Source organism: Leptidea sinapis, chromosome 12 (genome assembly GCF_905404315.1).
Source record: "Leptidea sinapis chromosome 12, ilLepSina1.1, whole genome shotgun sequence".
In the NCBI taxonomy this organism is placed as follows: domain Eukaryota; kingdom Metazoa; phylum Arthropoda; class Insecta; order Lepidoptera; family Pieridae; genus Leptidea; species Leptidea sinapis.
Window position 1 is genome coordinate 1,324,257 of NC_066276.1, and position 144,179 is coordinate 1,468,435.

The 144,179-nt window shown below is 34.7% G+C and overlaps 1 protein-coding gene across 4 annotated transcripts; it reads right to left on the bottom strand.

Annotated features, from left to right (window-relative positions):
* Positions 1-46,019: 46,019 nt before the first annotated feature.
* On the bottom strand, positions 46,020-105,554 carry LOC126967022 (hemicentin-2-like). 4 transcript variants are annotated; one of them, XM_050811333.1, is made up of 7 exons: positions 105,507-105,554; positions 91,163-91,535; positions 84,988-85,124; positions 65,342-65,552; positions 63,849-63,948; positions 51,992-52,149; positions 46,020-49,534 (listed from the first exon to the last, which is right to left on the bottom strand). In XM_050811333.1, exons 2-7 carry the CDS (start codon positions 91,200-91,202, stop codon positions 49,284-49,286), a joined length of 897 nt encoding a protein of 298 aa, XP_050667290.1. In that variant the 5' UTR covers positions 91,203-91,535; positions 105,507-105,554; the 3' UTR covers positions 46,020-49,283. The 4 variants fall into 4 exon arrangements, with proteins under 4 accessions (XP_050667290.1, XP_050667292.1, XP_050667289.1 ...); XM_050811335.1 differs by having other exon boundaries at positions 91,163-91,372; positions 105,387-105,547; XM_050811332.1 differs by having other exon boundaries at positions 91,163-91,436; positions 105,387-105,547.
* Positions 105,555-144,179: the final 38,625 nt, after the last annotated feature.

Below are 144,179 nucleotides of genomic sequence, written 5' to 3' on the forward strand. Positions count from 1 at the left end.
TCGTCGCTTTTTTTATGTTTGTTACCTCAAAACTTTCGACTGTGTGAACCGATTTTGACAATTCTTTTTTTATTTGAAAGCTGGCGCTTCCCGAATGGTCTCATTGTAATGTATGTGGTGGTCCAGATCTGACAGTGGGATCAATGAGAAAACCATAAAAGTCTTAAATTTTGCTATACATACGTATGGCAAAGTGGATAATAAATTTACGAATAACTCGATATCGCGCCAACTGATTTCGATGATTCTTTATTGGAAAGCATATACTTCAAAAATAGTTTGGTTAGGTACTGATAACGGAATACTTGACAAAGTAACGGAACACTGTCTGTAATCAAATTGCAAAGTACTAACGTTTATTGCTGCATTGAAAAATTTAGTATATTTACACATATTTAGACAAATTGTTAGTTAGTGTTGAAGTACACTTTTCACTAAAAATCATAAAATAAAATAAAAAATAACCAAAAAAAAAACCGTCTCAGATAACACAATTCCAAAACAATAGATATAATGTGCACTAAAAGGAATAAAAATAATTGCGTATTTTTATAGAATCTAAATTATTAATCTTATTCTAGTTACGATTTTATATAAATGTCTACTACAATCAATCTACATCAATATAAAAACAGATGTTTTTGCATTGACACGTTTTGCCTGCTATAGCTCATTTGACCATTTTCTGAATAGTTCTCCTCGTTTTCATTTTATATTTCTGGGATACGAGTCTGTGATGGATTAACTCTATTTGTCTGACCACAAAGGATGTGCCCCATTTAGCGCCATTTCAGTTTTCTTATAGCATAACTGACATTGTTTATTTCTATTTCGCTCTTATATCTATGTTTTTCACTCTTTGTGTTTTATTGATACTCAGCATACTTTTATCGATGGCTATAGAGCCATATGGCAATCCATAAGTTTTATCTGTGCTTGCATAGGCGACCAAGTTTGTCAACCGTCAACCGGTCAATAAGAAGTACACAAGTATTGTAAAGTTTTCTTCTTATGTTTATATTTATATCCTTGCTTTTAGTAATTTTTTCAATCATTCTTGTATCAATTTCGTTGCCTTGATTTTTTTGTGCTTTATCTTGTCGTAGATAAATATATAAATATACATATAGGTACTTAATATATAAACTGTATATTTGATGAAGACAAATGAGTCTTGATTTTGATGGAACTTTAAGTCGAAAGAAGAAATATCCCGCTATCGCTAATTCCAATTGATTGAGTAAAGTTTGGACGCTTAGCTCACCAAGTTAGACCCCAAAACTTTTGGAGAAATAAATTGAGGGCGAAGTAAATTACAAAGATATTTGCTCAGATAGATCTCGAATGCAATGAAGATTAAAATATATTTTGCTCAGGAGAAATGAAATATATTATTATTTTTTTATATATTTATTGATACATTGTTTAAGTAAAGCAAATATTAACAATAGAAACAGAACCAAAGATACTGATAAATAATTACGCTTAAAAGATAAATTTAAGTGGTCTGGGCATGGCGAAAGACTATCAGATGTTCGATGGACCATAAAGGTGACACGTTAGACTGTTTACAAGCTGAATAGACGACATTATAATAATAGCTGGAACAAACAGGTTGTAATATGCCCAGGACCGGGATCGCTAAAGCTCCTTGGAGGAGATCTTGCCCGCGGAGGATTTCTTACAAACTACGATGGGTTGCCTATACACGTTAAAATATAATATTTTTTTATAACTCAATGACTTTAAAACATAGCGTAATTGTATGTGATTAGCATAAAAAAACTTAATATAATATTAAAGACAAACGAACTACATAGTAATAAATATGTCTTGTTCATATACTATTAACAGCTATCTATAATATTAATGTCTTATTGAAATACTAATACTGAATCGTAAAAATCATTTCTCTTTTATAAACAAATTTCTGCATTAGGAAATTAATTCAGTACACAGCTGAATTTCTCCTTAAATCAGGGAACATAATTCGTGAGATTTGAGCAAATTTTAACTGTAAATATGACATCTTATTTAAGGCGATATTAAGACCAATTCACATAATTCAAAATTTTTTAATTTTTCAGGTTTTTCAACACTTATTGCTTGAATATTATTCAATTATGAAAGTTAGATGTTTTAAAACTAAAACACCATTCACAGGAATCTCAATGCAAAAAATCAATCCTATGCTTATTATCGATTTCTCGTCCCCGAAACCACCTGGATACTAAATTTCATAAAAAAAGTTGGAGCCATTTCCGAGATTCAGATTCAAAATTAATTTATATACAAGAATTGCTCGTTTAAAGATATAAGACAATGTCATTTTAATACAAAAACCCACGATCTTTTCATTTGTAAATCTGAAGCTAAAAAATAATTCATTTAAGAATGTTGAGGTTTAATTTAAGTAATGGTAATAGTACTATGTCTTTTCCATGGAGTTAAAGTACATACATCAACACTAACTCTACTAGAACATTGTTGAAAGATATTGAAGTCAGGCGCAGTCCTATCTTTAATCACGTGTCAAATCAATCAGAGTTGCTTGAATTCCACAACAAGCAAGGCAACCAGCAGTAATTATTATATTTTGTATTATTATATACAGCACTATGACCACACAACAGTGGATCAGGCAAGTCCAAGCATAACAAGCTGGTTGTAGTTATAATTTAAAGCAACAAAACATTCACTGATGAAAGGCAAACATTCAACCGAATTTACATATTTCGTGTGCATTGGTGCTGCATAATTTCGTATTTTATACTCGAATGCTTATATTACAGTGTAATAAACATCCCGTAATGATTCCTACTAAGCTTCGGTACAATTGTTGCAAAACAAGAAACCCAATGGTGAAATCAAATCAACAATTATTTTATTAATAAATCAATTATTGACTACACTTATCATTCATAAGTGTAGTGAATAATACATCTAGTACATATTCGTACATTTTACCATTTACCGCCACTTGGGAAAAAGGTTTGGCTTTAACGAGAATAAGTAGCACAAAACTCATTTACACTTTTTCAGAACAAGATTTACAGCACCATCATTTTAGAAAATATAATAAAATTATACAAATTGACGAAATTAAGTTATCCAAACTTTTGACTTTCATGAGTAATACAGGATTACGTCCCCTGAACAATGCTGCAAAGGTCACGAAACGTCAGATTAGATAAATAATAATAAAAATGTAACCTTTACTCAAAAAACTAACGTAAGAATACAGACAATTTGTTGTTTTACAGACGTGATAATAGACCCTAACTTCTGGGATTCATTAACCAAATATTTTTTTTTACCAAATTTATGAACGTTAAAGTATTATTGAGAGCAAAAGATAAAGAATCATTGAGAGCAAAATTTTAAGAAATAAACATCTTGACTGTTGCCTCTCAAGATATTCTTGATAATGTTATGTATGTTCACAGGTGAATTTGCTAGAAACTGTCAGAACCATAATCTTAACACCAGGAACAAACATAAACTTATAATACCTACCACTCGGCTAAGTCGAGTGAGTAAGTCTTTTATTGGGCGTTGCATATGCTTTTACAACAAGATCCCAGAAAATGTTCAAAACAAATGTATCAAGGAATTTAAATAAATTGAACGTGGTCATGGTTAATGTAACATAAATAAATTTTTAATAATACCACAGATTGGGAATGAAGCTCTGAAAAAATAAGGTTAATTTTACGATATTACATTGTAACCATATTTTTTATGAAAAAAAAAGAAGCCTGCTGAGTTTATTGCACCCATTCTTCTCAGGTCTTTTCCGAATGGGTAGTAGTTTTTGACTTTCAATATGTGATATCATACCCTATTTTGAATAAAAATATTTGAATTTAAATTTGATGCGGGACTCAAACTCGCGACCTCTCGGCTTCCGTCCGAGCGCTCTTTCCAACTGAGCCTACCTTCAGAGTATGCGTGGGTCGTAAATTTTGGTATATCTTGTTCTACTCTCAGCTTGTGGCTCCATCTACAAGAACTACTTTACTGTTGATAACCTGCTCAACCCAAATAATTGTATATTAGGAAAATGACTTGAGATGTCGCTCGAGCCACAACATGAGAGTTGAAAAAAATTTGCCAAAATGTCGATCCATGCGTGCTCGAACGGTTGGCTCAGTTGGAATGAGTGCTCGGACGGAACCCGAGAGGTCGCGAGTTTGAGTCCCGCATTGTTCATACATTTTCATTACAAATTTAATTTGTAAAATTACAGGTTTATTTACACGCGTTGTAATCCTTTAAAAAATAAATTTTATTTCAGTTGAAGTAACACTCGCGTTTATAATAAAAAACTTAAGTATATTAAAAATAAGAACATCATAAAAAACCTCAAAAGTGTTATTGGGTACAATGTACCTACAATTCTTTTAAATACATACATAGAATTATTTTAAATTAATATTGACAGCTTTATTATTTTACAGTTTATTTTTAATAACACTATTTTAAATGATGCAACAAAAATATTCAAATGCCTTCCCTTTTTTTTTCTTTATTGTTCACAAATAAGAAAGTTATTCACAGAAAATACATATAAAGGTAACCCAAAAGAAACCATGTAAGGTTTATCCGTGGGGACGAGATCGCTCTTAATTACTTACATTATTATATTGATATGTCATACTAATTATATTAACACGCCTAATAATACACATAATTACATTAAAAAAAATTGTTTATTTAATATATACTTTGCCTTGTCCGGCTTTTTCTCAATTCAATCTCTTAATCGAGTCATAAAAATATGTAAGATAATTTAAAAAAACGCAAGAGCTATAGTATATTATGCAATAAGACACACAGTCTGTAAATTAAATATTATGGTCCAGAGTTGCCTAGACAGAAATGGGTTGCTTGTAAATTCCTTATACTTCGTGCCCCCGCGCCGCGGTATGTTTTAGATCGGAGTGATTTTGGCGCGCGCGCAGCGGTCTATCAATGCGTATTGTTTTTCGCGTATTACTAGATTGCTTATAATTAGGATGATTTAAGTGAATGTATCAGAAAGCTACTGAAACAAGTTATAAGGCTTTGCAAAATAAACCATCTTATAAAAAAATAAGGGTCAGAACTTGGTCCAGGCGTAGTGTACCGTAGTGCCTTGGGGCACTTGCCGATTTCGGAAGGTTATGTAGTTTACGTCGTATTTTGTACTTTTCTTCAACTATATTTGGGAAAGTATGCATACTTTGTAAAGTACTTTCACGGAGCATCCATCTCTTTTTTTCTTTCAGTTTCCGCAGATCCTTGTAATCGAAATCAAAAATAAAGGATAAGCGAATTTTGAAATTATGCTATGTTGATATATTTAAATTCATTCAAATAGACCTAGCAAAATACAAACACTAATTAACACCAGTATAAGAATAATCCTCGTACAGCTGAGATCAAAAAGATCTTCTTCATACGCCTTTATTAATAAGTTTGTTGAAAATGTGAAAGATATTTACTATCAACAATGTTAAAATATATTTGTAAATGCATTTTTGCTATAAAAGAGCAAAACGTTATAGCAATAGACATACTTAAACTCAACAGCGACCTTCCACCTAATTACAATTATCCATTTGAAAATGGAACGAGAATTAAACGCAAAATAGTAGCTTACTACCCATGTCACCTGTACAACAATGACGCGTAAATTAGCCAAATCAAAATGGGAATTGCATTTTGGTACACACGAAATCGGTAAAGCAATTATTCTTCAGTAATTTGGAAACAGTGAGTTAATTTTTTTTTTTGAATAATGTGAGTAAGTGACCGAATTTAGATTAAGGATTGATGTCCGCTGTGCTCCAACTAGATACCAGCGTAGTCACAAAGTGCCGCATTTATTACTAAGCCCAAGTGGGCGTACTCGAGCCAGTGTCGAACAATGTGTGGCGTTGACGTGCCACATGTTCTGTTAAACTTTCCAACTTGAAACTAAAATGCCGAGTTGCGTGGTAAGACTTTTTAAAAAGAATACTATAAGAAATAAGAAATGCACTGGGATCTCTCATCCGTAAGTATTTTGTATTTTATTAATTTCAATGTAAAATAACACGAAACGTATGTTACAAAATTTTAAAGATGCCATTGAGTGTCAGAATTTCACGCCCACAAGTATCTAATAGTTGCCGTAATAAAAAAGCTATTATTCTTGTTGGATGTTTGTTTCCGAGTCATGGATGTTTATATGTATTAATGTATGTTTAAGTAAGTATATTGCATTAAATATATCGTTGTCTTGCAACCCATAACACAGGCTACATATGCCTGATTTGGGGCAAGATAATTTGTGTAAAAAGTGTGTCAATATTATTATTATTATTCTTAGGTAGTGCGGTATCTATTTGGAGCGTAGCGGAAATCATTCTTTAATCTATGTGACCGAAGTATGACAAAAATAACTCTTTTATGAAAAAAGCGAAGAAATATACATAGGTACGGTATCCTGGGTAATATACTATCTACCATTTCTATATTCATCTAATGTTTTGAATACCAGAAGATTGGCAGTAATTGCTTTTAAAATATTTTTTGTGGAAAAATATGTTTATTTCCAGTGTAGAAATCACGCTTGTTTTTATTTAAAATTCGATTTGTTACTATGTTGTGTTCTTATAGACAAATTTTCACGACACTCAGAGTAAGACAAAGTAAAATTATCTTCGTTATTAATAATTCTTTACCTTCCAATGACACGCCACAAACTAAAATATCTTATCAAAGATTAAATAAGTGACGTCGGGTTAGTACCTAATACATAATTCCACAATTTTTAATTTAATATAAAGAATATAATTTTATTACGATCTTAGTTAACAGTTTATTCCACAATTAATATTGACAAAATTAAATGTTAATTATTATCATCATAATTATTATATTATTCAACCAAATCAGAAAGGAATCTAAAAAACAGGGCTTGCTCAGGAATTGCTCTATTTAGAGTTTGTTAGAAACCAGTGTTCTATTCAGGGGTTGTAAATTATACCCATATGTATCGTCTTAAGTTGTTTTGATAGAAAAAGTTATACAAAGAGGCTTTGAATTGAAAAGTTAGAAACAATCCTCAAGGCAACGGTATGTATAAGTTTTGGTTTTTCTTTTTAGCAAGATGAATCTTATAGCTATCATGAGATTTAGATATTGATACGATCTCTCGGAAAATCGTCTATAGAAAAAATAATCTATCTGTTGACTAAAGGGCGGGAACATTTTAAAATCAAAAATCTGAGTAAATCCTCTCATTAGGCTACTTTTGAGTTTGCCAATAAATTTCGTCAAACGCATTCCAACCAAATTGGACTTATTGTACAAAATACAGGTATTTATATATATGTTTCAGAATTATACATAAAGTTAAACCCCTAATTTGCAATGCAAGGAACAACAAACTGCATACCAAAAAACTGCACATTCAATCAAAAAACGACCAACGACTTAATCATCTGGGAGACAGGTTCCTATAATAATAATAATATTGACACAATTTTACACAAATTATGTTGCAAGACAACGATATATTTAATACAATATGCATACTTAAACATACATAAATACATATTATAAGGGTCCATGACTCTATTATTATTCATATTCTATGTATATTATAATCATCAAAGAGTATCTTTACACGATCAAAACATTTGATCGTTTCCTTTTATTTTGATTCTTAATTCTTATTTAGTGCTGAACGTGGTGATCATTATGCCAAAGACAATAGGAGTGGCGAGTCGAGGGAATTCAAAGGTCCAATGATTAATAGCTATGGAGTTTCAACTTTGAACTGACTCTGATTTACTATAGGAGCTTTATTAGTTATAAAAGAATAGACTAGATACTTACCAATTGAATTAAATTAATAATCTTCAATATTTCTATTACTTATCATTAGATGCAATGGTGAGTCATTAGAGAAGAAAGTTTTTGTTTCATTTCCTGTTGGCTATTATTTGTTTATGTCTTTTATTATTCGTGTAGGTACAGAATAACTCTTTCGTATTTCGTGTATTCGGAGCTCATTTTACTGTAGGATATCAACCTTCCCAATTTGAATAAAAAGATTTATTTCATTTGTCGCTCTAGCAAATCTAAGCAATTTGTTATTTACACAGAGATATCTCTCACTTCTCGGTTTAATTGTACAAATTAAATTTGTACCAAATTTACAGACAATGCGGGACTTGAACCCGCACCACTAGGTTTCCGTCCAAGCGCTGTTACCAACTGAGCAACCGTCCGAGTTACTCATCGCCAACCGTCGTGACTCATTGACCGTAAATCTTGGTACATCTTGTTCAACTCTAAGGTTGTGGCTCCATCTACAGGATCTACTTTACAGTTGATAACCTGCTCAACCCCAATAATTGCATATTAGAAAATTGACTTGAGATGTCGTTCTTGAAATTTAAAACAGTTTAATATTATAATATAAATAAACTAACGTATGCATGAAATTATTTGATATAGCATTTGTAGTACAAAACACAGAAATCCAACTACAGATTGAAATAAACCAGATCATTAGGGTAATTACAATTGTTATTTGTTTAGTTGAATAGCGGGATAAATTCAATACATTGGATGGCATTTATATTACTTAGTATGGATTTGGTTTGTAAATAAATGCCAGAACTAAGTCTATTACAAGGTAGTGAAAAATCTTAAAGAAATACAACCGTATGTCGTCAGAGGACCATTACTGTAACAAAGTTCTTCACGCCTTTTCTTCAACTTCGTATGTAATCAATTGGTATGGATATTTACATACATACATATAATCACGCCTCTTTCCCGTAGGGGTAGGCAGAGACCACTTATTTCCACTTGCTACGATCCTTACATACTTGTTTCGCTTCGTTCACTTTCATTATTCCTTTCATACATTCATGCTCTTCGGTTTAGGCTACGCATGACCCGGCCTTTTTTCAAGACGTCACTGATTTGATCTCGAAAGTTCCGCCTCTTCCAACATTTGCATTCACACTGGCCTTATACACTATCTTCGTCAATCGTTCTTCATTCATTCTCTCGACATGGCCAAACCATCTCAGCATACCTTTTTCAATTTTTGTCACAACATCTTCTTTCAGACCACAACGTTTCCTTATCTAACTATTTCCTATCCTGTCACTCTGTTTAACTTTTTACGGATATTTTCACTGTTAAAGCATTAGGAAATTAATTGGATTAAAGAGAAAAAAAATATTCTTCTCACAGGTATGAAAAGTAACGGCGTTAATGGGGTCACCTTGTCTAACTCCCCTCTCTATTTTGATTAGTTTCAAGTGTTTCCCTCTTCTTTAAATTTTTAACCCTGCTGCTGCTGTAGCGAGTATAACTTGAAGTATATGTACATACATATTACACATAGACACCGTATTATATATATCCAGCATTATAATAGGACTTTATTAATTTCTTGTCATACGTTATCATTTATTGAGGAATAAGTTCAACTATGGAGCATAATTAACGTAACTTAATTATTAAAGCACCATTTGCATTTCTTTGTAATAATAATAATAATAATAATAATAATAATTCCTTTATTTCAGGCTACATGGCCCATAAAATAAATACCTTATAGTCTAACATACATATGATATATAACTTAAATCTATGTCACATTTTCGCGGCGATGTGAGGCGCGGGTTCAGTAGCTTCCGGCGGTCGGCGACGTCCGCTATACTTGCGGAACACGACCCCCTTCGGCCACAGCTGCACGTCCAGGAAGGTTGAAATATGTTCTGTCGGGACGCGAACAACAAAAGTGTTGAAGTCTACTGCGTGACGCGTCACCAACTTTTCGACACCCAACGGTCAGACCCTTCGACACAGCTCTACAAGCGGGTTCCTTGCGGGCTTCCGCTTCCACTTTCTGTCCTCAGCACTGTCCGCTTTCTGGGTTGCTGGCGGATGGCAGCAGCATAGTCACGTTGAGGTGTTGACGTAACGACAACAGGCGACACCTCCGAGAGGGGAGGAGGTGAGGGACGGGCGGCAAGTACATTACCGCTTACACGTAATATAATCTATATGCGATGCAAAAAAATATAACAAGATCTTAAAGAGTCTTAAAGTTGTTGTATTTTACTCTGTTTTATTAAATACTAGCCGATGCCCGCGACTTCGTCTGCGCAGTTAAAGGGTTGTAAATAATAAGCAAGTTTGGAATTGAAGGTTATCTCATGTCCTATTCCAGTTCCGGTTCTCGTTTGGTCTGCTCTGGCAAATTGACCTACTATTGGTATAGTTATAGCTCATCGCAGTGAATTCAGTTTGTCACAAATCTCGCGGGAGTCATGGATTTTCCCGGGATAAAATGTATGTCAGTGTCCTTTTCCAAGCTCTAATCTATCGCTGTACCAAATAACATCAAAATCGGTTCAGCAGCTCCGGCGTAAAAGCGTTATAAACAAATTTATATTTACATTTATAATATTAGTAGGGATTTTAAGATTACTTCAAAAAGGAGGAGAATTTAAAGTATTAAATTGTATTTTTATTTCGTCAAAAATCCGTGGTTTACATACTGCATTGAGATACGAGATGTAAGGGAGTTACGACACAGAGAGGTTTTAACATTCACAGCATTGGCCCGTGTCCAACTACTATTACTTACTTGGAGTACTCCCGGTTAAGTGTTACTTGGCTCGCACCTGTCACTAATTTATGTGGACAAATCTAATTTATGAAACATTTACACTAGAAATAGTGACAATTTAATTAATTTAATTTTTATTGATTTATATATGGATGGGTGGCATTCAGGTTTTCAAGAAGCTTTCTCCCAGTCATTTGTGGGGTAATGCCTCAAGGACTAAGCGATAAGAGAATTTTTAAAAAGGAAACTAGTTCTTATCCAAGAAAAAAAGTGAATAAAGTATTAGTTTATTTTCTACCAAAAGTAAATATACTATAGATTGTAACAACTTATTCCAGCCAAATATAAATTCGAAGTTTTAAGATACTATTATCTGCTTCATAGAATATTGGAAGGAGACGGTCAAAATGGACGAATTCTTTACTAAAAATGTTTTATATTTTTTCATAAATTAATTACTATTTTTATTTCTGTATTTTGTTTACTTCATGATGAAGTTAGTATTTTATCTTTGGAAAGTCCATTTCGTATAAATTCAATGTACATTTCCTTATGAAGCGTGGTTGCGTATAGAATAGGCTGTCTTTCTATTTTTAACCGACTTCAAAAAAGGAGGAGGATCTCAATTCATCGGTATGTTTTTATGAACCAATTTTGGTAATTCTTTTTTATTTGAAAGCTGGTGCTTCCCGTGTGGTCCTTGCAATTTTGGAGTCGGTGTCAGCCAAGGTTACAAGCCTAGTAACTACATAGTTATAGGTGAGATGTGCTTGAGTCGTACGCGCGAAGTGAGGAGGCGAAAAGCGAGTGCGCGGCCGCAACGGGAGGACACCGACCTCAATATAACAATAACCGTTACTAGAATTAGATTAATTAAATATATTGAATAAAAATACGCAATTCTTTTTTATCCATTTTAGTACATATTTTTATGGTTTTTTACAATGCGGCTCAGGATTCCTTAAAACCCAAAAATTACTACAATTACGCTCGTCACTTTGAGACGTAAGATGTTAAGGCTCATTTGCCCAGTAATTTCACTAGCTACAATGCCCTTCAAACTGAAAAACAGTAATGTTTACACGTTACTGCTCCATGGCAGTAATATTTGTTCTCAAACATTGAGAAAGGTAATCGTATTTCATTGTAGCTTACTGAAAAATAAATATTTTGAGACTCACCAAGGATGTTTTATATTAGCTGTACTAGTTCCCTGACGACTTGGAACTCTGCCAAGAATAAGCTTGTTGGCAAATTTGCTATGACGTTGACTATCGTTACCCGATTATGTAACTTATTGCAGTCACCGATACTGTATCATAAACTTAATTGGAAAACTTACAAAGTACAAACACAGCATATCCTAGCAGAATAAAAATTATGTAAAACTTAATATATTGAAACAATAAAGTTAGCATTACTCAAATTATCAGACATACATTCATGGTTCAACAACAAACACAATATAAAAAGGATGGAAAAAAATAAAATCTAAAATTAAATTAATACAAGATGACAATTTTACATGTCCAATGATAGGCTAGGTACTTTAAAACAGTATAATGCAAATACTATATTATGTTCCTACCTGTGTCGACGTCTAGTCACTAAAATTATGCAAGGGCAACAAAATATTTCTATTGTAATACGCACATGATGAGTTTGCATAATTAAATTAAATGTACTAAATTAGCAAAAAGTAACTTAGTTATGCCTAAACACATGATCGGATTTAGTATAGCCGTGATCTGGTAGCGGACCATATTTGATGGTATGGTGGTCGGAACCGTACCGAGTACGACGCCAGACCAATTATGCGAGGTGCCCATCGAACCCTCTGTTTCGCCGGTCATACCAAATTCGACCATGTGTTTAGGCTATAAGTAGCATTATTATATTTTAGTATAAACGGTACGACAGAATTCGACGCGAGTCGGAGTGGTTGCCGCACCCCTAAATGCCACTTTCTATCGTTGTTCCGTCTAGCGGCGGACGTGAGAAATATAGATATAACTGTGTAAATAATCTAAGATAGAAAAAATATTCTTTGATAGCCAATTATGTTACCAGTATTACCAGTGGGAGGTAGAAGGATCCTTCCTTTGCACAGGATGCCGGCTAGTTTATGGGTACCACAACGGCGCCTATTTCTACCGTGAAGCAGTAATGTGTTAGCATTATTGTGTTTCGCTCTGAAGGGCGCCGTAGCTAGTAAAATTACTGGGCAAATGAGACTTAATATCTTATGTCTCAAGGTGACGAGCGCAGTTGTAGTGCCATTCAGAATTTTCGGGGTTTTTCAAGAATCCTGAGCGGCACTGCATTGTAATGTGCAGGGCGTATTAATTACCATCAGCTGAACGTCCTGCTCATCTTGTCTCTTATTTTCATAAAAAAGATTAAGTATATTATTTTCATTTGTTTGACATTTTTATGAAATTTTCCTATAGACCAACACAACAAACCCACTCTAGTTTAGTGGAAATATTAAAATAACTATTATTCATTTGTATATTCCTGTATTTTTGCTTGAACCAAAAATTTTTATAATTCAGCATTTAATTCCGTTCAGGCATCTGAATTTCGAACCTTGCGTCACATTAGCTGAGTTTATGTTGGGGTTAACGAGCAATTACTGCTGAACGTTAACCTTCCTATCATTCGACACAAATTTAGATGTGATATTACTCTTATTAATCACAGTTTAAATACTCTTGTGTTAAAAGTATGACGTAGATGTTTTAATTGACATAATATATTAATTTCAAGATTATATTATTTTTGTGAAATGTCTCGACTCTTTTATTATAGTAATAAGTGACGCAACAAGCAGATGTTTTATTTATTTCATTTTCAAGGTGTTTTTTCAAGATGTTTTATTAATTTATTTATTTTCATTATTTGTTCAAGGTCCACCGACACAGAATACACACGTCAATTCTTTAAATTATACCACAAAGTCCAAAAACCGTGTTCCTGCAATTACAGGTTAAATACATCATGCACATAAACATACAAATAGTTCATAATTATATATTTTTTTAAGTTTTGTTAAAGACTTATACTCAAATAATCTAGTCTCCACTAGAATAACCTGTACTGTGGGTGCCAGACAACAAATAATTTGAACCTAATATATAAGTATGTAACGGATAGTAAAATTCATAATATTATGTATTTACCACTGCATGGATACCTCCGGAAGAACGTACGTTTCATCTGGTACTCAGTGTGATCACTCGATTTTCAATGTGGTTGATCAGGCAGTGATTCATCACCCACATTCTCCTTCAACATGTGAGGAATCACTAGAGCGTAGCTAGCCTTTAAGAAGGATATCATTCCGTCTGGATGTCTGGCTTTTATCTACAGTGCGATTTCCAGCGGCGGTACCAGTCCGGCGTTTAATCAAGCTGTGAAATGAGCTTCCTTGTGCGGTGTTTCCGGAACGTTACGACATACCTTCAAAAAGGCCGACAACACTCCTGTGATTATTTTGGTGTTGTAAGAAAATATGGGCAGCGGTGATCGCTCAAGCATTTCGTCATCATTTGGATGGCTCGTTTGTCCTCCTCTTAAATAAAAAAGATGAGAATGATGTTCAAGTTAATGGGAAGGAATGTTACATTACGTGCAAAGTACCACTTTGTGGAATCAATTACCGACTGCGGTTTTCCGAACCAATACTACGTAGAGACCTTCAAGAAAAGAGCATAACCATCTTAAAGGCTGGTAACGCATTTCTTGACACCTGTTATTGCGAATATGCACGGGCGGTTGCCTCAGCTCTCCCCATTCCGAGAGCCTCTTGCCCGTTTAACCCTCTTATATCAAAAAAGGAATCAGCTCTTAGGAACACCGTTTCGGAAGCAAAAGGCGCTCGGAAGGAGAAGAGCGCAAGAAACTTTTCCAGTATTCTAATTACACACTTTTAAAAATTATGTTGCAAATAAGTAATTGCTACATAGAATCATAACCTAGCTCCAGGTTCTTCAGGCATAAGACTCGATTCCAATATTTCCTGAAATTTTTAAGTTTATTAAGAGAACGTGGTTCAAAGTAAAACATACCTTTCTTTTTTGTCTCTCGACATACACGCTGAATCGTTTTCTCAGTGTGTTTATATTTTCGTATACTAATCAAAGTAGTCTAATGAAATGAAGTAACGAAAATATTTAGCATAAAATATTTTGATCGTAAGGATTGCAAATTTCTGTTCTGAACTAGAATAATATTGGTTGTTATAACAGATTTAGAATATGAAAATATTTTATTTTTATTATAATTATGCTATCTAAAATTACACTGTGAACATTAACAGATTTACATTTAGTTTACACATTATATTCGTTGATGATATGACGAACAAAAGTGTGATGCCATTCAAAATATTGTTTTTTTTTTAAATCCACAGTGGCACCGTATTGTAGGCAGGGCGTACTCACCACTTGAAGCCACTTTTTCTCATAAAAACCATAATAAAAAATATATATGTAAGTGCAAGGTAATAGTGGAACATTTTGAAAAGTGTAACTCCTTCGTAAAGTTTAAGTTAATCTTATTAATAGATCATGAGAAAAACGTTACTATCAAATTTTGATGAGCAGATTTTACCGTCCATATTTTTCTCATACCAGTCGCCTTATATTCAAATTCAAATATTTTTATTCAAAATAGGATTTATAATCACTTATTGAACGTTAAAATCTACCACCCATTCAAAAGAGACTGCCTCAGACCTGAGAAGAATGGGCGCAAGAAACTCAGCGGGCTTTTTTTATATAAAATATGGATTACAATGTAATATCGTACAATAAACATTAATAATTAAAGAGCCTGAGGGTGTTCGCTTTAATCCCAGTACGTGGTGTCATTAAGAAAATCGTTAATGCTATAATAACCTTTCTCACACAAACGTTTTTTAACAATTCTTTTATATATCTTTTATTTAATATGAAAATCGATTCTAAAGGAGTAAACTCCAAAAAGTAATAAAGTTTAAACCTTAAATCTTATATTTAAAATTGACATTGAAACTGGCTTCATAATATTCATACAATATTTCAAAATAATATTATTATTTAGACGACGGCGATTGTCTGTACTTTTGTAGTTCTGTGGGACTTAAACAAAGTTTACTCACAATATGTGTTTGATGCGTCGACGATTGCTAAATCAATATTGCTAAACTAGCAACGTTCAATTCCAGCTATTTCAATCATTGAAAAAGCATCGCAAGCCAAATTTTTAAGGACTAACAATGTCAATTATGCCCCACATGGTGCTCATAATTGGTCTTCATCATGTTCTGGTTTCATAAATGTGAAATCCATTCAAGGTGTAGGTATTGAACAGTACAGTTTCATTTGTATTAAGAGTTTATTTCTATTATTGGGTTGCCAAGCGGATTTATATTTTAATACTTTAAGTTCTAGTTAAATATAATACACTGCTGCATACATTATTGGAGTCTCACACAACACTCCGGAGCAACTTAGTTCACTATTTAAGACTTTTAAACGAGCTGAATACTAAGATATTCGGGTCACACGAAGTGCCGTTCAAGCGTGCCTCTGACACAGATAACGAATTTACATGCAATATCATTCGTTTAGTATAATATAAGTTTCCATGTCTAGATTATGGAGAATGCTGCAAATTAACAATTCATTTAGTAACTGTTTTGAAACAACAACAACAGATCTTTAAAAAAAAAATCTGAAGTTCTCAATTCTATCCATTTATTAATATTACTAGTACTTTTGGCTTATAAAAGCTTTTAATTCTGCGAAATAACCTAATAAGTATTACTCACCCAAAACGATTATGTTCCATGAAAGATGTCAAGTTGGGAATTCTCGGAATCCCTCCCGGCAAATGAAATATGATGAACATTAAGTAAAGCTCTTGTTTTGTCCAGTCTTGTGACTGAATTATTTCGCTGAATCATACATATTATATCTTGTGCTTATCGCATACTACACTATCATCAATAGAATTTGTTTTTAATTTTTGATCCGATCAAAATGCTTAAACAACAATGCTTTAACTTTCCGACTGAAAAAATAAGTGGGATGCTATCAGGTACACTAATAGTGGTACTTTTATAACTTTTTTTATGGAAGAGCAAGCAAATGACCGTACGGGCCACCTGATGTTAATAATAAAATGATACCCGCACACCCCACACTCGCCTGTAACACCAAAGGAACCACAGTAGCGACTCCGGCCTTTTAGAAAAGTTTTCGTGGTTTTTGTAGGTAACCATGTCGTATCGTTCGGGAAATACTGTGCAAGAAAGCTCATTCCATAGTTTGGTTAGACGTGGAAGTAAGTTCTTTGAAAACCACACTGTGAAAGAACGAATAACTTTTAAAAAACTGCAAATAGCCTCTGGAAAACTTTCTATAAAATGTGTGTGGTAGAAGTTTTTTAAAAATTTTAGTTTTTAATAAAATTTTTGTTTTCAACTAACTTCAAAAAAGGAAGAGGTTCTCAATTCGTCTGTATGTTTTTTTTATGTTTGTTACCTCAGAACTTTCGACTAGGTGAACCAATTTTGATAATTCTTTTTTTTATTTTAAAGCTGGTGCTTCCCGTGCGCCGGGTCCTATAAAAACAGGCGCACGGTCGACACTTGGGGAGGTTTCTCACAAAAAAAAGATACTTGAGGCATTCGTGCTCGGGATTTCGTACAGTTCAGAGTCTCTGGGACGTCGTTACGCTGCCCGTTGAAAAAACGAAAGTGATAAAATACTCTTGTAATTTTCTTTAGAAGAACTAATGAGTGTTCTTCAGCAAATCAACAATTTACTACTCTAGCCGTCACACATTTTCAAAACAATACGTTCTTTCCTCGTCATATATTAAAGACTCAAAAAAAAAATAGTGTGACTTATCATCGGTAGGATTATTTTATTTATATAAGATTGATGTACAAAAAGCGTAAGTAATTTAACAAAAACAAATATTTTTGCATAACCTATGGTACAATTTTTGACAAGTCCCAGACAAGTACCGCTTTTAAGAATGGGACAGATGAAAGGACACAGTCAAAAAAGTCAATTCACCGGTATGTTTTTCTTTTCTTTATGTTTTTCTTTACCTCAGAAGTTTCGACTGGGTGAACCGATTTTGATAATCCTTTTTTTATTTGTAAGCTGGTGTGGTCCCATTGCAATTTGGTCTGACATATGACAATGGTAACCTTGATAAAACCATAAAAGTCTTAAATTTGCTATAAGTGCGCACCAAACTTACGAATAATTCATCATCGCGCCAACCGATTTCGATAATTTTTTTTTTATTGGAAAGGATACACTTCAGAGGTAGTTTGGTTAGGTTCTGCTTATGGGATCAATGACAAAGTAACAGCAAATTTACGATACTAGGCCGAATGTTTTTTATGCTAACTGCATATTTGAGTCACTTACTGTAACGTCGTTATGGTCAAGTAATTGTCGTAGTCGAATATGATGATCAATGGAACTCCTTAACGACTTACAGTAAGGGTCTGTTACGGTTACGATCTGTAGCAGAACTAAACTAAAAAACTAACTGTAGCAGAACTGTCTGTAGTAAAACTGCATTGCGTTGACGTTCATTTCTATGTTGCAAAATTTAGAAGATCTACAGAAATTTAGACAAATAATTAGTTAGTGTAGTTCGGATTTACTAAGAATTAAAAAAAATAATAATAACAATAATCTTTTATAGAATTAGATTTATTATTTTTTCATACTTTTTAATGGTTCATTCATAATTGGTGTTTTTGAAGTCGGTTATATATATATATATATCTATATATAATATATAGGAAAAGAAGTGTAATTTTAAGACGGACAGGCAAAAAAAAAGAGGACTGTATAGATACAGAATAAGCTGGAAGAAATATAAAAAGAGACGATATGTGAAGCGACTCTCAGGTCAACCTTTAGAAAACAGTGATGGATCTACGTACTTTATTATATCTATAGTATACAGATAAGGACCTAATAAATCTGCGTCACTGCTCTGCAGAGTGGTCAACTCCATCTTTATCCTGAAAACTATATGATATACGATTCTTTAATATTTAATTGTATCATTAAAAGATGCAATGCTGGCAAAACACTTGTGTCTCAATACTAGGAGTTACTAACTTAGTTAAAAGACCTTAATTCTACTACAATACTTTGGATGATTCTGTTCTGAAATAAGCTTTATTTTATTTTGCTTATTTTATTGAAATTTAAAATAAAACTGCTTTATTAAAAGGTATGTAAATAGCCTTTTAAATTAAAAGGAAGGCATGAATTAAGAAGTCGATTGATACCTGAGAAGACAAAACTAACTGACGTTTCACTCTACAACCTATGGTTAAATAGTGATTCTAAATCAAATCCAGATTAAGGATTGGTAACCGCTGCGCTCCACCTAGATACCGCAATACCTAAGAAGAATAGCCTTTTTTTTACGGCAACTTCTAGATTCTTGTGTGCATCTTGACACTCAATGGCATCCCAGGAGGATGTAAATACTACGTAATAAGAGGTGGGACTGTAAGAAAAAATTGTTTAGTATGAAACGTGCAGTCATTTGACATAAGTTTGAAATAGTAGTTATTACAGTATATTGATTGTCAGCTAAGTATAATCCGGCTAAGTTTGATAGCGAATAGTTGCATAAAACGCAGTTGATTTCGACTATCTCCGTTTTTTACAAGATTATAGCGGTCATCTGTCTATCTGTCAATGACTGCACATTTCATACCATCGAGTGAATCACTTTTTTCTTAGAGAGTTGCGCTAGGCTGATGGCATCTTTCAAATTTTGTAACATACACATCGTGCTATTTGACATTGTAATTATAAAACAAAACTTCGTTTAAAAAAACCGACTTCAAAAACTGAAAAGTATCAAATAACTAAAAATTTAATTTAATACACCTCTTATGCAAACCTTTACCTTTAATATTAATAAAATACTATTATTTATATGTGCTACCTATTGATTGATTTTAAGTCAGTGCCAAGCCCTATACAAAATTAAACTTAATATTATAAACAGCTTACTGTAATTATTTAGGTTGTCTGGTCACGCGTGTCTGTCCGCTTGGGTTGTTTTGTTCTAGACGAAGCTAATATATTAGGTGTTATTTAATTATTTTGAAACGCAAAGTATGTCTTTATTTGATAGATACATCGCAAGGGGTCTATTCGTAAATTTACTCTCAGATTGTGAAAGAAATTATATTTTTATTTGATTATTCACATATTCACATTATTCGCAATAACATAAAATAATATTCTACGTTATTGCTTGACATGTATTGTAAATATTTAGATATATTTATTTCTTAACGAATGCTTTTTTTAATTTGAGAGATCTTGAAAGCTGCTATAAAGTTTTAGCTTAAGCTAAATATACATGAGATTTGATTAAGCAATAGAGCGATCTATTTAAATTAAATCCCTTGAGGCTTATTACTAACAAACGGTATGTTTATCTGAAGGCCCATGCTGTTCAAGAATACCCTAATCGCCCATTTGGTAGCTCTACACCGCTATTTATTATCGAAATGCTACTGCAGTACAATTGCATCTGTTAAGCCCAAGATCGTTCCAAAATCTTATTGCATCCTATGCAAGTTCCATTGCTTGCTATGAATTGCCATAAAATATTAAATTTGAAAAATGTAGAACTTCTATAATAAAAAAAATTACGTAATAAAACACGTATATTGTTAAAAATACATTTTAGAATATTAAGTGCTTTCCGATACAAAAAGGTATCGTAGATGTAGTATCTTTAAAAAATAACTGCATCTTTAGTCGGCACTAACTAGTCAATCATTGTTCTAAAGGTAAAAGAAAAAAAAAAAAATTTTCGACATTGATGAAATCACAGCCCTGGCCAGCAGGCTCGATGCTGTCCGGGAAGACCCGCCGTCGCTCCTGCAAGTTATGGCAGACAACGGCAAAATATTCCGTGCCCTCACCGATATAGGGCTAAAGTATAAAAATAACATTCGCGATGCCTAATTACGTAAGCGGACGGGTTAAGCCACATACGCTCCGTATAGCGTATTTTAACGCCCAAGGCCTTAAGCCTCAACTAGACTTGGTGAAGGAGTTCGCTCACGAACATCAATTAGACCTATTCTTAGTGCAAGAGACATTTCTAAAACCACGTATACGCGATCCGCGTATCGCTAATTATAACTTAGTCAGGAATGATCGTACCACCCGTATGGGCGGCACCCTCATTTATTTTAAAAGGTCTCTACACTGTATACCTATAGATCCTCCGGTCCTCACTAACATCGAGGCCTCTGCCATCCGGGTCAGTATGGCGAATCACCAGCTGATCACTGCTATTTCAGCTTATCTTCCGCCCAACAAAAAAGTATTATACACAGATATAGAAGCATTACTCGGCCACGGGGCTGCAGTCATAGTGGGTGGCGATCTTAATGCCAAACACTCCAGCTGGAACAGTAGAGCCACAAATAGAAACGGAATCTTATTAGATTCGCTGACAGACACGCTGAACTTTTCAGTAATAGCACCCGACGAACCAACACATTATCCGGATAACGTCGCGCACCGACCCGACATTCTAGACGTTGCGTTACTTAAGAACGTAACGCTCAATGTAAATTCAATCGAGGTTTTTCACGAATTAGAGTCAGACCACCGGCCCGTCATCCTAAATCTAGGCCCACCGGTTAACTTTCAACCACCGACGAAAACAGTGATCGACTGGCAACGGCTGGAAAAGGATCTCGAGTCTATCAAGTCCGACGACCTTGACTTTATACCGGACGTCATCGACTCGGTCGACACGGCTCACAGTGCTATCTCTCATGTGACGTCACATATATAGAATAGGATCAAGGCCTGCTCCAGGCAGGTTCTGACGATGCAAGCGCATCGCCTAAACCTGCCTCCAGAGGTCAGGAACTTACTCACACAGAAGCACAGAGCCACTAGACTGTACGACAGGTATCCGTCGGTCGAGAATAGGCGCCACCTCCGCTACCTACAGCGGGTGGTACGGGAACGTATCGTGGAACTCCGCGGCGAACGTTGGGACCGCTTGCTCGGCAACCTTAAGCCATCACATGTGGCTTTCTGGAAGCTGCCTCGCGCGTTCAAACAGGAGCCGCCCACTGTCATGCCTCCTTTGGACAGACCGGGACTGCAGCCGGCGCTCGATGACGATGAGAAGGCTGAATGCCTCGCCGATAGTCTCGAGAGTCAGTGCTCTCCAAATGCAGCAGCTGACCCGACACACGTTGACGAAGTTGATCGTGAAGTTGAACGTCGCTCCGCTCTGAGCCCTTCAGGCGATGTAATAAAACCCACCTCTTACGAATAGGTGAAGCTAATCATTAAACAGCTTCACTCCAAGAAGACTCCGGGGCCCGACACTATAAACAATAGGGTTCTTAAAATCCTACCCTCGACTCTTATTACTTTATTGGTTACCATTTTTAATATTCTATTGTCTAATAGCGCGTTCCCCGAACAATGGAAAGATTCCATTGTTATCGGTATCCCAAAACCCAATAAACCTAAAGCTAATCCGAGTAGCTATAGGCCTATTAGCTTAATTAACTCGATCGGGAAACTTTACGAAAGATTAATTCTCGCGCGTCTTAATCATTACATCGCGGAGCTCAACCTCATACCCGAAATACAGTTCGGATTCAGAACCGCTCACTCGTGTCCCCAGCAGGCTCACCGACTCACCGAGTACATTCTCGTACGGCGTCAACTTCACGCTACCACGGCAGCCGTGTTTTTCGATGTCGCGAAGGCATTCGACAAGGTATGGCACAACGGCTTAGTATTCAAGCTGTATCAACTGGGAGTGCCAGACAGGCTCGTGCGCATCATACGAGCCTACCTTACTGATCGCTCCTTCCGATATCGAGTAGAGGGCACCCTATCCTCACCCAGACCCATCAGGTCTGGCGTGCCACAGGGTTCAGTCCTCTCTCCCACTCTTTTCTCACTCTTCACGAGCGACATTCCCAAGTTTCCGAATGTCCAGCTCGCTCAGTACGCTGACGATACGGCACTCTACTTTGGCTCCGCTCTATTGAACCGCTCAACCTTGAGCAGGAACATTAAAGTGCTTCAAGCCGCCGTCGATGAACTAGGCAACTGGTTCAGATAATGGCGGATTGAAGTAAACCCCACCAAGAGTGCAGCGGTACTCTTCGGTAACGCGAATAGCATCCGCGCTAAAAAACGACCGACCGACGTCATTAAATTGTATGAAACACCCATACCGTGGGTGAAGGATTACAAATACTTAGGAGTCACGTTCAACAGTAATATGAACTTCAAGAAACATATTGATACGGTATGCAATAGAGCCCGATTTGTCCTCAGTCGCCTTTATCCACTTGTGTGTGGGCGAAGCAAACTTCCGCTCAAACACAAAGTGACGCTGTACAAAACCATCGTACGGCCCATACTGTCATACGCAAGCGTCGTTTTCGCGCACACCCGACCGAGCTACTTACGTCGTTTGCAAGTAGTTCAAAATAAATTCACGCGCATGGCAACCGGAGCCCCGTGGTTCATCCGAAACGTTGACCTTCACCGCGACCTAGAGCTTCCGACGATAGCTCAACACTTTAAAGAGATCTCGCGACGCTTCTTTGACAAGGCGCCTAACCATCCCAACATCTTGGTTAGGAAGGCATGCGGGTACACCCCCCTTCACCATAGTCTCAACCCAATAAGACGTCCCAGACACGTAACGGTAGACCCGGATGACGACATCACCATCGCGAACGCGACACCCACACAAACACCGACACAGACACGCACACACCGCCTTCGCAGACGTAGGCAGGTACAAAAAAAAAAAAAAAATTTTTTAGCCAAGGCATGTAATTGCCACGTTTGAATGAAGGGAACTCACTAGATATTCTCAAAAGTCATCTTTACCTTACTTTACTTTTAGTCGTAAAGAAGAGTAGAGTCTAAACTCTACTCTGCTCTAAATAAGTATTAGTCTTTTAAAGTTCGCTCAATACATTTTTGTGATCTTAAATAAGGCTGGTAATTTTCAAAATATAATTTTTGATATTTTGTTTTTTTCTGGGGCTAATTGGTTACATGAATTTTCGAACATCATAGCAAAAATTCGTGGCTGTTTTCATGCCAACATCATCTGTTTTAAACCCATTCCATTCAGCTGTTTCTCATGTAAAAATCTAATTTATATAATTATGCAAGTGATCTTCTACTCCTTAACCCATAGGATCACTACTTAGTTCAACTTATTCGAGCACACTGTAGATTCATGCCAATCTCATTATTATTATGAACAGTTAGCTAAAATGGCGTCAGTCAGTAACTACTTATGACTGTAGGTTCGAGACCAACACTATATTACAAAATTATAGAATTTATAGAAATGAAAATACTTTGCATATTTATACTTACTTAGCTTGTGAATACAGCACAATTTTATTTTATAATCTGTTATCCTAAATTTACATCCTTTATTTTGCTGGATTTTATTACAAATAATCTCTAACGTTACATAATGTCACGTTTTCTTACACATAAAAATAAATAGTGGATATATTCTACACTAATTTGTGTACGTACTTAAACAACATTTTATTGTAAATGAAACACATGTACATTTGAAAACGACTCAAAAGCGAAACATTAAAACTCCATTAATATCTGTACAATGACTTCGGAGTTGTCATGTTAACACGCATAGAGTTGAATTTATCCTTTAGAATAAGCATATAGCATGTAAGTAGGGCCATTATGTCTGACCAACCGGCATCTTTACTACTTTCCGCTAAGTGGCTGAAATAGGTGTTCTTCTTTAGCATATGTTCCAACTTAATGCTGTTGTAAATATTTTACTTTTTGTGGTAGTTTTATAAACCCAAGCAGAATACTAATAACTACGTACGAATACGTAGGTCACACTAAAAGTTTTGCGTAACTTAAAAAAACAACATGTTATAACCAAAATATTATGTTTATTGCTTTTCAGAATACTCTTCTTTACATTTAAAACATTTTTTCATACGATCGAACCATTTTTTAAAACAGGAGGACCACAGATGTAAAGGCTTGTTTTCTACGTGCTGATTTTGGGGAAAATAGAGAAATCACAGGGTGCTAGGTCAGGGCTATGTGCAGGATAGGTGACGAGTTATACTTTTCGGAAGCTAAAAATGACTTAGTTTTGTTGGCCGTGTGTGAAGTAGCGTTGTCATAACGTAGGAGAATGCGGCTTTTTGGTCGACTTTCGCAATCTTTTTTTAACACCCTGGGTAAAAATGGTAGAATACCAATCTACATTACCACTCCTTTGTTGGGACCCGTAGCTGAGAAAAAAAATGCGATTATTTTTTACCAACGTTTCTCACTTTTGCTGACCTGAGTTTTGTTGGCCTGGCCTCACTTTTGTTGGCTTGTTCTTATTTTCAAACACCCATTCACAAGATCACTGTTTTTTTTTGGGTTGAAACAATAAATCCACGTTTCGTCTCCTGTGAAATTCACGAAATTCGTCATGTAAAGAAACCCGACCTCTATCAAATTCAGCAAACCATCGCCTCACGGTGCTCAAGCAATGTGCTTCTCTCGAAAAAGCATTTTGAAGCGGCATAGTTTTGCGGAGAGAGAGAACTTAAAAATCATAAAAAATTATCGCTCTAAAATCGTTTCGACTTAATTCCATTTTCGTTGCGTACGTAGAAATTTGATATGTGATAAAAAACAATTGACAAATGATTTAGCGCCAATTGTTTTTTTATTACTAAGAAGGTTGCAACGTTTCAAAAAATATAACATTCGAAATTCAAATATGTAGTTCCGATTAGCTAGAAGTGTGCTAGAAGTGCAAAACTTTTAGTGTGCCCCATGTACGTAGGGAAAATTCAGTCTTATTATTAGTTGTATACGCGGAGAGTTCTAGAATTATTCTAATCCAACGTGAAGACTGAAACAATTAATATATCCTAATCCTACTCCTACTCCCGGTTAATCGATGCCTCATAACTTTAGATTTTTGTACTCTAAGAGTATCTACGTATAAAATCATTTTCAAAAATAATTTTCAATTTCGTTCCTAGCCTTTGAACATAGATTAAACTCTCTTTTTGAATTTTTCGTTGGAGCAAAAATCTATTTGGTACAAGATTTTTACATGAGAAGATTTTCACATTGATTGATATTAATGGTGTGTTTGGTTTTGTTAAATAAATACAGTAGTATAATGAACATTCATACTACAGAACATCCGTGATACTGACTACCTTCTATAAATTGGTCACACGAAAAACATAACGCTGTTTTTGTGTGCCATAATAATAAGTTTTTGTAATATAAAATAAATTGACTAGATCATCGGTACATCTTATGGGGGGCCTTCCAACCATTTTATACCAGCACTTCGTCTTCCGGTACGTGGTCGCCAATCGAGGACTTAACTGTCCTATCGGCCATCTATCCGTACGAGCTATGTGTCCTGCCCACTGCCACTTCAGTTTCGCAACCATCTGGGCTATGTCAGTGACTTTGGTTCTCCTATAGATCTCATTTCTGATTCGATCTCACAGGGAAACTCCGAGCATATCCCTCTCCATTGCCCTCTGAGCGACCATGAGTTTCCTCATAATACCCATTGTTAGCGACCACATCAATGTTAATAATGATATAACTACTTTGCCAACAAAATGCGGCTTCTGAACGTACGTACAACAATATTTTTACCACATCTTAATCTGTATTTAAATCTAGGATTTCTTTTCCTACTATAAGAGTATGAATTCGTTCCATTTCGAGATAAAATCACAACTAAAGCTCCAGCGACAAAACGGTTTTAACCTAGCGCTAACACTAGCACAAGTTCAATTATGAAATAAGATCTAAATTTGTATTTCTTACACCAGAATATATTTTGTTCTTTTAAGTAAATATATCTCTAACATCTATAAAAATGATGATGGATGGATGGATGATTGAGCAAATATGAATATTTGAAATCCAGGTGCGCCGTTCTGCACAATTTAATTCGAATTCCATAAAAACAAATCAGGAATTGAAAAATAGTTTTGTTTAATGTCATAGCCAGGTTGATATCGGATATCGGGCGAAATTAATTACGATTCATAATTTATTACTATTATCACTGCAGACTGCACGTAATTATCCTTACGTAAACAAAGAATATGAAAGAGATAATATTTGATATGCCAGGCAACACAGCCCAGCTTTTAGTAAAATAAATTTTGCTGCGAGGAGACGCTGCCTCAAAACGTTTACAAGAAATAAACTAGGAGGTAATAGAATGGATGATTTATTATTTAACAAAATAATTGTTTTGTGTTTGTAATTATTTGCAGGCGTTATTGTAACGCCTGTTTCCATGACATGACCGTGGAATGTACGATTAGGTCGACCGGTTCAAACACTTCCATCCACATCAGTTCTGTGATGAAGTTCAGTCATTCTACTTTCATCAGTCCTTTTAAGTAAAATACTTTTAAAGGATTAAAAAGTGCGTAAATGTAACGGATTTATATTAGATTTTGCGTAATAGTTACATTTTTATTTTAGTTAACCGGACGTTTCAAGACCTTTCCAGATCTCGTTTTCAAGGGGACTGCAGATGAAATGAGTCAAAGATAGTGTGTTATAGTTGTCATTATGAAGTTTAGCGCTATTTATTTTCTCGGAGGTGGTATTTGCTGCAGATGAAATGAGTCAAAGACAGAAAACATCGGCTACAACGGGTGACACTGGAGAACCCATACATCCTAATACCTGCCTACATAGCCGCTACTCCATACAACCTAATACCTGCCTACATAGAATTCACTGTTCCACATTAGGTACCCAGATGATAAGCACTGTCAAACCTAGAGTTTATAAACGCTATGTAGTACGCTTTTTAGTGTTACCCACGGATAATATCCGTACACGGCGTGAATACATTGACAAGTCGACTTATATCAAATTTTAAGTAATATCACATTTGAGCTCTGGATTTTTTGCTTTAGATGAGGAATAAATCAGCAAGTCGATAAACTCACTCTTTTTGGGTGTGTCACTCTTGTTAATAATTAAACAACTTTGTTGCCTATGAGATAAATATGACATCTGTAGATGTCTAAAGGCCGATTTTTCAATCCTCAGATAAATCACCAGATAACTATCGAGAAAATAAAATTAACTTACTGTTTATCTAACGATTAAAAGTTTTGAAATTTTCAATCGCTTTTTATGCAAAGAATAGTTGTCTGTGGTATTGTCGAAGCAACTTCACACTTCATACATGCAAGCGAGATGGCTATATATATTATTTAACGCATAAGACAGAGAAAGGTCAAAGGATGCTTGTTAGACATTAGACATTTATCACAACAATTAATAACAACAAACCTCTAATTCACTCGTTTATTTGTTCAGTTTATTTCAATATAAAATTGTTTTCGTTGTTGTTGAGGAAATGGATTTCTTATTCAATCGCGAAGTCGTCAATTGTCTCTAAAATATCCATTATATTATAATTTCTACTATATTAGATAGTTATAACATAAATTACGTGTGTAGTCGTCAAAAGATGATAGTTATTAGATCTTTTGACATGATAATACACTTATAACTAGAGAATGACTTATCTACAAATATTGCCTAAAAACTTAAAAACACGTCCCAATTATCCCACCGATAGCTCCTAGCCGGCTCCCAAAGGGGCCGATAAATATAATCACCCGATATAGTCTTAATTCGTTCAGTAACTTCTATCTGCCTGTTGAAAAATTCGAAATTGCGCTATCCGTCGAATTTCTCTTATCTAGTTGTTTAACTGAGGATTGAAAAATCGGCCCTAAATATACAAATATAATTTATTTATACAACTCAACATGCTAAGTTATTTACGAGAGATACTCGAATTAACTAACAGCACAGCTTAAAATGGTCAGTTGTTCAGATAACCCATAACTGCGTTCCCAAATATACATATTGAGATGTCCAGTTATTAACGGCACAAAAGTGCGGTGCAATACGTGATAAGTAAATGTATAAATCTTTTGCGAAATTTGCCGCTGTATCTAATTAGACAAAGCGATACATAAGATAAGGATAGCTTTACTTTTGGCACTGTCCCCTTCTAAGCAATCAAATATTTTTTTACAAGTTTCCGCGTCTTTGACCAATTAAGTTTGTCTTGTGCAATTTTTGTTTAATTATTTTAAATATTGTTATTAAACAACACAAATATCTATAAACGATCGTAAAGCGGTAGATTTTTCAAGAATACAGTTCCGAAAAAAAGTACAAAAAATGCATGATTTGGACGAACACTCATTCAAATTTCCATATCAGCCATGTATCGTTTGTGTAAAGAAATTTGCGCAAATCTTTTTTCTTGCCTCTGAAATTGTACAGCCAGTGCCTTCATGATTTTAACTTGTCTTTAAAAAAACCAGTTAAAGGTACCTACATGTCACACTTGTGACCTTATAAGATTTCTTAACACAGGGAGACGAAACTTCATTTTGAAAGCTGCGCTTGAACACCAATCATTAGCTGAAAAAGCATATTCTGAATATAGGAAGGACAGAGAGGAAGCAAAGAGCAACACATCCATTCGATCATTTAAATTTGACTTGCAGTAAAGCTTACCCATCCCCTATCTGAAAACTTCTGTTTTACTTTTATAAGAGACAGGTTTTTAATACGGCTGCAATGATGATGATCACATGTTTCTTATTAGTGGCCCAAGAATACATGAGGTGTGACTCGAATCATGCCTTAACTGAGAGAACCAAAAGAAGGATATATTTCAAGACGGATCTTGTACTTAGAAGTAAGACTACTTCGGAGACCCAAAGAGATTTTTGCAGAGAAAAAGATGGATTTGATAGATTTCTTAATATTAATAGATCCGGCATTTTTTTTAAATCGTAAAGACTGACAATGACACATTGAACATTGATCCTGATTTTGATACATACTTATGGAAAATGGAGAAGATTAAGTACAACAAAATTCCGACAATCATTCTTGTTTCATCATTTATGTTAGTATTAATATAAAATACTTTGATGTAAAGAAAATGTTTTATCTTATATTTTTTAACTAACTAACATAATATAGAGAGTTCAAACTGTTTACTACTAAAGTAAAAAAACTATATTTTTCTATTTTTTATGTCGTCAATCTTATTACTCTATCGATTTTTCATTAATTACATAGGTGAATACGTTGACATGTCGTCGGTGAACAACCTAACATGTGATTTTTTTCGATGATTAAAATGTTAATTTACTATTATAACTACATCATTTGAAAGTTCCGATTTAATTACTTAGATACATATAAAAATAACTAAAAAAGACAAAAACATCGATTAACCAGTAATATTTAAACTTAAATATGGCTGCCCTGAAAAGTATACAATTTCGATTTGTCAATGTATTCACGTAGTATTTGCATTTCTAGAACATATTAATTCAATTCATTTAAATATTAAATTCACATTTGAAAAAAAAAAAGCAACGACAGACTGCCTTTTTTTGGATATTTTAGTTATACGCAAAGCAGACAGTTGAATAAGCCACACTATTTACAGAAACGCAACCCACACAGATAGGTACCTAAACGGTAATTCCCATCACCACCCATTACTTTCTGTCGGTAAATGTTTGTTTCAGAGAGCCCACCGCCTATGTGATGATGACTATCTCAATGAGGAGTTACAGCATATCAAGAAAGTACTCCATGAGAACAAACTGCGGCCTCCTTGTCAGCATCGTAACAGAGTTAAGGAGCCAACAGAGCCACGTCAACCAGCCTACCTGCCAAATATAAAGGGTATTACAGACAGAATTAGCAGGATCCTAAAACGAGCTTCAGTTAGTACTATTTTCAAGCCACACAAGAAGATTCAGCAATTCTTGAGACTAGTAATATTCCACTACAAGATGCAGGTGTCTATAAACTGGACTGCGACTGTGGCCTGTCTTATATTGGAACCAAACGTAATATCTCAAGGCAACTTAAAGAACACATTGCGGATATCAAACACAGACGTCACTCTTAGTATCCGGTTCGCCCAACCAAAAGTTTTGGTAAAAGAGAATAGATTTCTCCCAAGACTGGTACGTGAAGCCATCGAAATTAAGCCATTAAAAAACATCCAAATTTCAATAGAGCAGGTAGTCTCAAATTATCTAACACCTAGGATCCAAAAATCTCGAAATTAAAACCTATAACTACACATACCAAAAAAGAAGAGGACACTGTCAGTAAATTTTGCCAAAAACCATCTGTGTACAGCAAATACCACCTCCGAGGAAATAAATGGCGCAAAAATTCATAATGACAACTATGATAAATACTATCTTTGACTCATTTCATCTGGAGTCTTGAAACGTCCGGTTAATCCTTTAAAAGTGTTTTATTTAAATGTGTAACACTCACATAAGTCAAAAAAAATACTATTCATCAGTCCTGCCTACTTAGCCAACCCACCTCATCATTTTCTTGCCAATAACTGTCACATTTTTTTATGGAATAGGAGGACAAACGATCATACGGGTCACCTGGTGTTAGTGATCACCGCCGCCCACATTCTCTTGCAACACCAGAGAAATCACAAGAGCGTTGCCGGCCTTTAAGGAAGGTGTACGCGCTTTTTTTGAGGGTACCCATGTCGTATCGTCCCGGAAACATCGCACAAGGAAGCTCATTCCACAAATTTGTAGAACGAGGAAGAAAGCTCGGTGAAAACCGCACTATGGAGGACCGCCACACATCCAGATGTTATCATAACTTGTGGCGTGTCGTGCGAATGTGGAATTCAGCGGCAGGAATCAGGTTAAACAGCTCTTCGGAACACTCCCCGTGATAAATGCGGTAGAAGACACAATATAATCAAGCGACGTCTCTATGCAACGCCAAGTGATTCCGTTCTCAGAGCACTGGGTCTTGTCCCATACACGATCAAAGGCCTTAGATATGTCCAAGCTAACTGCCAGGCTTTCCCCCTTGCTTTCAATAGCCGCCGCCCATCTATGTAAAAGCTATACCAGAAGATCTCCTGCTGACCGACCATGGCAACAGCCGTACTGCCGGTCGTTGATCAACTGGTGACCCTCAAGGTATTCCAAGAGATGACGGTTAATTATGCTCTCCATGATTTTGGAGAGCAGGGAGGTAATAATAGGTCTGTAGTTTGCCGGATCCAAACTGTCTCCTTTTTTTGGATCGGACGGACAAGGGCTGACTTCCATGAGTCAGGGACTACGCCTTTTGAATAAGAGTGCTGGAATAAACGCGTGAGCACCAGCGTCTACTCAGGGCCATACGTTCTAAGCACGATTGGAGAAAAGCCATCCGGCCCGCTTGACTTCCTGACGTCCAATGAAAACCGAGCTCGCCGAACAGTTTTCTGTTTGAACTGTACTTCAGGCATGGAGCTCTGACACCGCGGGATGGTCGGCGGTGTTGTTCCGTTGTCGTCAAGAGTCAAGTTGGAGGCACTCTCTTTTTCCGTATGGGCCATGGTGTCATTCCTCATCTGCCTGCAATGGCGGTATGGACGGCTGGTTGAAGTTACCAAGAGCAGCTTTGGACAACGACCAGAACTTGCGTGTTCCGGTCGGGTAACTGGAAAGCTGGTCGCCAATTTTGACGACGTGCTTCGATTTCGCACGGGCGATTTGCCGCTTAAAAAATCTGGAGGCACGGTTATATTTCCTCTTTAGAACTTGGCTGTTCGTATCTTTTGAGCTCAGCGACGCAACCCAAGTTCGGTCACTGATGGTCTGCGACGTTGGCGTCGGATAGGCACTACACTCCTGACCAGGCAATCGTCGGACGTTCCGAGAGGGGCGTCGGCAGACACCTGGTAACTATCGGGATGTGTAGTCAGCAGAAGATCCAATATGGACGGCATGTGGCTATCCACATCGAGAAGCCGCGTTGGCCACTCAACAAAATGGGACAGACCATACGCCAATGCAAAATTATGCACTGATCGCCCTGCGTAGTCTGTGGTACGTGATCTAAGCCATTCGGCATTGTGCCCGTTCAAATCACTCATGACTACGATTTCAACGGAAGGGATCTGTGCAAGCAAAACAAATGAGATGATCGGTTTCTGCGTTACCGCTATGTGATCTGTAGACACAGGCGGACGCGGTCCTCTAAATCTACGCGGAGCCAGAGAGTAGACAGGTCCCTACCCTCAAAATTGCGGAGACGGCGACAGCAGATATCCTAACGTACACATGCCCAGGCATGAAGCAAAAAATTATGCTCAATTTCGTACATTCATATTTAACGTACCCGGGGTACGCTAGGTACATATCGCTAGGTCGAGATATCTGCGTCTCCGTAAGGAAACACAAGGCCGGCTGCGCCTTCTCAAGGTGGTGGTGGACGGCGTTTACATTGAAGTGAATTCCCCTGATGTTACAGAAGTCCACATTAAGCGTGGAGCCGTGGTGGTGCAGCCCTGTTTGTCGTGTGAAATGCGCGGTACTGTGCCCTCCCAGAATACGAGGGGCAGCCCGAGCGGAGCGATTATCCGGCTCTGGTAGAGCCGGTACCCTCACATCTAACCGTTCCCAAAGAGAAAGCCGATATTCTAGGCACTGTATTAATTCCAACTCGACTCTTAATGGCGATGGAAAGACACCACCGAACATCCCACGATATCCGAGTTCTATGCTGGAAGGACAGAAAACTGTTCGGTGAGCTCTGTTTTCCTTGGAAGTAAATAAGTTAAGTGGGCTGGATAGCATTTCTCCTTACTTCATTTCTTTGTGTCTTCTACCGCATTTACCATGGGGAATGTCCCGAAGAGCTTTTTCACCTGATTCCTACCGCCGAATTCAATTTTCAAAATTTTTCCATTAATCACAAAACCCCATAAACAAAAACTATCCCCACCATCTGTATGTCAGGAGTTCCTCTACAATACTTGTGGTACTTTCAAAAAAAGCACACACAATTTAAAAAGGTCGGGAACGAACAACAGTCATAACAGTGAGCAATTGATTATTATTTTATTCTTTTATTTTTTTTTGGTTTTTGGTTTATATTTATTATAAATTTGAGTATTCAATTCGATGTTTCACATCTTTCACACAGGTGACGTATTTTTACACGCATTTTATTAGGTTCACCTGTATGTATGTTTGTTTGTAACCGACTCATTTGGGCGCGATTTTGACCCACTTTAAACGGCCAGATTTCGTTCGAACTCCGTACATTTATCGAGGACCGATAACAATACATTACTTTGATAAAATTATTCCATTATTCAATTTGCAAAATAAGGTTTTTGTTAATTTATGTAATTTTTTCATGTATCCTCAATAAGGCAGGAATTGATATTCATTTTGAATTTAACCATTATCTTTTCAACCAAAGCGTTTTTAAACTATTTTTATTATTTAACGTTATCGTGAGCACAATGCGCGTGTAACGCTGACGAAATCGTGGGTCAATAATCGAAGACCTAGTTATTTATTTACAGGATACACGAAATATACACTACACACTACACTAGTTTTACATTACATTAGTTTTACACTAATTTTAATGTTAAACTTGTGTGTGACTATAATTAGTGTGAGAGAGCAAGCTCGTGGAAGTTGTTCGTATTTCGAGACATTCACCAACCAACTTTCGACACGTCTGGTATTTCAATCAAGCTTTGGCACAACCTAATTTGTAGAATATACAGGAGATAGCAAGATTTGTAGATTACAGTTTACCTCGAGAATTCTATGTTAAATTCCATTAGTTTCGCTTCTAGTTAATATTGAAAAGTAATCATTTAAAAACAAATATCCGCACGACCGAGCCTTGCCTTGGGATTTTTAAGAATGTACAAAACTTGAAAAAAAAAAACTAATAGGACATCTGGATTCGAACCGCGGTCTTCTGCTTTCCGGATCACCCAATTGGAGCTATTATAGTCTTGTAAATAGTGGCGAAGTTTACCTTTGTATTCTAATGTTATTGCAGCCGTTTCTCATTTAAACACTACATTTTTTTAAATTTAAACCTAGCTAGATCGATTTCTCGCCCCCGAAATCCACTGCATACTAAATTTTATGAAAATCGTTGGAAGCCGTTTCCGATATTCAGATTATACATATACATATCTTGTGTATATAATATACAACAACCACAAGATTGAAATTCACATCTTTACTAGTGAAAACCCACACCATTATCCACGGGTTGAAATATGTGTGATGGTGATAGGCGACATGTTACGTATAGTAATTGATATTTAGATTTCTACATTTATTAGCATAAAAATATTGAAAAACCATGAACCTAAATTTTATTTTAAATGTTTCTGGTGATAATGTGTGAGGTTGTAACGTTATCTATGTTATAATAACGTCAGTGAAGTGTAGCCGCTGGTGAAGTCCCTTTGGTCATTAGGCATAGTTTGCAATCGCTACTCACAGAAGATTGATGAGGACACAATTACATATACAAAATTTAATACCAACGTACTAACACAGAGATCAAACCGTGTACATACAAATTCAAACTGTTATTAAAATGACTATTTGATTCATATAATTTCTTAAATAAAATTAGATGTAGGCTTATCTTTGGTATTCGCACTCAATTATAATCCGTTTTGTAAAAAAGTTTCATTAATATTCTTGCATGTGATCATATATGCGTTAAATGTTTTGAAGACCGAATGCAATTTATTACACAATATTAATCAGTTTTAATTTAACATGTATGTTTTGTTGTTATTGTTCAGCTAATTAATCGTTTTGAGCTAGTTTCACATATGATAATTCAATTAATCACAATACATACATAAGTTTTTAGGAAAAACTGAACATTAATATTTTATACTTTTATCATTTATTACGTTACACTTCAGCTTCGATTTATAATATGTTTTACTTTAGTAAATACCAAGGATATTGAGTACAAGTCGGTAAACGAAAAATTGGTACGATACGCTTGAGGTCATCACGTCCACGTCTCATACCCATACAGCAATACGGTTTTCACGTTGGACCGGAATGTATGTTTCAAATGACGTATGTGAATTGTTTCAATAAATATAATGATAGACTATCCATTTTAATATTATAAGAAAACTAGTTGACCCAGCAAACGTTGTATTGCCATATAATAAAGTAATAAAAAAATCAATAATTAAAATTTTTGGAGTATAAAAAATAGATTACGACCGATTCTCAGACCTAGCAAATATATCGTACATCAAATTTATCATACTACAATAATCATTATATTCGATTGCCATCTGCAACAATAATATTGCGGATCTGTGGATAGAACAGAATAATATAAAAATTGCGATACAAAAATAGGTGTTGGTCGTAGACGGGTGAAATTGAAGTTGTATGAATTTTTAAAGGCTGAATCATATTAAAATTAAACTAAAAAATTGTCAAAATAAGTAAAAAAAAATATTTAGGGATGGGTAAGCCTTATCATTTAGATTCTAAAATATGTTTAGCCGTTTCGGAGGAGTTTGGTAACAAATACCGCGACACGAGAATTTTATACTATATAAGATTATTATAATATTTTAATTTTCATAACAGATGTCCTTAGGAAAGCATCTAGTAAGTAAGTTTATTACTGTGAGAAGAACTTGAGCTTAAATACAATCAATACATTGAATCGTTGCGTGAATGGGAACATACGAGTAGAGCTAAAGGTATTGTGTTGTAGGTACTACAAGTTCCTACATCTGTTCACAAAGGAAGATATACTTAACTGGCGTCACCTTTGTGTACGTTTTGTGTAAATTGTGTGATGAATGTTGCTTTGATACTGTTACAAGGAGTTCTTATCCATATATAAGAACTCAATGTTAAGTATATGGTTGGCCGTAAAGATTTAAAATATAATATTTAAATAAATTGAAGTGACGCGAATAAGAAGAATCGAATAAGACAGGTAAGAGAATAGAATTGATGGGAATTGAAAACAGTCGGCCTTCAGCCTAATATTTTATATTAAATAAAGTAAAGTAAATATATTAAAAGATAATAGAAGAATATGTAGTATAAAAAGAAGAAGATTGTTTCATTATGGAACGATGCAGCGTGTGAGGGAGGACTCACGCGCTACAATACTTTTCTTTATAATAAACAATTCCTACTATCACGGTAAAGAAAACACGACGCCATTATTATAGTTTTTTTTAAATTGAATCATTAGTTCATAATGTTCATGGTATTTTGAACTCTAGTTTAACAAAGCATTTGTTTAACTACTAATAACCTAAGTCCTAAAGACTAATGATAGTAAAAAACGTCCTTTTTATATAATTAGGTTTAAGGATTCTGGTATGGCTTTGATATTAAAGATGTTAAAATTGATGTTAGTACCAAGATTTAATAAATTGAATAGACCATATTTGCCATATCTTTAACATTAAAAATAACAATCTCGTAAATTTAATATGATTTTGTTGAGGATGTTGGATTCTTGTATGGCTTTGATATTAAAAATGTTAAAGTTGATGTTTATACCAAGATTTTATAAATTAAATAGAACATATTTTGTCATATCTTTAACATTAACAATAGCAATCTCGTCGATTTAATATAAGATGTTCTTTTGTTAGTTCAAATAATAAGGCCACAAAAAATACTATGTAGTACGAAGGATCCTTTTGTTCCACAAGGGTCGGATGACAAATGATCGGAGCAGTGACGTCGCTGAAAGTAACAAAATAGATGTTCACTGGACCCTGGGGACTCTGCCTTAGATATCGTTCTATTTTATAAATCCTTCGAGACTTGCCGCTATACGTCATAATGTTGAACTGACAGGCCTGAGGTACGAACAAACAATAACCTTTATTTATCATGTTATTGATTGAGTTTTTTTTCAAGTTCAATTTCAACAATAGAATATATCGGGGGCCTAACAGATGTAAAATCGGTTTTTGCGCAAGTTTGCGAACGCAAGACAGCTAAGTCAATTTGGATCGCCTGATACCAAACATTGAGCCCGACACATAATATTGAGAATTCTTCCTTCTTGAATAAGAGTCACAATATTACCAGATAATAAGAGAGATATTGTCAAATAGGATTTTTTTTACTTTTACAATGTGATAGTTTAATTCATAAAATATATTTAACAAATTCAAATATAAAAAGCTTAGTCGAAGTGGTCTTCATTGGCTGCAATACAGCCTTTTAAGCGTTGAGGCCAGTTATCAATAGAAGTACGCACACTTTCTATGGGAACATTCTTCACTACCAATCGTACGGATTGTTTTAGGGACTCCAAATTACTATGGCGTTTAGAGCAAGCCGAACTCTCTAAAACTGACCATTTATTTATATTAAAAGTGACCATGAATCATAATCCAGCGTATTAAGATCGGGACTAGACGACGGCCAGTCGTCAGCTCTGATGAAGTACTTAACGTTCGTTTCCAACCAAGACTGCGTGGACCGAGATTTAAGACCCGGCACCGAGTCTTCCTGGAAGGACCATTCAACATGGTGTTGCTAAGGGGCTTCACTTCCTTCTCAACAATGATATTTTGATAGACTTGTGCCGATGTTTTAATACCTTTTCCACAAAAACATGGCTCATTCGCTTCTTCATAGCTACTTCATACCCCACCAAACCATCACTGAAATCGGATCGTGCCCACGTTGCACTCTCAAATTTTCTAATCATTAACAATTTTTTTCTGTGATTCCCCCTTTGTGTACCGCTTTGGTAGTTGTTTCAATTTTACCACCCTATTCTTTTTTAAAATATCAGTTAAGAAATGACCAGTACGTGTCTTATAGACTACAAGTCCTAAATAATCTTTTAAAATACGCGATATGGTTCTAGGTGCTATCTTCATCTCCCGAGATAAAATCTTTTGCTTTCGGACTGGATTTCTTCGAATTCTTTCCCTAACTGCTTTGACCACCTTCTTCGTACGAACACTACGTGGACGGCCACATCTTTTTCTGTCACAAATAGAGGAGATCTCATTGTATCTATTAATAGCCCGGTACACAAACATTTTACTAATACCAAGCGTATGGCAAGTTGTAAAAATTTCATTTGGCTCCATATCTACTTCATGTAATGCAATCACAGCGATTCGGTTCTCTATATTACCCCACTCCATTTTAATAGGCGTTTTTAGGCGCCAAAATGATAAGACTCAATGAACAATCATATAAAAATAACAGGTTCCATATTCAAATGTAATATTTTGTTTATTTTTAATTGTAACAGTATTTATGGCCAGACTAATTTTTTACCATAAAACCAATTAAACAATTTTACATCAACATCGATTTATTGAAATCCGAAAATAAAAATTTATTTATAGCACAATATCTAAACAAAAACAAACGCTCGAACTGAATAGAATACTTAAAATAACTTTGATATTTACAAATTTTATTTCACATTCCCGTGGGTTGTAATACGTAGACAATTGTTTCTAATCAATGGAATGCATAATATAAAACCTCTTTTGTTTAAGATATCCATAGTCGTACAGAAAAGTTTTGGATGCCCGTTTTTTTAATTAACAACAAATTTGATTTAAACAAACTACATAAAATGATATATGATCAATTTAATAAAGGAAAAATAAAAAAAAAACCCCGAAGACAGGACTGAGCAGGCACCACAAGCAGGGACCATTCACATCCATGCCGCATGGACCAGCCATCGCTTTCCTCGCACATATAATGACTCGCCCCACGACGCCGCCGCGAGCAGTGAATTTTAAACGAACATGGCAAGCCCAGCCCCGGGAACTCAACTAAAAAAACCTAACATATGTGTATGACTGTGTGCTTCGTATTAGCTTCCATAGAATAGCCTAATTTCGAAAGTATTCCTAACAATCTGCATAATATAATACATATACCTAACAAATGGGGATCTCTCTCATTCAAAAGCTCCAACACAAAAACTAAACTCCCCTTTGCCATTACAAATTCTGTACAGCTAATGAATACTCTCAGAATGTAAAATGTAGGTCACACTGAATGTGCTAATTAACCACTTAGGGGCCTAAATCTGGACGAATTATTGTGCAAATTAAAAGTTTGTCCTACTTTGACTACACTACGTTTGTCTACATTATAATATAATTAAAACTAAGCACTATGCAGTTCTCTCATACAGTAGTTTCTTTTTTTAGCTTCAACAGGAAAAACTATCATTACCAGTTAGTTACTTTTGAGGGCTCCATAGAAACCGCAATAGATTTGAGGAAACTTTATTAATAAAGAAGCTAATATTATTACTCAAATGCTTCACTATCATGTAGTCTGGGAGGAGATATTGATTAGTTTTTAGGAATTTGGTTATGTACATCATAATATTAGATATTACAGACAGACAATTTTTATTGCAGGTCACACTAACAAAAACATTAATCAAAATTACAGATACACAAATATATTCAGTTCAGTTACGAGCGCGCTCGGTAACGTACATGCTCACTGAACTTACGAATATTTTTTACATTCGCGATCTGCGCGGCAACCGCCGCGGCCGCTGCACGCTATTGTGACTATGAGTTCCGAAAAACTCATAGCCAATGAATTGCTGGCATTCCTTCATCACGCAATTGATAATAATTGAATTGATGGACGGGATCAGTATCATCCAGATCTGTGCATCAAATTTCAAGAGTGAGGAGATCATCAACGCCAAGTTGCTCCTGTACGAGGTTCTGATGAAAACAAACCAGATGCCGTCCCGCAGGAGGGATGAAAGGGGAGAGCGAAGTCTTCAGGATATGATAAATCTTCTGAAAGTGACTGATCCAGACGACGTGCCGTCTTTCGTGGCAAGGAACTTGAACAACCTTCGACCATGTCGACGTCACCAGGCTGCTGAAGGATCAACCATCACAAGCCTTAAGCAGGCCTAGCAGAAGTAGTGTTGAAATTAGAGGCATCTCAAAACACCATCAGGGACCTGCAAGCTGAAGTAGCGACGTTGCGAAACAATACTGTTGTAAGTAGGTCAATAGAGGCCAATAACATCAACACACGACGTGGGGCATGCATTGCTTCGCCAGCGAATTTTGAATCAGCAAAATTCGACTCGACACCGGCCGCTGTCCCCGCATGTGTAAGCGGTAATGTACTTGCCACCCGTCCTTCACCTCCTCCCCTCTCGGAGGTGTCGCCTGCTGTCGTCACGTCAACACCTCAACGTGACTATGCTGCTGCCATCCGCCAGCAACCCAGAAAGCGGACAGTGCTGAGGACAGAAAGTGGAAGCGGAAGCCCGCAAGGAACCCGCTTGTAGAACTGTGTCGAAAGGTCAGATCGAAAAGGATGGCTTCATTAAGGTGGAGAGGAAGAAGAGGAGACCTCCTAGTCATAATCAACGTGGCACAGCACCGATAGGACAGAACCAGCCCCTGCGTCCCAGTGACGTATATCTACGTGTCTCGCTTTCACCACACCACCAAGGCCTCCAACATTGTTTAGTACTTGGTGGAGAAGACAAGGTTTCGGTTGGGGGTCGAAAAGTTGGTGACGCGTCACGCAGTAGGTTTTAACTCTTTTGTTGTTCGCGTCCCGACTGAACACATAACATCGACCTTCCTGGACGAGAAGCTGTGGCCGAAGGGGGTCGTGTTCCGCAAGTATCGCGGACGTCGCCGACCGCCGGATGTTACCGAACCCGCGCCTCACATCGCCGCGAAAATGTGACGTAGATTTAAGTTATTTACATATCTATGTTAGATTATAAGGTATTTATTTTATGGGCCTTGTATCCTGAAATAAAATGATTTATTATTATTATTTATATCATGTAAAGCTATTATTTTCAAATATATTATTTTGTTGTCTGTGACATATTTTTAGCTCTATGAATATAATAATTAATTGCATCTATGAAGTATGTCTATGGCAAAATAATGTAGTAACTAGCACTATTAAAATGTGTTAATTAAATTATGTGGAAATATATAGCTTTACACTGTAATACTCACAAATATTAATTAATATATCGCATTCAATAAAGAAATCGTAATTTTACTTTAATTGCCACAGCTTGTATTGACATATTCGGCGTTGATGTATCTTTTGACGTTCAGTTCCGCGGTCAATCAGAAAAGAAGTAGTTACACCCCTAAAAAGCTTGGTGTACCTAGTAAGGAGGGACAGTTCACTTTAAGCCAGTGCATGCAACTATATGAGGTGCAAATTCGGCCATTTGACCGTATCCAATGAAGAACGGCTCGAATCATCGACGAACAAGTTATATATATTACAAAATAGATGAATGCATTCCATAATATTGCGTCATGTTTAAAATTTATGGAATACGGAAAGTATGGTAATAGTTAAAAGTTATTAAACATGATTGGAATAATTCAATTCCGTTTTCTTCATCATTGACTTCAGGTCCAAGAAGGTTGGGAATGCCGGAAATTATAGGAAAATGAGAAATTCTACTCGGGTACCAGGGTAACATGCACAAAGGGCTGTGTTCAGGGTCCTATGGTACTTATAGGTGTTAATTCATATTAGAATGTTATTGTTATGGACAGCTCACCATCTCTTTAAGATCACTGATCAAATAGGTCTCATAGTTGCACCACTTACCATTCATTTAGTGCGGAGAAAGTACAAATTACGAAATACGCGTCGCAATAGGGCTACTGGAAACCCAAGCGCTGGCAGCTGTTTCGGTCAACAGCCTAGCTGTTCAATGCGGAAATGCTGCCAGTATTCTTGGTACACTTTCCCGTAATGATATATTTAATTTAATTAAACAAAGTATTGTAAATATAGTTTAATATGCATTCTTCTGTTTAAACACCAGTGGGAGGCTCTTTTGCAGAGGATGCCGGCTAGATTATGGGTACCACACCGGCGGCTTTTTTAAATTGTGGAAGCATTATAGTGTTTCGGTCCGAAGGGCACCGTAGCTAGTGAAATTTCTGGGAAAATGAAACTTATCATCTTATGTTTCAGGGTGAAGAGCGCAATTGTAGTGTTACACAGATTTTTTTGGTTTACCAATAATCCGGCACTGTGTTGTAATTGGCAGGTCGTATCAATTAACATCAGCTGCCCTGTCATAAAAAAAAACTTTAGATATAAATGAGTTGTATATAAATAAGCTTCTAGTAAAGATTAAATAGTGTTGTCGTGTGTTTACTTTTATCGGTGTTTCCAAGACGATACGACATGTGTACCTTCCAAACAAGCACGTACACTTTTCTCAAAGACCGACAACGTGTCGGCCTCCTCTTCAATAAAAAAAAATTAACTAACGAGCCGCACTATAAATCGGTAAGCAATGACTAATATTGAAGTTACTTTTGATATCGCTACCAGCTGTAATATAATATTAAGCTATTTAAATTAATTTCAACGAAAACACCTTTCCCATAACTATACATAATTAAGAGTTATGGCATAATAAATTTTCAAGTATAGATTGATTCTTATACTCTAATTTGTGTATAGATCCACCGGCAAAGCTCCTGTGATTCTTCTGATGTTGCAAGAGAATGTGGGCGGCGGGGATCACTTAACATCAGTACGCTAGTTTGTCCTCCTATTCCATTAAAATAATCCAATCTCTGTTGAGAAATATTTCGTATAACCTGATACATTCATTCATAGAACGAATAGTCAATCGATAACGTGTAAATCCTTAGTATTTCCCGAACCAAAACGTTTTCCTCAAACACACTGATAGCTGTATGCGATAGGCAGAAAATATAAAGTTTTCGAGTTCACTTTCATTTAGATACGCTCCGTTTCAGCCGTTATCCTTTTTCCTCAATATCATCAACCGGGAGGGTTCCACACTATATTACCTTAATATTGACTTTGTTTTCCTTTCCCTGAATTTCTTATTCATTCACGTCGCAGAATTATTTCTATTGAAATCACAAATCAAAGAGCTTTGATAGATGATTGTTATCTTTGGACTTAGATTAAGGATTGGTCTCCGCTACTCCTAGATACCGCACTACCAATGAACAATAGCTTTTTTATTGCTGCTACTATTAGATGTTTGTGTGTGTGGCATCTTGAAACTCAATGGCATCTTTCAAATTTCGTAACATACGGTTCATGTTATTTTACAGTGATATTAATTAAAAGTTTGACAGAACATGACATTGTGACATGTCAACGTCACACATTGTTCGTCACGAGACCTCACGAGACTGGCTCGAGTACGCGCTAGTATTAGTTGCTGCAATTTACGACTATGACTGTGCTATCTAGTTGGAGCGCAGCGGAGACCAATCATTAATCTTAGTCTTACTCTTTTACTCGTCTCTCCCTATCACGCAAAATAGGCGCATGGCACGTCCATTTGCGGAAAGAAGCCCGTGAATATTTCTATATATAACTATATCTAATCTTAGTCTTTGGGTTTTTGTTTTGCATTTGCAAATGAGTAGGTAACCGGCGCATTAGAACTTAGTTTTATTGGCAACATTTAATTTAAGATATATAAATAACTAATTCAATTAATCTCTCTATTATTTATAACGATAGGATAAAGAAATACATGTTTTTCACAAATAAGAATTATTCATGACACTTAGGAAAATGGTAAAAAAATAATTATAACAGAGAATATTGCCTGCCTTCTAAGATTCAATTTGTTTTCGAGTCAAAAAGAAACACGACTTCATGAAGTGTTTGTGTCTGTAGGAAATCTGTTATGATAGATGTCGAAATCGAAATAATAATAAATATATTATAAAAAATAACAATAAATAAAAAGTGGAATAGGCGACAATGTAATAACAATATATTATAAAAAAGAACAATAAATAAAAAGTGGAATAGACAATGTAATAACAATAATAGTGCAAGTGAAGTTTAATACAACAACTCAATATATCGTATATTTACCTCGTTCCACCATCTTTATAATTGATGTAATAAAAATTATCAAAGTGGGATGCTCCACCCGGTTAGTCGCAACCACAACCAGAGTTCACTAACTCCAACGTGGCCAAAAAAAATAAATCTTTTAAGACTCGAATTAAAATTATATTTTTTTTCTTCTCTACAAAAGGCATTTTTCATAACTCAACAGGTCAAATTGGTAGGACAGGCCACAAGGAAGGTCTCATAGGTCACCCATTTAAAAGCCGCGTTTGAATTGATGTTTTTTTTTAATTTCAATTTCAAATATGGCATCCCCCCATTTGAAATTGAGATTTCTTGAGAACTTTCTTGTGACGTGTTCTTTTAATTTGTCAACGTCTTTGAATATATAATTTTTCTGTACGTGTGTAGACAGTGAACTCCTCCTAAACGGCTGGACCGATTTGAATGATTTTTTCTGTGTGTGTTTAAGTGGATTCGATGATGGTTTAGATTCACAATTGAACTACCTCCTAAATAGCTGGACCAATTTTGATGATTTTTTAAGATTCTCATTACAGTCCATATATAATTCTCCTACGTATGTTAGTGATCCCCTAACATCTGGACCGATTTTTCAAATTTAACACGTGTGTACAGGACAACGTCGATCGGGTCCGCTAGTAACATATAAAGTAGTAAAAATGTAGGAATTTCTGGATAAATCAATTAATAAATAAAACTCGTTATATACATGTCTATTAGTTTATTACAAACTGTAAGTAACATCGCTCAATACTATTTTGATAAATATTACACAACCCTCTTTTATCTACTCGAAATGATAAACAGCAGAAATTGTTACACAATAATCAGTTATATTTACCCCTGAAACAATATAGTTATTTACACTAGATTATTTATATTTACATTAAATTAATGTCTTATTTACAACTAACAGTATTTTATAGTCGTGTTTTTGTTTATTGAATATTATACAAATAATTTTAGAAATAACAGTTTCTGTTAGAATTGATAACTCTTACATAACATTTTAACAGCTTAAGTTATAAAGAAGAAGGCTGTTATTAAATTAAAAGTAATACAAATATTTTGATGAAGATATGATCGGAATGGCATTAAGCATATAAGTTAATATTTCTGATACTGATGTTTATTTTCTTATGGGAAATAGTGAGAAGACAAGAAACATGTTTATCATATGGTCAGTGTACGCTCTGCCCTTAGAATGCACTGACACGCTCAGAATTCTTGGTTGTACCCAAAATTCACGCGCATTCGGCCCGCGACAAAAGCATTTGTGCGCCTGCATCAAAGTAGATTTATTAAAATGTAGTAAGATGCATATCAGATGCATAAAAAATAAAATGTGTCTTTTTTAATTATTCGTTCATTTTATTAGTTTGAAAATATTAGGCGTGTATATTTCGCTTAGTGAATTTTATGAAGGAACAGTGTAGCCTAAATACTACACTTCGTGGAATTATCTGCCGGTTGGTATATAGATCGGAACGCATTACGTTAGCGGCGCTGCACTGCGCGTCGCTTCACGTCGCTAGACGGTACCTATCGCACTACGACTGCAGTAAGCGGCAGGTCGCGTCATTTCTATAGCAGTTTTCGTGCGAGCAACATTATAAGATGAGCGATAGTGACGAAAATTTGGTCATTATTTCTTTATTGTGTGCAGAAGAAGAATTAATGAATGACAAAAAAAAATTTCAACGTTAAATAAATCTTATTCAATTAGGCTTCAACTAAGCGCTTTTCAATTGTCACTATAAAATGTTCCTTTAAATTACTAAATCTACCATTATGTTCGAAAAAAGAACATAGAGCTCTTGAAAATAACATACAAGAAATACAACGCCCAATTTTTTCAATCAATAGAGTATTTTACAACGTCTGTATTATACAGAATAAGTTAGTTTGAAAGGGTATGCATCCAATATACATTAATAAGATAATAATTAAATAAAACTAATAAAATTAAATTATTTTTATTTAGTTATTTAAATTAATCTAATTATAAGACAAATAAATATGTTGATGTCATTTTGCCTTGTGAAAGCCAATAATAGATCAAGTTAAAATAATCAAGCTGTTTTCATAGATAATTTATATATCTTGATAGAGCCTCTATATCTCACACTCGCGATACGTATGTCACTTTTCGTTGTATTTAGTTTAAGTGTGCGTGCGTTGCTGAAGATAGAGGTTAACAGTTGGCCACTATTATTTTCAACGTGACGCTGTCATAGTCTATCTAGACCTATACAATATCTAAGCCTTTTCTATAGATATTTTATATTCATAAAGCGCGTATACGATCATCTAGTAACAAACAGAATACAATGAACGTTGTGTTAATAAACCCATTAACTTAATTGCACATAACTTTACATAATGGAAGCGCAATGGAAAGCGAAATAAACAAACGGAAAATTAAAGCCTAACATTTACATTTGTAAACAAAAACACGCAACTCATGTTTGATAGTAAAACACAACTGTTCATTATTTAATTCATATACATTTTAACCATTTCATCAATTAAATATACAGGTTGCTACAACATATACAACTGATGTGTAAATATGGTATGTATTTTTACTGGGCCGAGAGAGTTAAATGTAGTATTTCCATATCAAAAATCATCCAACAGATACTACACATCTTTGTATGATTAGACATAAATTTGTTCAAAAATAAATTCCGAAGATTGTTGTGTATATGGCGAATACTTTTTTTTATGACAACAAGGGACGAGACGAGCAGGATGTTCAGCTGATGGTAATTGATGCACCCAGCCCATTACAATGCAGTCCTGCTCAGGATTCTTGAAAACCCCAAAAATTTTGAGCAGCACTACAACTGCGCTCGTCACCTTGTTACACAAGATGTTAAGCCTCATTTGCCCAGTAATTTCACTAGTTCCGGCGTCCTTTAGATAAAAATACATTAATGCTTACACATTACTGCTTCACGGCAGGAATAGGCGCCGTTGTGGAACCCATAATGTAGCCGGCATCCTATGCACGGGAGCCTCCCATTGGTAAATACTGTTAAATACATACTTTAAAGTATAGACTAAGAGATGAAGTTGCCGGGGACATGACGGTTCCATCGGGTAGCAATGCGAGAACTCTAAGGCTAAGATCTAGAGATGCTTTACTCACGCAAAGCTGAGCTAAGTTCAACCTTAGCGCAATATTTGATTTGGTATTTCTAATTAATTGGCAGCTGAAATTATGCCGAGCTTAAGCTGATACAGCCCAATGCAAAAGTCAAGTTCGCGTTTTATCACACTCAGCTAAGTTATACATGGGAAAAGTCTGAGGAAAGTTGACGGCTCGTACGGTTTGCACGGCTCTCTTGTAATGTATAGCATATTTCCCGTAATGATAGATTTTACTTAATTTAACCAAAGTATCGTAATTATAGTTTAATATGCATTGTTTGTTAAATACCAGTGGGAGGCTCCTTTGCACAAGATGCCGGCTAGTAAATGGGTACCACAACGGCGCCTTTTTGATGTGAAGCAGTAATTTGGAAGCATTAATGTGTTTTGGTCTAAAGGACGCCGTAGCTAGTGAAATTACTGGGCAAATGAGACTTAGCATCTTATGTCTCAAGGTGACGAGTGCTATGTATGCAGCTAAGTATTATGTGGGAAAAGTCTGAGCAAAGGCGAAGTACACTCTATAGATCTTAGCCGAAGACTTTTTACTCGGGTTACACGGATCTCTTGTACAGTATAGCAGCACTCGCTTTAACTGGTTGTTTGGCTTTTCCTGCCTAGCCAAATTTGATGAACCAGTTAGTGAGTTAGTGAAGCTTTGGGTGGTCATTCTTGAAAAGAACTTGCTGCAAATCTTGACAGTCCAATTCCCCCTAAAATATTGTAGTGAGATCTTGCTGGAATATCTCTCACACGTACTTCTACAGCATAATATATAAGTTTATCACGTAGCCGTTTCTCATTAATCGTTAGATCAAAGTACTTATTTGTTTATATATTCTAATCCTTTGTTTTGGTTTTCCCATGAGCTCTTAGGTTTTGTTTTAATTTTTTCAATAACTACGAAATCATTTCCGCTTTTGACACACAAAATAAATATAACAAATTAATTAGATTTCGTCTACCGCATTACTAAAATAAATTTTATTCACCTTTTCATTACAGTTTTATCGTTTTCATTTAGAAATTTATAAATATCATTTATCTTATTAATCCTTCCATTTAACAGTATGAAAAGTATTTATCTCGCAAAGCAAACGACATTCAGTACTTGATAATCGCTAAGAGGCTTAAAACGCTCGAACCGAATTAATCCTTTAACTGCTTGAGAGATACTTATGAGTGAATTGATTTTATGTTTTGAAATTGTAAACGGAAATAAAATGCTATAACGCAATTCTGTATTACATTCCTTAAGCTTTACGAAAATCATACGGTAGGTAATTAAAGCTTAAATTATTTTTACAATAATTAATATGCATCTGGACAACAATTTGCAAATCATTGATATACAGCTGGGTTATTTGAGTTAACAGAATAATTAATAGACACATTTTATGTATCATTTACTCGTATTGTATAAGCAAGCGATCATTATCTAAAATTGACAAAAATATTTTTTGACCTTAGTCAGTATTAGCGTCGTTGTATATAGAATTCTAATAAAATAATAAATAGTTTACATAGTTACATTTAAAAGTAATTATTTATACAATTCCATTTCATTTTATCCTTAACTACAGACGGTCATCTTGAGCTGAAAGAACATAGTTTTAATGCGGGTAGGTTTTTGAAAAGTATACAAATAATAGAAGTTAAATTGCTTAAAGAGGTTATAAAAGCTGTAATGTAATGGTCGATATTGTCAAGTTTCGTAGTTGAAATAGACGTGAAGATAATAAGAAAAGCCGGCTTGATTTGAGAGGATAATGTACTGGAGCTCTGCATTGCAGCTGGCCGCTCGCCACTCAACACGTGCACAATTACCGATGCAGACTCTGTTAAACAAAAGAATAACACTATAACTTTATAACAGTATATTTTGCGCAAATTTTCTCTGAAATAGAATATTATTTTAACAATGCTTTACTATTTTATAAAGCGAACAAATGCCAATGTGAGACGTATTTAAATATACATCTACTGCTAAAGACTATATAATAGTACAAGTACAGAAGTCTCACTCTCCAAAATCAATTAAAGAAATAAGGACTCTTGGAAATACAATAAGATGCAATTCAGATCGAATAGTGCTATTAACCTACATTTTTATTTAACTAGAAATTGCCTCTCTTTCTATCGCGTGACTCTTACCTGTTCTGACGACATTAGGGTTGACTTCTTTACCCAAAATGTACCTACCTAGTATAAGGTCATCTTTAAAAAATATCTTAGTTTTTTCTATAATATAAATAGATATGAAATCGTAATTTAAACAATATTCTTTCATTGTTAAACCTACATTAGTTGCAGTTGTATTGTAGGCGTTGGAAGACCACGATATAGTAAATACTTACTTAGCATCGGAAATAAATAGCTACCTAGCTATCATGAATGGTAATTTCACTATAATAATAATCACTATAAGTTATATTGTTGCAGGGCGCAATGATCTTTAACATGCTTTTTTGTATGTTTCTCCATTTTTAAAAGATCGGTCGGACCGGTGAAGTAGGTGAACATAACTCGCGCGTGCGTCACTGTTCGCTCTTGAGTCCTTACTCGCGGGCCAACTCTGTAGAGGCCGCCGCACGATACCTACACGGAGAGTGAGGTAGGCCTGCTACTGCAATAATTTTCCACATACACAACACACACATACTACATTGACCCTCAAATACACTACACACCCCCTTACAAACACGCACACATTACACATGTAACCTTATTTTGTTAAGTTTATATTTTAAGTAGCTTCGTATGGTAATTGTAAATTGATTGCAATGTAATCACGAATGTTACTTCTTTTGTTTAATACCTAAATAGTGTAATCAGTTTTGGTCTTATTTATATTATAATTATATTGTGTACAAATTGTGACGCTGTAGATTAAATGAAATTAAATAAATAAATAAAGTTATACATATCATTAACCATTCGAGGCATATTAATAAGAACCTTGTGAATATTTTATACCAATTATTAAAACTCGGAATACATTACAATTAATTTCAGTAAAAATAAATACATGTGAATAGCTTGGTTTTTAAGAGAAACACCCTTTCTAACAATATGTGACGATATACAAAATTTGGAATTAAATATCTTAGATACGGACCCTGCTATTAATATTAATGAGGTGCTTAAGAAAACCAAGAGCCTTCATACCTTCATCTCTGTTGGTAACAATATGAGTAACAATGCCCTACTAAATTTTCTATTACTTAGATATAAGTTTGTTAAGATAAGAAGATTATATTTTAAGTATACAATTATAAACAACTCAATAATTGTACTTTAAGAAATGTAATATAATTATTATTTCAATAGTATTTTTAAGCTAAGATCCTTCAAACCCCAATTTTTGTTAATACCATTCTTAATGTTCTGATAATTATTATTAGTAAATGATAAATATCAATGTGGTATAATTTTAGTTATTACGACATTAGTTTGCTTATATAAGGAGTATACTTACGAATGATAATCAATATTAATCAATTGGTGTTTAATGGCTTATATTTTCATTTATTAAAAAGACAAATGCTTTGAGATTGTAGAATTTTCCAATGAAAATAATATACACATTGAAAGTTTAAAAATCTAATCTGTTTTAATTGGTTAATTATCAAGTTAAATCATTTTGTAGACTAATTGAAAGAAAAATTACATAAGATGTTAGTATAACTATATTTTGATATTTTTTGTAGAATAATATATATAGATTTGATAAATATATGTACATTAACTTATATCTACGTTAGCAATATACTAATAAAATCGAATAAAATTAAAGCAACTAAAAATTAAAAGAAATTTTAATTCATACGCAAATCCCACCTTTTCTATCTCTATCACAGATTTCGCATCGCCTATAAATTTTAGCGATGGTAAAAAAAATTATAAAAAAATTTACATAAAATCTGAATCACTTAAAAAAGATTTTTCAATCTAATTCAATGTGTTTTACGCCACCATATTTGAAATTCAAAATATTACAATAAACAAATAAAATTTGAAAACAAAATTGTATGAACGGCGCGGGACTCCAACCCACGATCTCTCGCAAAACGTGCCAGTGCTCTTCCAACTGAGCTAACCGTTCATTCATAAGATCTTATATGCTTTTTCAACTCTCAGGTTCTGAACGCTCAACGAGAGAGGTCGTTAAAATAATTTGTTTTCAAATTTTGTTTGTGTATTAATCCTAGAAGTGAGGGTTATAACTTTAAAAACATACCAAATTGTTCATTATTTTATGTTTAATAATATCTATTTTGGTCCATTTATATTACCAGAGCTACTGGGAGCACACGTATAGTTGCCAGAATCATGAGGAGAAGCTCGCGCGATCAGCAGACGACTGGTTCGCGTTCGCTGTTCAGTTTCCACGCTGATGCCGCCCCGCTGAGCATAGTTCACCACTTGTTCACCGCGGTACCAGTAGATGAAACTGTAATATAATTTTATCAATAATATCCAAGACAAAATTAGTGTGTGTTCATTTGTGTACGCAAGTAAGAAGTTATGCTTCTTTGTCGTAATAAAACTGAAATCCTAAAAAATATATTCCACCTGCTATTTTACGTTTTTTACGTTTGTAGAAAAAACAATATTGTAATAAAGAAAGCATTAAATAAAACCAATGGAAATATTATAACACCGCATAATTTAGTAAAATAACGTGTTATTAAGTAATATTATTAAATTAATTTTATACAATTGGAGGGATATTGTTACTTATTTGATTCTCGTCCATTGGTTGTAGTTCAGTAGACACATGAGTTACAAGAGGCTTGATAGCTGAAGTATGATACAAACGGTCTAGTTGGCCAGCTAACGTCAGGGTGTCGAATTTGCGTGACGGTTTGCGGGCGCATCGTAAAAATTCACTCTGATAATTTTTCTCTAACACGCCAAAAGAGGTTGAACCGTTGTCTCTCATCTCGGAACCCCCCGGTTCGATCCTAGCCCGCCATGTTTTCTATTTTCGAATTCAAATGTACGTTCGACTCTCTATAAGGTCGGTAAAGCTCTTGTCATTCCAATGTTCAAGAGAGTATGGGCCGTGGTTAAGGCTTCCAATCCCAATTACTCCTAAATGTGAAGCTTTAATAGATCTAAAACAGACTTATATATGTAAGAATTATTTTTGTTAAGTATCTTACTCTGTGTTAATATTGGGAGGAATTGGGAGGCTCCTTTGAACAGGAAGCCGGCTAGATTATGGGTACCACAACGGCACCTATTTCTGCCGTGAAGCAGTAATGTGTAAGCATTACTGTGTTTCGATCTGAAGGGCGCCGTAGCTAGTGAATATACTGGGCAAATAAGACTTAACATCTTATGTCCCAAGGTGACAAACGCAGTTGTACTGAACGGCACTGAAATGTAATGGGCAGAGCGTATCAATTACCATCAACTGAACGTCCTGTTCGCCTCATCCCTTATTTTCATAAAATAAAGATATTTAAAAGAGAAAAGAAATTAATTTTGAAAAAAAAGACTATACAGGATGTATTTATGTTTGTAATTAATACACAAAAAAGTATAGCGATTTAAAAAAAATATATATCACTCGTTGAATTTTATATTCTGAACACTGATAAGAGCTGTATTTTACTTAGAAAAAAAAAAGATTTAGATTCACTTAATTGTCATAATGTTAGAATAGATAGACCTTGCGGTCGTATCCAATATTGGTTTGCAGCACTTTGGTCTCATAAGTAAAGTGACATCAAGCTCTCCACGCTTTTTTACAATAAAATACATTTTTTGTTACCTCATGACACTATTATTAGTTTATGCTTAAAGGGCATTTTCATTAGTTTTCTTTTAATTATTATTTATTTTCAAAATAGGTCACAAGAATTGTTCTTGCTCATGTACCTCACATCAAAACAACGTTTGCAAGTATACAGTTTGAAAACGTGCGGCGTTAATGTATAATAAAAAAAATAAACTCAACAATATATATGAAAAATCATACTATGCATACAAGAAAATTGAGCGGATACAGTCTTATAACTATGAAGATACAGAAAACTACTACTTATATAGTTAGGTACTAAATCTTTAAGTGTTCTTTCAAACTGACACTCACCAATACAAACATTCACACACACGTCCACATACGTATACATTCACACACATACATACATTCACACACCCACACACACACCGCACATTAAGTTTAGATACTTACATATAAATAAATTTTTACTATGTTATTATTGTTAGTAGTTTTCATTCTCTTAGCTTATAATATTTATGTTAAGCTCGAATTGTCGGGGACCCAGTGCTCTGTAAACGGCTGGATCACTTGGCGTTGCGTAGAAACGTCGCTTCATTGTGTGTCTTCTACCGCATTTATCACGGGGAGTGTTCCGAAGAGCTGTTTAACCTGATTTCTGCCGCCGAATCCCACCTTCGCACGACACGCCACAAGTTAGGATATCATCCTCACCATCTGGATGTGTGGCGGTCCTCCACAGTGCGGTTTACAAGGAGCTTTCTTCCACGTACTATAAAGCTGTGGAATGAGCTTCCTTGTGCGGTGTTTCCGGGACGATACGACATGGGTACCTTCAAAAAAAGCGCGTACACCTTCCTTAAAGGCCGGCAACGCTCCTGTGATTCCTCTGGTGTTGCAAGAGATTGTGGGCGGCGGTGATCACTTAACAACAGGTGACCCGTACGCTCTTTTGTCCTCCTATTCCATAACAAAAAGCTCAATTTCTTTATTATTACATCATATTATAATGTTTTTGCTCTGGGAGAACGTGGCCTCCTACTACAGGCAACTCATGCTTAAACGGAGACCCCAATACAGATATTGTATATTGTTATTAAATAAAATAAAAAGAATTAATTTTAAAAATAGTGGAAAAACCACCCTACTAAACGCTACCAGTGACGTCTTTTAAAAAAATATTTTTTATAAATTATGTTCAGTTACAGTTAGTTAGCAGACACAGCTAGAATATAAAATAAATAAGGGACGGGTGTTTTCAATCCGCTCCAGATCTAGAACGGATATAAACACAACGTTGAGGTTTCACATTGTTCATGATTACGGAGATTACAGAAAAACTCGATGCATTTATGTTGATTGTAAATGTGATCCAACAAATAGATACGTCAGAGGAAGACCCTTTATGAAGGATTGTTTTTAGTTAAAGCAAGTAGAGCAAGCTACATTCGTATTATCATTTCAATATTATTTCTGTCGTAAATTATATCGTCTATAGAATCTATTTCTGATGCTTTTTTTATGAAAATAAGAGACGAGAGGAGCAGGACGTTTTACTTTATTACAACGCAGTGCCACTCTGAAAAACCCAAAAATTTTGAGCGGCACTATACTTGCGCTCGTCACCTTGAGATAAAAGTTGTCAAGTCTCATTTGCCCAGGAAATTCACTAGCTACGGCGCCCTTCAGACCGAAACACAGTAATGCTTACAAATTGTTGCTTGACAGCAGAGATAGGCGCCGTTGTGGTACCCATAATCTAGCCGACATGCTGTGCAAATGAGCCTGGTGATGTCATCTCATAACAGATAAATGAAATATGTATATTAGGTCCCTTGCTAAACTAGCAGATATACAAACAGTCAGCGGACAGATGCTGCCTAAGCAAAGAAAAATGGCCATTGTGACCTTGCGTTTATGTGGCACTATTATCATTGAATGCGATATTGTTATCAGTTTCGTGGGTTCAAGACATTCCTTCCGAAATCGGTAAGTGCCCCCGCGCCGCGGTATGCCTCAGATCGGCGCGATATAGGCGCGCGCGCAGCGGCCTGTCAATGTGTAGTATTGTGATGGCTTAAAGCTATAAGACCATGCAAAATAAACCATCTTCTAGCCTTTCCGCATCGGCCGTGCCCGCGGGCACTGGTAATTCAAAAAACAATGAGAGCGGCTGTGCCGCGGGGCACTCTTTTACCTCATCCAGTTTTCACCCTTATAAGGTGTACAAGATGGTTTATTTGCCTACGCAGTTATGAACGAGTGAATTCTCAAACAAATTTCGATCCGTTACGATTCAAGGCCACCAATATTCGACGTCATAGCTTTACGGACAAAGCACTTATGTGTCCACTTGTTCCCGGCCGGCGCAGCGAGCGGTCGTTATCAAGACTTTACACGAAGATCGTTCTTTGTGGAGATTTAAGCTTTATTTTATAATTAACATATACTATTCATTACAAAAACATAAAAGGAAATAAATAAAACAAGTAATTAACAATAATAACAATATTTATTTTAAAATATACCTATTTTTACACTTTTTTTCGAATGAAAAGTCTGTGTGAAAAAAAAAAGAAAGACAATATGAATAATTTATACATGGTCTTATAGCATGTTTCAATAGCTTTCAGTGACAGTCACTCATATCACCCTAGTTATAAGCATTTTATAACTACACGTAAAATAATACACACGGGGAAAATGCCGCGAAATTGCCGGAAGCTTGCCGATCAATAGTGTACAGCGAGATCCGGAGCGCGCCGATCCGGAAAGGATATATGAAATGAGGGTCAGAACTTGTTCAGGGCGTAGTGTGCCGTACGGCACTTCCGATTTTGAAAGGAAAAACAAACAGCCATTTCATATTTATTTATAAACAGGCAGAGTAAATAATTATAAGCAATTTGATAGTGAGCAATGAGTCTTGTAAAATCGTCCACTTAAATATTGTTACAAATTGCTGGTGAAATTAATAGAGCTAATTAAATGAAAACCATGAACAGCAAGGAATAAACTAATTAGATTTAAGCGATCAAATTTATAGAGAAAGGTAACCGATAGTATACATATCAAGGGCTGATAATTTATAATTAATTAGAGGTACATTTTATTAGAAAATAAAGAGAAAATGAAGATATTTGTTTTAGAACAATCTGATTTTATTTCTAAGACACTTGATCATTAATTTCTACATCGGGTCTTTATTCTTTTATTCTGAAGCACAATTCCTTTTTACTGCATCTTTTAATCTAACTTAGTTTAGCAAAAAATCAATCGTCCCCATGAACTGCTGATAAAAATGAAAATGAAAATGATAGAGAATGAAAACTTAGTCATTTGCAAATATTTTTTTTTGCAAATTAGATTATAATAAATAATTTTTATACTTTAATTGCTAGCGAATTGTAATGCTTCATTCTCAAAGCTATTTATAGATATACTGTTAACGTTATTATGTTAATGACTGTCTCGTCGTGAACATAATGAGATTAATTAATTAATTAAAACAACTATTTTAATTGACCTGGATAGTTTAATCTCGAGATTAGGTACGAATATAATAGAGAGTACAACATTTTACATTTCAATAATAACCGATAACCGATGTTGTATAGTAGTTGAGATATAGGTGTTGGCATTGCACGACTTTTTTTATGCAGTTTTAGTCTTTTATAGTCTGTAGTCGAGCTCACGCACTTCGATCCTAACAGAGACACGCGACACGGTCTCATTTGTACCGATACAAAGGATTTTGATAATGGAATCACAACGCCCTACAATGGACTGACTAAAGCCACTTAACCGAGTAGTAGGCATAATAAGTTTATATTTATTCCTGGTATTAAAATTATGATTTTATTTTTATGGAAAGGATGACGTGGAAAAAAGTGCATTAAAAACCGCACTGTGGAAAAACGCCACATTATCTAGGAAATTCGCTATTGTGCCTGAACTATATATTTATATATATATATATATATATATATATATATATATATATATATATATATATATATATAAAATTATCAAGAAAATATAAAAAGGCAATAGTTCAAATTTTATGTCTTTAAATTTTTCTCTCAAAAAGAAACATTGCTATGAATACAGCAAATTAGTGAAAACGAGGAAACAGATGTAATCATAAACAGTGGAATAAATTGCCTAATTGTATTCAGATCAACAATTTCCTCGACAACATAAGGTTACTTAGCGGTTATTTGTGTATAATTTACCCTGTATCCCAATTCCATTCGAGCTCTATTAAAACGCGCAATGTTACTGTGAATGTACATAAATTGCTAATTTATTTTGTGTCTAGGAAATATTCTCGGAATTTTAACGTAATAATTGCATATTATGTTTAAGAATCGTTTGTTCAACAATAATTCGATGCTTATTAAGCATAGTATTACTTTTTCTAAGGCGACCATGATAAATATAATGGGATCATTTAGGTTACAAGTGCATTTTTTTATAGAAGTGGTTAAGTGATCACTTCCGCCCAAATTCTCTAGCAACTCCAGAGGAATCACAGGAGTGATTTGTTATATAAGAGGGGGGAAATCGGCAAGAAGCTTGCGTGATGGGGAGTGGTGATGCAGCGGCCTATGGACGTCCACAAAACCAGGGGTCAATAGAAGCGTGGCCTTTAAGGTTCTGTTTTGTACTACGCAATTTAAGTCTGTAGAGGTTTTTAACTGTCCCACGGGAACTCTTCAATTTTAGGGGATGAAGAGTATCTAAGATGTTGACCGGGATAAAAAGTATCATCACGCAAAATTCCAATTAAATCGGTCCAATAGTTTCAAAGATTAGCCTGTACAAACAGACAGAGAAACAAGAAATTCCAAAAAAATCGGGACTTGTTCTATTTCTCTTCTTACATCCCCCTGACTCGGTTTTGATCATTTTTTTTCTTTGCACAGAAATTTTATCTTTACAGATTTATTATAAGTATAGATAGAATAAAATTCGATGGATTTTTTTAAATAGTAACGTCAGATCGTTCATACGCAATTTGCAAAATAATAATAGGTAACATTGGAGCGTGTATGCTATTTTCTGAAATTATTGTAGAAATAGTAGTGAACAAGTGCCGATTCGCTTAGAATAAAATTAGATAATAACGCTAATATATAACTTAAAAATATTGAGTATACAATAAATACGAGAAACAGACCAATCAGAGACGGCCTCATAAACTAACGACAAGTAAAATTGTCAAAATATCATTGCCTTAATATATCACTTTAGTGTAACCGTGACATTACAATGTCACTTAAACCAGGACGTTAAATTGTAAGAAATGAAGTCGATTGTTAATCCACCGTTTAATAATTTGTAATATCAATAGTAAAATTATAATATCATGGCTTTGAGAATATACCTGCGACATATTATATATTATGAAGAACGAGATGGCACTCTTTGCAGAATTGACTTGAATGGCTAAAGAAGTTCTTAAAAAATTCTTAAGAATTTTGAGGTGATTTTAACACTTAACACACTCAGCTTTAATATAGTTAAGGAATTACTATAGTTAAATTAATACTTTCACTGTTGATTACTAGAGTTAAGTATGGTATTATTATAATTTAAACTGTTTTTAATTTTTACTTGTATTATCCTTTATAAAAAATATAGGAAATTGATCCGCGTAAAATTGAATATTGCAAAAGTGTTTTCGTTCAAAAAGACGGAGAATCAAAAGCAACTCTCTGAAGGGTTACGGACCAGTTTGGAATCCGCATGTTTCTGCTCCTTTACCTACTTATAAAAGGAATATTATACATTAGAGCATAAATAGCTGTATGGATTTCTATTTCATACTTTACTATCTCATTCACGTGTATAATCTTGATTTAAACCTGTGAAAAACTTTCATTCAAATAAGATTTAAACTTTTATTAGCAATGTCTACGGGTCCTTAAAAACCCCCACAAATTATTCATCACTAAACTACACTACTCTGAATAAACCGAAGAGGTGTCTACAATGTCTATTAAGCTGGGCATTCAAGGACGTGCCGTTTATCTCGACAAATGGATTGCATCCAAATGGATAGACGTAATATTTTGACGTCTCGGAGCAGACTTAACATAAAATGGCGCCCAGCGGACGTATTCGCGACGATGCCATTTGGCTTGACGCGATTTTTTTTCTTCTTGGTCGTTTGATTTGGATGGCGCGTCGCGTTGGCTTTCCATCTATGTAGATATCGACCAAGCCACGCCAATCGCTCTAGTTTTGTTAACCACGGATCACTTTTGGCGTGAGGCTACTCCATTTGGCTTGTTGGAGCGGCTGCAAATGCTCAGCTTTAAATACATCACGCAACACACAACAGTTCCATCACTTTTATTCGAAAAATTGTATTCGAACCAGTGGGAGGCTACTTTGCACAGGAAGCCGGCTAGATTATGGATACCACAACGGCGCCTATTTCTGCCGTGAAGCAGTAATGTGTAAATATTACTGAATTTCGGTCTGAAGGGCGCCATAGCTAGTGAAATTACTGGGCAAATGAGACTTAACATTTTATGTCTCAAGGTGACGAGCGCAATTATTGTAGTGCCGCTCACAATTTTTGCGTTTTTCAAGAATCCTGAGCGGCACTTCACTGTAATGGGTATGGCATATCAATTACCATCAGTGAAGGTCCTGCTCGTCTCGTCCCTTATTTTCCAAAAAATAAATGTATATACAACAAAAATAAAAATGAATGTACAAATAAGTAAGGTAAAGCAATTATATTATTTATATTAAAATTATGCTATAGAGTGTTACTCGATTCATATAATCCAATAGCAAATTTTAGTTCCAAAGCTTATAATAAAACCTGAATAGAGCGGTTTGTAGTTTATGTTTGGAATACGGAAGCATTATTTTAGAACACTAGTCCGGCAACACGACATTCATAAGTACCTTTTATTATACTTTTTGTTTGGCTTAGCGTTTGCTTTGCTATTTGGATAGTTTTATGACGATAACATTGTCGTTGCAGAATTTTATGGATTTTAATAATTTCTTCTTGTAGTTAATTGTCATCAGGATGGACAAATTAACGCATAGTTTTATTAAAAACATTTATAACGCTTTACTTCATCACGATCCAAACTTTTTTAATTTTTTATTATTTTCAAAGCTTTTTAAATTTTGTTTGTTAAGGTAAGTCATCAAGAGAAAAAAGTGTGTGTGTACTTGTGTATGCACCCAAGAATACTTCTTTGGCTTAACAAAGCGAAAACCTTAAAATTATTTATTCCTCCTTCTATTCTACGTTTGTAGAATGAACAATATTGTTAAAATCTTGCAAAGATGGCTTTGACAATTAATTATTAAATAACGAATACGGCTGTATGGGCTTGAACCCTTTACCTGTCTAATAATGGACGAAGAAACCAAAAAATAACGAATGTCGCAAACGTCAGAAAATTTTAGGAACCAACTTCACCGTGTTACTTTAGTGTTACATTGATGCGCGCATTTTAAAATTTCACTCTTATCATTTTTTCATAACGCGCCTAAAGGGGTATAACTTCAAAAATATTCTCAAGGCTTTAGCTTGAAGGCAATGTCTTGTTATTTCGGTACTTTATAATCGAAACAGATTATAATTATTAAAGTTAGATAATACGGTTGCGCTGTAAAGAAAAAATAAAATACTACTACAGCATCCCACTCAAATAAAACATATTCGATATAGTGAGTTCAACTTTTTCCGAAGTAGTGGTAAATGAAAAATTAAAAAAACCTAGATGAATAAAGTCATTTTGATGTGATTTAATTTGAACTATTTATTGCTATTTACATTTATCCAATAAGCCTGTTTCCTATGTAAGTATGTTTATCTTACACATATTATGTATTTTAATTATGTTATAACAACAGATGACCCGTATTCACATGACTTCCTACTCCATAAAATTTTCCTTACGTAAGTACGTAATTATTTAAACTTTAATATACTTTTGATGATTACTTAAATACGGAGCTATTAGTCTAGGAGGAATCGGTGCATGAGTACCGAAAACTATTCCACCTCAATTTTTTAATGCGATCCTTTTCAAATTGTTCTACTGGTGATATAAATGCACGTTGCCATGGGGCAACCCCGTGCTATATTGCTTATATGCCTTATGCCTTTATATCATCAGTAGGTCAATTTGAAGAGGATCGCATAAAAAAATTGAGGTGGAATAATTTTCGTTACTCATGCGCCGATTCCTCCTGGACTATATGAAGTCAAACGTCTTAATTTCGTTAATTGTGTTATTACTTTCAAAATGTTGCGATGCAATTATTATTTATGATTGCGGATTAATAAAATATTAAGAACATTGTCCCTTGCTGAGATCAACCCCACATTCTACAACTTTCTATTCTGCTGGGTCTGAAATACGATTCATAAATTATAGTACATTCGTTAAAAGCGCACAATGGAATATAAACAGAAGAAAATAATAAATACAGAAATAAAAATCATGACGTATCGATATCATTCACGAAAATGTTAATGAGGTTATAAAGTTCCAGAAGTAAGTTACCGTCGTTGAACATTGTTTTTTTATATATTCTACGGATAAATTTCTTCGTCAGGAATCGTTAAAGCGTATATCAAGATCAAACTAGCCCGAAATGAAATGCAAAACATATTTACCTCCACATTTATTTAAATCTTTTAAATCGAGAACCGAGGTAAGACATCATTTACATAACATAATGTAAACCCGTATTTATAGCAGATATCTCAAGCTAAATTACGTGTCGGTAAAAGGAAGCACCACATAAATAACGTAAGTGGTCTGCATAAAAAATTTCCTTTCCTCGCGAAGCGTATCATTCTATCAATATTCAAATTGAAGGCCGCTCTTCGCGATCTCAGACACATGGAACCATTAAATGGCGATGGGGAAAGAATACTTCACTTAGAACCCGAGTCGACCCTTTTATCAGAAAATAAGCTTATCCTGTTTATAGATGCGAAACCTTGAATGGTGAACGTTCGCTTTTACAAGTTTATTTTCGAGACATGAAAGCAGCTTATTGAAAAAAGTCGTAAATAAGTATACGTGCTATTTAAATATACAGTTTTCTTTAACACATTTTGCTGATAATTTTCAAAGTAACCCCTGAAAGCGATATGAGGTATTCTTCGTTCGGAGTCATACAACACATAATTACTATATGTATATGATAATTCAATAAGCTTTGTTTCTATGACAATTTATATTCATGACAAAGTCAAAGTATTGACTTTGAATTTTTATCTTCATCCATTTTTTGATTTCATTCGAGTCCTCTACTGTTTGAACTAAGTAACTCTAAGCACTATTTGTATTTCGTTTCGAAAGGCTCCGTATCTAGTAAAATTACTGGGCTAATGAGACTTAACATTTCATGTCTCAAAGTGAACGTCACAACTGCGATGGCGCTCAGAATTTCGGGGTTTTCAAGGATCCTGAGAGGTGCAGAGTGCATATCACTTACCATAAGATTATTGCCTTTCTCGTCTCGTCGCTACTACTTGAGACCCCCCCTCGTTTCACTATAGTTTTCATAGTAGAATTTATTGATAATATTAACTTTTTTCAGACAAAATATAGCAAATTTACTACAATATAAGGTATTTGTTAACGACTCTGATGAGTCCAAGACATGGACAACTTGGTCTGTATGGCAAAGGCCTCCTTCATTTCTCTACCACACTAAAATATTGATACCTCGGATTAATCATTTAAATTTTCTATTTTTTTAATAAACGCATTTTATAATATATATCTCGCTGATAATGTAGCTTTTGTACGATCAAAAGAATTTTTAAAATCTGTTATGTCGTTTTTGTGTATATTATCTAAACAAATGTTGGCATAGCTATATCGCTATAGCATCTTACTTGACGCGTGAGTGTAGTGCAGTACCAGTGACTCAGCCAGAAGATATGTGTCCGAAGATATATTATTATTATCTACCTTCTGCTTTTCAGGGAGTTAATAGCGAGCGTCCATGCAGTGACATTTTATTTCACGTATCCGTACACAAAGCTGCTGAATCCATCGACTATTTGACAACATTTGAGTGTATCAATGTAGCCCCACCTCGCAAAAAAAGGTTTTTGGGCAAAAATTTATGACTACCGTGCCAGAAGACTACGTTTCTTTACTTGCATTTTCTATTAATTTTCATTTTTTGAACAAAATAGTTTTCCACATTATTTATAAAAAAAATGGGATAAACGTTTCAAAGGCATTTAACTAAGTCCCTTTGAATTAAGTTCGAAGCTGTCTTAAGATAACATTCTAAGTATAATCTACACTAAACTTTCCTGCTAATCACATATTTCCCAATACGGCTTAAGTTTGCAAACGATGTGGGTCTGACGTTTAATCTATACTTACCTCGGTGGATCAGGGGCGTGTTTCGCGACACAAGTGAGATTGATGTCCGAGCCCGCTCTGACGAATAGCTCCGGACCCGATAGGATTTCAGCTTTCGACACTGTTGAAATACAGGTTATTGACATGTGACAAACATTAACAAAACTAACCTAAAAATACTTATATAATTGTCGATCAATCAATCATTGTCACGCCCTTTCTTTATGAAAATAAGACTATATAAGTAGTATAAAATAAATCATTTCTAATAATTTCTTCGCAAAAATAAATATGAAATTTGTATCAGTTCAACCAATGAAATATCGAAATATTTAAAAAAAAAATCACACCTCACTTTATCTTACACATCAGTGCACCTGTGCAGAATGGGATGTCACTATGCCAACTTAATGGCTGATAGGCTTGCCCTGCATGTTTCAGTATGACAACTCTCTTTGTTATCCCTACTAAAATATTTTATTTAGATAAAATCTTTAGTTGCGAATACATCGGGCAACTACCAGTATAGTTATAAAGTTCAATCAGATCTTAGATATGTGTGCGAATGCAAGCTGTGCGTGTCAACCGAAAGATTCTAACTGTGATAACAAATGTGCGAATTTGGGTGCTAGACGCTAGTACTAGTCGTCATGCGTCGGTCGTCGGTCGTTGATTCCATCTTTTATAGCGGTGATGTAAGAGCGTAACGTATCTTCCCCTTTTTAAGTATATCTAAGAATCAGATCACTTTATGTTTCTAAAAAACTTAACATAACCCGAATGTCCTTTATCATCACCACGTCTCCTGATATTTTACAACATCCGAAGAATCACAAGATAGTTTCCGCATCTTTATATTATTTCGACGTCAACTATAGCATACCTTACTGAAAATAATACGCAACGAACGCATTTAACAACACAGCTTGTAACTTTTTTCATCTAAGTTGATTTACACGCTGACAATTCAGAATGGTAGGCTAATTAAACTATATATATTATTTCATTGTATTATACTACATATTTTTAATACTGTAAATATAATAATTTTTAACATTAAGGACGCGTAAAGTTGGCTAGAAATTGCATTCTTTTTCTCTTGGGCGTCCACAACTCGACGTCATATGCGCATCTGTCATAATTCATGACGCATATTTTTGCGTGCAAGTGTGGTAGATGCTACTCCAACCAGCCTAGCTTCTCCAGGAAGTATACCAACTTCTTATCGTTTGCCGACTTCCCGAACAGCGCCTGGTGAGCCCAGATGTTTCGCCTTGTATAATGCACTTCAGCAGAACTGGTTATAAATACTTTTCCACTTTGGATGTTTGGTGAAAATCAAAAACATTACTAACCCAAACGTTTCGTTTTCTTTCAATATCAATGTTTTCCAGGGGACTGAAGTTTAAAGAGGGTCCAGAAAACCTACGTCTCCAAAACAGTCAGAATAGAGTTTTCTCTAAAATTATAGTATCTGTTCTTTACTCAATAATAAATACAATTTCCTTACTCACCAACAACAGTGAGCCGGAATGATAAACTAATTTTGGGTTCTGTGGAAACTTGGCACTCATAGACACCAGAGTCCCTAGGCTGCGCTGGCGCAACTCGCAGGGTCCACTCATCAGAACCATCGGCGTGAAGGGCGGCGAACCTGGCATCACTACTGTACGTGTGGACTCCCACTGTTAGGATGTGTAGATCTCGTTTGCGTATCCATGACACCTGGAACAAATTAAAAAAAATACCTTCAAACTTATATTTTTTTTCACATCACCATTAAATTTTAACACTTCGCTAGTAATTTAATAAATATAATGGCAGTACAATTGATTAAACAAGAATAAAACCTAGAATAAAAAAATCTTGTGCATTTCAATATTTTACAGCAAGCCTTCCGAAATCGGCAAGTGTCCCCGCGCTGCGGCCCGGTATGCCTTAGATCGGCGCGATTTTAGCGCGTGTGCAGCGGCCTGTCAATGCGTATTATTTTACGTGTATTAGTATTTATACGTGCAAAATAATCCATTCTTTAAACCTAATGAGGGTCAGAACTTGATCAGGACGTAGTGTGATGTACGGCACTTCCAATTTTGGCGTATCTGAAAAAAAAGTGACATATTGCACTTCCCGATTTTATATAGAAAAATAAGTTAAATAATAGAAAAATTAAATAATAATTGTTTTATTAGAATATGCCCCTTTTGGTGCATACAGTAAAATGGTTAGTAAATTATCGCACCAAAATTCTCATTTCGAGAATATTGCCACTATTTCTATTACGTTAATCTCCTGAATCATTTGTCGGAGCCACTTTGTGGAATCAACTACCAGCTGCAGTTTTTCGGAACCGATACGACTTAGGGATCTTCGATCTTCTTCAAGGTATTGCGAATGGCCAAGGGAGGTTGCCTTACCACTCCCTATCAGATGAGCTTAAACCCGCTTGCGCCCTCTTATATAAAAACTCAATTATGTTTATATAATTATAGTGTTTAATTAAAAGCTTTTATATTTTGTGTGATACTTAAACAAATAAGAAACAAACAGTATTACTCTCTGAAGATTGCCTCCCACCACTTTTGTCGTTATTTAATAAATTTTGTTCAAGAAGAAACAATTATATGATAATAATTATGAATTTACATAACCTAAAATCATATTCCAACCTACCAAATGTTAAAAGTTTTGCGATAGACTTTTTTGTTCGTAAAACGTATAATATTACCAATTTTTTATTTTTTAAAGTGAAAACCCTCACTTCTGGGATTAATTACACAAATTAAATTTATAAACAAAATTTATGAACGATGCAGCACTCGAACCCGCGACCTATAGCATTCCGTGCGACTGCTCTTCCACTTAGCCAACCGTTCGAGTGACGTATCGTTGAAAAATCTTGTATATGTCTTGTTCAACTCTCAGGTTGTGGATTTATGGAGGTATTATGATGATATACTTATACCTAGGACTCAATTTGTACTGACTTTTGTACTTTGAAATATAAAAAATAGTATTGCTATAATTTGTAATCAAAATGTAACAGTGACAGTAGTGTTCGTATTCTTCGCTGCAATATTTTCAAGATAAAGATTCCAGCCGTATTTCATATTTTGCAACAATACGCCCGCTTAAAATCGGTCTTGACCTACTTTGGTTTTTTTAGATTATGCCGATTGCATTCTATAAGGTTGCATATTAAATTCAAATTAAAATTTGCTATTCACCGCATAATACTGTATGGAATATTACTTTTTATGCTTAAATATTAAAATAGGGTTCAAGCCCAGTCTCTAGGGAGGAATGAACGGTGGCTAGTATAAACATTTTACTTGACAACGCTCTGATAAATATTGTAAGCAGCACCGTTAGTAAAAACACATTTAATTATTACTTAAGGTTAGGATATTTGATTTGATAGTTAAGGGATTGGTCTCCGCTGCGCTACAACTAGATACCGCAGGCGTAATCGCAAAGTGCGGCAACTAATACTTCGTACAAATGTGCGTATTCAAGCCAGTCTCGAGCAATATGTGACGTTGACGTGCCACATCTTCTGTTAAGCTTTGCTAATAGTTGAAATTAAATACCGGGTTGCGTAGTAAGACTTTGTAAAAATAAAGCTTAATGAAATAAGAAAGACATTAGGATCATCAGTAAGTATTTTGTATTTTATTAGTTTCCATGTAAAATTACACGAAGCCACGCACACAAGCTTCTTTACAAATAGCCAATACACACTACAGTATTAAGTTGCCGTGATAAAAAGCTTGTTTTAGGCAGTGCGGTGTCCAGTTGAAGCGCAGCGAAGACCAGTCCTTAACTAAAGACTTGAACATAATATTAATAGGCATTAGGTAAATTTATAGCAATCCATAAAGTGGCATTGAACTTAATACTCTTACACAAAACAGTATACTTAAGGTATGAGAACTTCAAAAGATGTTTTATCGTCCATTTACTTTACGAGAGTTTTAAAGTGACATTATATTATTATAGCCCCGTAATGTTACCGTATGTTTGACAAGATATTGAAAAATAAGTTGATCAGCCAAAGAGCATATAACTATATAAGACGTTTTACGATTGATGGAAGCAAACAAGATTACGTCGAGGCATGGTTTGCAAGCTTTATGAATCATAAATACATGTTCACTGGTCATAATTGAAATTTTGTGTCCAATAAGCGATTTTATATACTTCTTGGGTATCTGATATATGTATATTTTTATGAAATTAAGGGACAAGACGAGCTGGTCTTTCAGCTGACGGTAATTGATACGCTCTGCCCATTACAATACAGTGCCGCTCAGCATTCTTGTAAAACCCAAAAATTCTGAGCGGTACTACAACTGCGCTCGTCACCTTGAGACATCAGATATTAAGTCTCATTTGCCCAGAAATTTCACTAGCTGCGGCGCCTTTCAGTGCGAAACACAGTAATTTTAGAAATAGGCACCGTTGTGGTACCCAAAATCTAGCCGGCATCCTGTACAAAGGAGCCTCCCACTGGTATAACTATTATCCAATATCGAATTGATTATTTTTATGATAGACAAATAATAAATATCATCTTTATTACAATGAGAAACATCCAATTATATAGTTCCCTTTGATAAATGATGGTATTGTTTTGTGTAGCGAGGACATAATCTAAATTACCAAGAAAAACCATCCATAAGCTAAATGAGTACTTCACGTCACGGAAACGACATGTTAATATAAATTTTATCGTTGTTATTACAAAAAAATATTTAAACATGGCTTAGAGGCGTGTTTTGTCAGACAGTAACCTAACTATATAAAAGTCAGTGACTTAACAATAAAAACGACTAAAATTGAGTTCATCTTTGTCTATTACAAAACAGTGCTTAGCTTGTGTTTACAAACTTAGGAAGTTAGTTACAAATTTAGGAACAAATAAAGGAATGGAACGCAATTTTCGACAGCTGTCATCTACTGTCAGCATATAATAACGTAAATCTTCCATTTATATACATATTATGATCTACCCGTCAGGTACACCTTAGACAAGCTTCGACTCGTGTTTGCCCTGTACTTTCCCCGGGGCGTAAAAAGAATAGGGGAGTCCAAGGCCGATGGATGTCGTAAGAGGCGACTAAGGGCTTTTTAGAAGTGGGAGAGTCACGCTGCCGTCTTATGACGGCAGCACAATCGGGCCAGACTCGTCCGGGTTAATGACAACACTCGCACAGAATACCGGCGTGAAGAAGCGGCCTAGTGCCGCTATGTTTCGCATAGGTTAGTGTCGAGGACCGGAGGCCAGACCTACCCCCCCTCCCTTCCCCCCAAACAAAATATGAGAGCGGTCCGCAAAAAGATACACCCCGCTCCACGCTCAACGTGGACTTTTGCAATATCAGGGGAATTCACTCCAATTTAAATGCCGTCCACCACCACCTTGAGACGGCGCAGCCGGCCTTGTGTTTCCTTACGGAGACGCAGATATCTCGACCTAGCGATACGTCATATTTAACGTACCCCGGGTACAAAATTGAGCACAATTTTATGCCTGATGCCGGGGTATGTGTGTACGTTAGGGAGGATATCTGCTGTCGCCGTCTCGGCAATTTTGAGGGTAGGGACCTGTCTACTCTCTGGCTCCGCATAGATTTAGAGGACCGCGGCCGTATCTATGCGTGTGTCTACAGGCCCCATAATGGTAACGCAGAAACCGATCATCTCATGGGCTGCGTTCAAGCGGCAATTGACGACGTGCTTGCACAGATCCCCTCCGCTGAAATCGTAGTCTTGGGTGATTTCAACGGGCATAATGCCAAATGGCTTGGATCAAGTACCACAGACTACGCAGGGTGATCTGTGCATAATTTTGCATTGGCGTATGGTCCCAATTGGTTGAGTCGCCAACGCGGCTCCCGGATGTGGATAGCAACATGCCGTCCTTATTAGATCTTCTGCTGACTACACATCGCGATGGTTACCAGGCCTTTGTCGAAGCCCCTCTCGGAACGTCCGACCATTGCGTGGTCAGGAGTGTAGTGCCTATCCGACGCCAACATCGCAGACCACCAGCGACCCGCCGCGTTTGGTGCTACAAGTCAGCAGATTGGGATAGGATGCGTTCCTTTTTTGCATCCTACCCTTGGGGCAAGGTTTGTTTCCCTTCGGATGATCCTAGTGCCTGCACCGTTGCAGTAGCCGATGTGATACTGCAGGGCATGGATATTTTTATACCAAGCTCTGTAGTACCGATCGGTGGCAGATCACAGCCCTAGTTCGATACGTCAGTTAAAGCAGCATCTGACCTGAAAAAAACAGGCGAATCAAACTTGGGTTGCGGCGCTGGGCAAAAAGGATCCGAACTGCTAAGTTCTTAAGAGGAAATATAACCGTGCCTTCAGATTTTTTAAGCGGCAAATCGGCCGTGCGAAGTCTAATCACGTCGTCAAAATCGGCGAGCAGCTTTCCAGTTACCCGACCGGAACACGCAAGTTCTGGTCGTTGTCAAAAGCTGCTCTTGGTAACTTCAACCAGCCGTCCATGCCGCCGTTGCACATGAGGAATGACACCCTGGCCCATACGGCAAAAGAGAAAGCCGAGCTCCTGTGCGCTATTTTCGCCTCCAACTCGACTCTTGACGACAACGGAAAAACACCGCCGACCATTCCGCGGTGTCAGTGCTCTATGCCTGAAGTACAGTTCAGACAGAAAACTGTTAGGCGAGCTCTGTTTTCGTTGGACGTCAGGAAGTCGAGCAGGCCGGATGGCATTTCTCCAATCGTGCTTAGAACGTGTGCCCCTGAGTTAACGCCGGTGCTAACGCGTTTATTCCGACACTCTTATTACAAAGGCGTACAAAATTGAGCACAAGTCCCTGACTCATAGAAGTCAGCCCTTGTCCATCCGATCCAAAAAAGGAGACAGTTCGGATCCGTCGAAATACAAGCCTATTGCTATCACCTCCCTGCTCTCCAAAATCATGGAGAGTATAATTAGCCGCCAGCTTTTAGTATACCTAGAGGGTCACCAGTTGATCAACGACCGACAGTACGGCTTTCGCCATGGACGGTCGGTAGGTGATCTTCTGGTTTACCAAACACATAGCTGGGCGGCGCCTATTGAAAGCAAGGGGGAAGGCCTGGCAGTTAGCCTGGATATAGCGAAGGCCTTTGATCGTGTATGGCACAAGGCGCTCCTCTCAAAACTTCCATCATTTGGGCTTCCCGAGAGCTTGTGCAAGTGGACCTCCAGCTTCCTCACTGGGCGTAGCATACAGGTCGTTGTTGACGGATATTGCTCGAACCTGAAGCCCGAGAATGCTGGAGTGCCCCAAGGCTGTGTGCTATCTCCTACTCTCCTTTCTTCTGCATATCAATGATATGTTGGACACCTCCAACATGCATTGCTATGCAGATGACAGCACTGGTGATGCCGTATACACGAGCCATACAGGTCTGTCTCGGGAAATCGTCGACCAGTGCCGGGAGAAACTTGTGTCTTCTATCGAGTCCTCTCTCGAGAAGGTCGCGGAATGGGGTAAATTGAACCTTATCCAATTTAACCCCCAGATGACTCAAATTTGCGCGTTTGCCACTAAAAAAACCCCATTTGTCGTATCACCGCTCTTCGAGAACACTTCTCTTAAAACTGCGCCTTGTATCGGAATACTGGGTCTCGAAATGTCGAGCGATTGCCAATTCCGTGGCCATCTGGAGGGCAAAGCCAAATTGGCTTCGAAGAAGCTGGGCGTCATCAATAGAGCACGGCAATACTTCAAGCTGGCCCACATTCTAGCGCTCTACAAAGCGCAGGTCCGGCCACACACGGAGTATTGCTATCATCTCTGGTCTGGCGCAACCCAGTATCTGCTCGATCCATTTGACCGCGTGCAACGTAGAACAGCTCGAATTATCGGGGACTCAGTGCTCTGTGAACGGCTGGATCACTTGGCGTTGCGTAGAGACGTCGCTTCATTGTGTGTCTTCTACCGCATTTATCACGGGGACACTCCCCGTGATAAATGCGGTAGAATTCTTCGGTATCCCCGAAGAGCTGTTCAACCTGATTCCTGCCGCCGAAGTCCACCTTCGCACGACACGCAACAAGTTAGGATATCATCACCACCATCTGGATGTGTGGCGGTCCTCCACAGTGCGGTTTTCAAGGAGCTTTCTCCCTCGTACAACAAAGCTGTGGAATGAGCTTCCTTGTGCGGTGTTTCCGGGACGATACGACATTGGTACCTTTAAAAAAAGTGCGTACGCCTTCCTAAACGGCTGGCAACGCTCTTGTGATTCCTCTGGTGTTGCAAGAGAATGTGGGCGGCGGTGATCACTTAACACCAGGTGACCCGTACGCTCTTTTGTCCTCCTATTCCATAAAAAAAATACCTATGTAACACAGATAATGTTTAGAAAATGAAAACCGCTTAATGTAGAAAGTTGCTAATGCGTTTGTTGATTTTCGAAGTAATCTTCATTCCTCTCTACACATCGTCGTCTTCTATGGAACCACTGAGAAAAGCAGTGAGCCCATTCTTCCTTAGTTGGCTCTTTTATGGCATTTTCGTACGCTTTCACCTCATCTTCAGGGCTCGTAAAACGAATATCTAGAATTTTATCTTTAGTTCTTGGGAATAAATAAAAGTCGCAGGGCGCCAGGTCAGGACTGTATGGCGGATGACTCATCTCGACACCTGCCATAGTCAAATATTCAACACGTTCCGTTTTGCGGGTGCGCTGAAGCATTGTCGTGGTGAAGGAGGATTCTGATTCGAGGGCGCTGCTGTCGAATTTTTTCCAAGACAACAGGCAAACAGGGATTGACATACCAGTCTGCAGTAACTGTCCTTCCACCTTCTAGCACAACTGTCGCGAAATGACCTTTCCGATAAAACAATGAGGCAATTATCTTTTTTCCTTGACTTCTTCCTTTCTTTACCTTAGTTAGCCGATCCTCGAAAGAAAACACCTACTGAGCTGATTGTCTTTTGGTTTCGGGTTCATAGTAATATATCCAGCTTTCCTGTGACGATGTCAAATACAGCATTTGAGTCACCGCCGTTGAACTTATCTAACATTTGGCGACACCAGTCCTGCGAAGGTGTTTCTGGTCGTCGGTTAAAGTATGGGGAATCCATCTGGTACAAAGTTTCTTGACGCCTAAATGTTCGTGTAATATTTTTTGAACTTGACTCATACCAATTCCTAGGCTTGCCCGTATCTGCTGATAGGTCACACTCTTTTCCTCTTCTATCATGCGTCGCACAGCACTGATGTTATCTTCAGTAATCGCTGTTAAAGGACGCTACGAGATTACGTCCACGCTTTAACTCGTTAAACCAATTGTAAATAGTGGCACGAAATGGGGCTTCATTAAGAAATGCTAATCACAGCCTATGATAGCTTTGTTGTTGAGTAAGCCCACAACGAAAGTCATAATAAATCATTGACCGAAAGTTTTAGATTTGCCACCAATTCACAAAAACAAAGGACAAATGAATTCAATATTAACATTACGTTACCAAAGAGTTCTAAAATTAAAAATTCAAAAAATTTTTCATAAGCTAATTAAATTATATGTTTCTAACTGGCCAGTTCAAAACATTTTCAGTGTCACCCACATAAAACAATGTCTAAAGATTGTTGAAACAACAAAAAGATAATATAGATGTGTAATAGTACTTTTTTTTTAAATAAGTGTTCAACACAATATATTAAACTCTTTGCAATAACACACTATATCCTTAACGACAAGCATGACAACTGATCAGCAAGGTAATTTACATGTTTAGATAGAGCCTCTTACAATTAGGCAATGCATTATAATAGGGCAGGTTTATTACGTTGGTGTTCATAACAAGCTACGTCTTACACTCGCGATACATATGAAAATTTGTTTTATTGTGCATGTGTTGCTGAAAATAGAGTCTAGAATTTCACCGCTATTTTTTTCCACACATTTACAGTTTTTCTAGAGGTATAAATTATTTAAGGTATTGAATTAAAAACTGATGGTTAACAAAAAACCTAAGTTTTGTTACAATTAATATGTATATTGTTAAAACAAACAAAAATAATATTACAAATATAGCTAAACTGTATAAAGAATGTGTTTTTTATAAACTAAAGTGACCTTTCACCTTTCGTTTTCAAACCCAAATTTTAACAAAATGTTTACGAGGCTGGGTCAAATTTATCTAATAGCTCTAACTGCTGATATTAACTCCTGAAATTTCCTATGCCAACATTTCATAACTGTCTTAGGGACTACGCGCACTTATTCAGCTCTTTTCAGCTTTTGTCCATAGAAAACATTAATTTTGTATGGAGACGTGTACGCGTCGATTCAGCTTTTCGCGTCCATTATGCTTTCACGGCAAACCAGCATAAAATGAGGATAAATGTCTTTTTATTATGCGAATGCTATAGAGAGTGTTCGGCGCTGTTCCGCCGCGTACAGCGCTATTCGCCGTCGAATGCGGCGAAACAGCTCTTTACAGGGATGGTTCGCGACTCCTTGTCGACAAGTTGCGATCTGTATTGTTCCTGCATTGATTTGACGTAATCATTATGCATGCAAAGATTAAAGAGTGCAGACGTGATTTAAAGTTATTATTCTCATTCTTACGACGCCGTACGCGGCTGATAAAAGCAGAGCTGTATAAGTGTGACCAATATCGTTCAGCGAAACGCGAATGGGGCTGAATAAGTGCGCGTAGTCCCTTACAAGATATATTAAGACAGTGCTTTAATTTATGCGACAGCATCAGGAGTAAACAATAAAAATGTAAAAATATTTCCCTTGAAATAAGAAAGGGGACATGCCGCCGTGTCTATGTGACGTCAGGCTAAGGCAAAAAAATCAAAAAATAAAAATTGAAATGCAAATGATCATGTTTGTAAAGAAAAGCTATTCTGTTAGACTTGCAGAATGCCGGCAGCAGCGGCATTTTTTCTGCCAGAATTTTTTGCTTTAAAAACGATAGTGGAATTACTGGGCTAACGAGACATAACATGCGACGCGGCTTAGAATTTAGGTTTTTTGAAGAGCCCTTATTGGCATTGCAATATAATGGTCAGGGCGTAACACTACCATCAGATGAAGTCTAGATCATCTCGTCACTTTTTCTCATTAAAAAATTGGCTTTTTGGTTGTAATATGCAAAATTTAAAAACGCATGCTTGTCGTGGATAGGAATAAAATTGCTCTAGAAAATTATGCTTTACAAGAGAACTAATTGCTTTGAGCATTCATTGAAGCAGCCCTATATACGGCTGCATACCAACGCCTGTATGCGTCTCTGGGTAAAAATATAAAATAGTACTTTTTTCCAATAATTTATAGAAAGCACTGCCTTTGTATGAGACCGACGGGTGCGGCCTTTTATATTGTACTGAAGTACGGTTTCGAGATAATTCCTCGCGGGTTGGCTAGCGAAACAATCATTGATTTTTTAGGAGTAATATTTATTATATTGTGTAAGTATATTTTATTATAGTACGGGTCACCTGATGTTGAGTGATCACCACCGCCCTCATTCTCTTGCTTCACCAGAAGAATGACAGGAGCGTTGCCGGCCTTTTTGAAGATACTCATGTATCGTCATGGAAACACCGCACAAGGAATCTCATTACATAGCTTTGTAGTTCTTCTTCTTGGTTGCATTTTTAATTTCTGAAGGATGTGTCCATGATTTAAGGTTTTCGTAACGTCGGTGCCTTTCACTCCTTTCGGTCCTCGGCCATCCTTATTGCTCTCGTAAGTAGTAAGGTAGGCCAGCGAGTGTCTTGATCTGGTACGAGCATCGGCTAGGTGATTGTCCGCATGGTCTTTTGCCCTCCTTACCTATGACTATCAGTTGGTCTAAGTTACTGGAAAGCTTTGTAGTACGTGGAAGAAAGTTCCTTGAAAACCGTTATTTTTATTTTATTTTATATTTATTTATTTAATTATTGTATAATAATTTATGTTTAGGTAATGGTGGTTATTAAAAACTACAAATAGTACATGCACACGAAATGTAAAATGAATCACAAATAAAAGCTATTCGACGTATTTTATTTAATTAATCTTGTAAATGATGACAAATTGTGACAAATACTACTGTACTGGCTCGTAAGCTCAAAAGTAATGCTTATCCAACACGCAGGTTTCAAAATAGCATTTAATTAATTAAGATTTAATCTATTTATGATATATGTAACAATAACAATTTCAAATTAAACTGAACTTTTTGGGGTTCTTTTAAAAGCAACTTTACCTAAGAAATATATAAAGTATAAAACTTTTTGATTCCTCAACCTTGAGTCATTTATAGGATTATTTGAGTTGAAAACGTAGACATAATTTAACAAACAAATAAACTTGTTAAGTCTTACTCCATAATAATAGGAACCGTATCCAATACAAAAAATGAATTATTTTTCTTTCTTTATGAAAATAAGGGACGATACGAGCAGTATGTTCAGCTGATGGTAATTGATACGCCCTACCCATTACAATGAAGTGCCGCTCAGGATTCTTGAAAAACCCAAGAATTCTGAGCAACACCACAATTGCGCTCGTTACCTTGAGACATAAGATTTTAAGTCTCATTTGCCCAGTAATTTCACTAGCTACGACGCCCTCCAGACTGTAATGCTTACACATTACTATGTGAAGAAGCATTAGCTTCACGGCAGAAATAGGCGCCGTTGTGGTACCCATAATCTAGCCGGCTTCCTGTTTAAAGGAGACTCCCACTGGTAAAATGAAATTACGTACAACTACACATATATAATAAGTATGTTGTACTTATACATTGTTGAAGTGTTATAATATATCTAGGATGTATTTTTATAATAATTGTGTAAAAAAAAACGTTATGCTATCGTGAACAATTGTTTGAGTGAAACGTGTATGCGATAAGAACCAGGTAGTTATTGTTTGTTATAATATGTTTGTAAAATTGTAATTAAAATATTACTGAAGTAAGTTATATTGTAATAATTACATTTATGTATTGATATTATGTAGTAGTGTTTTTAATTTACTTTTTAATCAAGCTCGACCATTGCACAACGTGGTAAAACCCGAATAGGCTTAAGATTGTACTTAGCTTTATGTAATGAGTGTATTATATCATATGTGTGTTTAAACAAATAAAACTAAGTACTTAGCGATGAAATCACATAGCCACGCAGATAGAAATTTAAATAAGCCGGTACTACAAATAATACAAGTGCTTATTCCTTGTGGGACTTGCGTAACAATGGTATGCAAAATGATAACAAATTTAAAAAAAATACGAATCTCATATTTTGAAAATGAGTGTTATTTATTTTATTAAAAAATAGCAGTTCAGATATCAAAAGACTTACCGATGAAATGTAATATTTTGATTTGTATAGTTGCAGATAATGGAAGAGCTTTCACATAGAGATATAGACACACTTACATAGAGCACGTATGGTTATTTACTTGATATACTGAATATACCATATTACGTTCACCCATTAATAATAATAAGTATTACTTACTCGGTGGTAGTCTCCAAGTCACTTGTAAGTCAATATTTATAAGTAAGCTATGTCATTGTACTTATATTTCTATTTCTTTGGCTATGCAGTATCAAAGCCGTCATGTGTAAGGCGTTTATTGTCTACAAACTCTACCTACCTACACTTGTAACACATTATAACTGCATGTAACAATAAGGCTGCCATAAATCTACATGTGTAATCATTTCACTCTACTCACACTCGCACACGGACTGACTGACGGACTGACATACACCACATACACAACCACAATCACGCTCCACATACAAACACGAAAACGTACATACATGCACACAAACATCCACACTTACATAAATTACACAATACATCACCGCACTCATGGTCGATTGTGTTCTTCTCATTTTTTCATCTTTCATCTTCATCATCATCTTTTCTCCTTCCCACAAGCACACAGCCGGTCCGAGGTTCGAGTCTCCTTAGGAGACGCCCCGCGACGGTTGTTGCGTAGTCTTTGCGGAACCCACAGCCTACTGTCGCTGTAAAAGCCTTCAGGGCTTACAGCATAGAGGAGGTTTTTAGTCGGTAGGGGGTGTCCGCGTAAGCTGTCCGACATATGGGCCCCGTTTCAGGGTCTTCAATACGTAAATGTATTTTTCTTCTTCTTCAATACGTAAAAAAATCTAAATGTTACAGATTGAATGTTGCAAGTAATGATCTTCGATCTCAACGTAGTCTTACCTCTTATTTGTCATTAACAGATTATATATACAAAAAAACTGTTTCTTTCGGCGTGCTTTAGACATTTATAACACTTTATTTTTGTTTCTTGTATTGTATTTTGTATTATATGATTTAATAATATGTGGAACCTTTCACAAGTTAATCGATTTTATCGGCAAATTATGTAAACTATTTTTTTTTGTATAATGTTTCCTTAAGACTGTATCATTCTCAAATAAAAGTAACAAATTCATATTGATGAAGTTACTGTTGTTAATGATTGACCAGTTGTCAGACAGGCAGTGACATAACTCGCATAGGGTCCATACTTGATTGCTATATATTGCAGAAAGATTGATATAGGCATATACAATGGAGATGGAGCAGCGAGTTCTTTCACATGACGAGAAGGTTTTTATCTTAATTAGTTTTATATCTTACCTATGTGAAACAATTTTTCGATCAGGTGCGCAAAGGATGAATACATTCATAGAATAATTTGGCAAATGTTGCCAGTAGTACTATAATTGAACTATCAGTGAACGAAGTCCCTAAAACACATCATCGTCATTAGTAAAACATAATAAAGAAATTCGTCATTTCTTTTAGATAATAGTGGAAAATATTTAAGATTGATTAATAGCTAGGTGCCCATAAATTGAATAGATTCAAAGAATATTTTGGCAAATGTTGCTGGCAGTACTATAATTGAACTATCGGACCTCTCTCATATATGGTGAAGTGATATATCAAATGGCATTAGCATGGCGAACTTAATAACGCAAATATTACAAAATCGATACAACGAGACCGACGAATAGAGAATCTTTATTTCATGACATTGTGGCATCTTTTCATGATTTTTCGTCAAGCATCGGAGAAAAACGCTTATAACTAAGCATGATTGACGTTGATTTTGCATACAAAGTAAAAGTGGCTCCCAGTTGCACAAAGCACAGCGATCCCCGACCTATTTTCCAATTCTTCAATTTATACAAAAGTATCGAGAGCTCTGTTCGATTTATATTTACTGCATTTTGCTGCGAGGCTTTAAAAGTTTCTTCGCGCGTTTAAAAGCTCGTTGGCAGAACTAACTGGATACAGCACGGTATCCTAAACTGTTCTTTCGCTCCACACTAAGTTTTTTAGGTCAAGCCTAGATCAGTCCAGATTAAATTCATTGTAGTAAAGTGAGGGACTTCGCCGGCGATGCATTTTTATTATTTCTGCCCATCTTGACATTTAATTACGATGGTTGTTAATGTTTTGTAATTTTTTTACGAAGCTTTCTTCTGCAAACAAAAGACACATTATAAATTCATATTTCAATCTTAGTTTAATTTTGTTTAAATATTAATTAAAAATATTTTCTATAATAGTCATAAATAATGTAAAAATCATAGACAAAACAAGAGGAGAGACTATTTCGTACTATTTTATTATTATTATTAAATTTATATTATATTATTTTTATTAATTTCTATTATTTTTAGACACCTCTTCCGTGAAGCAGTACTTAGTGTAAGCATTACTGTGTTTCGGTCTGAACGGCGACGTAGCTAGTGAAATTACTGGGCAAATGAGACGTAACATCTTATGTCTCAAGCTCGGTATTCCGTATATGTTTAGGTAATGGTAATAAAAAAAGAAGGACTCCGCGCTATGATATTAGCAAGTGAAGCACTTTATGCTAGTGTGTGTGCGGTTAAGGGGTATACCAGTTACACAATTTTTTCTCCCTTAAATAATCATACATCCACAACTACTTTTATAGTATTGTTTTTACACTTTTTCAAAACGCGCGACGGCATTTTAAAAATATTTTATTGCGACGCAAACTGATCTGTCACAGACTATGGCAAATCGGCTTTTATTAGTGTAAGTGTATGCGTGGGGCTATGTATTTACACGTTTACCAGCTTGTTTTGGTGCCTCACTGCTATGTAAGGTGACACGGAGTCCTTCTTTTTTTAGTCGTCGGTGGTCTTGACGTGACGAGTGCATTTGTAGTGCCGCTCATAATTTTTGGGTTGAACTAGAATGTTTTAATTTTTCGTTTTGCAGTTTTATGTTGTATTTTTGTCTGTTTGTTGATTTTTCTACCGATTTGATAGCGGTTCTTACTACTGTATTGTGGCCAGCAGCTATCCGTAAGATATATCCAGCAGATCTTTTTGTTTTTCGATATTAATATATTACTATCTCCGATACCTACTCAATTAAAAAAGTGAATATTCATAATTTTCAGCAGCAAATAATGAAATATATTTCGTAAGGCATGCAAGATTAAATCTTATTCAGAAAGCATAAAACGGAAATCATTTGAGCGACCCGTTAAGAATTCACTATTTCTAAAGTTTAAAAAGACGCAATCTTGGCAAGCCCACTTATGGAACCTTACAAAGTATAAATCGTTTCGTTTTGGTAGAGCTCGTTCTAGGTTTAAGTAGTCGATTTTCGATATTCCAGCAAAATTATAGCGGCCATAGATTGGATGCAATCTGCGGTCGGAATGACTGCTTTTATAGCAATTTAGCTTCAAAGCAACGCAGGCTATAACGGAAATCATGTTTGCTGATTCTAGAAAGTCGTTTTTAGAACTTTCGTAAAATTATAATGAACTTTTTGTTACTTTTTAAGGTAATAACCCTCACTTCTGGACTTAATTACACAAATAATATTACATAACACATCTCAGTGGAAGAGCACGGAAGGCGGTTCGAGTCCCGTATCGTTCATAAATTTTATTTGTATAAAATAATTGTGGTTATACCTTGAGAAAAAAATTAAATCTGTTTAAACAATGTTATGTGGCACTTTTTGTTTTGACCTTTTTTGCCAACTCTTCTTCACTGAATATAGAATACTTTTATGTCTAGATAATGCTTACTTAAGATAACTTTCATTTGTGAATAAATTCCGAAAGAAAATAATACTTTCATTGCCATTTTATAAATTTTCCTTCACAAAGCAACTAATATTAAAATCTTGAGTTCCTACTTTATTTACAAAAGCTTTAATTAGCAACGTTTTTGGGTCAAGGGTTATATTATAGTCTGGATTAATGGGCTTCGTAAATATTTTCTTTAAGAGAAAAGTGAAAAATATTTAACATTTATTAATAGTGAAGGTGAATATTACAAGATACAGCTAAGTAATAAGTAAAAAATTGTAGTATTTACTATTTGTTTGTTTTGAAAAATTTTATTGTTTGTTTGTTTGCAATTAATAGGCTCCAAAACAACTGAGCTTATTGAAAAATTCTTACACTGTTGAGAAGCTACACTAACGTCGAGTGACATAAGCTATATTTATAATATTTTCAGAAAAAGTAAGGATTGGATGCGCTTATTATTTTTAATGTTATTTGGTTGTGGTTAATTTATGGCCGACGTTTCCTGTAGACAAAGAAATACCATAGACAACAGACGCATGTGATCTGTGACGTTAACATAATGATAGTTGTCTATTTCGCCGCCTAATAATATAACCAAAAACTGAGCAATATATAGCACTGGCAAGCTAATCAAGAAGTTATCGATGTAACGCCCTTTTTTCTACGCACCTCGAAGGAAGTAGCACGCACCTTACCACCAGGAGTTCCTAAAGGACTAGCGGGGTCCCCCAGTTGTAGAACATCGCGTCCAGGAATACCAGGTACGTCGGCATATTATTTTAGCCATAACTGATTTCGCTATAATATTCATATCTTCACCACGCATGCGCGCATACAAGGATCCTTACTAAAACTTCAATAATGTAACCCAAGCTCTAAAAAAATTATCTAGAATATTCTTTATATCGCGTGTGCTGCAAAAAGTCTCTCTCTCCAGTCGTGCCTTCATGACTGAGGATCGTAGTCATCAACAAGTGGTCCACACTTGGAGTGAGCTATTTGTTTCCATCGGCATCTGTCCATCCCGGCCCTGACGACGGAGCTAACCCTTGGGGACGTGGTGTCTTTTATTTAGTTGGTCCATCTGGTAGGAGATCGGGCTCGGGCTCGCTTACCATTTGTGTTCCCAACTACGATCAACTTCTCCAGGCTTTCATTACCCTTTCGAAGTAAGTGGCCAAAATATGAAAGAATTCGTTGGTGGCATATCGTGGACAGACGGGTTTTTATCTTGAGCTGTGAGAGGATCGACACATTCGACATACGCCTCCAGCACCACAGCTCCGAGGCGTCAATTCTCTGCCTCTCTCGAGCCCGTAAAGTCCACGACTCCACGCCATACAGAAAAATGGGGAATACCAAGGCACGTAATAACCGGATCTTGGTGTTTATAGTGATTTTGTGACTCTTTTTCCATATTTTATTCAAGCGGGTCATACCATCCTTGGTCATACCAATACGTTTTTCTATCTCCGGCACACAACTGCCGTCATTGTTGACCTGTGCGCAAAAAGTATTGATGATAGAATAAAATAATGTACTACGATTTTGCATAAAAACATAATTACTTACAAAAAGTGTTGCGTCAGCAGATGTAATAAGTGAACTTCTGTTTTTTAAAAATAATTGAAATGTCCCTACTACGTGCTTAGCCCAGTGTGCACGTGAAAGAAGTCGCGGGATATCGGCTAGAATTATATAAAATTATATTTGGACTTTTAGCTCAAACAATAAGAGTAATTAGATGATCCGATTTAAATGTTATACATTCTTATATGCACGAATAAAGCCTTATAAAATATAGCAGCATGTATGTAAACTAATTGAATATCTTCCATATTTAAACTATTAATATCAATTATATTTTCATTATTTTTCTTAAAGTAACGTCGCAGACCGATTACACTAACTAAATAAATTTATCTAACACACATTCTTTATACAGGAATTCAAATACAGAACAAATCACTCCACTCATCTCTAAATAAAGCAAAATTAAAATTATAGTCAATTCAATTAAAATAAATACATCCAGCGATACACGAGGTATATCCTAGGACCTTTAATATCGTAATCTCACACCATCTATAACGCTACACCTGACAATGTTTGTCAAATGGCTACCATTATCTGCCACGGTAGTTGGTTGTGATTGATTGAATTTCTGTTAGTAATGTGCCCATTTATCACTGACACGTCATATATTTACTGGCAATTTGTATGGATATTATATTATTAGGAACAATTTGTTTTGTTACCCGTTTTAACTTATAGTGAGTATTATTTTTCAAGAACATCACATTTTCGCAAGTGATTTTGATATTTTTACTTTAATTCTGAATTTTTCTAGTACTTTTAGGTATTTCTAATCTATGTTTCAACACCACTGAATATGTTTTTAAGTTAGGTACCCACTTATTGGCAAAATAGGTCGCAGAAAATTAGTATGTTCATCTTGTTTGTTTGAGTACATTGGTACTCAATGTGATAATTTAAACTTTTTAAAATTGAAAAAAAAAAAATTATCACATTGCGAAATAACAGGCGTTGCTGATATCACATAATGTAAAGAAATGGAACCGGTTTAGAGTATGAAAGCCAGATGTGGTTGATAATACTGCAACGGAAAAGGTGAAGAGGAAAGTAAAGAAGCAGTTGGGAGGATAAAATTTGAGACACGGCTGGAACAGGTTGGAGAAGACAGGCGAGGGACAGAGTCAGAAAAGGTATCAAAAATGTGACATAATACATAATATTGCCGGTGACAGAATGCTACCGATTACTACGGTGGAATAGTTTGTAGAAACAAGGAAAAGCCCAAGCCTTTTATAATGTTAAATTGATATCATTTTATGAATTTGATTGCAAATATTAATAAAAATAATGAAATATTAAATAACGCAATATTTTTTTTTAAGAAGAAGCATTTGAAAATGATATTCATACAACTTTAAACTTCATACGGATGTTGTAACAATTGCCAAAAGTACAAAACCATAATAAAACGATAAACTAATATGGATAGCTGTAACAGAATAAATAAAATTTACAATTAGATACTTCATTGTAGGATAATACAGGTTAATTTAAAATAAGTATAAGCAAAACGATCACGTCATTAATTTCTGGTCATTTACAATACAAATTTAAAACTAAGTCGATAACTTGTTTGAAAACAACAAAATTCGAATTCATTTAACTTTTAATTGGTTCTCTTGAAATTTGCTTCATTTATTGTCTGTTAGTATTTTCAATTTCGGGGAGCGTGTTCCAGCTGCCAGCTGTATCCATTAGGAAAATGGCAAACAGGCGCTATGTTCGACAAATCTCATTTTTGAATAAAAGCAAATATTCAACTGGCCTGAGTTGAAACTGATCGTTCAGCTATTGAAACAAAAATGTTTGTTGGCATAGCAAAACAAAAAAACTTTTATTTACAAATGACATTATCGATTGCTTGTCTAGATGTATCATGACAATGCAAATCGTAGGCTAATCGCTGCAATATTGCCGCAGCATATCCTTCCAAAATCGAAAGTGCCGTACGGTACACTACGCCCTGACAAAGTTCTGACTCTCATTTTGTTTATAAGATAGTTTATTTAGCATGGTCTTGTAACTTGTTTCAATAGCTTTTTTATACATTCTCTCGTATAATTATAATTACAAGTAATCTATTAATACACGTAAAATAATACGCATTGACAGGTCGCTGCGAGCGCGCCAATATCACGCCGATCTATGACATACTGAGGGGACACTTGCAGATCACAGAAGGAGATGAAGTTAAAACTATAATACAGAACTCTGTAATACTCTAACGTCTAGGCTACCATTTTAAGAATTGACGGTGTCACTTGTTAAATTAATAATATCTTGAATACTAAGAATATAGGTATCATCACTTCACACTTTTGGTTTTGGAAAATCATATCGCTTTGTGCGCGATATAGGAATTATATTTAGATGTTTTACCAAAACTATAGATAAAACATGAAGACGAAGAAATATTACATATTGCGAATTAGAGTCTGCTAAGATTGAACTTATAATATCTTACCGCTCTATCGGCCAGATTGCGAACCCTACAGTGCAGGTATGCTGGTTGTCCTACGGCTGCTGTCGCTTCTCGCCTCGTGCTGTTGTCGAAGTAAGGTTGTCCCAAAGGTTCCCAACCGCCACCGGCGACAGTCACGTCTGTCAAATATATTTTTATATCAATTTTTTTAGTAAATATTTCACCTAACGATCAAATAGCTCACTCGTTGTTGAGTGGCACCATCTGCCCAAAATAGCAATAAGTTTTTTCTAATTTCCTCATAAATCATTTTGATACGATTATTGCACGTGAATGTCATTAATATGTCTTTTAAAGCGGCATCAAATAGTCAAAATCACAGACAAATATTATTGTTTATAATTTTAATTTTATAACAAACAATTAAATTGTAAATAACTTGTTTTAATTTATCTCTATCGACCAATTCGTAAAGCTGCTTTTGTTTAAATTAAATACATTAAGTAGAATGAAAGTTAACGAAAAGAACTACACGAAATACAAAGAATCTCATTCTTATAACATCCAGATATGATGATACAATGAATAATAGAGGAAACCTTTTTTTAAGTTATATAAGAGGGGGTGAAAGTGAAACAGGCTCACGTGTCGAGATCGATAGATAGTAACAATATCAGAGAACATGACATCTGCTAGGATGCTGCCAGCCTATGGAAATCCAGAGAAACCCCAATTCAATGTAACGCCAAAGAATCAAGGATGATTGGAGATGACTTGATAATCCATGAATCAATCCGCTCTACCTTGTGTCTGGTCACTAGTACTGGAGAGCGCCCGTGCAGACTTGAGGAGAATACTCCAAATGAAGCAGAATTTAGGCCTTATAGTTGTGCAAGTAGTGGCTTGAAGTGAATTACTCTCGTCTACTGAGTACACAAAGCTTTTCAAAGGCAAAGTATCTAGATATAAAGATGAGATAAAGAGATAGCTCTTCAAAAATACTTACAGATTGCATATTGTATAACAATTTCAGAAAACATCCCTATGAAACTATTCTACAATTTACAATGTTATCAGTATTAAGATAATGAATAGGGCTTAACAAACAAAATTTCTATAATTGGACTGAGTGAAAATGTGACTTGGTGATAAAGTTGAAATTGGAAATGTGTCCCAATGTATCGATTAAGTATGTATCGATAAGACGCACTATGATTACAAAATATATCTCTAGTCGTAATATAATATACCGTGTTGTAATTATACAATTTTCAGCTTCCGTAATAGGTTATCCAATCTCAAAAAAAATTCTAAAAATAAACTGACAGGAAAAATGGTCGACCTTTTTTTATTTCACATTAGATGAGGATGTTTAAATGGAAATCAATAATTTTGAAATGATTCGGTGACAATGTGCTATAAAAGTACTAAAAAGTACTTAATTGAAAGAACGCAAGAAGAGTTTAAAATATATAATTACGAGTATAATGCTTGCAACGTTTATTAAATAATTGAACGAAATAATGGAATAACAATCAGCCTCTAATGAAATTTAGATCAAAATAGGAAATACTAAAAAACTATTATAGTGCTGCTAGAACATTTACACAATACCCTAGTTAACATTTTAGCAGAATAGAAAATAAAAAATAATGGGACGTGACGGGAAACAAAGTGAGTTTTTATCGTCACAAGGGATCGCTGAAATGGAGGCTTTCGGACAAATTCGGCTAAAGTAGACCTTTATCGGAAAAAATTCATGATTGTACAAGTCATTATGTTTGTGCTCACGCCATGTAGTGCTCCCGTCAATATTACCGTTGCGCGAAATATTTTTACATCACTTAAAAAACCATTACATTAGCGGTGACAATAGATCAACTGATTGAATTGTTGATATCATATTTAAAGGTTAACCCAATTTATTGTAGCCTTGTTACCATTCCATAAGAAGGTTCTTCTTTTTATAGAAAGAGCGTGCCTTTTCTATTTATATATTTCTAGAATAGTGCAGTTATTTGAACATATTCGAGCGCATTCCACGACATTTCAGAATGTATCGGAATTTTTGTGAATATTCTCGAGCATTATTGGTAGATATTTGTAAGGCAACAACTATCTTGGAATAAATCGCGATTTCTTATCATACTATAAGAAAAATTGTTACTTAGAAGAGAAGAATCAAAAAAATGAGAAAAATCCAGACTAGCGCAATGAGTAAATAGTATCAAATAGTTTGGGCAACAAGAGTTAGACAACGATCTAATATAAATCTCTAATAAAGAACGTAACAGAGTATTTGTCAATAAAAAGCTAATTTAATTGATATTTTGTACAATATCAGACTGAAATCAAGCGAAGATCTTGCCGATCGTCTGAATGAAAATGAGTATAAAAATAAAAATAATAAAAACATAGAATAGTTGAATAGAGCAATGTATTTTTACATAACCAATAAAAGAGCACCATTAGAAGCATAGAAATCCAAGAAAACAAAATCATCGATTTGAAGAATTAAGAATTATGACGTAATCTTATATAGTAAGTTACCTTACGCCTCCGAACGGCTTTAATGATTTTTACCAAATTTTATATGCATATTCAGTAGGTCTGAGAATCCGCTACTATCTATTTTTCATCCCCCTAAATGTTAAGGGTGGTCCACCGCAATTTTTTATTGTTTTTATGATACAAAATTCAAAAATACATACAACCTTAAATTTTCAACCCTCTACGATCAAACCCTATTATTGTATCGCGATTTTTATATTATTATTCTGTTCCATCCACAAATCCGCTATAGGGTTGCAAGATGGCAATGGATCAATACTTACAATAATTGTAGTACGATACATTTGGTAGGTCTGAGAATCGGTTGCATCTACTTTTTAAAGCCCAAAAATTTTTTTATTACTTTATATGGCAATACAACATTTGCTGGGTCAGCTAGTATTATAATAAACAACTGCGAACGAAAACCACCTATTAAAATACCACCCTCCGTAAAACACAAATAAAAGTACACAGCCAAACCTAACTACTACTTAATACATAATTATCCATCCCTACTCTGTGCTAGTACCTAGTAACAATCTTCCACTACAACTCCGACTATATCGTTTTCCGTTTTCAAATTTTATATAAATAGTCGCAAAAGTGAGGATTATCACATAAAAAAAAACAAATTGTTCCGACATGTAGTCTTCATTAAAACAGCAACTGATCCCACAAAATGGCTGTAGAAAGAAACATCCATTTGGAATCTGATTAATACATGAACTGTTCTAATTTAAGACTGACCAATCATAACTTGACTAGTGGGATAGTTGGATTACCAACACAATATTTTGTTTGATTAGATTGTTTACGGTGATAGGACAGAATAATATGTTGTGTTTTTTGATTTCTTCTTTATACAACTTAGTTCTATAAATTTATACTATTTGTTGATTTTGCATTACATTTTCATACCAAAAAGCGGAAAGAAAACAGAGATCTTTATATATTATATAATCTTCTTTATTTTTTTTGTTAGTTACGTTTATAATACGTTTTTGATCATTTCTAAACACACTTTGGCATTTCCATAGTGATAGATTGACTATAAAATATGGATTTGCAATTTTTTTCCGTTGAGTTGAATATGACGAAAAATAATCTATACTAATATTATAAAGAGTAAAGATTTGATTGCTTTTTGTTTGTTTGGATTGAATAGGCTCCGCAACTACTGAACCGATTTGAATAATTATTTCACTGTTGGGAAGCTACGTTATCCCCGTGTGTTGTAGCTATATTACATTTTCAAAATATTAGGGATTCCTACTAAAAGTCCAGTAATGTAACCCACCTTGGGTAAAAATACATACGCGAACGACGTCGCGGGGTATCAGCTAGTACTGTATAAATGTAGAGAATTCCAAATATAGAGTATAACAGTTAGGTTTAACTACTAAGCCTATGAGATTATCCTGACAATCAAGAAAATCAGACCACAAGTTTTGTCTATAGAACACCACATCGCAACGCAATAATGCTTGCTAACACTAAACGCTGTAACACAATTGGTTGAAAAATATTTAATATTAGTTTAGTGGGTTGTTTTGTCTATGTTTAACATATGTATTTAGCAAGTTACACTGTCAATCCATGACAAGAGTAACTATGATAACAAAAGTAATATAGGGTTTTGTATTCAAAATAGTTTAAACTTTTATGTTGCCATATTGTAGAAATAAGGCGATGTTTTGTATCGTAAGGACATGTCTGTAACATGGAAACTAAAGTGTTTAAGTTACTTTTGTTTTTCTTTTCCAAAGAAAAATTTATTATGTAGACACAGATTTTCACAAAAATAATTTCCAAGGAATCTCTCTATTTTTGCTGCTATAAAATCATATTTTCAACAAAAACTATCCATGGTCTAAGTGACCATATAAATATCAAAATTAATCTTTTATAATGAGACTAAATATTATCAACATATTATATTTATCAAAAATTAAGCAAATTAAATTAATTTTAAGGTTTCTAATCAATTCAATTGGGGGTTGCCAAAAGCGAAATAAACATCAAATGTTCCACTTGTGTAAAATGATAGCAAAGTGAATTGTTACGGAAACCAAATTACTATTGCATTTCACAAAAGGTAAGCCTTTCAGGGAATCTTTGTTATTATCCCTTTTCCCTTCATCCCGTGATACTAAAATATAATACGGTATCATTTGTCTGTACACTCACAAATGTAGATAAATTTTATTTTATATAAGAACAACACTATTGTTACCCTTTTCGCAAAGCTGGCGTGGGAAACAGACCGCGTGGCCTCAATTGTTCGTAAACCGTTTGTAGGTTTCATTCGTAAAAATTCATATTAAATATTTAGCGTTTTCGAATATCGTTTAGAAGACATGTTTGATAATAGCTCAAGTATTTTCAATTAGTAATTGGTATTACATATATAGACGATTGATTACAATTTATATTAAAATATTCTGTAGGCCATGGCCCTATTGATCTGTTATTCTAATAAGTAAAAAAGGCAATAAATAGGTTTGAACATATTTTGTATCTAAGAAACGTTTTACTATCTGATATAAGTAACCCTTTACATTAGATTAATAGAGCAGGTAAATTTATATGGGAGTAAATTTTAAAAAAAGTTTCGTCGTCACATTATAAAGCATATCTATACCTAAAGATGTGAATTATATTTATATGATTTTATAAAGCAGTTCTTTGATCTCTTACTTATTCATATTATATAAACAGCAGCTTTACACATTGGTGGTAGTGCTAAAATGGACCTGCTATACACTCACACACTTACTAAACAAAGAACGAGCAAAAAAGAATACTTGGAATGTTTCTAATTTATTCCCTCGTAACGCGCCATTTGTTTTCTAGGGGGTAATAGTATTTTCAATTTACAAAACATATTCTTTTTTTTATGACAGTAAAAGACTAGATGAGCAGGACGTTCAGCTGATGGTAATTAATACGCCTTGCCCATTACAATGCAGTGCTGCTCGGGATTCTTGAGAAACCCAAAAATTCTGTGCGGTACTAAACTGTGTTCGTCATCTGGAGACATACGATGTTTAGTCGCATTTCCTCAGTAATTTCACTAGCTACGGCGCCTTTAAGACCGAAACACAATAATACATACACATACCTCTTCACGGCAGAAATAGGCGCCAGTGTGGTACCCATAATCAAGCCTGCATTCTGTGCAAAGGAGCCTCCCTCTGGTAATATTTTGAGGAACCAATTTTGAGAAAATAAATGCTGTTTTATTACAAAGTGTAGTAAACATTGGATAATTGTTAATAGTAGATAATATGATTTAATTATATAAAATGTTAACACTGAAGTACATAAAGAATTTGTTAATTTTAAAGCGATATTCCACACTTCTCTGATTCATAAAATTCAATTGTTAACGTTAATTTATGAACGATGTGGGACTCGAACGTGACCTCTTTGATCATAGCTGGTTCCACAATCTAAGAGTTGAACAAGACATACCTATATTTCAGAACCATAGTCACCCCAATGGTTGGCTCAGTTGGAAGAGCGCTCGTTCGTAACCCGAGGACACCGGTTCAAGTCCCGCATCGTTCATAAATTTTGGTTACAAATTTTACTCTAACTACATATTCTTTATATGTCGAATAGTGCAATTTATTTCGATGGATGATAACAAAATAAGACTCACCGAACAGTATGAAGATACAGCTGATTTTTGCCGCCCACATCACGTCCTCACTCACATTATGGTCCAATAAAATACTATATTAAAAGCGTTTACCAACAACCACTTGAGCTCGGCATACTTTAGTGTTCATGGCAGTTTGTTTTTCGCATTGCACCGTCACTTGTCACAGTTGAAAATTGATATATGAAGTACCACTTGAATGTTTTAACACTAAATCATTTTCACTTTAACATTACGTTATATCAATAGCAAATAGCCAGGTTTTCCCAGTTTCCTGGATTTCCCCCACAAACCTCATGTATTAGTTTTTAAGCATAATAAAGTTTTATCCCTTAATACGTAGATAGGGTTGTAGAAATAAGTTTTCTGATACCTACATATATAAGGCTTAATTGTAAATTGCTTTAATAAGTAGATTTAAGTAATTTTGTATATATATTTTAATACCAAATATAGAAATTTTGAATTTGATTTTTTTTTTCGAGGTGGCATTACTTATTGTGAATTGTAAGGAGACACTATGCCCGTCACTATAAAAATTATCAGTGATTATTATAATTATAAGTGAAAAATTAAAAATACAGATATAACAGTCTCATTATATGCGTTTAAGTAACCAACCCCTTCTACACTATTAACCCTAATTGTTGCCATTTGATCTATTATAATGAGCGCTTTTCCATTTTTAACCGACATCAAAAAGGAGTTTATCCATTCGATCGATATTTTTTTATGTATGTACACTGATTAGATTTATGATCCGATTTTTAAATTTTTTAAATTTTTCTTTAGTTCAATGCAGAATAGATGCCATTTGGTACCATAAAAATTTGACATAGTTTGGCCCAGTAGTTCATTTTATGAACATTTTTTATGAAAATGTTTGTTTACCTCAATGATATAATTGCTTTTGTTTGCGGCTTTTTTAGAAGTTTTCATTCAGGTTGATTATGTATTATAATTATTAACTAACACTAAAAAGTAAAAAAAAAACTACGTTTAAAAAATCGACTCCAAAAACTGGAAAGTATCAAATAACTAAAAATTTAATTCGACTTAAAACCTATCAAAAGCACATATAAATAACAGCATTTTAATTATATTAAAGGTAAAGAAAGGTGTATTTAATTAAACTTTTAGTAATTTGATACTTTTCAGTTTTTGAAGTCGGTTTTTTTAAAAGTTTTTTTTTTTTTTACTTTTTAGTTTTAATATTATTCAGTTTTTATCATAAAAATTGCAAATTCTCGAAAAAGAATCTCAAATACTGTACTTTTTTAAGGATTATTAAATATATGAGATGTGAAACATAAGATAGTAGGTATTGTACATAGGTTTAAGGTTGCATATCTGTAAGAAGTTAAAAATAATGCAGATCTTAGGCACAACATATTTTAATAGGCGTTGAACTAATCTCTCTGTACAACTTCAAGATATCTAGTAGAATATGATATTAGGACATGTCAGTATTAAGTATAACATGAGAATTCTATCCGTGGTGGACTAAGATTATACTACGTCCTCAGATTATATCTAAGAGGCTTCAAAATTTCTTGATACAGTGTATATCTATGTTGATCCCCCTCAGACTATTTGACAGGTTTACCTTCAAATAGTAAAATAATATAGACATTGTAACTTTTACTTTTATTTTATTAGTATGTACATACATAGACAGACTAGACACATAGATATATACATATATATGTGTTGCCATAAGTTCTATTTTGAATAAAGAATGCATTTCTCATGACGTAATACAATATGTATTTATTGAAGTCTCAGCAATATATCAAAAAGAATTTTATTCCTAATTGCTGACTAATTTTGGTTTAATAATAGGGAAACTATGCAAACACACACTCTCACGCCTTTTTCCCGTTGGGGTAGTCAGAGACAACAAAATGCCACTTGCTTCTATCCTTATAAACCTCACGCCCTTCCTATACATTCATTACTCTTTTCATACATGCTCACCGGTTCCGGATGCTTTTGCTTTGAAACTTTTTACGTCGGTAAAAAGGCTATTTCTGTACTTTTCAGCTGCATAGCGGTACTGTGAGAATTTCGTTTTGAATCGAGCCATTCTCCCAACTCTAGGGATTAATTTAGGATATGTTCATCAATTTCGTATAGCCAGCATTGATAATTTAATAAATAATAATATAATAATTTAACAGAACTATAAACTATTGCCTATTGAAAAAAAAAAACGTATTGCCGCTGAGGATTCTTGAAAATCCCAAGAATTTTTATCGGTACTACAATAATTGCGCTCGTCTCCTTGAGTTATAATTATTTGTTAAATCTCGTTTGCCCAGTAATTTCACTAGCTACGGTTCCCTTCAGACTGAAACACATTACTGCTTCACGGTAGAAATATGGGCCATTGTGGTACCCATAATCTAGCCGGCATCCTGTATAAAGGAGCCTCCCACTGGGAAAGTATTGATAAGTTGTATAGCCATAATATATCATTAGTGTGATATGGACAGACGCATGATAATTTTATAACTTTTTATAATATCAATATCTACCTACACACATTAGTGTCCATTCATACATCGTGGTAACCAGTTAGTGCCTGGTAAACTGCGTAGAGTATATACCTGCCTGTTAGTTTTTTGATAAGGACTGGCTTATTCTGCTTCTGTGAAAGCAGAATGTACTGGATGGGAGCCACGGTGTACCAGGGACCGTGACGTATGAAAGGGCATAATCTCCATCGATAGCGTTTTTGTTAAACCGATTTTAACCCTCAAGCTTACTTATTTATGTTAGGTATTTTTATGAGTCATATTAACAACATATTTCATTTTAAATTTTCTACAGATCATAAAAATCAAGCGCATATTTTAATTAAATTTACTTTCATTCAAATTATGACTCATATACGACCTGTAATTATTTTCTGACCTTATTATGACCTTTTGGCTTTGCTATATGACCCTAACTAACAAGGTTATTATTGCAGTAAAAGGCGTGAAAAGGCAACATTTAGTGAACTCGCAACAAATCGCTTTGGTCTTTAATTTTCAGTTTCAGATTTTCACCGGATAAGCAAGACTGTCACCTGATGTGTAGTCTTATATGCCCTGCTAACAACAATGCTCGTTCAGGACTCATGCTTGAACCCAAAAGTATGTGCGGCATTACAATTACATTCATACTTTAAGACAAAAGATGTTTAGTAAGTCTCACATGCCGACTAATTTCACTGGCCACAGCGCACTTCAAACCAAAACATAATAATAACAATTAATGCTTGAACATTACTCCAAAAGCCACTGCGTTTCTCACCTAGCCCAAATCCTGTGGAAATGAGCCTCCTACAGGTAAACTTGCAAAAAGTTCTTCAAAAAAAAGTCTGCAGAAAGATAACAGAAAATAAATACAAGTTTTTCAATATAATGTACACGAAGTCACAATACGAAGACGAATTTATTATAATTATGACCACAAAGTGTTGTGTGGCTTAACTCAAGTGACCCGTTTTTATAAATCAATAACCTATTTTCTGTTTTGCGTAATGAAAATAAAAATTTTATTCGTATTATTTCACTGATAATAATGTTTCTTTTTCCGCGTTCAAGTTCCCATGAACGTTGATAGAAAATCAAAAAGGCCCTTTTAAGTGTACATTTCTAAAAGTACTTCTATTGATAATGACTGTCCAATTTATTCGATACGATCTTAAATGACTGAGTTATTTAGCCTTGGGTCCGTTGATGGAGCGAACAATTCAAAGCACTTTCACTTAGGGTGGCTTTGTGTGTATGACGTCATTTCGAAATAATGATATCTAAGAGCACTACGACGACTTACTAACTAACAACTAACAGTTTGATTACTTTATTATGTCTTTGATTTCCATCTTTTTTTCACCTAATATTTTTTAATGAAAATAAGGGACGAGCAGGACGTTCAGCTAATGGTAATTGATACGCTCCGCCCATTACAATGCAGTGTCCCAAAGGATTCCTGAAATACCGAAAAATTCTGAGCGGCACTATAATTGCGCTCGTCACCTTGAGACATAAGATTTTTATTTTATTTTATTTATTAGGAAAACCAACAGCTTTCAAAACTTAAATGATACTTAAGATGATAACAGAGAGCTAATTATAGGTTTCGTCAATTAGTGCTAGAGTAGAAAAATAGAACCGACAACATAAGCATATACAATTCGAAAATTACAATTTACATCATCAGTAAAGTTAAAGTTAACGTAAAATCTTAAACGTAGAGACTATGTAGGGTTATAAGTAAAGAATTTGTTAAAGAAGAAGTTGACATGTCTCATTTGCCCAGTAATTTCACTAGCTACGGCGCCCTTCATACCGAAACACATTAATGTTTATACATTATTGTCACGGCAGAAATAGGCGCCATTGTGGCATCCATCTAGCCGGTATGCTGTGCGAAAGAGCCTCCCACTGGTGAAAATTTACTACAGTTTCAAAATAATTATATAAGCTATGTATGAAAATATTTTCTTTCAACGAAAATACGCCGAGTAAAACTTGAATAATTTTGCCTTCGTTCAATCAATCTGGTTTGCATCAAAACGAAATGAATCGCAAGCTGCTTTATGCCGATTTAGTTCAAAAGATGGAATAAATTTTAATGAAAATACGAATAAATCTAAATATTATCATTCTGATGTTTGTGTGAACGAAAATGTTTATTTTAAAGCAAAAAGAGGCGAGCGTCGAATTTGAGGCTCAAGGGAGCAGGTGGGCTTTTAACGGAGGCATAACAGTGGAATACTTTTATCGAATTTAAATATTTTATCAGGCTTATTGTTCACGTTTTAAGAGAAAGATAATTGTTTTAAATATATAGATTTTAAATGACAGTTTATTTTTTAAAATTATAGTATGTATATGCTTGCACATTGGAGGGTTTAAAAAAGTATATTAATAGCTTACAAGTATTTTACCAACAGTTGTGTTTGAACAGTTGTGGTCATACATTCAGAATAGATTGAATTTGTCACGTAAATACGATACTTTTCGAGAAGGTCATAGTTACTTTGACAAGAAGGCTCTAAAAATTAATTGGCTAAGGCTTATGACATTTAAATAGATTCACTTTGGAAACTTTCACTAATTATTTTAGTCGTTTGTAAGGTGTAAGTATCTGATGTTTAATATAATAAAAGAATATTCAAATTTATATTCGAAGTCGAAAATCAATTTACTAATAATGAAAATTAGATTAAACGATTCTTATATTTCTAAAAGGAATAAAAAGGTTTATAATTGATGTAGCCTCAAAGACTACAATCGGCATAAAAGCCTCGTAAAATAGACCTTTTGTTACCTTATCCCCTAGTTTGAATTTACTAATATTACAGCAAACAAAAGTTCGCTTAGTTTTTATTACATTTTCTTGGAATTTAATTGGGTTATCTGAGTTTTAACGAGTTCTGATAAGGCTTATTTATTTAACCTGTGCAAAGGCCCACGCTGTTATCTCTTTGTTGCAGACTTGTTTATTTGTTATTAAGTTACTTTTTTTATAGTAACTGGAAATAAAGGATAGTGGTATTACTTACCGGTATTTGCTTTCCATTGAATGAATTAATTGAAATGTTTTTGTGGTCTATGAAAGCTTTATATTAAATAGGTTACGCTAAATTTTAAACAAAAATTAAATTATATAACTCAGCTCTTACGTATTTATGGATGATAATTTGAAAAAAACCTCACACAAAAATAATTGGGTGTGCCTACTCAAAGGAACTTTTGTTTCACGTTTTTCTTCCGCTGCTTCTTGTATTCATCCATTCGGAAATTCATGCCTCAGACATGAGAAAAATGGGAGCAAGAAACCCAGCAGGCCTTTTTTTTATATTTTTTTACAAAAAATATTACTGAAATAGCCTATGAGTGAAAATTTATTGAATTAGGCTTATTTTGCGGAAATCCATAATTATACAAATGATTTAAGTTTTCTTTAGTGTTAATTCCGCCAATATTTATTTTTAAAACAATTCGACACGTGTTTCGCCTCTACACGAGGCATCCTCAGGACGTGTTGTCTCGCCAAAATCTCTCAGTCTCGTGCCAGATCTGTATAGCCTATGAGTGGTCACTCCATTCCCAATCTGGGGTATCATCAAGAAAGTTATTTATGTCATAGTAATCATAACCACAGAGTAGGGACGGATACGTACCCTTAACCATATTAAATCCCTTTTGACAATTTTGTTAAACCTTTTTTATACATTTGTTTTGTTCTTTTTCTGGGATCATGTTGTAAAAGCATATAATATCACCTAGCAAAAATTGTACTGATTACATCGAAAAATGTTTATGTCAATTTAATAGTCTTTGTGTGTAATAATCAAAAGTTCCAAAGAATGGCACTTAAAATTACATAATATATTTCGACACTTAAAGCAAATAACGACTAAGAAGAATAAGAGACTCATTATTTTATAATTTGTAACATTTTACGAGATATACATGTTTTTTTATGAATATTACATTATATTACTAGCGTGGAATTAAAATAAATAGAATCAAATTCATTCAGGTCGAGGAAACGGCACTTCTGTCAAAAGATTCTTCCTTATACCATTTACCACTACACATTGCCACTATTAAATCAACACTTACGTCTTCATAATTATACAAATTGATTAAATTACAATATTTGTAAATTGATGCCACAATAAAACTCAAACATCAAATACTCAATGCTCTAAACGAGTGAGTCAAAAAAAATATAATAATAAATAAAAACACCGAAGTTATTGAGTACAGTACATTAATTAAACCAGACAAACTGTAAGTAAATAAAAGTATAATGCAATCATTTTATTAAATATTATAAAAAAATAAGGTATATAGAACTATAAATATATTAAATTACTTTAATTTTAAGCAGTTTTTTACAACAGAATCATCCAGCCACCACAAGTAGCGGCGCTATACTTCACGAGCAAGACCCATGGACCATTACCTCCCTCGAATGTTAACAAAAGCTTTTGCTAACTACTTAAACGTCTGGAAGATTATATCAGAATATAAAGCAATACAAGTGTTTAAAAAAAATAAAGTGTCGAAAATAATTTTTAAAATTTTAATTTGTTTGTGTATTTATTTCATCTAATATAAACGTTGGCTGGAACGGTACTTTCATTGGTAAATTATCCATGTTATAAGAAGTAACCTAAGCTATTGTTTAAAGTTAAATAAAAAAGCCCATGACATTGTAAGCAAAATCCAGTCACGGTCACGTCATTAATTCCTTTTGTCTGCATCTAAGTGTAAAAGAGCGAATAATTTATTACAAATCACAAGGGATCTAACTAATGTTAGTTTTACAGAATTTTTAGATTGTTCAAACCGAGAGGAAGCATGTATGCTCTCATTGAAAACGCTCTTAAGTCAAGTCAATATTGTCTGCATTGTCCTTAAAATCCGTTGTGCTTGCCTCATGCATTTAGTCTTATCTGAAGCTACAAAGCTTGTCAAGTTGGTAATCAATGTAGTGGAATAATTTACACAATGTCACGTGGTCACGGTATCTGAGTTATACGAAATCTTTTAACCGACGCTGCTAAGAATGAACAAGTATTTATATGTGTCAGAATCAAACACATTTATGAAAATTTATATTTAAAATTGAAAAAGTATTAGGTATATACAATTCTTTATTATACATCCATTAGACCTACTTTTCTAATAGCGAAAACTCCTTAAGCACTGTTCCAAACTCAATGAAAAGGTGTTGCAAGAGAATGTGGGCGGCGGTGATCACTTAACACCAGGTGACGCGTACGCTAGTTTGTCCTCCCATTCCATAAAAAAAAGTTCATTAAAAATCTTGAGTTTCAATTGATCAAATTCAGAATTTCAAAATAATTTCGAAAAAATACTTTTTCGTATTTCTTTCGTTAATGATAACTCGCGAACAAATCAAATGATTTTGACTGGCTTGGTAGCTTTCGACGTGGTTTTTTGATGTTAAGAGCTGATAAGTTTTTGGAATCGATCGGTAAAGCCTTTTAAAAGTTATGCCATAAAACACACATGAAAAAATATTATTTCATAGTTTTTTTCAAGTCTCAAGCTGATGTCTTAAAATAATAGCACTCAACTTTAAATAAATTTATGTTCTTTTACATCACATTCATGTGATGTAAAAACTTCAATCTATTATCGAAATATATTAACATAGCTCGAAATAAAAATTTCTCGCGTTGGAGATTCATTTAATGAATATAATTATAATTAATGATTTAAAAAAATATATTGTTATTAATATTTACCACGAAGGTCATCTCATTATAGCTAGTGTAATACACTGAAGTTAAAATAAAATAAATACTGAATTATTAAAGGCTAATCGACGCGGATACTCTAAAAGCCTACATTTAGGCGTGCTCAGTTCTTAAGTACTTATAATGTCAAAGTTCATAACAACTAACAATTAAGTAGAGATATAGAAGGGCTCAATAGTAATTTGTCAAATATTTTCATTTTCCAAAACTTTTTGCACTTCTTAAAATTTTATTTAGTCTTACAAAATGAATTATCGTATACGTACTGATATATTCTGTACTAGCGGACCCGGCAGACGTTTTTCTGTTAATAAAAACTCTCGCCGATGGAATTTCGTAAAATCCGTTCTTAGCTGACCTCTACTCGACGAAAGGAATATTCCTATCAAATTTCAAGTCTCTACGCGTTATGGTTACAGAGATATCGTGATGAGTGACTATATACGTGGAAATCTCTGATATATATATCCATTCTATACATAAGAACGTCATTGCACCCACCAGTCAAGTTGAATAACATGACGTGCACTGTCAGTTGTATTTTATTACTCATGTAGCGTGAAACTAACAAAAAACTTCATTGAATTCTTTCTATGCTCGAGATGTCATGAAAATGTCAATCCATACAAAATGTATCAGAAAATAAATGTTTTTATAATTATATTTTTTGAGTTTGAGTTATAAATGGTGTAACTAACACGACTTTGTTTTTTATTTTTTTTTATTTTATGGACTAGGAGGACAAACGAGCGTACGGGTCACCTGTTGTTAAGTGATCACCGCCGCCCACAATCTCTTGCAACACCAGAGGAATCACAGGAGCGTTGCCGGCCTTTAAAGAAGGTGTACGCGCTTTTTTTGAAGGTACCCATGTCGTATCGTCCCTGAAACACCACACAAGGAAGCTCATTCCACAGCTTTGTAGTACGTGGAAGAAAGCTCCTAGAAAACCGCACTGTGGAGGGACCGCCACACATCCAGATGGTGAGGATGATATCCTAACTTGTGGCATGTCGTGCGAAGGTGGAATTCGGCGGCAGGAATCAGGTTAAACAGCTCTTCGGAACACTCCCCGTGATAAATGCGGTAGAAGACACACAATGAAGCGACGTCTCTACGCAACGCCAAGTGATCCAGCCGTTCAAAGAGCACTGGGTCCCCAACAATTCGAGCTGCTCTGTGTTGCACGCGGTCAAATGGATCGAGCTGATACTGGGGTACGCCAGACCAGAGATAACAGCAATACTCCATGTGTGGCCGGACCTGCGCTTTGTAGAGCGCTAGTATGTGGGCCGGCTTGAAGTATTGCCGTGCTCTATTAATGACGCCCAGTTTCTTTGAAGCCAATTTGGCTTTGCCTTCCAGATGACCACGAAATTGGCAATCGCTCGAGATTTCGAGACCCAGTATTCCGATACTAGGCGCGGCTTTAAGAGAAGTGTTCTTGAAGAGCGGTGATACGACAAATGGGTTTTTTTTTGTGGTAAACGCGCAAACTTGAGTCTTCTGGGGGTTAAATTGGACAAGGTTCAATTTTCCCCATTCCGCGACCTTCTCAAGAGAGGACTCGATAGAAGACACAAGTTTCTCCCGGCATTGGTCGACGATTTCCCGAGAGAGACCTGCATGGCCAGTGTATACGGCATCACCAGTGCTATCGTCTGCATAGCAATGAATGTTGGAGGTGTCCAACATATCATTGATATGCAGAAAAAACAGCGTGGGAGACAGCACACAGCCTTGGGGCACTCCAGCATTCACGGGCTTCGGGTTCGAGCAATATCCGTCGACAACTACCTGTATGCTGCGCCCAGTGAGGAAGCTGGAGGTCCACTTGCACAAGCTCTCGGGAAGCCCAAATGATGGAAGTTTGGAGAGGAGCGCCTTGTTCCATACACGATCCAAGGCCTTTGCTATATCCAGGCTAACTGCCAGGCCTTCCCCCTTGCTTTCAATAGCCGCTGCCCATCTATGTGTTAGGTATACCAGAAGATCACCTGACCATGGCGAAACCCGTATTGTCGGTCGTTGATCAACTGGTGACCCTCTAGATATACCAAGAGCTGACGGCTAATTATGCTCTCCATGATTTTGGAGAGCAGGGAGGTAATGCAATAGGCCTGTAGTTTGCCGGATCCGAACTGTCTCCTTTTTTTTGGATCGGATGGACAAGGGCTGACTTCCATGAGTCAGGGACTACGCCTTTGGAATAAGAGTGCCGGAATAAACGCGTTAGCACCGGCGTCAACTCAGGGGCACACGTTCTAAGCACGATTGGAGAAATGCCATCCGGCCCGCTCGACTTCCTGACGTCCAACGAAAACAGAGCTCGCCTAACAGTTTTCTGTCTGAACTGTACTTCAGGCATAGAGCTCTGACACCGCGGGATGGTCGGCGGTGTTTTTCTGTTGTCGTCAAGAGTCGAGTTGGAGGCGAAAAGAGTGCACAAGAGATCGGCTTTCTCTTTTGCCGTAAGGGCCAGGGTGTCATTCCTCATGTGCAACGGCGGCATATATATATAGATTAATAAACTTTATTTACAAAGTAATGTATTTGATTAAATTTTATTGAAATCATGTACATAAGCCCTAATTATGGGCGAATCTCTGCACGAGCACTTGAACCTTCTTATAAAACGGAGCAAACGAGATTGATGCTGGCATGAATTATCTCGAGCCGCCAACACCGCAATATGTCCGCAATCTACCTACTTCCTTTGTAAACTCTATTAAGTCGCTTCTCAAGATTCTGGGCCGTTGGCTCTTTTCGAAGCGTCTTATTAATATTTCAATACCGTATGTGATTGATAAAAGCTATAAGCTTTATCTGATACATTACCTTTACAGAAAATAATGAAAATTCTTTCTATATAAAATAACAGATTTATACATTTCTCTAGGGAAGTTGCGAGTCATTCCCAATAATATAAGTGTCAAAAGATATCTTTCTGAAAAGAAGCCTCTGTAATGAAACTGAACCGTTATTTAAGAGGTTGATAATTGGTACCTATGACAAGAACGTACAAAAAAGGTCGTGGTCAAAGATGGGCTAGATTTCACAGACTACGACAAAACTCGTGTTTACTTGGTATAAGATTATGCTATATGTTCAGTGGGATTGTAAGGGCATTGTCAGTTGTGTGTTTTATCTGCCAGGCAGAACCATCCATTCTTTCCAGTATCTGCTGGCATCAACCGATGTGATGAAAGCAAGAATATTAGAGATATATTCTGAATATTATTCTGAATATAATTTAAGTCAAAAGATACTATTGTTACCAAATTGTCTATCAATATTGGGGTGTGGGCTATGTTAGAGTCGAACTAATCATTCATCGTACAAAACATAACCTTATTTTCACACAAACTATTTTACTTCCTTACTTTATCTTTTTACTTACCTTAACCCGGTTTTTATTTCCACAAAAATCTTGGTATGAAAGAAAATTATTATAACATAAAGTTAACTTACGTGGAAAAATATGCTTACTCAAAATATTCTAAGACAAATAATATAACTATGCTAGAAACAAACCGTAGCCCTAAGGTTGATATAAATCTTGAATGAAAGAGTCACATTATTAACAAGATACACTTTCAAAATTGTCTGCAAATTTTAAATATTGAGGTGGGAAACAAGCCTATTTGCCTATCAAGCCCATAAGTATGTAAATTGTAAAGTTGACTATTCATATGTAATAGCTTTGAAGGTATATTTCATTGCTGTTTAAATTTAAATTCGACGACTCCCATTAATAGAATCAACTATGAATCACGTTTATCTATCAATGTCTCACGTAAAAAAGAAATCCTACATTTGAATTGAATAATAGGGACCGCTCCTTAATCAAAACAAATTGGCCGCAAGGAGTGGTCGAATTCGTGTCAGGAATCACAACAATACATCACTAATTAACTTTACCAATTTACATTAAGTATATTGAATCATTCAAACATTCACATTCTTATCTATGTAGTCAGATTTGTAGCTAATTCCTTCGTTAGTGGATTATAATAATATAGTTATGAATTTAGTCGGCACCTTTTCAAATTTAGTTGAAACATTAATATTTATTTCGTAATGAGAAGGTACTTTGATTGAATAGTAACTAAATGTTTCGGTTCATAAAAAATGTTATTGAATAAATATTTTGTTACCGCGAGAGTTATTTACTATGGTACCATGCTGTTGTTTGTTTAAAATATGAGAACAGATTAATCAATCTCAAAATAAAACCCTATTACAATTAGAAGCCAATAAGTAACCTTAATCTCATCAATTCCAAATGCGTTATGTTCTATACTGATAATCTATGAATTCAATGGCGACTGCACAAAACTTATTCCTCTGCCTATCAATTTAAATTTGATATTGAACGAACATCCCTTTTAGATGAAAAGTCACACATTGCTGTTGAATATATTTTTGTTTTGCTACAAAATGTAAAATGTGTTTTGCGCAATCGTTTCTATTGAACGCACTACGTTATAGATTTTGACAGAAGTGTATAAATAGACTTACACCATGGCAGAGCAATTGAATTATTATAATAAATAATCAAGTTAAGGATTAACAGAGTGAAAGGAAATCTCATGCCGCAAATAGACACAGTGTTAAATTATTCTAAAAGTATAGAATGTTTTTTTTCCTACACTTGCTCGGAAAGTGTTTTCATCACAGCTGGGGCGAAAATGCGTCAATATATATTCCGTACAATTTTACGTATAATTACGTATAAAATTGTATAAAATCCATTAACAACGTGTTTTTGTCTTCCTCCTAGGTGCGTTATAAAGTACTATAATGCATCTACTATTACGGCCCTCAATGTCGTCTCATACCTAAATAATATGGCACCCTCAATAGGAATCGCTGACGTTCTGCCCTTCACGATGAATGTACTTTTTTATTAATTTATTTGTTTCTATTTATTTTATTTTTATAATGCGATGTATACATTGGAATAAGGGTTGCAAACAGACTAGACGTCCGTCCCTACAACACATTGAATTCGTTGCCCAATTCATGTCTGCATATACCTTTATAATAAATTTATGAAAAACTGTAAATCTGAAAATTATTGGTGCTTATACTCACAATTGATTGATCCAAGTTATTACAAATATTTTATAATAGCAAGCTTTTTTTTCAATAAATCGTTTACTTTTTACCAATTTCCGAATATTCGTGAGTAGGAATTGGCAACACAAGTAGAAACTTATATTCACGGTTTTTTTAAAGCGGTTTTATTTATTGCATTTATATCAACGCTCATACCGAAGTGTACATTACGCCTAAAAAGTGGACCAGGGGAGGTTGGTTTGATACATCTAATAAATTTGTATGGTTTTTTGTTTATTCCGTATTCAAGCCTTCGATATTGGATCATTATAAAATTTTGCTTATAACGTTCAAGGGAACAAAAAAGGAAAAGTACATCTATCTCGGGGCGGAAGTAAAGTAGTAAAAATAATAGTTTTGTAAAGAAATTGAAGAACCCTTACATATTAAGCTGGAGAATTGTTAAGGAAGTTAAATTATTCGACACAAAATTTAATACATGCATAACTTTAATATTCGTTGTACCGAGTTTATTGCTAACTTTTCCGTTGAATATTAACGTTATTCTCAAACGGAATTATTTTATATTTTATGCCTTTTGTTATTAAAAGTGTATATATAAAGTATGTTAATAAGTACGCATCGCAGTTAAACTTATAAATTAACGCAACTGGTGATCGATATAGACTTCTGCTAAACCGAAAGTTAAGAAGAATTAAAAAAAAATAGTAACTGGAACCTACAGATTCGACTCATAATATTTAAATTTAATAACCCGTTAATCTTCATGCAAAAGTTGCGGATTTGTAACCTTAGTCTAATATTACGAGATAATTATTAAATAGCATCACACTGCTTAATTCTCACGTCATTGATAAGTTTAAAACTCAAAATCCCGTGCACATCCACTTAAAAACTCCTTGAATAAAAACTTTTTTCACATAGTCCGCACTTATTGGTCACATATTTAAAATAAGAATTGTTTACATTCCCGCGCGAATATCACGCTGAGAGAACGTAGCGTGCCCCGTCCTTAACAGCTTACTGAAGTGGCGGCCAACCGGCGAGCGATGTACCGCGTCTGTACATGCGCACTTAAAATCCGTTGCCTTGTGAAATTTACCGGTTTAAGCTTTCCCGCATTGGCTTAAGATAAATTTGATGATACAGTCTGGCTGTCGGCTGTGTTATAACTCATCTGTGAAAGCAGTTCCGATGGAGTAAATTTGAAATAAAATTAATACTTGTTAATCCTTTGCAAATGGTGTTGTTATTGGATATTGGTTGTAATTTGTTAATAATCAAGGTGGTAACATATTTTTTTTAAATTGTTCATGGTATTATTTTATTATAATCTACGTACTTTACCACATTTATTTATTATAATAATAAAATTTATTGAGTTAATTCTAAAAATTAATATATCAAAATAAAGAACAAGTGGCGGAAATACATTTTTTTTTTAAATAATTCATAAATATGTTTTTGGGCAAATTTTATACGAGCATATCTTATAGTATGTGATCACTGATCACCTTAGCCCATACTATCTTGTAACTGTAAAGGAAAAACTTTTGTTATTTAAACAATTTGTTATTTTTTAAAAGTGATAACCCTCACTTCTGTGATTAATTACACAAATTAAATTTATGAACGATGCTGATCTCGAACTCGCAACCTCTCGCGTTCCATGCTCTTCCGCTGAGCCTAACGCTCGAGTGATGTATCGTTGATAAATCTTGTATAAGTCTTGTTCAACTCTCAGGCTGTGGCTTTATCTACAGGATCTACTTAACAGTTGATACCAGTTGAACCGGCTCAACCCCAATATTTGCTTAGTATGAAATTGACTTTAGATGTCGCTCTTGCAAATCTAAAGAATTTGTTTTTTTTTTCAAATGATAACCCTCACTTTTGGGATTAATTACAAACTTTTGTTTATAAATTTAATTTGTGTCACTCTTGTTATTCTTTGCGTTGCTAACCTTATAAATGAATTCAAAAACCGAAAACACGTAGCAGCCGAGGGCACCGTGGCACCGCGATGGGAGTGAAGAGTTCTACCTATTGCACTACCAGTGAGAGCCTCTTTTCCACAGAATGCGGGCTAGATTAGGTGACAGTAGACATTCTTACTATTACTACTATTTAACGAACGTAATAATTTATGAAAAATCAATCAGTGAATATCAGCCCGTTTCGTATTTCGTTTTTAGGGTTCCGTAATCAAATGGCAAAAAACGGAAGCCTTATAAATTCGTCATATTGTTTGTCTGTCTGTCTGACCGACCGTATATCACAGCCACTTTTATTCACAACTCTACTGTTGAAACTCGGTAAGTAGATGTATTCTGTGAACCGCATTAAGATTTTCACACAAAAATAGAAAAAAAGCAATAAATTTTGGGGGTTCCCAAACATAGAAATGAAACCCATACGTATAACATATATGGAGAGGTCTTCAAAAATGATATTGAGGTTTCTCATATAATTTTTTTCAAAAGTGAATACTTTACGCGAGAGACACTTCGAAGGTGGTAAGATGTGTCGCAGCCCCTGTAAATTCTAAAATAAGAGAATGCTAAAACCAAAGAAATATATGATGTACATTACCATGCAAACTTCCATAGAAAATTGGTTTGAACGAGATCTAGTAAGTAGTCTTTTTTTTAAAGTTATAAATCGTTACAACGAACTATAAGAACTTTTATATTATGTTACTTGCTGCTGCGGAACCCTTCATGGGCGAGCCCGACTCGCACTTGGCCGCTTTTTTTGAAGTTTCTTAGGAAATTATTCGATAGAAACATGAAGCTTAATAGTGTTCGGTTCAAAAATTAATAGTTAATAAAGATAATATATTTCAGTAGTTGTTAGTCATTCAGGTTTAGTTTAACAAAAAAATCGTGCGAAGATCTATGTTGTACCTAGTTATCTGCTCTATATATTACTCAATATATGAAAAAACTTAATAACAATCATGGAATCACAGTTAACATGATGACAGACTTTGTACACACCTTCTAATTTTAAAATTATCCTTATTTCAGCAATAAAATAAGCTGTAACGAAAATTACTGTATCTCATTCTACTTGAAATTCCGCGCGAAAACGCTCATAATTGTCATGGTGGCGAATTATGACGTCACGCCTTAGGAATCAATGATAATGCGTAATTTAAACAATATCTCAGGGGAACAGTTATGGTTTTACAGATGTGACGTCATTCATGATTCTGTTAGCATGGCTGATATTTTAAATTAATTTCATACTTTTATTTTATTGAATATCTTTGAAATCTGAATAATCATATCAAAACTCCTTTTTTTTATGGAATAGGAGGACAAACGAGCGAACGGGTCACCTGTTGTTAAGTGATCACCGCCGCCCACAATCTCTTGCAATACCAGAGGAATCACAGGAGCGTTGCCGGCCTTTAAGGAAGGTGTATGCGCTTTTTTTGAAGGTACCCATGTCGTATCGTCCCGGAAACACCGCACAAGGAAGTTCATTCCACAGCTTTGTAGTACGTGGAAGAAAGCTCTTTGTAAACCGCACTGTGGAGGACCGCCACACATCCAGATGGTGGGGATGATATCCTAGCTTGTGGCGTGTCGTGCGAAGGTGGATTTCGGCGGCAGGAATCAGGTTGAACAGCTCTTCGGAACACTCCCCGTGATAAATGCGGTAGAAGACACACAATGAAGCGACGTCTCTACGCAACGCCAAGTGATCCAGCCGTTCACAGACCACTGGATCCCCAACAATTCGAGCTGCTCTGCGTTGCACGCGGTCAAATGGATCGAGCTGATACTGGGGTGCGCCAGTCCAGAGATGACAGCAATACTCCATGTGTGGCCGGACTAGCGCTAGAATGTGGGCGGGCTTGAAGTATTGCCGTGCTCTATTAATACCTTTTACCATATATTTTTTCCTGAGACTATTTAATATTACGATCGGTTTCAGGTTTTTTTATAGGTGGAAAGCACAATGGAGCTGAGTTTTAATACAGCTCATAATATCGAAAAATATCCAAAATTCTTTTATTTATTTTCACAAACATCCACGAGGCTGTGATAAGCAAGCATCTTTTAATAGTAAAAAGTGGCCAAGTGCGAGTCGGACTTGCCCATGAAGGGTTCCGTAGCAGCAAGTAACATAGTATAAAAGTTCTTGTAGTTCATTGTAACTTTGATAGATGTTTTTATAAAAGTGTACTTAAAAATAAACTACCTACTAGATCTCGTTCCAACCAAATTTCCATACAGCCATTTTACCTCTATGGAAATGTCTCCTGCGCAAACTATTAGTTTAGAAAAAAATGATATAAGAAACGTATGGTTTTGATGAAAAAAATTTCTTGAGTTTTAGTTCTAAGTATGGGGAAACCCCAAATTTATTGTATTTTTTTCTATTTTTGTATGAAAATGTTAATGCGGTTCACAGAATTCATCTACGTAGCAAGTTTCAACAGTCTAATTCTTATAGTTTCAGAAAAAAGCATACAGACGGACAGACTGTCAGACATGACGAATCCATAAGGGTGCCGTTTTTTGCCATTTAGCTATGGAACCCTAAAAATGGAAAGAAATATATAACCCAAGCATATTATTATAAGATAACTATACAAAAACATACGCAATATCTATAAGCCAAAATAAATTCTAATATATATAACTTGGACAGCCTGTATTATATTTAGGTCAGGCGATGCCGTGCAGGATACATATTACAATATTGATACTAGGACCACAAGCAAATAAACTAAATAAACAAAAATTTTCCGGCGGTTTTCTCTTATATTTGAATGTCTCGGGAAAACTGGATCTCGCATAATTTGTTAAGAAAATTGGATAGTACGTCTCATGTTGGCTACGAGATAAAGCCACACGCAGACACTAAAATACGGAACGTTTACAATTTTTCTTTTAGCTTATGCAAAATTTACGAACAGTAGTGTACGTTATTTCTTCATATTCTTATAAAGATTTTGTATTTTAGTACAAATTTTAAACATCTGTACAAACCAATGGGAGGCTTGTTGCACAGGATGCCGGCTAGGTTATGGGTACCACAACGGCGCCTATTTCTGCCGTGAAGCATGTCTATGCATTACTGTGTTTCGGTCTGAAAGGCGCCGTAGCTAGTGAAATTACTGGTCAAATGAGACTTGACATCTTATGTCTTAAGGTGACGAGTTTGGTTGAAGTGCCACTTTTGGGTATTTCGAGAATCCTGAGGAGCACTGCATTGTAATGGGCAAGGCGTATCAATTATCATCAGCTGAACGTCCAGCTTATCTCATCGCTTATTTTCCTTAAAAAACAAACGAGTTACTTAGTGAAATTAAAAAAAAAAGCGTTTATTACACCTCACTGTTTGTTTGTCACTCGCCACATCCTAGGGTGTTTTATGTTTTCAAATTTCCCTACGCTACGCGTGCGCAAAGTGGTTGTGATTTTTTGGTGCTTCAAGAGAGTATGTATCTATGTAATCACATAGCATCGGGTAACCCGTAAGTACACTCATTTGTCCACCTAACGTAATTGAACTTAAATTTTTTTAAACTTTAGTTTCTTTTTATGAATTTTGACAAACAAGGTTTTGTGAAAGTTTTGGCATCAAGAATTACATCTAAAACAAATAACATTTAAATTTTTATTAAAAATTTTAATTAAATTACATAAATGAATCATTGTAAGTACTATATTTAAAGATAACATAATATTAACACACTTTTACACAAATTATCTTGCCCCAAATAAGGCATAGCCTGTGCTATGGGTTGCAACATAATGATATGTTTAATACAATATACTTACTTAAACATACATAAATACATATAAACATCCATGACTCAGAAACCATCCATTTTCATCATAATATAATTGTTTGTACCTACCGAAATTTCCGCCAAGAGTCGAACTTTTTGAATAAGTTTCGGTATAAAACGATTAAATAATTAAATGTAGAGGAAAATAACCGCATTTTCGTCTGTTTTTGGTGAATATACAAAACCTCATTAATGAATAATAAAAGTCGTATTATTTGGATAACCTACGAACGTTCATTAGTTCTAATAGATTGATAGTAAGGCAATATTAATTATTATATCTATAAATAAAACCAATACTGCACACGGTAATACTGATATCAAATTTTAACTAAATTATCATATGTTCTCAGGTAAATATCAAGTTTTCAAAATACTCCATACGGTACAAATTTAATCATGCATAGTTCAGAACATGATATAGCGATGTTGAATTTCAAATAAGCCTACAACCGAACAAGTTTCTATGAGCTTCTAATGTTCCCGGGTACATACCGTTCGGCTAAGCCAAGTAGTAATAACTTCTCAACATTCAGGTAGGCTTACGAGATATCGTAAGCAGATTAATACCTCCCTTCGTACCTTCACTTAATGCTGTAATGAAAACATCTCACACCCCTCGTCCCAGGCGTAACAATTTTACTACAACATCGACTCGAAATCGTCAATTATGTTTAGTGTATAAGTCATGGAAAACTTATTTAAAAAACTATATTAAGAACATAAAATATTTTCAATATTGATATGGTCACTATAAGTTGTTGTTAGATTAGCTAGTTATATAATAACTTTGATAACCTGTATAGCCGAGTGGTTAGCGATCCTACCTACTAAGCTAGAGGTCCCGGGTTCGAATCCCGGTAGGTGCAAGCATTTATATGATGAATATGGATGTTTGTTTCCGAGTCAATGGATGTTTAAATGTATTTATGTATGTTTATATGTATGTGTATATGAATTTATGTATGTTTAAGTAAGTATATTGTATTAAATATATCATTGTCTTGTAACCCATAACACAGGCTATATTATATGCTTAACTTGGGGCAAGATAATTTTTGTAAAAAGTGTGTCAAAATTATATTAAAATAACTTAAGACAGAAGAACCCTTAAGTAGGGACTAAATAAATTGATAGATTTGTTATTACATGGATCTCACAACTTTATACGGTAGAAGAATTGTTTTTGTTTATGCTATGTTTTTTATGACTAACTATAACTAACATTAAAATACTTATCCTCTGCGTTTAGCTAGTTGACCACAAATTGAACCAATCAAACTTATAAGTAATTTAATAATTAAATGTCTCCTACATTTATGACATAACGATTTCCCACTGTCATAAATAACAACAAAATTAACTTGTTATAACTAAGCAATACAGATAATAATAATACAAGTAATAATCAAAATTTGTTTCAAATCAAATCTAATCCAATATAATTTTTTCCTAGGAACGGATTAATGAAAACATCTCACACCCCTCGTCCCAGGCGTAACAATTTTACTACAACATCGACTAGATATCGTGAATTATCGTTTCGCGTCAATAACAATAAATAGGATTTTATGAGATCCCAAACAGTAGTAAAGTAGGAGTTATTTAGTGTTATCGTTTGTAATTGTAGTTCGCTAGAATTGTGATTAATATCGTAATAGCCGCTCGAGGCACATAAAAATCTGTATATACTTTAGTACCATTGTTTTCTCTTGACAATTAAATTAATGTATTCAGCTATTTCAAACCGTTATTTTTCTCTGTTACACGATAACAAGAATTTTATCACAGTCTGATTAGTTATAATAAGTTACATGACTTGTATAAGTTATATTTTATACTTTTCTTCATCATCATCATCAGCCGGAAGACATCCAATGCTAGACAAAAGCCTCCCTCCCCAAAATATCTCTATGACGATGGGTCCTGCGCTGCCTTCATGCAACGTATTCCGGCGATCTTGACCAGCTTGTCGGTCCATCTTGTGGGGGGAACTGTGTCTTACGGTGCGTGGTCGCCATTTGAGGACTTTTCTGCCCCACCAGCTCTCTGTCTGTTGAACTATGTGCCCTGCCCACTGCCACTTCAGTTTCTCCTAATATCTGATTCATCTCACATTCACTCTCCATTGCCCTCTGAGCGACCATCAGCTCTCTCATCAGGCCCTTAGTTAGCGACCTCATCAACGTAAGTCATCACTGGCAACACACACTGGTTGAAAACCTTCGTCTTTAGACGCTGCGGTATTTGGGATGAGAAGATTATTTTCTTCAAGACGATCTAAAATATAGTAAATTCAATTACTGCAGACGCCTACTAAATTATGTTATGATAGGCCTTCAGCAAATCGCAAGTGACAGTAGGTCACGTCTTAAAATCGATCGAAGAAAGTTAGGTCGTGCCATATTCGCAGAACTTAGTCAAGTAAATTAATCTTATGATCTATTAGTTCATTGGTTCGAAGTCATCTGGAATTCGCATGTATACCGTGTAACCCAATTTAATGTGACTGTTTGTCTGAATGTTAAAGGCAATTTAAATTTACAAAACTTAAATTTATATTCATTTGATCTTTTGCTTTTTTTATATACTTTTTTATATATTTTACTTACATTATAAATATTGAGCCACTGCGTTTACCTACTTTTCTAAAAAAAATTGTAATATGTAAGCTCTCGCTGGAAATTCTCTGTGTAGCCGCTTCAACAGTATATCGTATATAAAGCATAATAACATCTTCAACGCACAATCGTCATTTACAAATAACGGCAAAAGGAAACCTATTGGATGCATTGTAAAACACACGATAGTTAACTTTCATGATAATGTTTTTGTTTGGAAGTTGCCGTACTTACTGAAATAACTGGAATAATGAGACTTAACACTTAACGTCTCAAAGTATCGAGAATATTGGGTTCAATTAAGAATCTTGTGCAGCACTGCATTCATATTAGGTATATATGAGGTAGGGTGTATCACTTACCATCGTGTGAATGTTTTGCACGTCACGTCTTTTTCCCACAAAACATCATATTGAATAGAAAATTACGGATCAGTATATATAAACATATGTTGAACAATACTTATAACAATTTACTATACTTACTATGGTTACATGAAGAAATATTCTTACATTATTTAAATTATTATTTATATATCCAAATGTAATGAGTATTTATTTATTTATAATTTTACAGCATCTCCTGAGGATGCCTCGTAACTCATAACATTTGTATAATTATAAATTTTCGGCAAAATTACGCCTAATTCCATAAATTTTCATAATTTTTTTATAAGCTTATCTTGCTGTACCACAAGTGGAATAAATATATTAACGTAAACTTACTTTAAAATTTAATGCAAATGGCAAATGCGGCGTTTGTGGGCTTTGCACAATCTTAGCTTGAACTATTTTATATAACTTTTTTTTATGGAAAAGGAGGACACCTGGTATTAAGTGATCACAGCCACCCACATTCACCTGCAACACCAGAGGAGTCACAGGAGCCGGCCTTTAAGCAAAGTTTACTCGCATTTTTTAAGGTACTCATGTCGTATCGTGCCGGAAACACCGCATAGGGAAGCTCATTCCACAGCTTTGTAGTAGTACTTGTAAGAAAGCTCCTTGAAAACCGCACTGTGGAGGACAACCACAAATCCAGATGGTGGGGATAATATCTTAATTTGTGTCGTGTCATACGAAGGTGGAATTCAGCGGCAAGAATCAGGTGAAACAGTTCGTCGGAACACTGCACGTGATAAATGCGGTAGAAGACACAAAACCTGACTGAAAAGGACATGAACATACAAAATAATAAAATGATAAGACTGAATAATAAAATAGCGCACCTCATAATACTAAATAATAAACTGCTGAGATGGCTTGAGCTTGACAACTTTCTACTTTGTCGAGAAGTTTATTTCTGTAGACTGAGTGAATAACGTAACAAATAAGAACAGAAGCATAAGACAAAGTAAAATGATAAAATGTCTCATCGTCAAAGATAAACTAATTGCATATAATGAAGTCTCTAGCGCGCACTTTGTAGTAGCTTAGGGATTAAATGAAAGCATTTTCTGAGACCACAATGTATTTAGTTTCTTTGACGAGCGAACGTAGTCGTTATGGTTGGAAATTTATCATCAAGGACCAATATTGTGCTTACTAATTCTTTTTCTTTATTATAAATTTTGCTTGGTTTGAAGTACCTTCCGGTTAATGCTAGAATAGTACCAAAATGATATTATTCTACAGACTAATCTATATATATATAAACATGAATTGCTGTTCGTTAGTCTCGCTAAAACTCGAGAACGGCTGGACCGATTTGGCTAATTTTGGTCTTGAATTATTTGTGGAAGTCCAGAGAAGGTTTAAAAGGTGAATAAATAGGAAAATGCTGCTAAATTAAATAAAAACAACAAATTTGTTTTTCCTTTGATGTGTCCATACATTATTTCTATTAGAGAATTTAATGACGCACGGTTTGACAATTCTGCTGTGAAACAATTTCATTACAACAGCAGGGTGCATATTTTACGAAGTAATTGTTGATGTTATGATATATTATTGACAAGTTCATATGAAAACATTATTTTATTTATTATATACAGAACAACGTCTGTCGGGTCAGCTAGTTATTTATATATTACGTTGAAATTTAGAAATATGTTTTAATGGTTTAAATCTTTGATTCTTTATTTGTACAAATAAAGGTACCTAATTGGAGTTATGAGATCAATCCAAATTTCTAGAAGATCTAGCAAATTAAATTATTATAATTTTTTTTTGCGTTTATGCTTTTATTTTCGAAAGTATTTTTTCCTTATCCAGCAGTAGAACAAGAAAAATTAAAAACAAAACCAATTGTGTGGTTTTGAAACCACGATGCAAGTCAAACTTTAATAAAAATAATAATTGTTTCTAATATTACTCTTTGTTTATTTATAAAATTAAAATATTAATGTATTTAAAAAAAACCTTTTATCATCTATATAGACTGTGACATCTTTGAAAACGCTGAAAAAATTTTACAACGCATACTAATATAAAATGACATACAAATCGCAAGTGGAAGACGTAACTTGTTATGTATACTTAAGTTATAAACTTGGCCTGTTTTCATCGGTTGTCTAGCAGCAAGAGGTTCTATCTAAGCGTATAAATCATCATAGAAAAAAAACTTTGTGAGTCTCGTCCAACCTCACTTAGTGAAATTAATGATTCACAATAACTCCGCGGCCGGCTGTAATGCGATAGATAGACCGCCAAAAATTGAGGCGATGCATGTCATGATGTAATAAAAGTTTCATTTTAAAATTGATAAAATCACAATTTAGATTCCTTCAATTGTTGTAGTGAACTTGGGTGGCTTTTATCACTCATTCATGGAAGAGGAGAACAGACAAGCTTAGGGTCACCTGATGGTAACAGATCAGCACCACGTGTACTCTTTTGCAATACCAGTTTGTACCACATGAATGTCACCGGACTTTTACATTTCTTGAAGATGCAGATCTGTGAGAGTCAGGCGGAATGAAAGTGACTGGCGCTCACTGGTTTCAGTTTTACAGCCTAGTTCTGAAAACATCTGCTCTCTATCAGATCGTGCACCCAACTGACCAAACACCAATTTTCGTTGACATATTTTAATTGGTAGGGATACGCAATAATCAGGTTTTTATTATGAAAATAAGGGATGAGACGAGCATGACTTTCAGCTGATGATACATAAGATGTTAAGTCTCATTTGCCCAGTAAATTCACTAGCTACGGCGCCCTTCAGACCGAAATACAGTAATGTGTACAAATTACTGCTTTACAGCAGGAATAGGCGCTGTTGTGGTACCCACAATCTAGCCAGCATCCTGTGCAAAAGAGCCTTCCACAGGTTGTTACTTGTCAGTTTTAAAATTATCCCAAGACTAGGGTAAGTACCTGTGTGCAGCTTGAAACGAAGAATACAATAGTAGATATGAAATAATATATAAAAAAAACTTAATATCATATCAGCAAATCAAAATAATAAAGTTGTTGACACAATATATCATATTGAACGGGAAAAATTTAATACTAGACAGTTTATTGAAAATTTATCAGCAAATGCCTTACGACATTTCATTTAGATATTGTATAAGTAAACTTCATCCCTTCGAGGCTTTCTCTATTAAGTTTAAGGCTTCATAACACAGACCTATTACGTAACAACTGTTTTGTTTTATTGTTGTTACTTAATTTAGTTTTTAATGAGCTTTTGTCACCTTGGTTGTTTTATTTTAGTTATATTTTTTTCTTATGAGATTTCCACAGCGACGTATGGTCAAATTTTGCTTGTTTAGTAGAAATCTAAAATTAAGTTATATTAAATAAATATCTTATTCGCAATATCTATATCTTATATTATTGTATCGCTTATATCGCAATTAATAATAATTTAATTATAATTTTAGTAGGTAAGTTCGACAAAATATCATATGATGAATTTAGATTTAGCTTTAGATTTTCTCCCATGAATTACTCTAATTAAAAAATACGGGTTGCATTCCGGGAGTGCCGGCAGAAGTGAAAACTTAAATATTATTGGTTAGCTTTTTGAATATTTTGGAATCATTTACCACAAATTGTTTTATTTATCTGTATAAAAGTACAAGCATTTATGTAGTTTAATAATATTAATTTAGTTATATTCTAATATAGTTATATCGTACACAAAAATAACAATTTATATTACATAAAAAAAATTAACACTTCAAAACTAATACAACTATTTTACATTAAAAAGTTTATCTCTCAGAAAAATCAACTTTCAGCCATAATTTTAACGAGTGATTAACTAATTTTCGATCAGGTCACGTGTCCTGACGCGAGATTAATATTTTAATTCCTCCCAAGAAAAGTGCTCAACGCCGGTAAAGGAGTTTTCACTTAAATAAGCTACTAAAACCAGAGTAACGGTACAGAGCTCCGTCTCTACAGGCTTTTAGTGAATGTTGATATTAATATATCAACTGAAGTTAAAGTATGTCGAACATTTGAATCCTATATTACCTTTCACCGAAAGTTCACTTTCCATAATTTCAACGACTGTACGTTTTTATCAGGCCACGTGTCCTCACGCGGGTTTTACATTTTATACCCAACAAAAGAAAAGTGCTCAAAGCCGTTAAAGAAGTAAACATAGATTTCCATCGTATCTCATCTGATATTTGTGTGCCACACTATGCTATTGAAATTGCAAGACAAAATTTAGTATTATAAAATTCAAATTCAAATATCTTTTATTGAAAATAGCATTCAAAATCACTTATTGAACTTGAAAAACTACCACCCATTCAAAATATATAACCTGAGAAAAACTGATACAAAAAACTCAGCTGAAATACGCCTGATCAAAATTGAGTTGAATTACGTTCTATTCATTTGACTTGATTTCGTTCAGAATAAAGTGAATAAGTTTAGCACTATTCCGAGTTCAATCTTCCACATAGAATCTCTGCTAGCGATAACTTTCATCCATTTATTCCAAAACCTACGAGTGAAGTATCGCAAACTGTCTAAGTGACATCGATGCCATGAAATATGGACCTTGAATTTCGAGATTCAAAGTTTCAAAGACGTCTGTCTGAAACATGGTTATCATAAACGAATATGATATATTAACGGCTCAATTTTGTATGAATCGAACAGTTGCTGAGTTTTCTTTTCTTGTTACAAGACTTCTTAATCGAACTTTGCCGCAGCTGGCCCGAAGAAGGCGGTATAAATGCTTTATTAAATCTTTCATTGGTTGACCTGTCCCTTGTCCTAACAATCGAAGTTGTAACAATTTTGATATGGGTTAGACATACCTTGAGCACATAATACCAACACTTAGGGTTAAATAAATGAAAAGTATTCATGTTTTCGCTTTAAAATAATTTGTTTAAGTGACCATTTTGAGCGTAATTAAATCAATTCAGTATTGTATTATTCTTCAAATCATAATATTACACTTATTAATGTCAAAAACGACACATTTTACTATTATGTATATCGCCATATCGAAAAAAGGTAATGGGAAAAATGTTGGATGTATTCTATTGAAAGAATAGTGTTATTAATACATATGACAGTATTTGGTGTTTGTTGACTAAAAAAATTGAACATAAATATTTTATATGCTGAACGTCGCTATGATTTACCTATATTTTATCAAATAGTATTATTTTAATACAACGTAAGTAAATATGTTAGTGTTGCAATACTTTCTCTCTGTAGAACATAAAAATGTTTTTATTCACAGGAAATATATTACACAGTAATAAAATTAAATTGATGTGCGTATAGGTAGTTACTATTAGTTAATTGTTCTAAAGAGTAATTTGCATTAGTTTATCTGTAGCATTGCAGTGGTAATTTGGAATTTCGGAAAGATAAATAACTTCTGTACTGCTCACTAATGCCAAAAAAGTGTTACATCGAAATACATCCACAAAATTCAGGTGTTCAAAGAGTTCAGTAATGTATTATTAAGATTTAAAGTATTAAATTAATTAAAAAATTCATTTAAACTTAAAATATTAAAAAAGAAATCAAGCAACTCTGAAGTGATCTTATTTAAATTAATATTATATCAATTGATAAAAATACATTATAGATCATGCTTAAATGTTTCGTCGCAAATTTTGTCTATAGTAAAATTGACCCGCTATGTTTAGAAGTAGATCTGAAACCATTTGACGATTTTAGATGCTCTAGACGTAATAACAGAGAGGGTCCACAGACAAGGGTTTTACAATGTGTCAGCTTGCTCAATGGGCAGGTGCATCATTACGACAGTCTTAATGAGCGACGGTTCTGACAATGACATTGAAGAGCTTACGGGTTCCTTCCTTTCCGTTAAGTTCGGGCTTAGTGAGTCGCCAAATTAGTTTTGTGCAATTTTCACTGTGTTAACGCTTCGTTTTCATTTAATTAATTAATTAAAGTGCGTTTATATTTTTAACCGACTTCCAAAAGGAGGAAGTTATCAATTCAATCGGTATTTTTCTTTATCACCGATTACTCTGAGATTTATGATCTGATTTACGTAATTCTTCTTTTGTTTAAAATTGATTGAAAGCCAAATGTAATAAAGGTACCTTCACTCGCCACGCGTGACTTTGAGCGGGATAGCTTCGTCTAGAAAAAAACAACCGAAGCGGACAGACACGCAAGGCCAGACAACCTAAATAAATACAGTAAGCTGTTTATAATATTAAGTTTTATTTTGTTTAGGGCTTGGCACTCACTTAAAACCTATCAATAGGTAGCACATATAAATAATAGCATTTAATTAATATTAAAGGTTTGCATAAGAGGTGTATTAAATCAAATTTTTAGTTATTTGATACTTTTCAGTTTTTGAAGTCGGTTTTTTTTAAACGTAGTTTATTTTTTTTGGTAAATTTAATTTAAGAATTATTACATTAAGAATTGAAATGGAGGAAGAGTAGTGTCTTTCAATACAAGCATTAATTGCCTACCGCAAGACACTAGCTCAAACTATGTTAATGTTCGTTTTAAAAAATGTAAATCAATTTATTTTGATTTGATTTGATTGATTCGTCTTATCGTAATAACCACAGTGTAACCTTGTTTGCGTTTAAATTCAGTGTCGCGCTTTTTCGGGAACTCTTTAAATGTACGGGGTAGTAGATGTAACATTTGTACATTTATGTATTTCTAACAACGTGTAAGCAAAATTTTATGACAATCAGTTGAGTAGTTAAAGCTTAGAATAGTAACAAACTCACAATAGGATTTAGTAATAAAATATACGTCAGGATGTTTGATTGTTACTGCCAAAGTGAGACTCGTATCGTCGAAGGAGCATTGTTAGCACTTTATAGTTAATTTTTTCTTATATAATATTTGTTGCGTTTGTGTATTTTTCAGAATTTAAAAGGTTATAAATAAAGTTTTTTTAATTCATGCTATAAAATATAGTAATTGTGGCATAGAATTTAAAACACCACACGCCAATGTATTAAATTTCAGAACATTACACGAAAATGTTAACTTCGCAATAATAATACGATACAACACGCAAAACGTATTGCACATAAATCAGTTAACTGCTGATTCCTGTTTGTAGACAATTGTGTTTATTATGTGCATATATGTATGATATAACAATATATTACTGTTGAACCATTTTAACTTAAATATTTATATATTACTAGCTGACCCGACAAATGTTGTTCTGTACATAATAAATATAATACTCTTTTAAAGAATTTGCCAATAATATTTCAAACTATCAAGAATTATTTCGTAAAATATGCTCCTGTTGTTATAATGAAATTATTTCATAGTAGAACTGACAAACCGTGCGTCAATAAATTCTCTTATAGATAATATGTCCATACGAAATAAATAAAGGAGATAAAATAGTTATGGGTCTGAAATCGAAATAAAATAGTATTCCATCTCTCAATTTGGACTGAACTGCACTCCATTAAGTAATCCCCATTAAAATCCGTTCATTAGTTTAGGAGTTCACTGAAAACAAATGTCAGGACACTGGATTTATATATATATTAATATTTGCTTAAGTAATAAGAATAAGTGGAAAAGAAAATTGAAACCTGTCATGCTCTTTTATGGACTATATACTAATGAAAGTGAATAACAAGGAAGCCAATTCAAGTACAAATACAAAGTACAAGGAAGCCCAACACCTTAACAGCCAGCAGCTAACAAACAAAAGGTTCTCAATCGCAATAAAAGAAAATCGTAATGGTTTGCCTATAAATGTATATTTAAGTTTATGTCATAATAATACTTATAAAATGAAAGATGAAAGACATTTTACTCCGTTGGATTGCTAAACAACAATGGCTTATGTTGCATCTAGTTGGATGGCAATAATCACCACTGTAATTCTGGTGTCTACAAACACAACATAAATATTGAAAAATAAAATATTGAATAACATTCATTTCAAGATCATTATCGTTCGCGCAGCATTATTGCAAACTAAAACTACTATTGGTATAGCTATTTATAGCTCATCGACGTGGATTTAAATTTTTCACAAATCCTGCGCGAACAATTGATTTTTCCGGGATATAATTTAGCATAATATGTCCTTTCCCAAGCTCTAGTCTATCGCTGTACCAAATTTCATCGAAATCGGTTCTGTAGCTCCGGCGTAAAAGTGTAACAAACAAACGCACATTCATATTTATAATATTAGTAGGGATTATATTATTAAGGACAGAAATAGTTTTAAAAATATTTATATCATAAGTAAACTTCTTTACAGATATATTATATACGAGGGCGGCACTGAAAATTTCGGGAATCAAGGAAGTGACACAACATTACTATTTAAAAATGTATTTATTGCTTTTCGAAGTATTCTCCGCGAAATTTGACATAATTTTCTATACGATGGAACCAATCATTGAAGCAACCATTCCATTCGGAAGTTGGGGTCTCTAAAATGGCCGTTTTGTAGGCGTCCACGCTTCTTCAGGTGATGAAAATCTCTGACCACGCAATTTATACTTTATTTTAGAGAAAGTATAGAAAACATTAGGGCTTAGGTCGGGACTGTACGGCGGATGGTCTAATAATTATATGTTTTCTTGCTCTAAAAACTCTTTTGTTCTGTGCGCGGTGTGAGAACATTGTCGTGATGGAGGATGATGCGGTGGTTGCAGTTCTCTTTATGGAGTTCAGAAACGACGTGTGGCAAACAAATGCTAGCATACCATTCTGCATTAACCGTTCTTTATTCTCAAGAGGAATAGTCGCAACATGGCCGGTTTTGGAGACAAACGTGGCCACCGTTTATTTTGTAACACTCCGTGAACAAACACATTTTGTTGGCTTTAACTCATTTTCGAACACCCAAACTCGTGACTAGTTTTTTGTTTCGGGTTCGTACGCATATATCCAGGATTCGTCACCTGATACGATGCTGTCTACAGCATTTGAGGATCCTGTGTGGAATCTTTCAAGAGTTCTAACGCACCAAGTAACGCGAGCCGCTTTTTGCTCTTCACAGAGCAAATGCGGTATCCATCGGGAAAACAACTTTTTTACACCTAATTGTTCATGCAAGATTATTTGTATTTGACTCATGCCAATGTCTAAAGTTGCCTGAATTTCGCGGCATGTCACATGTCAATTTTCCTCAATCAGCTTACGCACAGCATCAACATTTTCTTTGGTGACAGCAGTTTTTGGACGACCTTGACGGGGATAATCACTGAGCTTTACACGTCCATGTTGAAATTCAGCAAACCAGCGATAAATTGTTGTTTTGGATGGGACTTCGTCACAAAATGCAGAAATCATCCGGTCAACATACTGTTTTTGTGTTAAACCACTTCGAAAGTCATAATAAATCATCTCTCTAGAATTTTCTCGAGTCAATTCCACTTAAAAAGTTTGACAAGACCTTGTGACAAGACCGAGAATATTTTTTTAAATAAATAAATGGTATTCGATTTTTTAAAACCAAGGAGTTTTCAATTATAAAGATTTTAATATGACAGGAACAGTGGAAATATTCCATTCCCGATACTTTTAGTGCAGCTTATGTATTTTTATATATATATAGATCAATCGGAAAGGAACAATTATTTCTCACAGTAATTTCGTTTTATTATTAACATCAATATTATAATAATATTTTAATAAATGCGAAACCTTGTATGTTTGACAAAGTATCACACTTTTCAAATTAAATTTATTTCTTAACTATAGAAGGTAGAGATTTAAGATTAAAACGTTTTGTTGCAAATTTTATAGGCTTTATTTTATTCTATTTATTTATTTATTATATAATTATTCTATTTATATTTTATTCTTAGAAACTAAAATTATACATTAGTAACATTTTTAGCTTAAAAAAGATAAATCAATGAAAATAGACATTTTTAGTTTAGTGTAAAAAAAATCAACTAAAATGTATTTAATGTTTATAATGTTATTTAATTTTTAATAACTGGTATTGCCTCCTCGAGCTCTGATTACAGCTTCGAACCGGTTTGGCATACTGAACACTAGGTTGCGGAGCCGATGTTGGGGAATATTCTCCCATTCTTCTACCAGGGCCTGCTTTAGTGCCCTGAGGGTAGTAGGTGGGGGTCTGCGATTTCTGACTAGCCTCCCAAGCTCATCCCAGGCGTGTTCAATCGGGTTGAGACCAGGACTTCTTGATGGCCAAGCCATCACGCTGATACCGACCTCCTGAATATACTCTTGTACGATATGAGCCGTGTGTGGCCGGGCATTATCATGCATCAGCATCGATCCATCACCCATATTTGCTAAATACGGGCCTGCATACTCATTGAGAATCTCTTGAGCATATCTTTGCCCAGTGAGGGTGCCATTTTCTATGGCTACTAGCTCTGTGCGACCTTCTGAAGATATGCCAGCCCATACATGTACACTGCCTCCACCGTATTGGACTCTTTCTGAGATGCAGGCTTGAAGGTATCGCTCACCAGGTTGCCTGTAAACACTTCGCCTTCCATCAGAAGTGTAAAGGGAGAATCGAGACTCATCTGCAAACAAAATTCTTGACCATCCTTTTTCATCCCCCTGTTCACAGGCGTATCGCAGTCTCGCTACTCGATGCTGTCTCTTGAGTTTTGGGCCACTCACTGGTCTTCGGGGTTTCAAATTTGCTTCAGCAAGTCTTCTTCTCACTGTACTGTCACTAATGTAGTCCCTCCGGGTCTGAAGTAGCTGTTGCTGGACTTCAACTGCATTTTGGTGGCGATTTCTTAACACAGTGGAAATAATATAACGATCTTCTCGGGCACTGGTACACCTGGGTCTGCCATTACAAGGTCTCCTCAGATGGTGTCCAGTCTCTTCGTACGTTCGCTTTACCTTCTGGACCGTTCGTACCGTCACACCCACCATTCTTGCAGTGCGACGCATACTGATGCCTAGTTCCAGAAAAGCCATGATCCTAGCACATTCTTCAACTGAAAGAGGCATGATAAATAAATGTTATGTGCTTTTTAGCATAAATTTTTAAAACAAAACCCATCGATCTTGAAAAAAAAATTAAACCGAAAGAAAAATGTGAATGGTAAAATTGTAATTCGGAAACGTCCACTTTGAAAAAGGAGTGGTTTTGTTTTTGAAATTTTTTTTCAGTCAATTCTTAAAGAAGGTTACCGACTATAAAGTTTTTTATGTACAAAATTAAATTCTCTTTTTGAGTCCTTTTTATTTCGAAAGTATATCTTGTGAACTTAAAACGTTATCCCAATTTTAAAAGTGTGATACTTACTTTTGAAGGCCAGTGTTTATTAGTAATTAGCTGTACCATTTCATAAGTGAGTTTAGCAAAGCACTTATATACTACAAATTAGTTTAGAAACTGTAAGTGATACATTGCTATTAAATGTTCGTCGAAACTTTATGGGAAAGTGAAACATATTCGACATCCATAGAATTTCAACGATGACTGAGTGTGAGACAAACCCATAGGTTAAATGATATGTATGGTTTGCAAGCCAAAACAAGGGTTAAGAGTTCCATCCCTGCTGGAAGCATAGCAAATGTTTGTGTATATATTTATGAACACCCCAGTTTTATAAATTGATGATGTCATACGATGAAAGAAAAGGTTCGCGTTATTGACTTACGACGCACTATAGGCCAGCGGTTAGTAATCCTGTCCACGGTTTGAATCCTGGTAGGTGGTTTATGATCAATATAGAGTGTGTACTGAGTTATGGATACTTATAAGTATTTATGAATGTATACAAATATATCATACTAATTTTATCGTTGTCTTGTAGTCATAGTACTAGTTATGCCTAGTATGGGACAAGAAAAATGGTATATGTAAATAAAAAGGAGGATGCCCATCAGACAGACCAGCTTCGGCTACGAGTGGACACATAGGAAAGTATATGGGAATTACAATATGAATCAGAAATAAGAAACTAATTAGGAAATTTGCTAGTTTTTTTATGACATTAAGGGACGAGACGAGCAGGACGTTCAGTTGATGGTATTTGATACGCCCTGCTCATTACAACGCAGTGCCGCACAGGATTCTTGAAAACACAAAAATTCTGAGCGGCAATACAATAGCGCTCGTCATCTCGAGACATAAGATGTTAAATCTCATTTTGCTCAGTAACTTCACTAGCTACGGCGCCCTTCAGACCAACACACAATAATGCTTACTATGTTACTGCTTCACGGCAGAAATAGGCGCCGTTGTGGTACCCATAATCTAGCCGGCATCCTGTGCAAAGGAGCCTCCCAGTAGCTTAAAAAGAATGGGAATTTAAGAAAAAAAAATATCCTTCATAAATATCACTGCATTTCATCGAATTACAAATACATTTTTTTTATCTTACACACTATTATGGGGGTCATACATTATAAACACAGCACTCAGGAATTAAACCTAAGGGCTGTGAAGTACTCAGTTCAGATTGAAAGCCGAGATCATCATAATTACAAGATATCGAGTCCAGGTTCGTGCTAGGGTTATCATGAGAAGCGGCAAGCGGGAGTAAGATCCATATTCAGGCCGTAGTCATTTGGATTTGAAAATCGTAGGTGTCCATTTTAAAGGCTAAGTTGAAAAAGTTAAAGGCTAACTTAGTAAAAACAGAGAAAAACTAATTGAAAATGCACACGCAAGATATACAAAACGGAAGTAGATTTGTATGTTGACGTTTGACGTTTTGTACGTTTGCAGCATTTTACAATGACATGGATGTTGCGAAGTAATAGAAAAAGAAATCGAATAAATAAATAACGATTTTATTTGATCTATTTCATATATATATACATACACACTCACGCCTTGTTCCCGTCGGGGTAGGCAGAGACAATTGAATGCCATTTGCTTCATTTCTTTCTTTTCCTTACAAACCTCACGCGCTTCCTCTACATTCATTACCTACTCTTTTCATACATGCTCGCCGGTCGCGGGTGCTTCGGTCTATTTCATTACATTTTCATTACAGTTATTATTAACACTGTATGTATAATGTATCTCTATACCTATTATCTAACAATTGCACTATGCTACAATATATTTGCTACCTACTACATCCAATGAATAGTTACAATATTATGGCTGTTCGAAAACGCGCCCAATCCATGCTCAATCATTATAAAACAAAAAGCTAATCAGATAATTCTGTTATGTAAAACCTGTGTTATGACAAAAAATATTCCATAATATCATCTAGTAAAAATGGACAAATTAAATTATTATCCGGTTCAAAATCGATAAAATCAAGCCAATCCTGCTTCGAGTAATAATTAGTAATTGGCAGCACTGATTCATAACATTCAAATATGTCGTCATATTGTTGTTTGTTTTATAAAATATCGATGCGATACTTATTTTATGTGTAAAGTGTGGCAATATTTTTTTGATGTATTAATATTTTTATAAAAAAAGGAAAAATATGCAGTTTTTTTTTGATAAAAGTGAATTACTGGACGTCAGCTAGCCTAAAATGGGCATTCCCCTTTAGCAAAGAATATCTAATTGTACAAGTATCTTTAGTATTAAATTAAATATACAGCTTTTTTAGTTATTCGCCAGTTATGCTTAATATATCGTTCTCTTGCACCCATTGCACAGGCTTTACCTAGTTTGGGGCAAGAAAAATGTTGCGGCAATAAAAAACGTATAGTATTATATTAATAACTAGCTGACCCGACAGACGTTGTTCTGTATATAATAAATAAAATAGTGTTTTTATATGATTTTGTCAATAATATATCATAACATCAAAAATTACTTCGTAAAATATGCATCCTGCTGTCGTAATGAAATTATTTCACAGCAGAACTGGCAAACCGTGCGTCAATAAATTCTCTCATAGAAATTATGTATGGACACATCAAAGGATAAACAAATTTGTTGTTTTTATTTAGTGTAGCAGCATTTTCCTATTTATTCACCTTTTAAAACTTCTCTGGACTTCCACAAATAATTCAAGACCAAAATTAGCAAATCGATCCAGCTGTTTTAGAGTTTTAGCGAGACTGCAACAGCAATTCATTTTTATATATATATATATATATATATATATATGTATATATATATATGTATATATATATATATATATATATATATATATGACAGATTGTTCAGTTATTCGTCAGTTCCCTTTATCCATTGAGCCACAAGACTCTCACACACTCATCCTTATTAAAGTTGTAACCGCCAAGGGACTTCGAGTTTTATGTTAAGACCGTCCTGATTGTCTGAGACAATTTTTGTTGCTTCAATTCACTATCTGGGGAGACATAAAAGAAAATGAAGTAAAGCCCTTCGAATTTCATAGATATGCCTTGCGGAAAATGACTTCACACGCTACCTAGTGATGTGATTGTGCGTATTGATTTTATTGTGCGTATAAGTTGTAGTACCTTAAAGTGCCAAAACTTAATGTTCTTAATAAATAAATTTGAAATGTTGTCAAACATTTACAAAATATTTTATTTTTCTCTTCATGAATAACGATGACTGCCATCCTAACAGAATTGTTTTATTTTTTGTTGTTTTAATAACATTAAAGACTGACTTAATATATTATGAACAAAAATACGCATTTTTAAAGAATACATTGTAAATACTTACTCAGTATTGTACTATACTTTCAAAACATGTTTTTTTTTTAAATTGCTGCCATTTTGCAAGTTCTAACCCAATATTTCATGTTTACAGATCTTTGATGATGATGATGAAAAAATATTGAATGCAGAACCTTACAAACAAATTTGTTTTGTATATTACAACCATTCGCTCGTCGAATCCAACTCGGATGAGCAGCAGGAAGCTCCTAAAAATATTCTCGTCCAAAATAGCAGTTTCTAATGACGAAGGTTTTTAACCAGTACCTATATGTTGCCAGTGATGACTTAAGGAACGCTTGCGTGGTTGCTAACACTGGGCCTGATGAGAGAGCTCATGTAGGGTCGCTCACAGAGCAAGAGAGAGAGAGCTGTGCTCGGAGTTTCCCTGCGAAATCGAAGCAGAAATGAGGAAATCAATAGGAGAACCAAAGTTGCCGACATAGAATTGAATAAAGTTTATTTGACTTTGAAAAAAATACATATTATTATTTTATGGATAACTTGTTTCAACGCACTTCGTCCGCATTCAATTCGAGTTACACTTTCAAGAGGTCTCTTAAAAATACCGGGACAAAATATATTATTCATTTTTTTTGTTTCTGTCAAAATGAGCACCTTTCATCAATAAATTCATAACATTTTAAAATTTTTGGTAAAAAAGGAAAAATTCAACGCAAGCAGTGAAAAAAATATAACGTTTGTATAAAGTGCATTAGGTCTAACGCAGATTCATTAAGAGGAGCAAAAAATTGGTTTAGTAGGTTTTATGAGATTCAAATCTATATCTTTATCACACACAGCCACGAGAACATGGTAAGTACTATATTTAAGATGGCAAAAATTTATAAAACAAAATCGTAAAACAATACAATAATATTTGGCTTTAGTTAAATGTTAAACAAATATTATGAAAAGAAATATGTTGAGTTTTCATATAAAGTGCAAAAGAACTATCCTTAAACTTATATAATATATTTTCGAAAGTTAGCATAATTTTATGTCAACAGTTCTAACTATATAAAACTATAAATACAAATAGGTATAAATATACCTAATCAAATGAATGCAAATCTTTCAAATGTCAAAGTAAGATTATGGTACTGGCTTATTGCGGTTATTACACTTGACTGAATTTAGTCTTCTAAATTCAGAAGCAAATTTAGAAACACATTAGCTTCTGATCACACTGTCCTTAATTTAGTTACTGAATTAGTCACCACAAGCGTGGCGAATTCGGACGTGTCGTATTAGTACGAGGATGGCTCCAATGTTGTCCAGGCACCAAAAAATTGGCAATTGCCGAGCCCTGGCAGTTGGCTCAATTAAAATTGAACAAAAAAAATACAATCATGAGTGAACGTTAGCAAACATAACAAAGAGAATAGGTGTTTTAGAAACAGCAGACTTCAGTAAAAATTTACGAATGGAGTCGAGATCATTTGACATACGTAATATAATTACATCTTGTGACACCGTTTATTCAAAAGCAAGATACTATCTCGACTTGATACTAATACTCCTATGAGACAGTATTAGTACAAAAGAAAAATTGGTCGTAACACTAACTTTTTTTGCAACAGGAAATTCATATCATGATTTAAATTTCATTTCTTTAAAATCCCAAACCCTGCTCACAAAAACAATCTCTGAAACTGGTTTCGGCTATTATTCGGCAACATAAAACTTATATACGTCCTCCACGCACGAAGAGCCACTAGCGACTGAAATCAGTTATGCGATTACACTTTCCTAAATGTGTTTCTAATTAGGCTTCTAAATGATTCAGTTATTAAGAAACCATCCTTACTTCTGAATTTAGGAAGCTAGGTTTCTGAATCTAAATTCAGTAATGACTAAATTTAGACGACTAAATACAGTTAAATATAATAAGCGCTTATTTGCATTGCCAATAATTTTTTATTTTGTTAACATTTGATAGGTTTAAGTATTATGCAGGATTTAAAAGGTTATAAATAAAGGTTGTTCAATTTTTAGCTATAAAATATAGCCATTGTGGCGTAGAAATTAAAACACCACACGCCAATGTAATAAATTTCAAAATATTACATGAAAATGTTAACTTCGCAATAATAATACGATACAACACGCAAAACGTATTGCACATAAATCAATTAACTGCTGATTCCTGTTTGTAGACAATTGTGTTTAATATGTGCATATATGTATGATATAACAATATATTAGTGTTGAACGATTTTAACACAAAAAACTTTTTTTGTTATTTGCTACCATAATAATTTGAACAAATCATAATATTCTATTATAAGTTTGGTTATAGAACTAACTGTGACTTATCAAATCGATTCACTTCAAAATCTTTTTATTCAATAGTTCAAGGAATGGCAATAATGAATTTCAAATCTTTTATCTTTTTATCATTTACCACCACTTCGAAATATAAAAAAGGTAAGATGTATACTGAATTGAAAGAAGTAAAACAAGTAATAGGAAGCCATGTTAATGCAAATGAATATTAATATTGCATAAATATATATTTGAAGATTCATTATTATCATTAGTGTCTTATAAGGTTTTTATTATCTGAAATATTAACTAATATTTCAGTTTTGAAAGTTTTAGTAATTCAATAGTAATACATGTTTCTCAATGATTTCAATTTAATTTAATGATCTCAATTTATCGATTGATGATACAGTTTACCACTTACACCTTCTCGGAAAATGCCTTTACACTCATGTTAGTTAAGCCGAAAATGCCTCATTTATTTCGTTGATTGGCTAGCAAACTTTTACGGAAATCAATTTCTTACGTTGTCAAGCGGGCAACAATATATATATATTGTTGCCGCTTGCTATCGAAATTGTTATATTTGACATAATATTTTTTTATTCATCAATAATTCATTTTAAATTATCGGACTATATTAATTTTATATCTATAATTTTATTATATTCTTTATAATTGTAATTACGAAAAATTATCTGTAATTTAATTAAAATTAAATCAAACTTAATTATATAATGTAATAATTTAAGACATTGATTGTTTATACTTCTATGGGTGAAGTGGCTGAAATAAATGATTTTTTATTATTACAAATACATATTTCACATATTTTTTTATAATATAATTTCGGAATAAGTCTGTAATCTAGTAGCCGTGCGCTACTGTAGGCAATGACAACTATTTGTTCCACGTCACGTCATAGCCGTTCGGTGAGTAGCGTCCACGTAATAGTGATAAAAATTTTGTTTTTTGAAAATATCATTAGTTATATTGATAATAACAAAATAAGAATTATTTACTTAATTTTTTTATGATTACGGTTATGTCGTTCAACCCGCGTGTTCATTTAGTGGATTTAATGTTTTCACTATAGCGCCAAGCTTAAAAAAAGCATTTTTTCCTCAATTTTTATATGCTATTAGCTATTAACTGCTTTGTAAAACAAATGGCTCGATGAGAGAGAAGAGACGAAGCAACAGAATCTCCAAGTATTATTTGAGCGGTCCTTTAAAAAACATTTAAACAATATCTAGTATTTTATAAAAACAAGTAGTACTTAGTTTTGTGTCACGAAACCAACCTGCATGACTTCACAAAAGTTCCGGAGTTCTCACAGGCTCATGCCGTAAGAATACAATATAAATTTCTATACAATTGAAGCCATTAAAGATCGCGACACAGCTGAATGTTAATCACAGTGCGGTGCGAAGAACTGAGTTACAATGCGATAAGTGAATTTTATTGTTATTACGACTTCTATTGAAAGTTTTTTAGATGTATTAAATGCGAAATTTTTTAATTTGAACTTGATTCTGCTCTTGGGAAAACGTATGGATTCAATGAATAAAACAAAGAATTGTTTTGGAAAGTATCACTGCTAGAAACTGGATAGTAAATAATGTCTTGTACGTTACCAACCAACAAATAAATGCATACAACCAAACTTGAAACTAAAAACCAATCACAATCTACCTCACAATCCATCGAACCTGAAGCCCGTGAACGCTGGAGTTTACTTATAACAGTACTGACGATGCCGTATAAAATGGCTATGCATGTCTCTCTTTGAAAATCCTGAACACGAGGGCCGGAACAATCTCAAGTGTTTCTTAATTCCAAAGTTATCTGGATTCATCATCAACCGGAAGACGTCCACTGCTGGACAAAGGCCTCCTCCAACGATTTTAACGACGATCAGCCCTGCGCTGCCCTCTTCCAACGTATTCCGGCGATCTTGACCAGATCGTCGGTCCATCTTGTGAGGGGCCTACCAACACTGCGTCTTCCGGTACGTGGTCGCCATTCGAGGACCTCACTGCCCCAACGGCCATCTGTGAGTCGAACTATATGCCCTGCCCACTGCCAATTATGTGCCCTGCCCACTGTTATCTGAATAGCAACACTAAATTGTCTTCGGAGAAATCAAAAGAGCAATATATTAGCGCTCTATAAGTGTCTGCAGGTCTAGCACGCTCATACAGAGTAATACTCCCATCACTGGTTGGGTGCACCCCAGAATCATTTGATCGCGTGCATTATAGAACTGCTAAAATAGTTGAAAATAAAGATATATGAACGACTTCATTCCTTGATGCTGCGTAAAGACGTCGCTTAAGTCCCTTCTACCATATTTATCAGGGGTTTATTCCAAAGAGCTGATTATTTTGATTCTGCCACTGAATTCCATCTGTGCGGTGCTCCACCACTATGAAAATTTTTAAGGATATTTTTGCCAACCACACTGTAGAATAAGCTTCTTGTACAGTTTTTTTTGACGACACGACATGGGTCCCATCAAAAAAAGCGCTTAATCCTTCTTTAAAGGCCGGCATAACTCCTGTTATTTCTCTGGCTTTGAAAGTGAGTATGTGTGGTGGTTATATCCCAGGTGACCTTCGGGTCAAATGCTCGTTTACCCTCTTCCATGAAAAAATACAAAACTCCCGGTTAAAACCTAATATTACTCCGGATGAACATACAATAATATCCCCTTTGTTAGTCCAGGAGTTAGGGCGTTATTACAACACGGCTACCGGTTTAATTTTGGCGAACACAAAAAATGCTAAAATGTTTCACAAGCGTAGCACAAAAGCAGTTTAGGATTTTTAATGAATGTAAATGGCCCCACGCTGTTCCGAGGTCGGAAACTCGCCGGTATCAGGTGTTTCATAATCATTGGCATAACACGTGCAAAAAGATAAATATGGGTTAATAAAGGTCCTGTTATTTACAAGAATACTGTTATTTTACCCTTTTTTTATATAATTAAACATGTTTTTATGAATCGAGTCGCAGCTTATATGTGTACAAGCTTTGTCTCGCGGTCTCACGTTGTTAAAATATTTTTTAACATTAAAAAACGTGTTGAAACAACCAGCAGTGATGTTGAAGCATTTTGTGCTTCTATTAGAGAAGATTAAACAAAAATAAACATAAATAATAATTATTTATTTATTAATACGGCTTTACTCACGTTTTATCGGTGTCAATTTCAGGTGTCGGTGTCTGTTTTATTCGGAGGTCCTTCATCAGGGTGAGTGTAGTAGGCTCGCGTTAACGTCCCGTCTCTTACTAGTCCGAACCTAGTACTAGAACCGGTACTCACACCGATAAAACGTGAGTAAAGCCGTATTAATAAATAAGTAATTTAATAATAATTAAAGTGAAATAACTGGACTATGAGGCTTAACATCTTTATGACAAGGTGAATAGCTATTATTGGTGCCGGTCAGAGTTAAGGTCTTTTAAAAATCATGACTGGTGAATACATCACTGTATCATGTTCCGGGCAGTAGGTACGAGGAACATTTGAAATCTTGTTTTTTATTGAATTCCTTATACGACAATTTTTGAAGTTATACTTCCTTAAGCGCGTTATAAAAAAATTATGACAGTGACTTTTTAAGATGTGCGCGCATCACTGTAACATTTGTAACAGGTTGAAGTTGGTTCCTTAAATTTTCTGATATTTGCGTAATTCGTTTCTTCTTCCATTACCAGGAAAGGCAAAGGGTTCAAGCCCATGCAACCGTATTCATTATTTAATAATTAATTATCAAAGCCATCATTGCAAGAATTTTACAAAATTGTTCTATCTAAAATTGTAGAATAGCGCGAGGAAAAAAAAATTATAATTTGTTTGTTTGATTTTTGATTCGTTAGACCAAAGATGTTTAATTTCTTGCGTTCATACGTAAGCACACAATTATTTTGCACATTTCGATACTATATGTGGCATTTTCAGATAAATTATGTTCACACAACTTTGCATTGTTAATAATCGTATTTTATGTGTGTGTTGATAGAGTGTCATGTATTTCAAATTTCAATACAGTGTGTGCTTAATTAGCTCAATAGTTATAATATTGATAAAAGCAACGCCATCGGAAAACAGCTTGTAATTTGAATTAAGCTTATAAAGGAAATATTAATTGATGAATCACAAAATGTACAACATGAAATATACAATATAACGTGCTTACATTTTTCCAATGTAATTTAAAGAATTTTTTTATCCACGTTAGTTTCAAGAAAAATATAAAATTTAAAGATATAATTTTTGAAGTAAAAATAATAAATTTTTGCAAGCAAAATAATTGTTTTCAATGTGGATAATGTGAACATATAAATAAGTGTCTTTATTAGTGCGTTCTTAAATTATGCCATATCGAGAAATAGTACTAAGTGCGGTATTAAAAGATTTAATTTGGATCTCACACTTAATTTTAAAATCAAAGACATCATACAATTAGCGTGAAAGTAATTAACATTTGGTAAAAGGAAATTTTTTATGTAAAGAATTGTAAGAAATGAGTGAAAATGAGAGAGCAGCTGCTGTACTCATTAACGACCTAGCAATGCCAGAGGAATACTTTTTCAAAATGAGCACTATATTGAGGACGTCATAATTTACGTCTATTAGTTCCGGATTTGTTTTTGCGAATTTTAGATGTTACCTAAGTTCACAATAGAAAGACCAATAACTTTTTTTAATGAAAATAAGGGACGAGACGAGCAGCACGTTGAATTGATGGTAATTGATACGCTCTGCCCGCATAACTTACGCATTTACATACATTTCATTAGGATTATTAAAAAACCCAAAAATTCTGAGCGGTACTATAATCGCGCTCGTCTCCTTGAGACATAAGATGTTAAGTCTCCTTTGCCCAGCAATTTTACTAGCTACGGCGCCCTTCAGACCGAAACACAAAAATGCTCACACATTACTGCTTCACGGCAGAAATAGGCGCCATTGTGGTACCCATAATCTAGCCGGCATCCTGTGCCTCCTACTGGTAAAAGTAAGGTACTACTTTAGTTTACTTAGTATACGGTGTCCTACCGTGACGTATGATAGTGTTTCAGATTCGCTAATTAATTTATTTTAAGTTATGTGCATTTGCATATCGTCCAAATAATAATCCAGGATACACTTTTTCCTATTGTTTCAACTATACTGTCAATACACACACGCCTATTGAGTTGATATGCACAATACCTTTATATAATATTGATATAAAAATGCACTATAATAATTTTATATATTATAAAACTTAATGATTATGAATTTTAAATCTCAGTACTGTGTGGGCTGAATTATAACAATGTTTCAATTATATCTGCAGCATCGACGGAAAGATGTATTAATGTCTTGCGATTATATTGAATGGTATCGATATCACGGACATCTGAATACTGAATCCCAATTAATTGAAGATACCAGTGCTATTTGAAAAGTATTTAACCTCGGTAATGTTACAAAATTGCTTTGTTGAACATTATTTAGAAGAAGAATAAAAAAATGCATGCGTACAAAGTACACATTTAAGAAGTGAAACCTACAGTGTGCATGAACCTCAACAACCTAACTGTACATAAAGCCCTGGTACATGCTGCTAGGATGACACTTGAATTCAACCGCTATGAAAGACATTACTATCACCACTACCATTTTTATGTCTATGTAGTAATACGAAATGCGCATGACGATAGAATATATTAGGGTTACTTTGTAATGCTTTCTATCTTATTTTCTCCCAAGATAAATCAGTCGCTTTTTCGTTTCATCGACTTTCAAATTACAACGATGCTAAGTCAAGTTGTCACTATTCAATATTAATTTTTTGCAGCATATAAATATTCCAGTATGATTAGATCCATCGAAAGTGTAGCACCAACTATTCACAGTTAATCTTGACACGAAATCACAAAAATAATATCTTGGATTCATATATTTCAAGAGCCTCGAACGTAGTATTGGAAACGTTCTTTGGAGTATCGTCGTTCTAAAATCAAAATATTGAATTTCGAGATAAGTAGTCTTAAAGCGTTTTCTTTCAGAAATTTGATTTTCCACCGTTTTATTGCACGAACTTAATATATTGATAGATATTAATTATTATATTCAACGCTCAGTGCTAAGACACAATATCATAGCGTTTATTTTTTCACAGCTTATACACAGTCACAACTTTCGTTATATACGTACAATATATATTTACATCTTTTATATAGTGACATGATCTTTTGCTTGACGTTAATCAGATATATAAAAGTTTAATGTGGGAACGTCAGGGTGGTTCGCCTTCACAAACCAATATGTGCGACTTTTTTCTGTTAAATTGTTAATTTTGCAAGCGGCTGATCAATAATTATCTTAATTTAATATGGTAGCTATTAACATTGTTTTTTTTTTGTCAATAGTAAATAAGTGACAAAAAATATTTTTTTTAGATTTGAGTTATCTGATATTGAAACTCCTGTACAAATCGATGCCGATCTAGGATAAAATATAGGACATATTCCTGGAAGTGATGATAATAATACTGTACATGAATGAGATGAAAACACACAAAGACTGTTAGGAATAAAAAGGATGAAAATGATTTTACGTGTCATTGTTTAGTTATTGCGAAAGTTAGTTATAGCGAAACTGCCATCCTATGGGCTTCCCGAGAAGTTGTGCAAATGGGTCACTAGTTTTTTGGCTGATCGGAGCATCAAGGTTGTTATCAACGGCGCATGCTACGACTTAAAACCCATAAACGCTGGTGTCCCGCAAGGCTGCGTGCTATCCCCTACGCTGTTTCTTCTGCATATCAATGATATGCTGCAAATCAGCAATATTCATTGCTATGCGGACGATAGCACAGGGTATGCTTCCTACACTGGTCGACGAGAACCGGAACAAACTTGTGTCTGAAATCGAGACTATGCTTTGCAAAGTCTCGGAATGGGGCCGACAAAATTTAGTGCAATTCAACCCCAAGAAGACACAAGTTTGTGCGTTCACCACTAAAAAGTCTCCCTTTGTCGTATCCCCTCGATTCGAGATCACTCCTCTAACTGCCACAGCCTGTTTTGGCATACTTGGCGTCGATATATCGAGCGACGTTCAGTTCCGTGGTCACTTGGAAGAGAAGGCCAAACTGGCCTCAAAAAAGCTTGGTGTACTCAGTAAGGCGAGACAGTACTTCACTAAAAGCCACCGCCTGCAACTTTATAAGGCGCAAATTCGGCCTCACATGGAGTACTGTTCTCACCTCTGGGCGGGTGCTCCCCAGTACCAGCTTCTTCCATTCGAGCGCATACAACGAAGAGCGGCTCGAATCATCGACGATCAAGTCATCTCCGTTCGGCTTGATTCTCTAGCATTGCGTAGAGATGTGGGTTCTCTCTGCATCTTTTACCGCATTTATCACGAGGAGTGGTCAGAGGAGCTGTTCGGGTTGATTCTAGCGGCCGAATTCCACCACCGGACATTACGTACAAAGTACCATCCGCATCACGTAGACGTCGGCATTCCACAACCGCGAGTTTTGTTCGAAATTTCTTGCCTCGCACAGCCACTTTGTAGAATCAACTACCGGCAGCGGTCTTATCGAACAGATACGACTTAGGGACCTTCAAGAAAAAAGCATACTCCCACCTTAAAGGCAGGCAACGCATTTCTTGACACACCTGTTGTTGCGGATGTCCATGGGTGGTTGCCTAACCTCTCCCCGTCCCGTGAGCCTCTTGCTCGTTTGCCCCCTCTCATATAAAAAAAAAGTTATTGTTTTTGTTGTAGGTTTAAGCCGTCACTTTCAACGAACACATCGTTTGTGATTGTAATTTATTTGAAAAATTTGCGTGATTGACTGTAATTAAAGTGATAATATTGTCTTTTTTAAGTAACATGGTGTTATATTTTATATTAGACTGGATTTATTTTTATTGATAGAATAATTATTATATTCATACGTTATCAATTTCATTCCATTCGAAATAAAGTTAATTATTATCTCCATAATCAGTATATTATTTAGCAAAATCTGTAGTTAGTACTTATTTTCAATTTCCTTACAAATGCCAAGCTTTTGTTATATTTAATAGCTTTTTAATTTGCTCAGATTTAGTCGAAACAATCACATAGAGAGGAAAATTTTTAAAAAGTAAGCATAACTTATTTTTATTTATTTTATACAGATACATAAAATTTTTTGATGATTATGAATATTCATTATGTTTTGACAATACTAAATCATAAAGTTACACTTTTCTTTTATGTCTGTCGATAAAAATTTTGTACCGTAAAATACAGAATAATACTGTTAAGGTTATTCTTACTAAGCTTACAAAAATATTAGTCCCTAGACGGTTTAACTGTATATATACACTTATTACAGCGTCGTTTATAGTTCAACGAAACTAAATTGTGCATTGTGGCGTCTGAGATTATGCTTCTATTTAAATATAGGTATGTATTTAAATAGAAGCATAATCTTAATATAATAGTTGCATAATATAACGCTAGAAATTTCATACTACGTAAGTAATTTCTCTGCGATGATACAAGTGTTTTGTAATTTTCCTTTTTCTTAAGCTTCTGTTCTCATTTCTTAAGATCTCACTCAGTAAAAATTCAAAATTGTCGCGTTAAAATCACAGCTGATTTAAGATATACCATTATCTAGTACAGTACACCTTATACTTCGTTTAAATATATATTCAAACAATTTTTACATGTGTGGAATGATTGATGTTTATATTTATTTATTTATTTATTGGGGCATTAAAAAATTAAACTTTACAAGCACACAAATAAATATAAATCAATATTCTGAGATTTGGCCTGGGAGCTATTTGACTAACATAAGCTGGAATATTATGAGTTTTCATTTGAGGAACCATGGAGGATCATGTTCCGTATATTTGTGTATATATATTAAGCTATTTGTTTTATGTATGTATGTCCAATTTGGTTTTCTATGCGATAGCATAGAAATATGGTTATTAGGCATTTAATCTCAGTGCCGTGTGACCTTAATTAACAGAATATAAGGTTGGTTTTATTTACGATTATTAAGTAAGTATAGTGCCTTCAGTTATTTTTAAGTCATCAAAACCTAGGTAACACTCGTATGTCACAAACACTCACATTCACTCACACCACACAACCTACTCATCATTTAAATTATTCAATATGGATACGACTTATTCTTCTCTATGTAGTTTTTTCTTGTAAGTTTATCTTAATTTTTATGAAGTATTTTCCTTTTTATCTTAAACTACAAATTAAAATAAAAACTTCTCTAAATTGGCGTATTATTATTCTGTTTATTTTTTAAATATTCTTTACACTTTCTTAGCTGTAAGAAATAATAAATAAATAAATGGTCGTATGTCGTAATAAGATCTAAAGCTTGGTGTTTGGATATGACATGGCCTTAATTGATCCTACAGTATTAATGAAAATGCTCACTATCTCGATAAGTGGATGAAAAGTACAGAAATATCAATTTCACTCGTGAAAAGATTAGCAAAACTATGAGTATTGAGCACTGTTATAAGCAAAATTACAAAGTGTACGATCATAGCTCCAATGAAGTTTCACAAATGGTCAGAAAAGTGCAACGTGGTCATCATCATGCGACAATCATGGTTTGGTGAGGAGTATCTTATCAAGGAATCTTTCGTGAAAAATAGTTAAATTTCAAGCCAAAGTTGTATCAAGTGACTGACTAGATCTAGTTATAAAGCCTCCTAGCAATAAGAGATACGCTTTAAAAAAAAGTATCTTGGACTTTTCAGTAAACTGGTCATAAAGCACGAACCCCAAGGTTGGCTGGAAGTCGACATTTCAAACTTTATAACAGCTAAAAACTGGCCCTCGCCTATCGTAAATCTCAACCTCTTGAACAAAAAATTTTGGTGAGTCTAACAGATATGGCCTGCTTTTAACGACATGCTGAGTCAATTAAAAAAATCTCTAGAACATGCGTCAGTAAGGCCTTATTCGTGGCCAGATATATTAAAGACATTATTGCAAATTTAACAAATACATGAAAGTTTTAGAAAGCCATTATTACACCATAAAAAAATAGTCACAACAGAACTTATGGTCGAGTGGGTGTAATAAAAATTAAACTTATTTTCTATCTTCATTAAAATATATTCTCATGACAAAATTAATGGTAATTTGGAGGAACGTTTAGGGATATTTTTCGCTTCTTCTCACTAACCACGACAAAAGGATGATAGCTGAAATTTCAGTGCTATTTTAGAAATATTTGACCCCTGTTTGTAAGACAAGAATGCTTCTTTATAAAATAAAATTATGTTGCGTAAATACGAGAAGGCTTATATTATCACTTATTTATAAGACTGCCTGACAGTGTTTTTAATGTATTATAAGAATGATATAATACGATTAAATCTGCGTAAACCATTTATGTTCGATACTTAGCTATAGCTTTAAGGGTAAATGTATACACTTTTATAATAAAGTCCCAGTCATTATTCAGGCGTTATCTATAAATAGATTTAAATGTTTTTTAATAAATGGTCGTCAATCCGACCACTCCACAGCTGAATATCTAAGTGATCGGACAGCCTGGGACTAGATTATGATTATTTTATAGCAATAGCAATGACAGTACAATAGTGTATATTTTATTGAACATAGCTCAAAAAAATAATGCTCGGAGAGTTTCTCGCGCCGCTTCTTCTCTCTCGTAATGCGTCATTTGTTTCCGAAGTGCTAGTAGTATCTGGTATATTAGAAATTACATCAAAAATAATACTAAAGGAATCAGTTTTGAGAAAATAAATGTCTTTTATGCCTTTTTACTATAATAATATAAGTGCTATGCGGAGATAAACTACTGTGATAACTTTACATCCATTTATTTCAAGATCCACGAATGTAACATCGCAAACGACTTAAGTTCGATGAAACATATGAAGCTTGAATTTTAATATTGAAAGTTTTGAAGAATTTTGTTTAAAACACCGTTATGTTGAACGAATGTGTAATATAACTGGCATGTCGTTTGTGGAAGGCTTTTTCAATAAATATGCTGCAGAGATGAATACCACAGTGGAAGCTTTTTTGTGGTCAAGCAGTACTGCGCAAAGACTATTAGTGTTTCTGTTTGATAGCAATCTTTGCTAGCAAAATTACTGGCACATGCTCAAATGACTCAGCATTTCATATTTCAAAGCAGCATTCCTCTGGTGTTGCAAGAGAATGTGGGCGGCGGTGATCATATGACATCAGGTGACACGTACGCTCGTTTGTCGTTCTCGTCTATCTAAAAGGAAGTATCCCCGTCTCCCACTGTTACTCATAAAAAGAAACGTTATATTTGTATCAACCTTAACTCAATTTGTCACAGCTTGGCTAGCGTTAAAAAACCTGAACTAAAATCATTTTTATGTAACGCGGCCTATTGCTTGTCGTAACAATCAAAGTTGTAACAGTTTTGATGTGGGTTAGACATCATAAAGTTCTTACGAACTATAGTATAAAGTATTCAAACTTGCGCAATATAATGCCATTAAATTGTTCAGTTTTCAGACGACACTCTCGTGACTTTTTGACATAACTAACTTAATTATAACATGATGGATGTTGACTTAAAAATGATACTGCTAAGCTATTGAGTAAAATTTAAAGTATAATATATATCAGCGCAAATACTACAACACACCTATTATAAAACCGAGAATAATTCAGTTTAACAATTTTAGTTAAAATTAGTTCGTCCTTTGATTACATTGTGATGTGAAATTATTGTAAAAAACAACATCAATTGAAAACACGTGCACGTGCACCGAGCCTTATAAATACGGTCGTGCTCCGGCTGACGTACGGTACAGACTTCTCTGAGACGTCGTAACGCTGCCCGTGGAATATTCGGAGGTGATCAAATACTCGAGCGGTTTTCTTTCAATGATACAATTATGAGTGAACAATACAGAGGTTCTTTCCTCGTCATATAAAATGTTAAAAAAACAAAACAACAAATACTATAATTCTTGAAAAACCGAAACATTCCGAACTGCACTACAATTGCCTTCGTCTCCTTATCACATTAGATGTTAAGCCTCGTTTGTAGCTCGTTAGCAATAATTGCACTAGCTAGTGCACGATTTAGACTGAAACAGAACAATACTTACACATTATTGTTTCATGGCAAAAATAGGCGCAGGTGTGGTACTCAAATTCTGGCCGGCATCCTGTGCAAAGGAGCCTCCCACTGGTAAAGGGATATGTTGGAATACAGTAAGTAAAAATAACTACTATTTTAGGAATCCGACTAAAATGATTGATCCGAATGTGATTTAAGAATTGAAACTTTTCATCTGAATAAGAATTCGGAGATTATAAATAAAGTACTATTCTTTTTTAAATTAACGCACCTTAAATAAAAACTTCAGTCGTTTTATTAAGAAAATCCGCTGTAAATTTTACAAGAGATTGAACATCAACTAGATTCTGATAACCGGTTATTTTATAGTAATGACCATGTACAATAATCTATAAATTGGATTTTTAATGTAATAAAATTCATCAACAGATTCTAGTGCTGCTTTTTTCTCTTTGAGCACAATTTAATGATGAAATGATGTCTAAAATATTCCAAATTTGTGAAAATAAATGAAAGTGAAATTTTGTATGAAAATTTATGATTTTATAAACAATATAAAAATAAACTGATATTTGAAAATAAATCAATATTTATTACAAGGTTTCAATAAGTTAATCCGGGACAGTTCGGGATATATATACATCGCACAACTCGTCTAACGGCCGTTCCTATATACCCGATAAGTCATTCTTATCGCCTTATATTGGGACGCGTGAATTGCAATTTCCATACAAACTTTATATCGCTAGTAAGCTATACGTCATCCCATTGACAGACAGCGTGCATGGATAAGGTGAGTTACCGTCGATAAGTTTATTGGGACAGAAAAGTAAACGATAGTTACGATTTTTATCTCAAGTAAGAGATAGACTGAATATTGGGAGTGGCCGTAAGTCACACAATAAATTGTGTCCGAAAAAAAAATATAATCAAAACGAACGAATATAATCAATCTGGTTACTTTTTCCTTACTTAGCTTATAACTTAGAATTAGTCCCTAGACATTATACATTTAACTGTTACAGCATCTTTTGCAGCTCAATGAAAATAAATACATTGTGGTTTCTGATAAAATTCCTTCATTTTATACCTTAGCAGAAAATTGCGCGCTGGAGACTTCTATGCAAATAATTTCTCTTTGATGATGAAGCATTTGTAATTTTAATTTGTTTTTATGCTGTTGTTCTTCTTGAGTTGATTTCACTTAGGTTAAGTTTGAAATTGTGGCGATTTACTTAAAATCACAAATGACAAATATATATTCTTCAATTAATTTAAATTAAGTTATTTGACAAGGGAGGACAACTCTTGCAATATCATACAAAATAGGCAACATTCACCAAATATAAATGTTACTGCTAGGGATAATCATAATATAAAGCTCATAAATATTGTTCACCAGAATATACAAGGTATCTCAAGTAAGGAATTAGAAATTGAACTGTTTTTGAGCAGCTGTAATATAGATATATTATGTATTACAGAACATTGGCGTAAGAGTCATCAGCTCCAGTTTAGTTTAAGAGAACATAAAGTAGTCAGTTCGTTTTGTAGAAGTAGGGCAATACATGGAGGTTCCCTAATTATTATTAATAACAGATTAAAATGTAAAAATAGAAGAGATATTGTTAATCTCTCTATAGAACAACTAATTGAGATAGCTTGTATAGAACTAGAGCAATTTATTATTGTAAGTGTATACCGCCCCTCCACTGCATCATATGAACAATTCCATCATAGAATGGAGGAGGTACTATCAAAATTTAGCGAAACCAGCAAGTCAATTATAGAGTGTGGAGATTTTA

Bases quoted from the DNA above. Each gene is read 5' to 3' on its own strand.
- LOC126967022 (XM_050811333.1), bottom strand. From the start codon at position 91,202: ATGTGGGCGGCAAAAATCAGCTGTATCTTCATACTGTTCG. The intron at 65,553-84,987 runs GTAAGATATTAT...AATTTGTTCCAG, and splicing joins GCAATCTGGCCGATAGAGCG to GTGTCATGGATACGCAAACG. The intron at 63,949-65,341 runs GTGAGTAAGGAA...GTATTTCAACAG, and splicing joins ATTCCGGCTCACTGTTGTTG to TGTCGAAAGCTGAAATCCTA.